The sequence below is a fragment of the Natrix helvetica genome (assembly GCF_964273705.1).
Source record: "Natrix helvetica genome assembly, chromosome: 4".
Lineage (NCBI taxonomy): Eukaryota > Metazoa > Chordata > Lepidosauria > Squamata > Natricidae > Natrix > Natrix helvetica.
In genome coordinates, this window is record NC_138550.1 from 169,143,782 (window position 1) to 169,286,942 (window position 143,161).

A 143,161-nucleotide genomic window follows, 5' to 3' on the forward strand; every position below is an offset into this window, starting at 1 on the left:
CCTAATCCCCATATTGGCTGGAGAATTCTGGGAGTTGAAGTCCGCATACCTTAAAGTTGGCAAGGTTGGGAAACTTTGCTCGAAGACAAAATAAGACTGGCATATTTTGTCAGCAGAGCAACAACTAACAATTTTAAGGCTTAGCACATTGTGTGCGCTTAATCTGACAATGCTTATCTAGTTTTACTGAAGGCAAGTTAAATGCAAGGAAGCTGTTTTGCCCCTTCGCTCTCAGTCAATTAACTTTTAGGAGTTTCCTGCTTCAGGTTCAGTATAGCCAAGAATGCTTCACTGCACCTTGGTGCTTTTATCCTGGGGCTATTGGCACTGCTCACAATTCAAGTCAGCTCCCATAACGGTGGTTGCAGAAACTAACTTTCTACCCCACAATGCTGCTTTGTTTAAATTAATTCTTAATCAATCCATACTGAAGACATGAGCATCCAGAATAACAGAATTACATAGTTATATAGAAGGATCAGGGGAGAACATGATAGAAGTGTTCCAATATTGGAGGGGCTGCCACAGAGAGGAGTGGGTCAAGCTATTTTCCAAAGCACCTGAATGAAGTGGAGGACCCCAAGGCTCTGTTTTAGGCCCAGTACTCTTCAACATCTTCATCAATGATTTGGATGAGGGAATAAATTGGGAACTCATCAAATTTGCAGATGACACCAAGCTGGCAGGAATAGCCAACACTCCAGAAGATAGGCTAAAGATACAGAAGGATCTTGACAAACTTGGACATTGGGCACTATCTAACAAAATTAAATTCAATGGTGAAAAGAGTAAGGTTCTACATTTAGGCAAGAAAAACAAAATGCACAGGTACAGTATAGGTGGTACCTTGCTTAACAGTAATAATTATGAAAGGGATCTTGGAGTCCTAGTGGACCACCATTTAAATAGGAGCCAGCCGTGTGCAGCAGCTGCCAAAAAAGCTAACACAGTTCTAGGCTGCATCAACAGAGGGATACAATCAAGATCACATGAAGTGTTAATACCACTTTATAAGGCCTTGGTAAGGCCACACTTGGAATACTGCATTCAGTTCTGGTCGCCACGATGTAGAAAAGATGTGGAGACTCTGGAGAGAGTGCAGAGAAGAGCAACAAAGACAATTAGGGGACTGGAGACTAAAACATATGAAGATCGGTTGCAGGAACTGGGTATGTCTAGTTTAATAGAAAGTAGGACTAGGGGAGACACGATAGCAGTTTTCCAATATCTCAGGGGTTGCCACAAAGAAGAGGGAGTCAAACTATTCTCCAAGGCACCTGAGGGTAGAACAAGAAGCAATGGGTGGAAACTAATCAAGGAGAGAAGCAACTTAGAACTGAGGAGAGATTTCCTGACAGTGAGAACAATTAATCAGTGGAACAGAAGTTGCCTCCAGAAGTTGTGAATGCCCCAACACTGGAAGTCTTTAAGAAGATGTTGGATAGCCATTTGTCTGGAACGGTATAGGGTTCCCTGCCTAGGCAGGGGGTTGGACTAGAAGTCCTCCAAGGTCCCTTCCAACTCTGCTATTGTATTATTGTATTGTATTATTGTAAGGCCAGATAAGGAGGAATGGATGGAAACTGATCAAGGAGAGATTCAACCTGGAAATCAGGAGAAATTTTCTGACAGTGAGAGCAATTAACCAATGGAACAGTTTGTCCTAACCCTGGTCCTTCTCTTCACTAGACTAACCATGCCTAGTTCCTGCAACCGTTCTTCATATGTTTTAGCCTCCAGTTCTCTAATCATCCTGGTTGCTCTTCTCTGCACATTTTCTAGTTTCTCAATGTCTTTTTTATAGTGTGGTGACCAGGCCTGCAGCCATCTTTTCTTGTGCATCTCTGGCCTGCCACACTTTCTATTATTCCGCTATACCTTTTCTATGGTGGGAAAATGGGAGGGGGGATTGTACGGAGTTAAATGATATGCAGCCATAACAAAATCCTTTCTAGAAAGCCAAGGTCATCCTTTGTCTCTGCACCTCTGCACCTGACCAGAACTGGATGGGTGGAAGCTGCCAGCATGGCAGTGGGAGATTGGACCATGGGATGGATTGGTGGGTGTGGGGGCAAGGTCTTGAACTTTCATCTGGGTGGGGGAAACCGGGAAGCTTTCAGATTCAGGTTTTCCCAGATGTGCCAACATGGCTCTCTTAATAAATTGGAACTTTGAGCAATACTTTGCCTCGGACTCTGATTTACTTTTGGATGCTATTTGGAACCCTGACAGCAGGTGCAGCATTCTAGGTGTGGCCTTACTAAGGCTTTATAGAGTGATTAAAAGATTCGGTAGAAGACAATGAAAGCTCTTGTGATTTTCTTGTCAGTACAAAATTGATAATCGAGAGAGAGAGGTTTGTTTAGTGCCTGCTGTTCAAAGCACAATGTGTGACACCAGCCATCTATCCTCATTTTTATATGACACCTCAGCGCCCATCCTAGCAGCATACCTGCTAAGGTGAAAAAACATATGGGTACAAGATTCCTTTTCTCTCCAGCAGGGAACAAAGTCGATTTTAAAAACAAATGAGACATGTTTTACAGTAGCTGTGGGTGAGGTGATAATTGAGGGAACTAAGAGAAACGAGATAATCTTTTGGGGGGAAAAACAGTATCTCCAAAGGGATAACTTTTGGGCTTGCCATCTCTTTTCTCATCCAATTATCTTTTCAGGTGCTCAAGATTTCCTCAGATTACGGGTGGTCCTTGAGTTACGACCACAGTTGAGCCCAACACTTCTGAACGACAGAATAACAGAGTTGGAAGGGACCCTTTGTGGGTCATCTAGTCCAACCCTCTGCCCAAGCAGGAGACCCTACACCATTTCTGACAGATGTCAGTCCAGTCCAGTCCAGGGCTGAGTTCCTACTGGCGTTGGTCAGGGGTTGCCACAAAGAAGAGGGAGTCAAGCTATTCTCCAAGGCACCTGAGGACAGAACAAGAAGCAATGGGTGGAAACTAATCAAGGAGAGAAGCAACTTAGAACTGAGGAGAAACTTCCTGACCGTGAGAACAATTAATCAGTGGAACAGAAGTTGCCTCCAGAAGTTGTGAATGCCCCAACACTGGAAGTCTTTAAGAAGATGTTGGATAGTCATTTGTCTGAAACGGTATAGGGTTTCTGCCTAGGCAGGGGGTTGGACTAGAAGACCTCCAAGGTCACTTCCAACTCTACTATTGTATTCTATTCTATTGTATTGGTACTGGTTTGCTTCATACGTGCACCAGATGTGCATTGCGCGTGCTTGCGCAGTTCACTGTAAATTGTTCTGCCCATGCACGAAGACCATGAAAAGCTAATATAAAACATTCCGGCAACGGCACCAGAAACCAGGGAATTGATTCAGGGGCATGGCCAGCCTGAGTCACTGTGACCCAGGCCAAATTACCACTATCCATTTTGCCCGAACTGGTGCAAATTTGTAGAAACCCATCTCTGGTCCAGTCTCTTCTTGAAAGCTTCCAAGAATGAAGCTTCCAAGTTCTGTTCTGTTGCCAAGCAACAGTTTTGTCCCATTTTACCACAGCTGCAAAATGAATCACTACAGTTGTTATATTCCTAAAATGGTAAGTGAATCTGGATTCTCCCTTGACTGTGAGAAGGTCATATGTAGACTGAGTGAAACCAGTTTCTTAATAGCAGTGACTGTGAGAGGGATCTCGGAGTCTTAGTGGACAACCAGCTAAATATGAGCCAGCAGTGTGTTGCAGGAGCCAAAAAAGCCAATGCAATCCTGAGTTGCATTAACAGAGGGATACAATGAATATCAAGTGAGTTACTAATACCATTCTATAAAGCCTTAGGAAGGCCACACCTAGAGTACTGCATCGTTATGGTCATCACATTATAAAAAAATGTTGAGACTCTAGAAAGAGTGCAGAGAAATGCAACCAGGATGATGAGGGTACTGGAGGATAAAGCATACGATGAACGGTTGCAGGAACTGGGCATGGCTTGTCTAGTGAAGAGAAGGACCAGGGGCGGGCATGATAGCATCTTCTAACATTCGAGGGGCTGCCAGAGAGAGGAGTGGATCAAGCTATTTTCCAAAGCACCTGAGGGCCAGACAAGGAATAATGGATGGAAACTGATCAAGAAGAGATTCAGCCTGGAAATAAGGATAAATTTTCTGACAGTGAGAGCAGTCAACCCATGGAACAGAAGTTGCCTTCGGAAGTTGTGAGAGCTTCATGACTGGAGGCTTTCAAGAAGAGGACCGTAAACCCAAAGACCAGCTGGCTGGCGTGCACATGCCTGTATTTTGGCTGATTTCTGGGCTGTTTTCCAGCCATTTTCAGGGTGTTTTCTGGCCCTTTGGGGGAGGAGGGTTCTGGACTGTTTTTGGCTTGAAAAACGGCCCAGAAAACAGCCTGAAAAATGGCTGGAAAATGGATATCAAAATGGCCCAGAAAAAAGCCCGCTTTTAGGGCATTTTTCAGGCTGTTTTCTGGCACTCTAGCACCCATGAAACCAGAAGAGCAGCTGGTGATGGCACGTATGCCCACAGAGGGGGCTGTATGTGCCACCTGTGGTACACATGTCATAGGTTCACCATCACGGGTGTATGGTCTTCTGCTTGGGGAGGCGGGTTGGACTAGATGACCTACAAGGTCCCTTCCAACTCTTCTCTTCTCTCTTCTCTTCTAAATATTCTCTTATTCACATTTTGCTGAAGTTTCATAATATTACATTAAACACAGACGGACATCTGCATATCTAAACAAGTTTAAGATTGGGTTTTTTCTTTAATACCTCTAATGAATGTGCCTCGTGCAAATAGAGATAGGGGCTCTTGTGCATTCTGCCTTGGCTTGATTCTCACGTCAGGCCTTTCGCACAGGAAGCCTCATCGCCAAATTCCTCCAACGAAAAAACAAGGAACGCTGCCTACGATTCCCGCTTGCTTTCTTTTCCACCAAGGAGAAAGAGGGGAGCTAATTAGCAAAATGACAAAAAGGCACCCCCCCCAAAAAAATGTCAAACGCTTTTTTGATGCGTTGACTTAAAATGTTGGGTTGACCACAAAAAATCCCAATTGTGAACAGAAGTGCAACAGCGCCTCCTTTTGGATAGTTATCAATACTGCAGGTCAGGCTCTTAAAACTTCCTCTCTCTCTTTTTTTGTCCATCCCTGCAAATGAAACCGGGGTGGGGGTGGGTGGGGGGGGGATCGTTTATTGGAAGATCACAAAATCCCCCAATCACAGAGCTCTTGAGAGCTGTCGCCAGGAGTCTTTCCCGAGACATCCCTAAGTGGAAAGTAAGAAAATAAAGAATATAAAGATTAAGGTAGACATGCACAGTGTACAAAAGTTAGATCAGGTTTGCACGCTCACCCTTCATTCCGTAAAAGGTAAAGATAAGGGTTCCCCTCGCATATATGTGTTACTCGTTCCCAACTCTAGGGGGTGCTGCTTATCTCCGTCTCAAAGCTGCAATGGTCATAAATGTGAAAAACGGTCATAAGTCACTTTTCTCAGTGACCCGTGTGACTAAATGAACTGTTGTAAGTTAAGGACTTTCCCTTAGTCCTTGGTGGCCGCGTGTTTGCTTGTAGCTCCATTGATAAGATAAATAGCATGAAGGAAGCACCTGCCTTCTTTTTGTATCTTGCCCTTCCCCACCCTTTCGTTCCGGTAAAGCCCATCAAAAATATTGTGGTTTGATGTTCTTGCAGAACAAGAATTTCCAGAACTCCAGATTATCAAGTGCTCTTCAGTTGATTAAGGGACTGGAGGCTAAAACATACGATGAACGGTTGCAGGAACTGGGCCTGGCTAGTCTATTGAAGAGAAGGATAAGGGGAAACACGATAGCATCTTCCAATATTAGAGGGGCTGCCAGAGACAGGAGTGGGTCAAGCTATTCTCTAAAGCACCTGAGGGCCAGGCAAGGAACAATGGATGGAAACTGACCAAGGAGAGATTCAACCTGGAAATAAGGAGGAATTTCCTGACAGTGAGAACAATCAAGCAATAGAACTTCAGAAGTTGTGAGAGCTTCATCCCTGGAGGCTTTCAAGAAGAGACTGGACTGCCCTCTGTCAAAATGGTGTAGGGCCATGATGGCGAACCTATGGTACACCTGCCACAGGTGACACATGGAGCCCTCTCTGCGGGCATGCGAGCCATTGCCCAACTCACCTCCACCGCGAATGTCCATGTGCCTCCCGTCGGCCAGCTGATTTTTGGGCCTCTGCTGTGAATGCAGAGATGAGCGTGGGGGCAGGAGGGTCATGCAAGCATGCATGGGGGGAGCAAGGGGGAGCAGCGCCCCCCTGCAGCCCATTTTTGGTCCCAGGCAGCTTCAGGGAGGCCTGCTAGGCTCAAAATGGGGTGTGGGAGTCATGTGCGCGCATGGGGTTGTGTGCACATGCCATGGGGGTGGGGCACATTACAGTGTAGGTGTGGGCGCCTGCGCCTGAGCACAAACTCAGCACACAAGGACAAAAAGTTTAGCCATCACTGGTGTAGGGTCTTCTGCTTGGGTGGCGGGTTGGACTAGATGACCTACAAGGCCCCTTCTAACTCTTGTTATTCTGTATTTTGAGCTGCCGGATCCAGGCGGGGCACATTGCACATAGCAGCTGTGTCCCACCAGGACCTGCCTTACCACAATTGTACTGAGTCCCACATCTCGCTAACCTCCAAGTGATTGGTGTAGTGACTTATCTGAGCTTTTCACTTCCAGAGACAAAATCAGATGTTTATACCATAGCATACCGTCAGGGGTGGAATTCAGCCGGTTTGCACCGGTTTGAGCGAACCGGGTGCTAATTTTGCATCTGGTTTGCCGAACTGGTTGTTGCAAGGACCGGCTGGCCCCACCCACCCCACCCCTCCCTTCCCAGGAGTCTCCATGCGGCCCATTCATCATGCCACATAAGTGCAGGGCTGACACGGAGGCTCTGGGATGGCGAAAAATGGGCCTACCGGAAGTTTCAGAAGTCCAGAAATTGGCCCATTTCCAGCTTCGGGGGGTTGGGGGGCTCCAGAGCCCAGGGGAGGATGCTTTCACCTTTCTGGAGGCTTGAGGAAAGCCTCCAGATGCTGAAGAGGGCTAAAATCTAGAGGACTCTAGAAAGAGTGCAGAGAAGAGCAACAAAGATGATTAGGGGACTGGAGACTAAAACATATGAAGAACGGTTGCAGGAACTGGGTATGTTTAGCTTAAGAGAAAGAAGGACTAGGGGAGACATGATAGCATTATTCCAATATCTCAGAGGTTGCCACAAAGAAGAGGGAGTCAAACTATTCTCCAAAGCACCTGAGGGTAGAACAAGAAGCAATGGGTGGAAACTAATCAAGGAGAGAAGCAACTTAGAACTGAGGAGAAATTTCCTGACAGTGAGAACAATTAATCAGTGGAACAGCTTGCCTCCAGAAGTTGTGAATGCCCCAACACTGGAAGTCTTTAAGAAGATGTTGGATAGCTATTTGTCTGAAACGGTATAGGGTTTCCTGCCTAGGCAGGGGGTTGGACTAGAAGACCTCCAAGGTCCCTTCCAACTCTACTATTGTATTATTGTATTATTATTGTAAAATGCCCCCCCATGGGGAGGCTGAGGAGGTCATGCCCCCATGGCCACGCCCAACTAGCAACCGGGCAGAGAACTGGTTGCTAATTTTTTTCAATCCCACCCTCCATACCATACCATACAAAGTACTGAATACAGAATACAAACAGAGTTGAACCTTGGAGGTCTTCTAGTCCAACCCCCTGCTCAGGCAGGAGACACTCTACCGTTTCAGACAAATAGCCGTCCAGTGTCTTCTTACAAATCTCCAGAAATGGACCACCCACACCTTCTAGAGGCAAGGGGTTCCACTGATTAATTGTTCTCCTTAGTTTTCTCTCCTTGATTAGCTTCTATCCATTTCTTCTTGTCCTGCTTTCAAGGTGCTTTGGAGAAAAGGTCGACCCCCTCCTGTCTATGACAGCACCTCAAGTACTGGAAGATGTTACCATGTTGCCCCAAGTCCTTCTCTTCAATACACTAGACTTACCAGTGATATACCCCCCCCCCCAAAAAAAAAACCACTTGTGGACCTCAATTCTCAAAATTCCCCAGCTATAGGGACCAGCCATGGCTCTCACTCATTCTTTGATATCTCAAGATAAATGGACCTCAGTAATGGATCTAGGAGACACAGATCCCACCATCTTGGCTTCCATTATGCTGGGAAATCTTTCCTCATTCAGAGCCCATAGAGAGGCACTTTTAGAGAATTGACAAGACCAAGCTAGAGATATCTATATAAATATAGACTGTATATAAAGTTGTGGTAGTTCACTCTTCTTCTTGGTTGATCAGACTTTTAGAAGGTCATCCCGCTTCTTCAGCTGTTAGCAGAGAAATCCACCCATTTGGGTAGGACACCCATGGGAAGGTCTCCCTGGTTTGCCATCAACTCTTTCCTACATATGTCCAGAAAGTGGATGATTCAAGAAGTAGCTTTTGTGATGCTTCACCTAGCCTTGATGTCAGAAAGCTGGTGGGGGTCAAAGTTGAAGAAGTCCTCCCCTACAAGTCTCTCCAAACACCCAATGAATGTTCAGTAAGTTTCTCAGAATTGTCCATGGTTTGTTGATGGATTTCCCTCTCGTAGTCCTGGGTAGAGTCCCTTGTGTCCCAGTGAGTGAAGTGGCTGAGAATATCTTAGGATATTTGGATCCCATCCCATCTGTAGACAATTTTCCTGGAATACATATATTAGGATTCCAGTGTTGTTGTATCACAATAAATATGGACAGCTTTGAAATGAGTTAAGCATTTCTTCAGCTGGAAGACCCTCTATTAAAGCTTTGGAGAACTTGCTACTTTTGCTGATGGAGCCCACCATCTGAGGTCAGCATCTTGCTTAAGATCAAGGATGGGGAAACCAATTGTGGTCCTGAGTCACCTAACCCAGCATCTTTTCCTCTGGCCATATTAGCTGGATCTGCTAGAAGCTGTCTATGATAGCACCTCAAGTACTGGAAGATGCTACTATGTCTCCCCAAGTCCTTCTCTTCAATACACTAACCAGTAAGCAGACTTACCAGTCAACCAAATCTAGAAGGGCACCAAGTTCTCCACTTCTGCTAACTCTTGAGTAGAAGTCCTACCTAAGAAACTAGACCTGGGACTAAGTGTTCCTGACTTTTATTTTTATTTGTGAGTTATTTCCTGACAGAACCGCAATAACAGCAACCCCATGGGCTTTTCCTTTGTTGAGGTTTCTGAGGTAAAATTGGTTGATTTTTTTTTTTACTTCTAGTTGTAGATGCCCTCAGGTCTTCTCCCACCTCACCGTAACATTTATTGAATTCAGAGAGGCATGATTTGAGCTGTGCTGGTTGAAATGAATGGACCAAGTTAATGTGAAGATGACAAAGTGGGTTTAACAAAAAAGGGGAATTTGTCATCTTAAGAGACCAGCTGGAGAAATTCCACCCGTCCTGCTTGAGGAGGGAGAAGTCTTTCCTTTAGTTCCTTACTTCTGCTAGGTTCCACGTTGCCTAAAAACTCTGAGATATTGTGGTCCTCCAGTGGCCATTGGACTGGCAGCAGATTGGGACAGTGAGGAGGTTGGGGAGGAACATGGGCCAGTCCTGGAGGCTGGGAAAGGCTCTGATGAGGGCTCTGTGTCAGAGGCAGAGAGGGGGCCAGAGCCGTATGCCAGTTATCAGCTACCTTCAGAGTCAGACATCAGTGAGGCAGAAGAACAGCTGGAGCCTGTTCCCAGTGTGCGCATGTGCAGAGTTGCCAGACGAAGGGAACAGCCAAAGAACAAGGGTCGACTTGGGAGTAAGGCCATAGGTGGACGACGAATGGCTCCTCCCAGAGGAAATAAAAGAGGAGCAAAAGGGGAGTGGAGTTTGTAGGAGACAATTAGTTTACTTAATTGATTCGTGACTCTCTGAGACTCCTGGCCAAGTTTCTCAGATCTCGGCCTGGCAGCTCTCCAAGCCAGATAAAGTCTGTGACTGTAAATCCTCCCTTGAAAGACTTTGCTGGGTAGGAGCAGAATTCACAGTCAACTAATAAAAGGGTTTTTTGTCAGGACAAGGAGTTTGCTTCATGCTCTCGGGAAGCCTAGATCAGATCATGAGATTTCATACAAGGTCAATCAAGCATCAGTTAGTATTCTAGAAAAAGAAGAACAGTGGTGTCACAGAAATCCTAGAGAGTGATGGGAAGAAGCTCTTGGAGATCTAGGTAGATCTTCCAGCCACACGTGGTTCAACAGCTATTTTTCAGAGACGGTGAAGCAAGGTGGAGAGACGATGTCCCATTCTCTGCAGAACAGATTCAGCCACCAATGATGAGAGCCGTTCTGATCCTCCTGTTGACTGGAGTCCTCCTTATACAGCCAAGTGAGTCTTCTAATAGATCCGCCTTCCATTTCAGCAATGCTTTTCCTAGGAAATTTAGCTTCACCAGATCCATCCCTCCTGTTCCTCAGGTGCGCCTTGGGCTCATTTTGGACACTTATTTAAGAATAGAATAGAATAGAATAGAATAGAATAGAATAGAATAGGAAAGGAATAGGAAAGGAATAGGAATAGGAATAGGAATAGGAATAGGAATAGAGAATGGAATAGAGAATGGAATGGAATGGAATAGAATAGAATAGAATAGAATAGAATAGAATAGAATAGAATAGAATAGAATAGAATAGAATAGAATAGAATAGAATAGAATAGAATAGAATAGAATGGAATAGAATAGAAGAATGGAATGGAATGGAATGGAATGGAATGGAATAGAATAGAATAGAATAGAATAGAATAGAATAGAATAGAATGCAACAAAATACAATACAATACAATACAATACAATACAATATAATACAATACAATACAGCTGGAAGGGATCTTGGAGATCTAATAGTCCAGCCCCCTGCTCAAGCAGGAGAACCTATCCTATTTCAGACAGGTGACCGTCCATTCTCTTTTAAAAACATCTAGTGATGAAGCACCTACAACCGTGATGGCGAACCTATGGCACGCGTACCACAGGTGGTGCTCAGAGCCATTTGTCAGGGCACACGAGGCTTGCCCTGTCAGCTGGCCAGTGCGCATGCATGCACTGGCCAGCTCACTTCGGCCTTCTTTTGAGGCCATTTTTCGCCCTCCGGAGGCTTCAGGAGTTTCCCTAAAGCCTCTGGATCATGAAAAACCAGCCCTAAGGACAAACTGGAAGTTTGGGAACGGACTTCCGGTTTGCTCGTATGGCTCGTTTCAGCCCTCCGGAGCGTTCTAGAACTCTCAGGAGGCTTCCCTGAAGGCTCTTGAGGGCTAAAAAAGACACAACGAGCAAACAGGAAGTCACTTTCGGGTTGCTCATAGGACTGGTTTTAGCCCTCCGGAGCCTTCAGGGAAGTTCCTGAAGCCTCCAGAGGGCCTCTGGGGGGGGGCTGTTTTAGCCCTCGCCAGGCTCCTATAAAGCCTCTGGAGTCTGGGGAGGGCGAAAAAAGCACGCCAAAAATGGGGAGGAGCGCTGGTCGTGCGCATAGCATTATGGGTGTGGCATGCCCACGCACGACCCCCCTGCGCTCACCCCAATTTTAGCACGTGAGCCAAAAAAGGTTCGCCATGACTGACCTAGAACTTCTGAAGGCCCCTAGGAGCAGAGCCTTTTCTGTTGCGGGCCCAGCCCTGTGGAATGACCTCCCTCCGGATATTAGGACTACCTCTGACCTCCGCTCCTTCCGTGTAAAGCTCAAGACCCACCTATTTCAAGTAGCTGGCCTGGCTCAACTATAGTCTGAACGTATCGCTCCTGACGGGTTTTTTATTGTTGTAATTTTATCTAATTTATTTAGGGGATTTTAATATTGTGATTTTAATTGTTTCCATCCATTTGTCCACCTCCTCTTTGTATACGTCTTTGTATACGTCTTTGTATACGTCTATATTATTTGTATATTTGTCCATACTTGTATTGTTATGTTTTTATTGTACGCTGCCCCGAGTCCTTCGGGAGAGGGTGCGGCTAAGAAATTATTATTATTATTATTATTATTATTATTATTATTATTATTATTATTATTATTATTATTATTATTATTATTATTATTATTATTATTATTATTATTATTATTATTATGGCAAGCTATTCCACTGGTTAATTGTCCTCATTGTTAGGAAGTTTCTCCTTAATTCCAGGTTGCTTCTCTCTTTGATAAGTTCCCATCCATTGTTTCTTGTCCTGCCTTCTGGTGCTTTGGAGAATGTTGTCCCCTTCTTCTTTGTGGAAGTCCCTCAAATACTGGAAGACTGCTATCATGTCCCCCCCTTGTCCTTCTTTTCTCTAAATTGGCCAGATCCAAATCCTGCAACCATTATTCATATGTTTTAGTCTCCAGCCATTTGATCATCTTAGTTGTTCTTCTCTGCACTTTTCCCAAAGTCTCAACATTGTTTTTGTAGTATGGTGACCAAAATTGTTGGCAGTATGCTAAGGCTTTATAAAGTGGCACTAGTATTTCATGTGATCTTGATTCTATGCCTCTGTTTATACAACCCAGGATGGCACTAGCTTTTATAATATGTTTATTTCTTTGCTTGGATGTTGGCCGAGAAAATTGATATGGCCACCTCACCGGGACTCCGGGCACCTTACAGAAATAAAATCCTAGCGCAAACCATAATAAACTTTGTGAGACCCATCAAGCCAACCACTTGATGGACTCTGTATCACCCTGGCTTGCCCAGGCCCATTGTCAGAACCATGTCTTTCAAAAGGGTAAAGTCAGAGTAGGACAACTCACTCACCATAGCTAACTTGTTGCAGCTAACTCACCACTGCCAAATCACGGTTGTGGCCCACCAGTGGATCTGGCAGCGGATAGTAAGGAGGTTGGGGAGGAGCATGGGCCAGTCCTGAGGCTGAGGAAGGCTCTGATGAGGGCTCTGCATTGGAGGCAGAGACGGGGCCGAGACCACCTGGCAGTGATCAGGTGCCTTCGGAGCTAGACAGCAATGAGGCAGAGGAACAGCTGGAGCCTGTTCCCAGTGTGAGCATGCGCAGAGCTGCCAGAAGAAAAGAACAGCTCAGAAATCAGGGTGGACTTGGGAGTAAAGCCACAGATGGACAGTGATTGGCCCCTCCCATAGGAAATAAAAGAGGAGCGAAAGGGGAGGGGGCTTTTGCAGGAAACTATTTGTTCGTTCGGTCATTAGATTCATTTCAGGAGTGTGAAGATCTATCCCTGAATCTCAGAGACTATGTGCCCAGTCTTTCCTTGCACAGCACCTCATTTGGGAAATATTTACATGGCAGCTTTCCAAGCTAGATAAGGTCTGTAGTCATAAATACTCCTTTGAAAGACAGTTTGCCAGGCCTTGGCTGAATGTGAATGAGAGGAATTCACATTTGTTTCATAAAAGGGGTTTTGTCAGGACCAGGACTCTGCCTCGTGCTTTTTGGGGGAAACCTAGGTCAGAACATTCACCGTGGCCAGTTCGCCACAGCCAACTTGCCATGGAAAAATTCACTGCAGCCAATTCAACCATTTTATTGAGTGATGTGATTTTGGGTCATTCGTGTTTCAAAGGAAAGTGGGGGGGGAACAGCTTATTGCTCTATCTAGGGAACGCTCAACCTTTGTTTCTTAGGACCCTGTTTTTGTTTTTTTAAAAAACCTGTTGGGATCAAAGAATCAGGACCAGACATTCAATTCCGGTTAAACTGATTCATTGCTCAGATCCATACGCAAAACCCTAGTCAAGTATCAGTCAAAAGGATTCAAGAAGGGTTAGATTTAAACCATTTGTGGGAACGCAATGCCTCCGGGCTGGTGACTCACTTGACTCCACCCTCCTGGCTCGCCTGCAAAACCTTGAGAAATTACTCCGGGGGAGTTATTACTCAGCCATGGATGCCCACAGATGCTTCTGCAAAAGCCAGGAATCTGGTTTTTCCTGCCAAGCAGACCCAAAAATGCCTTGGGAGGTCAAGGCAGGACTGGGGAGCCTTACCCACAGTAGCCTGAAGTGACCATTAACAGCCGAGCACTTATCCTCCTTGATCGCACTGGACTCGGCGGTGGAAGATATGTTTTCAGCCATAATTAGGGTGCTTTTTAAAATTATTGTATTTTTGCCATCCTCTGGCAATCAAGTTCCGGCAATTGAGTTCAGTGCCTATGCAAGTACTCCTTGACTTATGACCCTTCCTTTAATGTCCATTCAAAGTTACAACAGCACCGGAAAAAGTAACTCACGGCCATATCTCAGAGTTACAACGGTTGCAGCCTCTTGGCAACTGACCCCTATTTTTTTTATATATAAAGTTTTTTATTCTATTTTAATACAAAGATACCATCTTTTATTAACAGTGTGTCCTCTGGGTACAAATATTTTGTGCAATAATAACTAAAATTGCAGCCGCATTCATTATTTTATCTATTCTATTACATAACATACTGTTATAACAATCCCCTTCTTAGCTTATTTTATTTTATTTTATTCACAATTTCCCTGTTCCGCTCCTCTGCTTTCATTTCTAATTTTCATATTTATTCTCTAACCATTGATAAAATAACTCCCATGTACTATAATAGTCCGATTCTTCCCTTTTTTAAATTGCAAATGTTAATCTATTCGTTTCTGCACATTCTAATATTTTCTTAATCATGTTCTCATCCGCGGGGATCTCTTCACTTTTCCAACGTTGTGCAAATATAATTCTAGCTGCAGTCATTACATGAATAGTCTAATATACATTTTCTTTACTATAAGTTTCTGATAGAATCCCCAACAAGAATAATTCTGGTTTAAAATCAATATGTTGTTGTATCATCTTCTCCAACCACATACAAATTTTTGTCCAATGTTTTTAAGCTTCTACACATGTCTACCACACAGGATAGTAGGATCCCGGTTTCTGATGACATTTCCAACTGACTCCTATTTATGATGATTGCCATGGGCAGGGGTGAGTTCCGGCTGACATTACTGCCAGTTTGGCGCACAAAAAAACATGGCAAATTTTGCACGCCTGTGCTCCGTGCGTGCCCATGCTCATTTATTTATTTTATTTATTTATTTATTTTCTTGGCGCTTATAGACCGCCCCCTCTCCCGAAAGGGACTCGGGGCGGTGTACAGTCCATATCAGAAATACATCATGAATAACTATAAAATTTAGACAATTAAAATTATTAAGTAGATAGATAAATAAATAAGAGGAGGATAAAAAGATATACAGAACTGTACTGCTAAGTAAATAATTTAAAATTTAAAAATTTAAAACCCAAACAAATATCCTATAAAATTAAGTTTAAAAGAACAATCCCCCTAAAAAACCAGTAAGAAATATGTATGCCAGGAGGAAAACGTTATAATTATGCCAGGCCAGCCAGTCGGAACAGGTGAGTCTTCAATTTCTGTCGGAAGGAGCGGAAGTCGGTGGTGGTTCTAATGTCGGAGGGGAGGTCATTCCAGAGGGTTGGGCCCATCACAGAGAAGGCCCTACTCCTTGGTGTCGCCCGTTGGCATTGCCTAGTGGACGGCACCTGGAGAAGGCCCTCCCTGTGAGAGCGAATTGGCCGCAGTGATGTGTGCACCTAGAAAGGTCTGTGCAGGTGCACAACATTAGAAAAGGGGCAAAATACATTTTTGCAATTAAGATTGTTCAGCCTGTGTGCAGAACAGAAAATCAAGATGGCGCCACTGAGGGTAGAACCAATTTGGGTGTGTGTCTGGCTGAATTACTACCAATTACTTCAGCCGGACTCGCACGCAGTCCAAACCGGTAGGAACCCACCTCTGGTGCCGGGGTCCTGTGATTTCCCCTTTCGTAAAATGGGGCAAAACTCACTTAATATATGTCTCACTCAGCAACGGAAACGTTGGGCTCAATTGTGGTTATAAGTCGAGGACTACCGTGCTTGTAGATCTTAGAAAGCAATTTCACGGAGTATCGGTTGTTTCCCCAGCCAATATGATCTTGCCATGCCATGCCGTTTCTTTTCTCTCATGCTCTCTCTTTTGATAAAAGTTAAAAGTTGAAGTGGCTGTTTGTCAGAGATAATCTAGAACAGGGCTCCACAACCCTATGCGCCGTGGCCCATTACTGGGCCTTGAACCATTTGGATCCGGGCCGTGCAGAGGTAGGTTCCTACGAGTTTGGATCGGTTCAGCCGAGTAGGTAGTGGCTTGTCCGGCCACGCCCCCGAACCGGTTCTATCGGCAGTGCCCCAGGTGCCACTATCTTGTTTCTTGCTTCTATGCCTGTGCAGAAGCATTTTTTTTTTACCTATTGCGCACATCAAACGTGTGCATGCCCGAAGCGCATCCCTGAGCAAACCGGCAGTAGAAGAAGCTGGAACCCAACCCTGGGACTGCAGAAGTGGTGGGTGAGCACATACATATCCTCACTTCAGTGGTGGGTTCCGGATCCCGTCACAATTGGCACGCTGCAACGGGGCTGGGCGTCCACCATGGGCATGCGTGCCGTGGACTCATGCGCACCCTCTGCCCTGTGATGCTCCAGCTGCTCGGCGGAGCATCACGCAGGTGCCGTACATTGCGCGCATGTGCACAAATGGCCCGGCTAGCTCAAATAGAGGTAAGGAACGAGGGAGGGCAGGTAAGCCATCCAAAGCACCGTTCCAGTACAGTGGCTGCTGCTCCCAGCAGCCACCGGTATGCTGGAACCCACCCCTGCCTCCCTTGTGTGCAGAGCGAACGAGCGCATGCATGCTCCATTTGTGCAAGTGAAGGTTGCATGTGTCCCACCCCTCGCACGGAACTGTGGGAAGAAATGTCCATCTGGTTGAGTTCCAAGCTGGGGGAAAGACACTGAAAACATGGAAGCTGATTGGAAAGAGGGTTCAATGATGAAGCAGAACCACCAATGATTTGGGGACAGCTGACCTCCTGAAGTTGAGAGAGAGAGAGAGAGAGGCTTTTATACCTTCTCTTGAGTTTTGCCCTTGAGCTTCCTGTTCCTGTGGAAGGGCATGTATTCTATTGGCATATGTCAGATTCCCATGAGGCCGTGAAGGGTCCATGGTTGTCTGAGCTATGTTTGGTTGAAGTTTGGGCTGCTGTGAGAGGATGCAACGAAGAGGCTTGTGTGTTTGAAAGGATGTTGTTTAGTTCCTATTATGGTTTTTTCATGGTTTGGATGTTGAGTGAGCGCCATTTGCTTATGAATAGAGCTACCTGGATACTTGGCTGTTTTCAATAAGCTCTCTATCTCTTAAATGCCTCTCTAAAATTTGCCTTTCTTCTCTGGCAGGTGGCTCTCTCTGGTGTTACACCTGCCACATCCAACTCTATACCGACAACTGCAAAACAACGGTATTCTGCAAAGAAAAGTCAAAACAGACTTGCAAAACAGATGTGATCAGTAAGCCAAGCTGCAAACTGCCTCGCTCTGTGTGTCTCTTTCTTGCTCTCTTTCTCATCCTTTCTCTCTCTCTTTCTTTCTCATTCTCTTTCTTTCTCTCATTGTCTTTCTCTCTCTCTTTCTCATTGTCTTTCTTTCTCTCTTACTCTTTCTCATGCTTATTCTTTCTCTCCCTCCAACTCTATTTCTTGTTCTCTTTCTCTCTCTTTCTCATTCTTTCTCATTCTTTCTCTCCCTTTCTTTTTTCTTTCTCAGTCTCTCTCTCTTTCTCTTTCTTTCTCTCTCTCACTCTCATTCTCTTTCTCAATCTCTTTCTCTCTTTCTCATTTTCTTTCTCTCTCATTTTCTTTCTTTCTCTTTCTCATTCTTTCTCTCCCTTTCTTTTTTTTCTTTCTCGATTTCTCTATCTTATTCTTTTTTCTCTCTCTCTCACTCTCATTTTCTCTCTCTCCCTCTCTCTCTCTCTCTCTCTCTCTCTCTCTCTCTCTCTCTCTCTCTCTCTCTCTCTCTCTCTGTATGTGTGTGTCTGTCTCTGTCTCTCCCTGCCTCCCTCCCTCTTTCTCTTGGCTTTCTTGCAGACCTTTCATTACCCAACCAGGGAACATCATCAGTGCTAGAAGCTGTTGTTAGTGGTGATGTTCTCTAGTTGGGTCATAAAACATCTTCAAGAAAAACATCAAGCTTAGAAGCACCAAGGACCCCATAGTTGTCGTCCTCCCCATAAACCCCACTAAGTACCACTAAGGACGTTCCCTCATTGGGTCATGAAACATCTACAAGAAAACCACCAAGCTCAGAAAGCATCCACAGTTCAACCCTGAGCTACAAATATTCTCTCCTATTGGCGGGGAGAAGCCTGTAGGATAAAGGCTTGAAGGTCCCAAACCTCCTCTTCTTCTGGATTTACAAATCCTGCCCCATGTTCCACCTGCTAGGGAGTTTCTGTGGTCAACACATTGCCTTACCCCATAAAGTGGGATGGGTAGCTGGGTCCCTTCTGGGCCTCCCTAACTTCCATGCCAATCTCCTTTCCAGGTCTGATGGGGTTTGTCACCGTCATCTCTAAGGCATGTGCTTCGTCATGCACCATGTACTACAAGGACATCTCCATTGCCAAAAGGAACATCTCCTGCTGTTCCAACGATCTCTGCAACAATGATGACAAGTCCGCCTCCCCCACCCTCCGTGCCCAGATGGCGATGGTGGCTTTCACCAGCTTGGCCTGCATGATTCTGAGCAGGGCACTGTGAGGGCAAGACGTAGGTGGCGAGGCTTGCAGTTAAGACAAAGAAAAGCAGAATCTAAATTTCCACCCAGGGCTACATTTAAAACCACTGAAGAAGACATTGATCTCTTATAAAGTAACCATGGGATTCAATTGCTTATTGTTTGTTATTAAAGACATGGGTCAGGATAGGATAGGATAGGATAGGGTAGGGTAGGGTAGAGTAGGGTAGGGTAAGGTAGGGTAGGGTAGGATGGGATGGGATGGGATGGGTAGGGTAGGGTAGGGTAAGATAGGATGGGATGGGATGGGATGGGTAGGGTAGGGTAGGGTAGGATAGGATGGGTAGGGTAGGGTAGGGTAGGGTAAGGTAAGGTAGGGTAGGGTAGGGTAGGGTAGGATAGGATAGGATAGGATAGGATAGGATAGGATAGGATAGGATAGGATAGGATAGGATAGGATGGGTAGGGTAGGGTAGGGTAGGGTAGGGTAGGGTAAGGTAAGGTAGGGTAGGGTAGGGTAGGGTAGGGTAGGGTAGGATGCGTAGGGTAGGGTAGGGTAGGGTAAGGTAAGGTAAGGTAGGGTAGGGTAGGGTAGGGTAGAGTAGGGTAGGGTAGGATAGGATAGGATAGGATAGGATAGGATAGGATAGGATAGGATAGGATAGGATAGGATAGGATAGGTGTCAGCATTCCAAGTATCATGCAGAATTAAATCAAAATCCAAGGCAAAACTTTCCTTAAAGTTCCAATTTAATAAGTCAGACATCTTAGCACAACTGTGGAATTCCAAATCTGATTTGCTTCCTGGAATTCCACCCAGTTGAAAGTTCATGAACTTACGCGCACACCCATAAATCCATCACATGGTCCAATCCTCTTCTTCTTCGACCCCGACAACTCCACCCAGCTGGTTCCGGTCAGGCGTCGACAAAAGATGACCTTGGGCTTCTAGAAAGGAATGACAACAACACATTCCACAAATCTACTCCTTTCTATTCCCCCCTCCCAACTACTACACTAATGAAACAGCATAGGAAAATAATAGAAAGTGTGGCATCCAAAGATCCTAAAAGGAACATAACTACAGGCCTGACAATAGGAAGGGTAGGGAAGGGAAGGGAAAGATAGGGAGAGCAGAGTAAAGTAGAGTAGAGCAGAGCAAGACAGAACAGAACAGAATGCAGTATAGAATAATATAAGAGAAGAGAAGAGAAAATAGAAAAGAAAATAGAAAATGGAAAAGAAAATAGAGTAGAGAAGAGTATAGTAGAGTAGATATAGAATAGAATAGAATAGAATAGAATAGAATAGAATAGAATAGAACAGAATAGAACAGAACACTTTATTTCACACCAAGCGTGATTAGACACACAAGGAATTTGTCTCGGGTAAAAGAAAAAAAAAGCTTTCAGTATGCATACAAAGCAACCGTATAATCATCATCGTCGTCAACCTAATAATACCAATAAGAAGAGGGAGTTAAGAAGATGAAGAGAAGGAGAATAAGTATGCTATACTCATACTACCAGGGTAAATGTCTTTAGGCATGAATTAGGTGTTCAGCAGAGTGATGGCACAAGGGGAAAAATGTTCCTATGTTCCCTTGTTTTGGCAAGATAGATGATGATGATGATGAGAGAGGGGGGGGGAGGGAGAGTGAGTTCCTATATATTTGGCGCTACCTTGCATGCAGAAGGAAATTGCAAACTATATTTTGGTGATAATATGACCAGGGCTGTGTTTCTCAACCTTCCAGATTTAAGATTTCAACTGGCTAGCTCGGGAAAGGTAGGAGTTGAAGTCTGCACATCTTCAAACTGTCAAGACTGAGAAACAAACGGTTCCAATCGCTCTCAGTTCTTGTTCCAGCTCCTCTGCAGATTCAGACTCCAATGGATGACTGAGATCTCCCTAGACATTTCTCCTCACCTCAGGCCTATTGGAAGTGTTTCCATTCTGCCTTGTAGGAAGTTAGCACCCAGCCCTCTCCTAGAAGAATGAAATATCCTGGGAAATATTGAAAAAAAAAGGCAGAATATTATGCTTCCCTGGGTAAGAAATGGAGAAGCGTGTTTTTAGGCAAGAAACAGACTCACTCTTAATATCCCCCACCTTTGTCAATGGGCCATTAAAAGGCCCAAGCCAGTCTATTCTACATAACAAAGAACCCCCTTCAGCTCAGAGGGATTAAGGGATTAAGCCATGATAGCATTAGCCCTTTACCCATCTCACCACAGGGCACCTGGGAAGAAGTGATGCTCAACCAAAGCGGGACTCAAAGCCCAGCCTAGAGAGTTGCCCCTGCATGGCCCCATGGGAGTCTGACAACCAATCAGAATGCAAGCTCCAGATCAAAGGCCAGAGAGGATATCAAACCAGGGACTTTCAGCATCTCAGCCCTTTTTTAAATCTTCACCCAACATCTGGAAGCATGGGATTCCCCTTCTCTGTTCAGGACTCCGGCCATGTGGTCCTGTCCACTATTAAAACCATCTTTCCAAGCAGCCTCCATGTCTCCAGTGTCTTTTCCCCCACTTGCAGCTGAACCCAGAAGGACATTTCTTCCAACAGCCTATCTGGGCTTTGATTGACAATTGCATGCCTGGATAGTGCCCCTCCCTGGCAGCACCCATAAATTGGCTCTGGGTTTCTGACAGGGAGAATTAAAGGATCAAGAGAGCCCTTCAGGGCACAGAGCAGAGATAAAACTGGGGCATTTACTGAGATTTGCTGGTCGGTTGTATTTTTCCAAATCTCCAAGGCAGAACAGCCTCTCTCTCCTCCCTCTGGATTTACACAACAGTGTGCAATTGTGTCCCGTGTCGGTCTGAATCTTCCCAGCGTTGACAGTCGGCTGTGAGAAGAACACAGCTGTCAAAACTGGCAACGTAACCCCAAAAGTAAATCAACAGTGGCCTAGCACCTCTCCATTTCCACCTAGCAGAGGGATTAGGTTCAGCCCAGTGGTGGGATTTAAATAATTTAATAACTGGTTCCCTGGCTGGGTAGGCGTGGCCAGATGGTCATGTGACTGGGTGGGTGTAGCCAACTCAACGTCACTCATCACACCCAGTCCCGCCTGCCAACCACTCACCTCAAAGGCAGATGTGGGATTCAATCATTCTGACCGGTTCGGACTAATTCCACCACTGGCTGGCCCCGCCCCTGATCATATTTTTGGTCGTTTTGGGGGCATTTTCAGGGTCACTTTCTGGGCCATTTTCTGGGCTATGTTTTTGACTGTTTTCAGGATGTTTTTGTCCACTTTTTGCACTATTTTTGTACACACACACACACACACACACACACACACAAATAGTGTTTTTGTTAAAGCACCTGGCATGCCCAAATATGGGAAGGAGCATACTGCTTCCCTTTTGCCTTTCAGCCCCTGTGGGGTTAAGACATCCCTAACACCCCTTGGTGTGTGTGTTCTGTTACAATACAACCTGTTGTGCCTTCAAATGGCTTCTACTGTACAGTGCAGTAGAGTTGCCATGGTTGTGGCTTCACAGTACTCCACAAGGGGGCTCCCTCTGGTAAGGGGGGAAAATCCAACATTAGAAATTATGTTTGGTCCGGACATTTCCCCCCTATAAATAAATACCCGGGCAACCCTGGGTTATCGGCTAGTTCTGTTTATAAACTATGGGCTGAACTCAGTTTGGCTAAACCAGTTGCACAATGTCTCCCGAAGGCTAACAGAGATAAGACTGGAGTTTCAAGACGGCAGGATTTAGGAAATTATGACCCTCCTCTCTCAAGCTAGAGGGGCTTCTTCTGAAGTTTGCCCTTGTGGTCTCTCCATCCATGACTCTTTAGCATATATTTTGGATAGAGAAGCTCAGTGGGTCTGGAAGCTGTGATTGGCTCTTCAACTCAGCTCTCTGTGGATCACGTCACTTGAATGACATTTGAGGGTTCAAGTGAATTGCGTTTGAGGGTGAAGCCTCTAAACCATCTGCACCTTCACAACTGTCTGGTTTGGCTCTGCAACCCAACAAGACAGACACAGACTTCAGAGGAGAATCAGAATGGCAGAAAAACAATGGCTATAAACCTGTCTTCTGTTGAGGACCTCTACACTGCACGAGTCAGAAAAAATATTTACAGACCCCTTACATCCTGGACATACATTGTTTCTACTCCTACCCTCAAAACGACGCTATAAAGCACTGCACATCAAGACAACTAGACACAAGAACAGTTTTTTCCCTGAATGCCATCACTCTGCTAAACAAATAATTCCCTCACCACTGTCAAAACTATTCACTAAGTCTGCATTACTACTAATATTAGTCTTCTCATCGTCCCTATCACCCATCTCCTCCCACTTATGACTGCAGGACTATAGCTTTGTTGCTTGGATCCTTACGATTTATATTTATATTTATTGTTTCCTTTTTTATTGAGCATTTTAATCTTTAAAAACAGAAAGAAAAACACAACAAGAACCAGCCTGGCCTGTTAATTTTAACTTATTTTAAATGTAGTCTTTTAAATTCGGTTGTTTTTTTGGATATGTATATATATATATTTTTACTTTTGGAATGTGTGTTTTTTAATATTGTACGCCGCCCTGAGTCCTTTTGGAGAAGGGCGGCATATAAATCCAAATAAACAAAAAACAAACAAACAAGCAAGAAAAAACAAAACACAAAACATACATAATAAGGTAAAGCAATTATACAACCTTCTGAATCGGCTTTCATATTTAGCCTTTCCAGTTTTCCATTTTGCATTGCTTTCCTGCTGCTTTTACTTTGTCCTGTAATATAATAACAGTAGTAGTAACACATATAATAATATTTATTTATATCACCATTAAATTTACATTCTCTATTTTCTGTTTTGACTTCTGTTTTCTAGCCACTTATAAATTCTATTCCAAATTTTATAGAAATCCGATTCTTCTCTTTCTTTTAGTTCTATTGTCATTTTGTCCATCTCTGCACATTTGAGTACTTTTCTACTTATTGTTTCATCTGAGGGTGTATTGATTTTTTTCCCAGTTTTGTGCAAAAGTAATCCTATTGATTGTTTCCTGATTGCTTCTTCGTACCCTATGACTATCACCTATGACTGTCACTAAGTGTTGTACCTCAATTCGTGACAAATCTGTCGTGCCTCTTTATGTACACTGAGGGCATATGCATCAAAGTCAAATTCCTTGTGTGTCCAATCAGACGTGGCCAATAAAGAATTCTATTCTATTCTTTTTTTAAAAAAAATTGTAATTCTTGGAAAATTGGTGACAATCCCAAAAGTGTTTTTTTCAAGAGGCAACTAGACTTTCTGGACATTTTGCTTCTCATCCAAGAAGCTTCTTCAGCTCTGGCTGGATGGTGGAGAAATGGAAGGATTTATCTGATATGAGACAAATCCTTCCAATCAGAAAGCCACTTGTCTGAAATTATGTAGGATCCCCTGCTTGAGCAGGGGGCTGGACTAGAAGACCTCTAAGGTCCCTTCCAGCTCTATTCTGATTGAAATGGTCTAGGGTCTCCTGCTTGAGCAGGGGGCTGGACTAGAAGACCTCTAAGGTCCCTTCCCGCTCTATTCTGATTCTGAATCCTTCCATTCCCCACCATTCAATCAGAGCTGAAGATGTTCGTTTAATAAAGGGTGACATGATTAAAATTAGAATAGGTGATAGAAATAAGAGAAGGGGGAATATTATCTAACTATCATATATCTATCATTTATCTATCATCTATCTATCTATGTATCTCTCTCTCTCTCTCTCTCTCTCTCTCTCTCTCTCTCTCTCTCTCTCTCTCTCTCTCTCTCTCTCTCTCTCTCTCTCTCTCTCTCTCTCAAGTGCTCCATGGCACAGGACCTAGCTATTTGCGGGATCGTATCCTGCCCCATACATCCCTTCGGCCGATTCGCTCTCACAGAGAGGGACTCCTCCGGGTGCCGTCCACGAGGCAGTGCCAGCAGGCGACGCCCAGGAGTAGGGCCTTCTCTGTGATGGGCCCGACCCTCTGGAATGACCTCCCCCGTGACATCAGAACTACCACCGACCTCCGCTCCTTCCGTAAGAAGCTTAAAACCCACCTGTTCAATTTAGCCGCCCTGGCCTAATCCCAATTTTAATCCCTCAAGACTGCATTTTTAAATATTTAGGGGTAACTTTTATTATTCTGTACAGCTGAATTTAGGTTTAATTCGCTTTTAAGGGTATTTAAGGGTATTTATCTTTTGTATCTGGTTTTTAATGAGATGCCTGTACACCGCCCCGAGTCCCTTCGGGGAGAGGGGGCGGTCTATAAATCTTGAAAATAAATAAATAAATAAATAAATGTCTGTCTGTCTGTCTCTGTCTCTCTCTCTCTCTCTGTCTATCTATCAGTCATCCATCTATCCATCCATCCATGCATCCATCTATCCAATCTTGTGAGGATTCCACCCTTAGAAGACAATGCAACTGTGGCTTCCACATGGTTGAATTAACCTCAGAAAGTCTGGTCGCTCTGCAACATTCTTCAGTTTTTAGAAAGTCCGGGCACTCCAAGGATATATTGAGGCAAAACAATACCTCCAAAGAAAGCCACACCTATCAGAGGTTACACACCTGTTCCTTTCTCATAGCTTCTGTATCATCTACCAGAAAGGCATTCTCTTAAACACGAGGTGAAAATGGATTGATTAGCCAATAATTCACCTGGTTTTATGGGTACAGGTCATTCAGGGTCATCAGAAAAATGGGGGGGGGGGAGTATGAATCACATGCTTGATTTCTGAAAGTACAACAAATTCCCAAAAGTACGCTCAGATCAGATGGAAAAAATAGGGTTTTCACATGGGATGTGACAGGACAGGACAGGATAGCACAGAATAACAGAGTTGGAAGGGACCTTGGAGGTCTTCTAGTCCAACCCCCTGCTCAAGCAGGAGACCTTATACCACTTCAGGTAAATGGTTATCTAAAACTTCCAGTGTTGGAACATTTACAACTTCTGGAGGAAAGTTGTTCCATGAATTAATTGTTCTAACTCTCAGAAGTTTTTTTCCTAGGCTGCTTCTCTCCTTTATTAGTTTCCACCCATTGCTTCTTCTCCTGCATTCAGGTGCCTTGGAGGATAGTTTGACTCTCTCTTCTTTGTAGCAGCCCCTGAGATATTGGAAGGCTGCTATCATGTCACACCCGGTCCTTCTTTTCTTAAACTAGACATACCCAGTTCCTGCAAACGTTCTTCATATGTTTTAGCCTCCAGTTGTTGCCCTTATTTTCATCCAGCCACAGATTCATCTCGTTGCAGTAATTTTAAAACTATTTGAAGAGCTAAAGATGATTTCTTGGTCTTTTCTGCCCTCCATGCAACCTCATCCTGCTGTAGACACAGGTCGCGATTTTAGTTCCAACCGGAGCCACATTTTATTCACCCGCAAGATCAACTCAGTCAATTCTGCATTCGCATGGCAATTAAAGCGCAAGAGTCTGCACCAACATTTGTAGGCAAATTTCCTCCCCCAGGTGTACATGTTTTTTTACAAGCAATTTCGCCTAATATATGCCTTTGGCTCACTGTAGCACTGCCTCTAATGTATGGATCTTTTTTTTAAAAATGTAATTCACTGAATTCAAAGGATAATTGGGTTCCAGTTAACATTTGCGTAGGAAGCGCAAATGAGATCAGCTTGTATTAAAAGGGGAATGAAATAAGTGCTTTGGCTGTCTCAGCTGTCTTCCTGCCCTTCGTTTCCCTGTTTTCCCACACGTGTCTTGTTTTGTGGTCTATTTCTCCCATTGAAGAGATCCTCAGATTTCTGGGATCCCCTCTGTCCACAGTAACCAAGAACTGGTTCTACTACCCGTGTCACGGAGTTACCAATTCAGACAAATAATCCATCAGTAAATAACAGCAAATAAATGACTTATTTGTACACAAACAGAGCAAACCCCACTCCCTCCTAGCACTGATGATTTTACCTAGTTTGGTAATGAAAGGTCTGCATGAAAATAACCAAGCTCAGAGAGCACCAAGGGGCCTCACAGTCCTCCTCCTCTTCTTCTTCCTCCTCCTCCCACTCCTTATCCACCCAAACCCCACTCCCTTCCAGCACTGATGGCATTAGCTAGTTGGGTAATGAAAGGTTTGCAAGCAGACACCAAACTCAAAAGGCCCACTGTCTACCTCCTCTTCCTCTTCACAGTCCTCCTCTTCCTCCTCTCCATAAACCCCACTCTCTTCTAGCACTGATGGTGTTACTTAGTTTGATAATGGAAGGTCTGCACGAAAATAACCAACCTCAGAGAGCACCAAGGGGCCTCACAGTCCTCCTCCTCTTCTTCTTCCTCCTCCTCCCACTCCTGATCCACCCAAACCCCACTCCCTTCCAGCACTGATGGCATTAGCTAGTTGGGTAATGAAAGGTTTGCAAGCAAACACCAAACTCAAAAGGCCCGCTGTCCACCGACTTCCACTCCTTTCGTCAAAAATTAAAGACTCACCTGTTCCGACTAGCCGGCTTGGCCCATCCATAGTTTTATCTCACCTCCTGGCAGATATTTTAATTGGGAATTTTTAGGTTATTATTTTAATTTTAACTTTTTGGGTTATTTTAAGGGGTTATTTTTAATATTGTTTTTAACTACTTTACTTTAAGTTACAGTTTTTTATACCCTCCTCATCGATGTATTTAAGGATTTGTGTATTTGTATATTTATTCTTATGTATTCCTGTGTTTTTATCGACTGTACACCGCCCCGAGTCCCTTTTGGGAGAGGGGGCGGTCTAGAAATTTAAATAAAGTAAAGTAAGTAAAGTACCTCCTCTTCCTCTTCACAGACCTAGCACTGATGGTATTTCCTAGTTGGGTCATGAAATGTCTGCAAAAAACAAACAAACAATGAAGCTCAGAGAGCACCAAGGACCCTTGGTCATCCTCCTCTTCCTACGCCACCCTCCTCCTCCTCTTCAAACCCCACCCCTTCTAGCACTGATGAGGTTACCTTGTTCCATAATGAAACGTCTGCAAGGAAACCATCAAGCTCAGAGAACACCAAGGGCCCCACAGTCTTCTTCCTCCTCCTCCTCTTCCTCCTCTTCTTCTTCTTCTTCTTCTTCTTCTTCTTCTTCCTCCTCCTCTTCCTCCCAACCCCCACTCCCTTGTAGCACTGATGATGTTACTAGCTGGGTAATTAAAATTCTGCAAGAAAACACCAAAGGGAGAGAGCCCAAAGACTCCACAATCTTCCTCCTCTACGCAGACCACATTCCCTTCTAACACTGATGATGTTACCTAGTTGGGTCATCAAACATCTTCCAGAAAACAACCAAGCTCAGAAAGCACCCATCACCCCATACAAGTTCCGTGCTTTCCTGCCATCTTGAAATGGAAACCTGTGGAGAGAAATAACGCCCATCCTACAGTAGTTTTAGCACCAATTTCTAAAGAAAGCAACCCCTGACTCCACCCCAGCCACAACCTGAGCAGCTGAGGCAGAAAACCCTGGTTCTGCCCACTTAGCATCCTCACCAGAGGTGGCCCTCCATTATCTCAAAATGTTAGGTGAGTTCTCCAACCGTTCAAAGGTTCTTAGCGCCCCCCCCCCCCTTTGTGAGGACTACAACTCTTGGAATTCTGAGTATGCTGCTTCTCAACATCTGGAAAGCCTCAGCTTCCAGAGGGCATGGGGGGGAAATTGCTGAGAATAGAACAGAACAGAATAGAAAAGAAAAGAAAATGGAATGGATTGGATTGGAGTGGAGTGGAGTGGAGTGGAATGGAATAGAATAGAATAGAATAGAATAGAATAGAACAGAACAGAACAGAACAGAACAGAACAGAACAGAAAATGGAATGGAGTAGAGTGGAATAGAAAAGAAAAGAAAAGAAAAGAAAAGAAAAGAAAAGAAAAGAAAAGAAAAGAAAAGAAAAGAAAAGAAAATAGGGAAGGGGAGGGGAGGGATGGGATGGGACGGGATGGGACGAAACAGAATAGAATAGAAAATAGGGAAGGGAAGAGGAAGGGAAGGGAAGAGAAGAGAAGAGAAGAGAAGAGAAGAGAAGAGAAGAGAAGAGAAGAGAAGAGAAGAGAAGGAATGGAATGGAATAGAATAGAATAGAATAGAATAGAATAGAATAGAATAGAATAGAATAGAATAGAATAGAATAGAATAGAATAGAATAGAATAGAATAGAATAGAATATGGAGTGGAGTGGAGTGGAGTGGAGTGGAGTGGACTAGAGTAGAAAATGGAATGGAATGGAATGGAATGGAGTAGAGTAGAGTAGAGTAGAATAGAATAGAACAGAACAGACAGAGTTTGAAGGGACCTTGAAGGTCTTCTAGTCCAACCCCCCCTCCCCAACTCAGGTAGGAAACCCTATCCCATTTCAGACAGACAGTTGTCCAATCTCGCCTTTAAAACCTCCACTGATGGAGCATTCACAATTTCTGGAGGCAAGTTGTTCAATTCTCAAGATTGCTCACATTCACCTGGAGGATCTTATCTGCGCTGGCTTTCCTGGGCATAGAGGTAAGTGGTGGTATTGACGACACAAAGAGCAATCGAAACAGGTACTTTTGAAGGAGACACCTCCGATCTCACGTCTGAGAAAATTCCTGAGAAGACAGGAAAGTCCTGAATTGAATCTCCAGCTGGTTTAGTTTTTGCATTGAAGACGGGAGAAAATAGCTTCAGGGGAAGATGCCCTCATGGATGGACCCCAGGCTGAAGCTCTTGAGAAAAAGGTAGCAGAAAACATTGCTTCTTCTAACGACACACTTCATGTAAATCTGATGCCAAGGAAGGGGGTTTGAGACCCCTTCCCTCCATTATGCTTGCAGAAAAATTGGGAGAAAGAGAAGAAGAGGAGAAGGAAGAAATGTCCTCTATCACATTTTAATTTAAGAATTAAATTTAAGAATTGAATTTAAGAATTAAAATTAAGAATTAAAATTAACAATTAAATTTAAGAATTAAAATTAAGAATTAAAGTTAAGAATTAAATTTAAGAAATTAATTTAAGAATAGAATTTAAGAATTAAATTTAAGAATAAAATTTACAAATAAAATTTAGGAATTCATATTAAGAATGAAATTTAAGAATGAAATTTAAGAATAAAATTTAAGAATAAAATTTAAGAATAAAATTTAAGAATTAAATATAAGAATTAAAATTAAGAATTAAAATTAAGAATTAAAATTAAGAATTAAATTTAAGAATTAAGTTTAAGAATTAAGTTTAAGAATTAAGTTTAAGAATTAAGTTTAAGAATTAAGTTTAAGAATTAAAATTAATAATTAAATTTAAGAATTAAATTTAAGAATTAAGTTCAAATTTATTCAATTTAAAAGAATGTATCAAATTTAATTTAAGAAGCAATGATGGAAATTAATCAAAAAGAGATACAATCTAGAACTAAGAAGAAATTTCCTGATAGTCAGGACAATCAACCAGTGGAACAACTGGCCTCTAAAAGTTGTGGGTGCTCCATCCCTTGAGGATTTTAAGAAGAGACTGGACAGCTATTTGTTTCAAATGGTATAGGGTCTCCTGATTGAGCAGGGGGTTGGACTAGAAGACCTCTGAGGTCCCTTCCAATTCTATTGTTATTCTATTCCATTCGAATTGATTCCACAAAGTCCTGACCTTTGAGGGATGGAATGAAATTCGTTGAAGTCAATCTGTAAGTGTTGAATCTATAAATTAAGTGTTGTACCTTATGATTCTTAATGAATGTATCTTGTCTCTTATGTACACTGAGAGCATATGCACCAAAGACAAATTCCTTGTGTGTCCAATCACACTTGGCCAATAAAGAATTCCATCAATTCTATCTCTCTATGTTGCTTTGCCCACTGAACAGTTGAGCTAAATATTTTTTTTCCAGATTGCCGGAGAAGCTTGCCCATTTCAAAATGGAGGAGCTGATGGGTCAGTTGCGATTGGGACATTCATTGCAAAAATTGATCCGATTCAGAGATCTTTCAAGCATGTGTCACTGCGTTTTAACGATCCCCCTTTGTACGGCTTGAAAGATTCAGTCCAAATGCATTTTCCAGCAATCAGTATCTTTATGATTTGGTTTTCATATTACCGTATTTTTCAGAGTATAAGATGCACCTTTTTGCCTCAAAAAAGAGGCTGAAAATCTGGGTGCGTCTTATACACTGAATACAGCATTTGTGGACTCCTGAAACCTCGCCCCCTTTGCAAAAATGGATGTGCAAAGGGTTTGGGAGGCGTGCAAAGTGCTCCTGGGGGCCGGGAGCTGTTTTTGCTCATTTTCATGTCCCCCCCAGCCCCCAGGAGCACTCTACAAACCTCCCAAAGCTCTGCATGCCCTTTTTTAATTTTTTTAATTTTGCAAAAAATGAGGCGTGCAGAGGGTTTGGGAGGCATGCAGAGTGCAAAAACTTTTTTCTTTAAATTTACCTCTTCAAAATCAGGGTGCGTCTTATACACCTGAGTGTCTCATAGTCCAAAAAATATGGTAATTCAGGTTGTTAAAATGCGTTTGGAGCCATGGAGTCCATTTTTGCTCAGGGCTGGAATCCAAATGAAAACATTCCCTTTTTTAAAAAAAATATTTTTTTTTTGTTTTATATCATACATTCCATTTCTATGTTCAGCAAGTGTTAACATACAAACATCATCATCGTCATTATAATCATGTGTGTGTGTGTGTGTGTGTGTGTGTGTGTGTTGTATTTGTGCTGATAAATAAATAAAGGGAGACTAGTATAGATCTATTTCAAGCTATTTAGCTCTCATCAGCTAGCCATACCCTTACTGGCATTTGAACCTGGGCTGTATTACATATTAGGCAGATGTATTAGACACAAGCTAAATAGCTTGAAATAAATCTATACTAGTCTCCCTTTATTTATTTATCAGCACAAATACAACACAAACATAGCAAAGGCAACATTAAAAATAAAAATATGGTTTTCTGCCTGGATGGTCTTCTGTAATGAGCCGAAGGACAGAAAGGGGGAGTAGTGAGCTCCCTCCCATATTTGGGCATACCAGTGGTTGTAACACAAATACATACATACATACATACATACATACATACATACATACATACACTAGTATGTGATAATGTATAAACAAATATGTGATAACATCAATCACCTTTACAACGTATGCTATCTTCCATTATAGTATCGATTACACAACCATCAAAATATTTACTCATCTGTTTTTCTTTCTCATAAGGAAGTCTCCATAAGGGGCGGGGTGGCTCAGTGGCTAAGACACTGAGCTTGTCGATCAGAAAGGTCATCAGTTCGGTGGTTCAAATCCCTAGCGCCGTGTGACAGTGTGAGCTCCCGTTACTTGTCCCAACCTAGTTCTGCCAACCTAGCAGTTTGAAAGCATGTAAAATTGCAAGTAGAAAAAATAGGAACCAACTTTGGTGGGAAGGTAACAGCATTCCGTGCTGTTTATTTCTTTTTTTTATTTCGTCAAGCATGAATTAGATAACAGATGTAAGTATAAACATGATTTTGAATACATATGACATGGATACGAATGAAAAGGAACATTAGGACAGGGATGGTACGCTGGTGGACTTATGCATGCTACTTATATACCTCTTAGGAATGGGTTGAGTTTGACAGTCTAAGATTAAAATTTTGGGGTTTGGGAAAGACACCACAGAGTCAGGTAGAGCATTCCATGCATTGACCAAAGTTGCTGAAGTTGTATTTTCTGCCATGGAGTTTGGAGCGGTTTCCCTTGAGTTTGTATCTACTGTTTGCCCATGTTTTATTGTGGTTGAAGCGGAAGTAGTCATTGACAGGTAGGACATTGTAGCAGATAATTTTGTGTACTACGCTTAGGTCAGACCATAGGTGGCATAGTTCTAGGTTGTCCAAAATTTCAAACCTGGTGGCATAGGGGATTCTGTTATGAGCAGAGGAGTGGAGGACTCTTGAAATATCTCTGGACTCACTCAATTGTATTAATGCCCGATATACAGTGCGGATTCCAGACAGCTGAGCTTTATTCAAGAATTGGTCTAGAAAAGGTAATGAAAACAATCTCCTTGAAGACATCCAAAGAACGGGAAGATCAAACTTGATTGAGTTTTCAGTCTACTTGGTTGCATTTTGCCCACTTCTCCATTAAAAAAAAACACCACTACAATTAATGGGTCTATCCACATGGTTCTCAACCAAGGACCTTCTCACCAACCTTGAAGATTCAAGTTCGTATCCATTCTGGTCCGAGCTTTGTTGACCCAACTCTTTTCTTCTCCTCTGCTCCTCTTGAGCACTTCCCTTGGAGAACAGAGACGAGGGAGGAGAAGATAGGAGGTGGAGCTGCGTCCAAGGCAGATCACCTTTTTGCTAACTGAGCAAACCTGTTCTCCTTCATTGCTGTGCTGAGCTCAGACCACGGAAGGTCTGCGGTGTGTGACAGTTTTCTGTGCCATGATGAGAGCATATCTGGCTACCTGGCTGATTTTTGCAGCATCTGTAGACCTTGGTAAGATCAACTTTTGTTGAGAAATATTTGGGAAATGTAAAAAGAAGAGGCACTGAATCTTTGACAAGGTTGCTCTGGTTTCTTTTTCATAGGGTGAGAAAAATGTCTTGTGGTTCCTCAGAAGTAGCCTTTGTATGGTAGGAGCTAGTTGATGCTGATAGAGAGAAGGAAAGGAGGAGGAAGGAAGGAAGGAGGGGAAGGGGAAGGGGGAGGAGGAGGAGAAGAAGAAGATGATGATGATGATGAAGAGGAGGAGGTGGTGGAGGAGGAGGAGGAGGACAAAGAGGACGAGGACCATATCAGACAAATAACTGTCCAATCTCTTCTCAAAAACCTCCATTGATGAAGCACCCACATCTTCGGGATTAATTATCCTCACTCTTAGGAATTTCCTCCTTAACTCCATGTTGCTTCTCTCCTTGATTAGTTTCCATCTGTTTCTTCTCGTTTTGCCCTTAGCTGCTTTGGAGAATAGCTTGACTCCCTCTTCTTTGGGGCAGCCCCTCAAATATTGGAAGACTGCTATCATGTTTCCCCTGGTCCTTCTTTTCACTAGACTAGACCTACCCAATTCCTCTATCTTATTTTGCAATGTGTTCCCCAAAAGATGTGGTGTGAAACATCTTGATCTCCTTCTTACAGGGCAGGAGGATTAAGTAGGCTTCATCACTCACATCCCTATGGTTTATTAAAGATTTGCACTCCTAAATTAGAATAGAAGGAATGGAACAGAACAGAATGGAACAGAACAAAACAAAACAGAACAATAACTACAGAATGGAATGGAAGAAGTAGTAGTGGTGCTTAAGGACTTCATTTAGAACTTTGCAACTAATGTGCAGGAGATTGGCGAAGTTAACTAATTCCCAATCGGTTAATAATGCCAACATATAGAAATACAGACATGACAATTTAGTTATTTTGCTGCAAACTTTTGCAAGGAAAATGGGTCAGATATTTGTGGGTAAAAAACATAAATCTCTCTTGGCTGAAGATTTATAACTAAGCAACTGAAATGTTTAAGGGCTTGGAGACTAAAACATATGAAGGACAGTTGCAGGATTTGGGCATTGCCAGTCTAGAGAAAAGGAGGAGTTGAGGGCACATGATAGCAATATTGTAGTATTTGAGAAGCTGTTACAAAGAAGAGGGGGGGTCAACTTATTTCCCAAAGCCCCCAAAAGCAGGACAAGAAACAATGGATGGAAATAAATCAAGGAGAGAAGCAACCTGGAGTTAAGGAGAAACTTCCTAAGAGTGAGGACAATTAATCAGTGAAAAGGCTTGCCTCCAGAAGTTATAGGTGCTTCATCACTGGAGGTTTTGAAGAAGACAGGTGGACAGCCACCTGTCTGAAATGGTAGAGGGTCTCCTGCTTGAGCAGGGGGTTGGACTAGAAGACCTCCAAGATCCTTTCCAGCTCTATTCTGATTGATTGGTTGATTGAACTGACCTCTGGGATCAAATTCATAGAAAATCAATGTGTAGGGTTGTAAAGAGTGCCCATTAGAATATGCTATGCAAATACATGGAGAGAGGGAAGAGTGAATTCTAGTTATGATACGTTTTAATAATGGGAAACAGGGATTCACCCTAAAGTTAACCCAGTTAAGATTATGGAGTGACCTCAACCAGGATGATTTGCAGAAAATCAAACCTGTTGCCAGTTGATTTAATAGGACTCCAGGTGTTTACTCCCAGGTAAGTTACAAACTTAGCTACTCTACAAACAGATTCCTAGAGCCTTGAGTTTCTCTTAAACAGTAACAGAGTTGGAAGGGACCTTGGAGGTCATCTAGTCCAACCCCCTGTACTAGGGATTCGAACCGCCGAACTGCCGACCTTTCTGATGGACAAGTTGAGTGTCTTAGCCACTAATCTACTGGCAATCTATGGAGATATTGTTTTCCTTCCTGGTTTCAAAACTTTATGAGGTTATCAAAATATAATATAAAATACAAAACCCCAAAAGAAAATAATGAGAGAATAAGGGAGGGAAGAGGAAATAATATGCATTGATTCCCGATTCCTTTTGGCGCAGTAGAGAAAGCTAATAACATCAAACCTCGGCTTTTTACTTTTATAGAATGGTATATGCTGGTAGTCCTCAACTTACGACCACAATCGAGCCCAAAACGTATGTCGCTAAGTGAGACATTGGTTAAGTGAGTGTTGCCCCCGTTTTACGACCTTTCTTGTCACCGTTGTTAAGCAAAACACTGCTGTTGTTAAATTAGTAATATGGTCATTCAGTGATCTGGCTTCCCTGCTGTCTTTGTTTGCCGAAAAGTCGGCAAAGGGGATCAGGTGACCTCGGGGCACTGCAACCGTCATAAATGTGAGTCAGTTGCCAAGAGTCTGAATGCAAATCACGTGACCATGGGAATAAAGTGCCTTTATTCAACTTTCCAATTCTTCTCTTTTCTTTTCTCTTCTCTTCTCCTTTCGGGAGAGGGGGCGGTCTATAAGCGCTAATAAATTGAAATTGAATTGAATTTCTATTCTGTTCTATTAGTTCTCCTCTCTTCCTCTCCTCTTCTCCTCTTCCTCTTTCCTCTTCCTCTTTTCTTTTTTTCTTCCTCTTCCTCATTCTATTCTACTCTATTATTTCTCTTCTCATCTATTTCTATTCTTCTATTCCATCATTCCTCTTCTGTTCCTCTTCTCTTCCCTTCCTTTTTTCTTTTTTCTCTTCTTCTCTTCCTTCTATTTTATTATTTCTCTTCCTCTTCTCTTCCTCTTTTTCCGCTTCTCTTCCTCTTTTTCTTTTTTTCTTCCTCTTCCTCTTTATTCTATTCTATTATTTTCTTCCACTTTCTTCCTCTTTTTCCGCTTCCTCCTTTCTTTTTCCTTCTCTTCCTCTTCCTTATTCTATTCTATTATTTCTCTTCCTCTTCTCTTCCTCTTTTTCTGCTTCTCTTCCTCTTTTCTTTTTTCTTTTTTTCTTCCTCTTCTTTATTCTCCTATTATTTCTCTTCCTCTTCTCTTCCTCTTCTCTTCCTCTTCTCTTCCTCTTCTCTTCTACTCTATTCCATTCCATTCATTTTCTTTTCTTTTCTTTTCTTTTCTTTTCCATTTCCATTCCATTCCACTCCATTCCATTCCCTGTATATATTACTCTACAAAACTAAAAACCTCATTAAAACTTCCCTTTACTTAAGTAAAAAAAAAGCTTTACAAAAGTTAAAAAAAAAAAGCTTGCTTCAGCTGTTTCAAAAAACTTCCCCAGATTGTCAAGATGTCAATCTCAGTCCTGATAGAAATGGAGACTCCCTCTTCACCCAGCCGATTCTAATGCTCTTCTCTGGCCTTGCAGGTCTCTCTCTGCGGTGTTACACCTGCACTGAACCCATAGATGTCAGCTACTGCCTGGCCGTCACTCACTGCCCAGCGAATACCACTGCTTGCAAGACAACGGTGCATTCCGTCGATTCAGGTGAGACCCAGCTCACATGTCAGTTGACCTTCTCATATTTGGCTCTGGGGTTTAGCTTTGTTTGTACTGAAACTCTCAGCCAGGTGAGAGTTATTTTCACTGATTCTGTGGCTGATGGGTTTCTAACCACTTTCTGCTCATTTCAGTGCCAAGGATCCTTAGAATCCATGCTGCTGGCACACCTATATTGTGGATTCTAAGATGAGCTAACAATGTGTGGCGGGAGCCAAAGAAGGCCCATACGATCCTAGGCTGCATTAACAGAGAGATAGAATCAAAATCATGTGGAATGTTAATAACTGCTTTATAAGGCCTTGGTAAGGCCACACTTGGAATATTTGCATTCAGTTTTGATCACCACAAAGTAAAAAAGATGTGGAGACTCTGGAAAGTGTGCAGAGAAGAGCAACAAAGATGATTAGGGGACTGAAGGATAAAACCTATGATGAACGGTTGCAGGAACTGGGCATGGCTGGCCTGGTGAAGAGAAGGACCAAGGGTGATATGATAACAATTTTCCAATATTTGAGGGGCTGCCACAAAGGTTAGGATAGACAGACAGACAGACAGATATAGAAAGAAAGGAAGGAAGGAAGGAAGGAAGGAAGGAAGGAAGGAAGGAAGGAAGGAAGGATGGAAGGAAGGAAGGAAGGAAGGAAGGAAGGATGGAAGGAAGAAAGAAAGAAAGAAAGAAAGAAAGAAAGAAAGAAAGGTGAAGATGATAGATAGGTAGAAAGATAGATGTTGAAAAAGAAAGAAAGAGAGAGAGAGAGAGAAAGGTGATGATAGATAGATAGATAGCTATAGATAGATAGACAGACAGACAGACAGACAGACACCGACAGACAGATAGATAGATATTTGAAAGGAAGGAAGGAGAGAGAGAAAGGTCTTGATGATAGATAGATAGATAGATAGATAGATAGATAGATAGATAGATAGATAGATAGATAGATAAAGATAAGTGAAGATAGAGATAGATAGATAGATATAGATAGATAGATAGATAGATAGATAGATAGAGAAAGAAAGAAAGAAAGAAAGAAAGAAAGAAAAATAAGTGAAGATGATAGGTAGAAAGATAGATATTGAAAAAGAAAGAAAGAAAAAAGAGAGAGAGAAAGTTGGAGATGATAGATAGATAGAAAGATAAATAAGTAATGATAGAAATAGATAGACAAACAGACAAGCAGACAGATAGATAGAATAAATGGGTTGATTGGATGGGGAAGTAAACCTCAGGTAAGAGAGAGGGAGAAAAGAGAGGGAGAGAGATCGAATTCCCAATGGACAGTGAGGGATCCCAAATAATGCTGCTCCTGGCTGGGTCAGATGTGATCTCCTGAGCTTGCAGAGAGATCCAGATCCAATCCACAACTCTGGGTTTTCCTTCCTACGGCCTGAGCCACCCTGAGAGGGAGAACCTCGGGGTGCCCTAATGATCCGAACATCCCAGTTAGCAAAAAAACCCTTCTTGGATGATCTTTTTTCTCTCTCTCTTTCCCTTCTTCCTCCTGATCTCTCCCAGGTTACCCCTTCTTTGGAAACGTCACTGTCAGCAAATCTTGCTCCAAGAACTGCGAGGCCTCCGAACCGGACACCATCGGGGACAATCACCCCGACTATTGTTGTTACGAGGATTTGTGCAACGTGGGAGCAGGCCAGGCGGCTGCGGCGGAGTTCAGTGCCCTGAGCTTCAGCGTAGCCCTGGCCTTCTCTCTGCTCTGGCTTCGAGGATAACCCTCCAGGAAGAGGCTGGCTCGGTTGTGGGGAAGGATGCCTCCCCCCCCAAGACCCCAAAGGAGGACCTTAGACTCTCCCACTGGGAGGCTGTCGAGATGGGAGTAGAAGAGTCTTCTACTCTTCTACTCTGGAGAAGAAAGAAGAAAAGGACTATATCGCTAGTATCAAATGCAGTTTGTTCCTACACAAGAGTTGAAACACACATACTCTCCTTCTGCTTCCCCTTCTCCTCCTCCTGCTCCTTATCTTTCTCCCCCCTCGCCCCTTCTCCTTTTTGTCTACCACCTTCTCTTCCTCCTCCTCCTTTTTGTCCTCCTCCTCCTCATTTATCTATCTCTTCCTCCTTCCTGTCCTCCTCCTTCTCTACTCATCTTTTCCTTTCTTCCTTCCACCATTTCTTCCTGCCTGCCTGCCATTCTGCCTTCTCTCATTTTTTTCTTCCTTCCTTCCTTCCTCCCTTTCTTTTCCTGTCTCCTTCTCTTCCTCCTCCTCCTTTTTGTCCTACTCCTTATTTATCTATCTCCTCCTTCTTCCTATCCTCATTCTCCTTCTCTACTCTTTTCCTTCCTTCCTTCCTTCCTTCCTTCCTTCCTTCCTTCCTTCCTTCCTTCCTTCCCTTCTGGCTTCTCTCATTTTTCTTTTCCTGCTTCCTTGTCTTCCTTCCTTCCCCTCTCTTTCTTTCCCTATCCCTTCCTCACTCCCTTCTAGCACTGATGATGTTACCTACGGTAGCTCAGTAATGAAAGAGCTGTAAGGAAAAAACCAACTTCAGAAAGAATCAAGGATGCTACAGTCATCGTTCTCCTCCTCCTGCTCCCCCCAAAACCCCACTCCCTTTTACCACGGATGACGTTACTTAGTTGGGTAATGAAATGTCAGCAAAACAACCAAGCTCAGAAAGCATCAAGGACATCACCCTCCCTCCCTCCCTCCCTCCTCCTCCTCCTCCTCCTCCTCCTCCTCCTCCTCCTCCTCCTCCTCCTCTCTACAAACCCCACTCCCTTGTAGCACTGATGATGTTACTTAGTTGGGTAATGAAATATCAGCAAGAAAACATCCACTCAGAGAGCATCAAGGACCCCACAGTCTTCTTCCTCCTCCTCCTCCTTCTCCTCTTTTTCTTCCTCCTCTTCCTAGTCCTCCTCTTCTTCTTCCTCCTCCTCCTCTGCCTCCTCCTCCTTCTTCTTCTTCCTCCTTCTCCTCTCTACAAACCCCACTCCCTTGTAGCACTGATGATCTTACCTGGTTTGGATAATGAAACATCTGAAAAGAAAACATCCAAACACAGAGAAAACCAAGGACCCCACCCTCCTCCTCCTCCTCCTCCTCCTCCTCCTCCTCCTCCTCCTCCTCCTCCTCCTCCTCCTCCTCCTCCTCCTCCTCCTCCTCCTCCTCTTACGACATGCCACTGGGTGTTGTAGTGGAGCAGTATTTCTAAATATACCTATCAAATCTTTGTTCCGTACCACATCCAGATATTTTACTTGGGCCACATGATCTCCTGAAGCTATTTCGAAGCTTCCTGTGAAAAGCAGAGAGGAATATTTGCTTGCCAAAACATGAAGATTGCATTTCTGTGGCTTCCAGAGAGACACGACTTCCAATATTCCTCCATGGTGTGGAACTGCATTAGTCCTTTCTCAGGGCCCCCGCTTTACGATGAACTCAATACCAGATGTTTTTACTCATAAAGGTTTTGCTTTTTTGACTGACAATGTATTGAAGAATGCAGATAAAAGTGAGAATCGATTATTTCTCTTGTTTATTATTAAGCTTGTTTGTTAGTTTGATTTCTAACAGCAAGTGACTCTGGGGAACTTACAATTCTAAAACTACACAACAGCTAAAACAATTTTTCTTAAAAAAAAAAATGCAGAAAATAAATCAAGATAGTCCTCAACGTACGACCAAAATTGAGCCAACGTTTCTGTTGCTAAGTGAAACATTAATTAAGTGAGTTTAGCCCCATCTTACGACCTTTCTTGCCACCGTTGTTAAGTGAATCACTGCAGTTGTTAATTTACAACCATGGTTGTTAAGTGAGTCCCCCTCCTTGACCTTGTCAGATGGTCACAAAAGGGGATCACAGCAATGGTCATAAATATAAACCAGTGGCCAAGCGGCTGAATTTTGACCATGTGATCGGGGAGATTCTACAACGGTCATAACTGAAAAATGGTCATAAGTTACTTTTTTCAGTGTCGTCGTAACTTTGAATAGTCACTAAATGAAGTGTTGTGAAGTCGAGGACTACCTATACATATAGCAGCTGGGATAGTTGACCAGAAGGCTGAAGAATTCCTAAAGGATTAGGGTGGCAGGTGGTTCGAAGTTCCTCCAGGTTAAATTAGCCATCAACCGTCTTGACCTAAATCCCTTGGTAGTATTTTGATGAGATAAGATGGAAAGGGGAAGGGGAAGGGGGGAAGGGAGGAAGGAAGGAAAAGAGTGAGAAGGGACAGAAGAAGGAAGGAGAGAAAGGAAGGAAAGAAGGAAGGACAGAGGAAGGAAAGATAGAGAGAAAGATGGATGGAGGACAGAGGAAGGAAGGAAGGACAGAGGAAGGAAGGAAGGATAGAGAGAAAGAGAGAAGAAAGAGAGGGAGAGAAAAAAGAAAGGAAAAAAGAGGGAGGGAGGAAGGAAGGAGAGAAAGGAAGGAAGGAAGGAAAAAGAGGGAGAAAGGACAGAAGGAAGGAGAGAAAGGAAAGAAAGAAGGAAGGAAGGACAGAGGAAAGAAAGAAAGAAAGAAAGAAAGAAAGAAAGAAAGAAAGGGGGATGGAGGACAGAGGAAGGAAGGACAGTGGAAGGAAGGATAGAGAGAGAGAAGAAAGAGAGAGAGAAAGAAAGAGGGAAGGAGGAAGGACAAAGGAAGGAAAGAGAGACAGGAAGGAAGGAAGGAAGGAAGGAAGGAATGAGAGAGAGAAGAAAGAGAAAGAAAGAGGGACGAAGAAAGAACAGAGGAAGGAAGGAAAGAAGGAAAGAAGGAATGAATGATAGAGAGAAAGAGAGAAGAAAGAGAAAGAGGGACAAAGGAAGAACAGAGGAAGGAAGGAAGGAGTGACAGAAAGGAAGGAAGAACAGAGGAAGGAAGGAAGGAAGGAAGGAAGGAAGGAAGGAAGGAAGGAAGGAAGGAAGGAAGGAAGAATAGAAAGAGAAAGAAAGAAAGAAAGAAAGAAACCAACCATTTTGTGGATGCAGTCCTTAAGAGAACCAGTGTATTGTAATTCTGAAGACACAAACTAGAAACCAGCATTCTGGGAGTTGTGGTCCCACCTGAAGCCCAATGCTGGCTGGGTAACTCTCTGCCCTAAGAGCGACCCCTCCCACAACCTGCAGCCAGGAAAACCGCGGGGATCGATCGCGAGGAGCGACGGCGGAGGGCTCGAAGGCGTCCCACTAGTCCCAGGCGGAGCTTCAGCCTCTAAGAAAAACCCTGAGAGAGAGACGTTCGCTTGAAGAGCATGGATTTGCAATGGGCAGCAGGGGGCGCTAACACACCAGGATACGCTTTGAACTGATCCCGTAAACCAACGCCTTACAGCAAAAGCTTCAACTCTTCCGGGTTGATGGGACCGCGGCAGGGAAGGGGTTAATGGGCGTTGCTTTCAAATGTGAACCTCTTGACGCAGATAGAGGGAAGATCTCGCTTCCCATCCCCTAATCGTACATCCTCCCTCCCTCCTTTTTTCATTCCTCCCTCCCTTCTTCCCTCTTTTTTCCTTCCTTCCTTCTCTTTTCCTTCCTTCCTTCCTTCTTCCCTCCCTCCCTTCTCCTCTTCCCCTCCCTCCCTCCCTCCCTTCATTCTTCCTTCTTTTCCTTCCTTCTTCTCTTTTCCTCCCTCCCTCCCCTCTTTTCCTTGTTTTCTTTTTGCCTTCCTTCCTTCCAACTTCTCTCACTCCCTTTCTTCTTCCCTCTTTCCCTTCCTCCCTCACTTCTTCTCTTTTTTTGCCTTCCTGCCTTCCTTCCTTCTTCCCTCTTTTCCTTCCTTCCTTCCTTCCTTCCTTCTTCTCTCTTTTCCTTCCTTCCTTCTTCTCTCTTTTCCTTCCTTCCCTCCCTCCCTGTAAAAAAAATAAAATAAAACAATGGAAAAGGAAGTTTAAAAAAGGAAAACCATCAAAACAAAACAAAAGAAATCAAGCAAACGCGGGCTTCTCCAGACACGGGCATGACACACCGGTTTCAATAAAGAACGCCCTGTTTCATTCTAAACCCCTCAAACCTCCATCATCTGCACTTTACATGCCTCCCTATCCATCATCCCATTCGCCCGCCCCCACCCCCTATCCCTCGGTGAAGCTCTGCAGCCTTGCCAGACAAAGCAGCCAACGACAAAAGCACAGCGAATCCTTTCCAGAAATACAGTACATTGTGCAAAAACGGGGAGGGAAACACACACACACACACACACACACACACACACAGACAAACCAAAAGGATGCAATGCCTTTGCTGGGTGCGCTGCAGGAAGCAGGGGAGCCACCAGGGGGCGCTGCGGACTCCCCTTGGGCCCAGAGCTGGCAGCCTTAAGCTGACTTCAGGCAGAAGGGAGGGGCAGTTTGGCTGAAAGCAGGAAGAATCCAAAGGGCAGATTAAAATTGAAAAAAGAGGGGGAGGAAGCAGCAGGAGCTGCAGCTCCCCCGCCCGGTGCAGAGTGGTTCATTCCTCAGCTGCACCAGCAGACCGGAAGACGGCTCAGGCACGGTGCCGGCAAAGGTCCTCTCTCCATCCACATCCGAGCATCCCATCGCCTGGGCCCAGGTGAGCCTCTCTTGAGGATGCCCACGCTGCTCCTGATCTGCGGGACGGCGGCCGCCGCCTTCTTTGCCTACCTGGATGGCTGGTACCTGCTGAGGATGCCCTTCATTTACCTGTACGCCAGGTGGCTGCTTCCCGCCATCGCCGACCCTTTGCAAGAGCAGCACTTCCACAGCTGGGTGCTGCCCTCCGACCTGGACCTCCTGGTTCATATGAACAACGCCCGCTACCCCCGCGAGGCCGACATGGCCCGTTGCGTCTACATGGTGCGCTGTGGGCTCTTCCAGGCCATCTGGGCCCTGGGGGGCCACACCATGCTCTCCGCCTCCTGCTGTCGCTTCCGGCGTTCCCTTCAGCTGCTGGAGCGTTTCACCATCCAGACGCGCATCCGAGGCTGGGACCACCGGGCGTTCTTCCTGGAGCACCGTTTCGTCAGCGCCCGGGACGGCTTCGTTTGCGCGGTCTTGTTAGTGCGGCAACATGTGGCGGGCACCACTCCGGGCATGGCGGTGGAGCGGGTGTGCCAGAGGAAGGTGAGGGCCTGAAAGGGCTGGGAGGCTGAAGGGGGAGCCTACAGGTTAAAAAAAAGGCGGCGCATCCCAAGGGCGGAGAGGACGGAGAGAAATAAGGGGGTTGGCAGGGACCCTAGAGGTCTTCTAGCCCAACCCGTTGCTCAAGCAGGAGACCGTATACCTGTGGTGGTGAACCAATGGCACGGGTGGCACGCAAAGCCCTCTCTTCATGCACGCTAGCCCAGCTCCACTCATGCCTCCCGCCGACCACTTGGTCTTGGGGTCTCTGTGGCACATGCGTGGCAGTGGGGCATGTGCAGGGGGGACACATGCGTGCATGCAAGGGGTGGGGCATATACATGGGGGGGCACTTGCATTGTATTTTAGGGCCTCGCACTGTGCCCCTGTGGCCCATTTTGGCTTCCAGGTCTGGAAATCTTCCTGAACCAACCTGGAAGCCAAATATGGGGGTTGGGGGGGATGGAGCGCATGGGCAGGGGGAAGGGGAGCGCAGGGGGTCGCATACACATGCGTGGAGGGTGCGGGGGTGGTCACGTGCGTTGCATTGTCACGCAATGACATTCCACTGTTTCTCAACCTTGGCAACTGAAGATGTCCGGAGTTCAACTCCCAGAATTCCCCAGCCAGTTGGCTGGGGAATTCTGGGAGTTGAAGTCCGGACATCTTCAAGTTGCCAAGATTGAGAAACACTAGGTAAGAGGAACTCCTTGGCTGTTGTAAGTCGAGGACTTCCTGAGTAATGCATCATTTTTGATGGGTTTTTCTTTTCGATGCATTTATTTGGCATGTGGCATATCAGTCATGGAGTCGCAACCTATACAGATAGTCCTCGACTTACAACAGTTCAGTTAGTGGCCATTCGAAGTTACAAAGGCAGTGAAAAATGTGGACCGATGACTGCTTTTCACACTTAACGACCGTCGCACCCTCCCCAGGGCCATTTGATCAAAAGTACGTCCTTGGCAACTGATTCATTTTTAGGAAGGTCTCGATGTCCCCTTTGGCGACCTTCTGACGAGCCGAATCCATCCGATTCACTTAACAACCAGGTGTCTAAGTTAACAACGGCAGGGATTCACTTATCAAGTGTAACGAGAAAGGTCACCAAACAGGGCAAAACTCACCACAACTGTCCCGCTTAGCAACGGAAATTTGGGACTCGGTTATTAGTCTGGAACTGTCTCTAATTGTCCTCCCTGTCAGGAAGTTTCTCCTTACTTCCAGGTTGCTTCTCTCCTGGATTAGTTTCCATCCATTGTTTCCTGTCCTGTTTTCTGGTGCTTTGGAGAATAAATTGACCCCCTTCTTCTTTGTGGCAGCCCCTCAAAATATTGGAAGACTGTGATCATGTTTACCCTTGGTCCTTCTCAATTTAAAAATGGATTTTATACAATATAATACAATGGCAGAGTTGGAAGGGACCTTGGAGGTCTTCTAGTCCAACCCCCTGCCTAGGCAGGAAACCCTACACCGTTTTCTTCTTAAAGCTCACAGTTCAATGGGTTAAATCATTGGAGACGTTAAAAATTTCAAAGCGACATCCCCCAATGGTGTCACTGAAGATTTTCCTCCCCCCACCTCCCTTGTTAGGGGTAGTCCTCAACTTACGACCACAAGTGAGGCCAAATTTACATTGCTAAGCGAGACGCTTAAGTGGATTTTGCCTCCTTTTACGGCCTTCTGGTGGTTTTGAAAATAAATGGACCCCCTTGCGTGGTAGCCTCTCAAACCCTTTCACAGGGGTCGCCTAAGACCGTCGGAAAACGCATATTTTCGATGGTTTTAGGAACGGCGTAGACTGAGCTCAAACTACAGCTCCCGGCACCCCCTTCTGAGCCAGGGAAAGAAAAGCTGGGTGCCAGCCGGCTGCTCCTCCGTGGCAAAGCTTCTGATATGCTCTTTGGCACAGCCGCCCTGAGCCACAAGCGCTGAGCGGTCGCCCCTCCTTTCCTAGAAAGAGAGCCTCGCTCGGCCACGGTAGCCCCTGGTGGCCCGGCAAAGATCTCGGGTTTTAACTTCAAACTGGGGAAGTGAGAATCCGGGGCTGCAGCCCTCTGAGTTCAGTTCTGGTCACCACGATGTAGAAAAGATGTGGAGACTCCAGAAAGAGTGCAGAGAAGAGCAACTAAGAGGATTAGGGGACTGGAGACTAAAACATATGAAGAACGGTTGCAGGAACTGGGAATGTTTAGCTTAAGAGAAAGAAGGACTAGGGGAGACAGGATAGCAGTCTTCCAATATCTCAGGGGCTGCCACAAAGTAGAGGGAGTCAAACTATTCTCCAAGGCACCTGTGGGTAGAACAAGAAGCAATGGGTGGAAACTAATCAAGGAGAGAAGCAAGTTAGAACTGAGGAGAAATTTCCTGACAGTGAGCACAATGAATCAGTGGAACAGAAGTTGCCTCCAGAAGTTGTGAATGCCCCAACACTGGAAGTCTTTAAGAAGATGTTGGATAGACATTTGTCTGAAGTGGTGTAGGGTTTCCTGCCTAGGCAGGGGGTTGGACTAGAAGACCTCCAGGGTCCCTTCCAACTCTACTATTGTATTGTATTGTGTTGTGTTGTGTTGTATTGTATTGTATTGTATTGAGTCTCAAAGGAGGCGTCCTTGCACTTTGCTGACTTTGCTGCACAAAGCTAACCTGTAACTTTGCACGATGCTCAAGTATGGACTTTAAATACAGTTGGGTCAATGCCCTAATTCGTATTCAGTTAATTATTGCTTTTCTATCCTCTCTTCCTTCTGGGAGTTCTGGGAGTGCCCGGCTCAGGGATCGCCGTTCAAATAACAACCTCTGAGGAAGGCCAATTGGAGTGTTATCAGCCCCAAGTCAGCCGCTTTCTGGTCTCTTCAGCCCAAGCCATAATCAGTATTAATTCTTGCCTTAGCCCTTTATTCATACATTGCACAAGCGATGAATCAAACTCCTGTTGGGTTCGTGGCAAACTGAATTATAAACTATATAATTTGTGATGTAGTCATGTACTATGGTGGCTAAGTACACTGTGAGCTATAATGACTTTGATATAATACAATAATACAATAATAATACAATAGTAGAGTTGGAAGGGACCTTGGAGGTCTTCTAGTCCAACCCCCTGCCTAGGCAGGAAATATTGGCTGAACTCATTCAATATGTTGGTGACCATAGAATTATTATTACGTGGAAGAGATTTTGCAATTGTTTGTGATGAGTTTTAAAAAAGGGTAGCCTTCTAAGCTTATAAAGAAATTTCCAGAAAGCCTTCTGGCTTTCTTCTAGCTACATACGTTTAGTTTATACAGTATTTGAGTGACCGGTGAAAAGGGCCAGTTAACATCTGTTGATGCTGTGCAGCTGAAGTTCAACTTCTCTTTGAATCTGAGTGGCTTCATTATCCAGAAGTCATAAAATTCTTCACAGTGCGCCGTCTAGACTTTTTATGAAAACCGTCTTGTCTGTCTTTAACCAGGTGCAATAACGTGGCAAAATATCTCAGTTTGATTGTTGGATTTTCACTGGGTAGATGCAAATGTGAACTCTTACTAGCGGTTGGACTCAAAATGGGTCTTTCATTCATTATGTTCAATTTGTAATCATGAAAATGCATCCTGCCTATCAGATATTTTACATCGCGGTTCATAACCGTGGCAAAACTACAGTTATGAAGTAGCAACGAAAATAATTTTATGGTTGGGGGGGTCACCACAACATGAGGAACTGTATTAAAGGGTCGCGGCGTTGGGAAGGTTGAGAACCACTGGTTTAGAAAGAGTGCAGAGAAGAGCAACCAAGAGGATTAGGGGACTGGAGACTAAAACATAGGAAGAACGGTTGCAGGAACTGGGTATGTCTAGCTTAAGAGAAAGAAGGACCAGGGGAGACAGGATAGCAGTCTTCCAATATCTCAGGGGTTGCCACAAAGAAGAGGGAGTCAAACTATTCTCCAAAGCCCCTGTGGACAGAACAAGAAGCAATGGGTGGAAACTAATCAAGGAGAGAAGCAACTTAGAACTGAGGAGAAACTTCCTGACAGTGAGAACAATTAATCAGTGGAACAGAAGTTGCCTCCAGAGGTTGTGAATGCCCCAACACTGGAAGTCTTTAAGAAGATGTTGGATAGCCATCTGTCTGAAATGGTATAGGGTTTCCTGCCTAGGCAGGGGGTTGGACTAGAAGACCTCCAGGGTCCCTTCCAACTCTTGTTATTCTGTTATTAAGCTTAGAAGGTAGAAAGAATGCAGAGAAGAGCAACAAAGAGGATTAGGGAACTGGAGACTAAAACATATGAAGAACAATTGCAGGAACTGGGCATGTCTAGTTTAATGAAAAGAAGGACTAGGGGAGAGATGATAGCAGTCTTCCAATATCTCAGGGGTTGCCACAAAGAAGAGGGAGTGAAACTATTCTCTAAGGCACCTGAGGGTACAACAAGGAGCAATGGGTGGAAACTAATCAAGGAGAGAAGCAACCTAGAACTATGGATGAATTTCTTGACAGTTAGAATAATTAATCAGTGGAACAACTTGCCTCCAGAAGTTGTAAATGCTCCAACAGTGGAAGTTTTAAAGTAGATGTTGTCTACATTTGTCTGAAGTGGGTTTCCTGCCTAAGCAGGGGGGTTGGACTAGAAGACCTCCAAGGTCCCTTCCAACTCTTTTATTCTACCCCTTTCTGCTTACTCAGGATCTGCTTACTCAGGGTTAAATCATTGACCATTCAAGAAAAATATTGGCTGGTTTGCCAAGAACCACCTCAACAAAGTTAAAAACCCCAAAGAGATACCTTTTAGACTCTCTGGAGTTCCCCATACACTCCACCCCAATGGAGTCCTTCTCCCAAGCAAACCCAGTGAAAAAGTACCAATAAAAGAATATATTTATAACTCAGGTGTGGAACTGTGGGCTCCTTGATGCTCTCCAAGCTTGGTTGTTTCCTTCTTGGCGTTTCATTACCAAACTAGGTATCATCATCAGTGCTAGAAGGGAGTGGGGCTTGCTTGCTCTCTATTTATACATCAGTGACTTTCCTTGTCACGGGGGTGGGGTGCTTTCATTGGTTCCTTGGTTGGGCCGCTGTTGACTGAGTTGATAACCAACCCCACTCCCTTCTAGCACTGATGGTGTTACTTTGTTTGGTAATGAAACGTCTTCAAGGAAAGAAACTCTGCAATTCAATTCTCTTTTAGCACTCGTGGTGTTACCTAGTTGGGTAATGAAAGGTCTGTAAGAAAATCCTCGAGCTCAGAGAGCACCAAGGACCCCTCAGTCCTCCTCCTCCTCCTGTCCATAGCCCCCTCCCTTCTATCACTGATGATGTTCCCTAGTTGAATCATGAAACATCTACAAGAAAACAACCAGGTGAGAAAGAACTAAGGAACCCAGAGTTGCTCTCCTCCTCCTCCTCCTCCTCCTCCTCCTCCTCCTCCTCCTCCTCCTCCTCCTCCTCCTCCTCCTCCTCCTCCTCCTCTCTGCAAATTCAATTCTCTTTTAGCACTGATGATGTCACCTAACTGGGTAATGAAATGTCTACGAAAATCAAGCTAAGAGAGCACCAAGGACCTGAGAGTTCCCCCCCTTCTCCTCCTTTTTCTCCTTCTCTCTGCAAATGCAATTCCCTTTTAGCCCTGATGAGGTTACCTAGTTGGGTGATGAAATGTCTGCAAGATTGTAACCAAACTCAAACACCACCAAGCACTCCACCTAGGAATAACTCTTACTTTCTGGGGGGAATATACAGATACAGATACAGATACAGATACAGATATAGATGATATAGATATACATATACATATACATATAGATATATAGATGTATGTATGTATGTATGTATGTATGTATGTATGTATGTATGTATGTATGTATGTGTGTTACAACCCCTGGTATGCCCAAATATGGGAGGGAGCTCACTACTCCCCCTTTCTGTCCTTTGGCTCATTACAGAAAACCATCCAGGCAGAAAACCATATTTTTATTTTTAATGTTGCCTTTGCTATGTTTGTGTTGTATTTGTGCTGATAAATAAATAAAGGGAGACTAGTATAGATCTATTTCAAGCTATTTAGCTCTCATCAGCTAGCCGAATCCCAGTAAGGGTATGGCTAGCTGATGAGAGCTAAATAGCTTGAAATAGATCTATACTAGTCTCCCTTTATTTATTTATCAGCACAAATACAACACAAATATAAAAAGGCAACATTAAAAATATGGTTTTCTGCCTGGATGGTATCCTGTAGTGGGCCGATAGACAGAAAGGGGGAGTAGTGAGCTCCCTCCCATATTTGGGCATACCAGGGGTTGTAACACACACACACACACACAGATATATATATATATATATATATATATATATATATATATATATATATATATATATATGTATATGTATATGTATATGTATATGTATATGTATATGTATATGTATATGTATATGTATATGTAGATGTAGATGTAGATGTAGATGTAGATGTAGATGTAGATGTAGATGTAGATGTAGATGTAGATGTAGATGTAGATGTAGATGTAGATGTAGATGTAGATGTAGATGTAGATGTAGATGTAGATGTAGATGATGTAGATGTAGATGTAGATGTAGATGATATAGATATAGATATAGATATAGATGATATAGATATAGATATAGATATAGATATAGATATAGATGGTGGGTCACACCAGATCGCAGATGAAGCATCCAGCCAGCAATCCCTGGGCGGGATGGGACAACTCCATGGGAGTGTGCATAACTTTCCCACCTGGATTAGTAAAATGTCCAGATGGATGGCTTGCAAAGTCGGGCGTGGCATTCTTGAATCCGCAGAGCCTTTCATAAGGTTTGGTTGGTTGTCCCAAGCCTTTCAGTATCACTCAACCCAGCTGGCTCTGGGTGACGAAAGAGGCACGGTTTTCCCGAACCAGGTGCCATCCAGATGTTTAGCTCTTCAAATGACTTCATTGTCAGTCAGGTTAGTTAGAGAGTTTACAACCCACTAGCAATGGCCCTTAGACTTATATACCGCTTCACAGTGTATTTACAGCCCTCTCTAAGCAGTTTACAGGTTTACAGAGTCAGCATCTTAGCCCCAACAATCTGGGTCCTCGTTTTACCCACCTCGGAAGGACAGAAGGCTGAGTCAACCTCGAACCTGGTGAGATTTGAACTACCAAATTGCAGGCAGCCGGCAGGCAGCAGAAGGAGCCTGCAGCAATGCACTCTAATGACAAGGAACAGAGGGAGGGAGGGAGAAGGAAGGAAATGAAAATGAAGGAAGGAAGGAAGGAAGGAAGGAAGGAAGGAAGGAAGGAAGGAAGGAAGGAAGGAAGGACTTACAGTATATACCACTTCACGGTGCTTTTACAGTCCTCTCTAAGATGTTTACAGAGTCAGCCTCTTGCCCCCAACAATCTGGCTACTCATTTTACCCACCTCAAACTCCTGGCAATGGGCAAATTAGCCTGCAATAATGCATTCTAACCATGGCGCCACCCTTCCTTCCTTCCTTCCTTCCTTCCTTCCTTCCTTCCTTCCTTCCCTCCTTTCCTTTCCTTTCCTTTCCTTCCTTCCTTCCCAATAGCATATACATCTTCACGGGGCTTTTATGGCCCTCTCTAAGCAGTTTTACAAAGTCAACATCTTGCCCCCAACAATCTGGGTTCTCATTTTACCCACCTCAGAAGGATGGGAGGCTGAGTCAAATTTGAGGATCAAACCACTGGCAGTTGGCAGAGTCAGCCTGCAATACTGCATTCTAACCACTGTTCCACCATGGCCCTTCCTTCCTTCCTTCCTTCCTTCCCTCCCTCCCTCCCTCCCTCCCTCCCTCCCTCCCTCCCTCCTTCCTTCCTTCCTTCCTTCCTTCCTTCCTTCCTTCCTTCCTTCCTTCCTTCCTTCTTTCCTTTCTTACACTATCCCTAGCTCTTAGACTTATATACCACTTCACAGTGCTTCACAGTCCTCTCTAAGTGTCTTACAGAGTCAGCCTATTGTCCTCAACAATCTGGCTTCTCATTTTACCCACCTCGGAAGGATGGAAGGCTGAGTTAACCTTGACCGGTCAGAATCAAACTGCTGGTAATGAGCAGAGTCAGCCTGCAATACTGCATTCTGACCACTTCTTCGATAAAAAAGATGGACTGGGAATTTTTAGTAGAGGAGGAGAAGGAGGAAAGAAGGAAGGGAGAAATGGAGGTGGAGATAGCTCTTGTTCCCTCAAGACCGATACCTGTTGGCTAAATGTGTTGCTTTCTTGGTTTGACAGAGCCAAGAAAATTTACAGTTACAAGGGTAGAAGCTTGAAATTTAGGAACAGAAGAGACATCCCAAAACTTGTTTTTGTAACTTGAAATACCCGCATTTCAATCTGGCTTCAGGGAACAGAGGACAGGGCAATCATAAATTGTACATATGTAGTAAGAAAGCCAGTTGGGTGACTTTGGGCCAATCACCAGGAGACGGTGAGTTCTAGTCCTGTTTTAGGCATGAAAACCAGCTGGGTGACTGGGCCAATTACCAGGAGACTGTGAGTTCTAGTCCCACCCTAAGCATGAAAGCTGGCTGGGTGACTTTGAGCCAATCACCAGGAGACGGTGAATTCTAGTCCCACCTTAAGCATGAAAGCCAGCTTGGTGACTTTGGCCCAACCACCAGGAAACAGCGAGTTCTAGTCCTGCTTTAGGCATCTAAGCCAGTTGAGTGACTTCAGGCCAATCACCAGGAGATGGTGAGTTCTAGTCCTACATTAGTCATGAAAGGCAGGTGGCCACTCCTCCTCTCTCACCCCAACCCACCTCACAACGTTGTTGTGGTGGTGGAGAAAATGGGAGGAAGAAGGCCATCGGACTACATTGGCTGCCTTGAATTATTTGTTGAAATAATAAAGGCGGGATATGAACAAGTACCGTATTTTTCGGAGTATAAGACGCTCCAGAGTATAAGACGCACCTTAGCTTTTGGGGAGGAAAATAAGTTGAAGAAAAATTCTGCCTCTGCCTACCAGCATCCATGGCATTCAGCTGGCTAGCTTCTTGACGTGGACCGCACGTTAACAAGGTCAGCCGATGAAGAGGCATCACAACTAAGTCAGCCAATGGGGGCTCTTTGGATTCTGAAATTTGTTGCGCGAACAACAAGGAGACGGGAAGGAGCCTGGCTTAGCTGAGAACTGAAAGTGAAACTGCTCGTGTTTTGCTTGTATTTCCTGCTACCTTGGTCATGTATTGTAGATTATTATTATTTTGAATCCTGCTGAATCAGTTACTGTGCTTTCTGAATGTGATTGCTGCTGCAAACTCTGACCAGCCAGGTCAGCTTCAGCACTTATTGCAGCCTGATTCAGCACAGCTGATTGGCAGGTGGATCGGACTGCCAGAATACTCCCAATCAGCTGCTCCAGGCTGCAGGGATCGCCACCGACTGTCACTGCCTCCATGCCTCACGTTTTTGGCCTCTGGTGGGGGTGGGTGGAGCTACATTCACTGTATAAGATGCACCCAAATTTTCACCCTCTTTGGGGGGGGGGGAAAGGTGCGTCTTATACGGTAGCATATTACATTTGCTGATGGTTTTCTTTTCCTCCTTCTTCTGTTTGAATTGCAGATGGAATCCCCAGCCCTGTCGGAAGAGATCCAGCATTGGTTGAGGTACAACGAAGCCAGCAGCCAGAACCTCAGGATGGAGAGTGACCTCCTAGAGAAGAGTAAAGCCCTCTGATCGGGGTCCTCGCCAGCGCCCCTCACCCTCTTCCAGACCAGGCTTCCATCCCCAAAAGGATGGGAGAGGATTTGCCGTCTCTTCTTTGCGGTGGGTACCTGAAGGGAAAGCTGGAACAGCTGGACTTGAAGGCCCTCCATGCCCCCAATTGGCCAGTTGGATGGAGGGCAGGAGCCCGCTCCTTCTTGTTCTTCCTCCTCCTCCTCTTTACTGTTCTTTCTTCTTCCCTCTACCCATTTCTTCTTCCTCTCCTCTTTCTCCTCCTTCTTGATCTTCTTCCTTCTTCTTTTTCCTCTACTTCTTTCTCTCCACTCCTCCTCCCCTCCCCTTCCATCCTTTCCCTTCCCTTCTCTCCTTGTTTTTCCTCCTCCTCCTCCTCCTCCTCTTTATTCTTCTTTCTTCTCCCCTCCCCTTCCAACTTCTCTTCCCTTCCATTTTCCCTTATCTCCACTCCTCTCCTCCTTCTTGTTCTTCCTCCTCCTCTTTACTCTTCTTCCTTCGCCTCTTCACTCAGTTCTTCTTCCCCCTCTTTTCTCTCTCCTCTTCCTCCCCCTTATTGTTCTTCTAGACAGAAAGAAAGAAGGACTAGGAAGAAGGACTAGGGGAGACATGATAGCAGTCTTCCCATATCTCAGGGGTTGCCACAAAGAAGAGGGAGTCAAACTGTTCTCCAAGGCACCTGAGGGTAGAACAAGAAGCAATGGGTGGAAACTAATCAAGGAGAGAAGCAACTTAGAACTGAGGAGAAACTTCCTGAAGTTAGAAGAATTAATCAATGGAACAGAAGTTGCCTCCAGAAGTTGTGAATGCCCCAACACTGGAAGTCTTTAAGAAGATGTTGGATAGCCATCTGTCTGAAACGGTATAGGGTTTCCTGCCTAGGCAGGGGGTTGGACTAGAAGACCTCCAAGGTCCCTTCCAACTCTGCTATTGTATTGTATCTTCTCTTTCCTCTTCTTCTTTCTCTCCTCTCCTCCCCTCCACTTCGATCTTCTCTTCCCTTCTCTCCTCTCCTTCTTCTTGTTCTTCCTCCTCTTTACTCTTATTTCTTCTCCCCTCTAATTTCTTCCTGCCCCTCTTTTCTCTTCTTCCTCCCTCTCCTCTTTCTCCCCCTTATTGTTATTTTCTTTTCTCTTCTTGTTTCTCTCCTCTCCTTCCATCTTTTCTTCCCTTCCATTTTCCCTTCTCTCCTCTCCTCCCCTCCTTCTTATTTTTCCTCCTCCTATTCCTCCTATTTACTCTTATTTCTTGTCTCCTACCCATTTCTTTTTCCTCCTCCCACTTTTCTCTTCTTCCTCCCTCTCCTCTTCCTCCTCATGGTTCTTCTTCCTTCTTCTCTTTCCTCTTCTTCTTTCTCTCCTCCCCTCTCTTCCCCTTCCATCTTCCTTTCCATCTTCTCTTCCCTTCCTTTCTCCTCTCTTCTTTTCCCCATATATTTTCATCTTTTCCTTCTGTTCCATATTTATTTCCACTCAGGCACTAGTAAAGTTTTCCCTCCGGTCCAAAACCGTCCTTATATTAGCCTGGCTTCAAAGCAAAGTGTTTGACATCTGAAATGTTTGCTCTTCTATTGCACTATAGAAATATTCAGGGATATTAAACACCTACGCTAGTTTTTAATACATGCTTATTTATTATTTATTTATTGATGAATTACATCTATAGGAACACCCCACCCCACCCCCTGTTAAGGCAATGTGGGCGACTTATGACATCACAAAATGTCAATTAGAAAGTTATGGTTAAGAACATTTAAAGTTAAAGCATTAAAAGGTATGTCATATGAACCATTTTTGTTGTGTGTTCTTTATTCCATCTGTGGAATTTTTCTCTCCAGACTTAAACACTAAGCGTTGTTTAACAGGGCTGGGAAAACATTTCCTGCTGCTGTTTTTTATCTTTCCAGATCCAGATCCAACTATGGAAAAATATACCTTCATTCCTAGCAGGTCTAATGCTAGAAGGAGAAGATTGCTTTTCTGCAAATCAGTTTTCTATGAGTTTTTCTGGATGCCGTATTCCAAGTGTGGCCTTACCAAGGCATTATAAAGTGGTATTAACACTTCACGTGATCTTGATTCTATCCCTCTGTTGATGCAGCCTAGAACTGTGTTGGCTTCTTTGGCAGCTGCCGCCCACAGCTGGCTCATATTTAAGTGGTTGTCCACTAGGACTCCAAGATCAGTTACTCTTGCAGTTACTACTATTGAGCAATGTACCACCTATACTGTACCTGTGCATTTCATTTTTCTTGCCTAAATGTAGAACCTTACCCTTTTCACCATTGAATTTCATTTTGCTAGTCTGTCTGTCAAGATCCTAATCAAAATCAAAATTGCCCAACCTCCTGGCACCTCTTTCACCAAATTTGATGAGGCCTGCATGATTCTGCTCTAAAGATCTCTGCAAACCTGCTTTGTCACTCCAGATTCCTTCTTCAGCATCCTTCATGGAAAAGTCGATTGCCCAATTTCCCCGCTTTTCATCTCCAGGTGTAGACATGCAGGTATTCCTCATTCAATCAATCAGAATAGAGCTGGAAGGTGCCCTGGAGGTCATCTAGGGCATCCCCCTGCTCAAGCAGGAGATCCTATAGCATTTCAGACAAGCGACTGTCCAGAATCTTTTTAAAAACTTCCAAGCACCCACAATTTCTGAAGGCAATTTCTGTTCTACTGGTTAATTGTCCTCACCATTAGGAAATTTCTCCTCAATTCCAGGTTGCTTTTCTCCTATATTAGTTTCCATCCATTGCTTAATGTCCTGCCTTCTGGTGGTTTGGAAAATAAATTGACCCCCTCCTCTTTGTGGCAGCCCCACAAATACTGGAAGGCTGCTATCATGTCCCCCCCCCTAGTCCTTTTTTTCCTCTCGATCAGCCAAACCCAAATTCTGCACCCCATCTTCGTATGTTTTAGCCTCCAGGCCTTTAATCGTCTTAGTTGCTCTTCTTTGCACTTTTTCCAAAGTCTCTTTTTTAGAATGTGGTGACCAAAACTGGATGTGGCGTTCCAGGTGAGGATTTACTAAGGCTTTATAAAGTGGTACTAATATCTCACCTGATTTCGGTGCCTCTGTTTATACAGCCAGGGAAAGATGCTTGGCAACTGGTTCCTCTTTATGACGATTGCAATGGCCTGTGGTTATCATGTGACCTTCTTTTGGAAACTACTGATGAATAAAGTCAACGGGGAAGCCAGATTCACTTAACAACCGTGTTACTAAAAAGAGCAGTGAGTCACTTAACAACGATAGCAAGAAAGATCACAATATGCCAGCCAAATTCACTTAAATCTCTCGCTTAAAAGGTAAAGGTTCTCTCCTCGCACATATGTCCTAGCCATTCCCAACTCTAGGGGGCGGTGCTCATCTCCATTTCAAAGCCGAAGAGCTAGCACTGTCCGAAGATGTCTCCGTGGTCATGTGGCCGGCATAACTCAACGCCGAAGGCGCACGGAACGCTGTTCCCTTCCCACCAAAGGTGGTTCCTATTTTTCTACTTGCATTTTTTGCGTGCTTTCAAACTGCTAGGTTGGCAGAAGCTGGGACAAGTAACAGGAGCTCACTCCGTTAAGGGGCGCTAGTGATTCGAACCGTCGAACTGCCGACCTTTCTCTTCAACCAGCTCAGCATCTTAGCCACTGAGCTACCACGTCCCTTGGAAATTTCTCACTTAGCAACATAAAATTGGGCTCAAGGACTACCTGCAACAGGTGGAGGGAGGACAAATCTACAATGACAACATTGTGGGATGACACTTTGACCTTTTTAACGCCCCTACCGATTGAACTGTGACCTTTCAGAAGAAAATCCATTTTGAAATTGAGAAAGACTAGGGATGACAGGATCATCGTCTTCCAATATTTTGAGGGGCTGCCACAAAGAAGAGGGGCTCAAGCTATTTTCCAGAGCACCAGAAGTCAGGACAAGAAACAATGGATGGAAACTAATCAAGGAGAGAAGCAACCTGGAATTAAGGACAAATTCCCCAACAGTGAGGACAACTGACCAGTGGGATGGATTCCCTCTAGAAGTTGTGGGTGCTTCGTCACTGGAGGTTTTTAAAGAAGAGATTGGACAGCCATCTGTCTGAAATGGTAAAGGGTCTCCTGCTTGAGCAGGGGGTTGGACTAGAAGACCTCCAAGGTCCCTTCCTTTATTCTGTTAAAGCTGTACCAATGAAGTCACTAAAGTTCAGCTAGCCTGCTAAAGCTTCTTGTGGTTTATTTTGAGTATGTTGGTAATTCTCCCACCTTCCCTCTGGACTTAGGGTGAGGCTTAATGAAAGTCATGTTAAGCTTCAGGGAGGCTTAATATAATTAGGACTCACGTAGGAGGGAGGGAGGGAAGGAGGGAGAGAGAGAGAGGGAGGGAGGGGGAATATACTGAGGGATCCTTGGTGTTTTCTTAGCTTGACTGTTTCCTTGCAGACATTTGGAATGGCGTGGCTTGGCATGGCATGGAATAGGATAGGATAGGATAGGATAGGATAGGATAGGATAGGATAGGATAGGATAGGATAGGATAGGATGAGAGAATAAAAATTAGGATAAGAATGTGGAGTGGAGTAGAATAGAATAGAATAGGACTGGACTAGATTGGACTAGACTAGAAGAGAAGAGAAGAGAATAGGATAGGACTGGACTGGACTGGACTAGAATAGAATAGGACTGGACTAGACTGGACTGGACTAGAATAGAATAGAATAGAATAGAATAGAATAGAATAGAATAGAATAGAATAGGACTGGACTAGAATAGAATAGGACTGGACTAGACTAGAATATACTAGAATAGAGTAGAGTAGAGTAGAGTAGAGTAGAGTAGAGTAGAGTAGAGTAGAGTAGAGTAGAGTAGAGTAGAGTAGAAGAGTTGGAAGGGACCTTGGAGGTCTTCTAGTCCAACCCCCTGCTTAGGCAGGAAGTCCTATACCATTTCAGACAAATCTTTGTCCAATCTCTTCTTAAAGACTTCCAGTGTTGGGGCATTCACATCTTCTGGAGGCCAGCCATTCCACTGATTAATAGTTCTCATTGCCAGGAAATTTCTCCTTAGTCCTGGGTTGCTTCTCTCCTTGATGAGTTTGATTTGATTATCAAATAAGGTAACATCATGAGTGGTAGGTGATGACAGTAATAAAATCTCTGCACAAAAAGAGCGAAGCCCAGAGAGCACTAAGAACCTTTCCATTCAACCCTGAGTTGCAAAATATTCTCTTCTGTGAGATAAGAGTATTTCATTCTTCCAGTGGAAAATCTTATTTTTTTTAGATGTTTGTAAAAGGTAAAAGTTCCCCTCACACATCTGTGCTAGTTGTTCCCAACTCTACGGGGCAGTGCTCATCTCCATTTTAAAGCCAAAGAGCCAGCACTGTCCGAAGACGTCTCAATACAATACAATAGTAGAGTTGAAAGGGACCTTGGAGGTCTTCTAGTCCAACCCCCTGCCTAGGGAGGAAACCCTATACTGTTTCAGACAAATGGCTATCCAACATCTTCTTAAAGACTTCCAGTGTTGGGGCATTCACAACTTCTGGAGGCAACTTCTGTTCCACTGATTAATTGTTCTAACTGTCAGGAAATGTCTCCTCAGTTCTAAGTTGCTTCTCTCTTGATTAGTTTCCACCCATTGCTTCTTGTTCTACCCTTGGCTGCTTTGGAGAATAGTTTGACTCCCTCTTCTTTGTGGCAACCCCTGAGATATTGGAACACTGCTATCCGTGTCTCCGTGGTCATGTGGCCAGCATAACTAAATGCTGAAGGCGCACGGAACTCTGTTACCTCCCCACCAAAGGTGGTCCCTAGTTTCGGAGCTGCTAGCTTGGCAGAATCTGGGACAAGTAACGGGAGCTCACCCCATTATGCGGCGCAAGGGATTCGAACCGCCGAACTGCCGACCTCAATGTCCAAAACATAGTATCAGACGAATGGTGTTATTTCTTCCACAAACCAGGATTCTGAAAGCAAGACTCGGAGTTTTGTCTGAATGTTGGTTTCCTTTCTCCCTTTAGCAGAAAACCCATCATCGTTGTTTAGGCTGCTGTTCTGGTGATGTTTTTTTGTCTAATTTTTGAATCTTCTCTGGAGAGGGATGTTCAGAACTGCAGGTAAAGAAACCTTCAAGACTAAATGTTCTTTCTGCGCCAGCTCAGGAAGCTCAAACTGCCCAAAGAACTGCTGATTCAGTTCAACAGAGAATTCATTGAGTCTGTCATCTGCCCCACCGTAAGTGACTCTGCAAACCAACAAGACAGACGCAGACTTCAGAGGATAATTAGAACCACGGAAAAAACTATTGCTATCAACTGGCCTTCCGTTGAGGACCTGCACACTGCACGAGTCAAAAAGAGAGATGTGAAAATATCTACAGACCCTTCGCATCCTGGACATAAATTGTTTCTACTCCTACCTTCAAAATGTCGCTATAGAGCACTGCACATCAAGACAACTAGTCACAAAGACAGTTTTCTTCCCGAATGCCATCACTGTACTAAATAACTAATATCTACAACACTATTAAATTATCTACTTAAGACTGTATTACTATCCTTCTTCTCTTCCTTCCTAGTACCTATCTCTTCCCACTTATGACTATAACCATGTTGCTTGTACCTTTCAATGTATATTGTTTTATTTGTTTACTAGTACGATTTGACAGCTTATTAGTAACCTCGACTATCACTGTTATATCTTTTTATTCTTGATTAATATATTTTATTCTCTTCATGTACACTGAGAGTATATGCACCAAAGATAAATTCCTTGTGTGTCCAATCACAATGGGCCAATAAAGAATTACATTCTATTCTATTTCCTATTCCATTCTATTCTATTCTATTTTGAAGACATTTTGCTTCTCATCTAAGAAGCTTCTTCAGCCTCTGACAGGATCATTTTTCAGTTGGAAGGGACCTTGTAGGTCATCTAGTCCAACCCCTGCCCAAGCAGGAGACCCTACACAATTTCTAACAAATGACATTCCAGTCTCTTCTTGAAAACCTCCAGGGATGAAGCTCCCACAATTTCTGAAGGTAACTTCTGTTCCACTGGTTGATTGCTCTCATTGTCAGAAAATTTCTTCTTATTTCCAGGTTGAATCTCTCCTTGGTTAGTTTCCATCCATTGGTTCTTATCTGTCCTTCAGGTGCTTTGGATAATAGCTTGATCCCTTCCTCTCTGTGGCAGCCCCTCAAATATTGGAAGACTGCTCTCGTGTCTCCTCCTCTTCACTAGACTAGCCAGGCCCAGCTCCTATGTTTTAGCCTCCGGTCCCCTAATCATCCTGGTTGCTCTTCTCTGCACTTTTTCTAGAGTCTCAACATCTTTTTTGTAGTGTGGTGACCAAAACTGAATGCAGTACTCTAGGTGTGGCTTTACTAAGGCTTTATATGGCAGTATGAGTACCTCACTTGATTGTATCCCTCTGTTAATGCAATTTAGGATTGTGTTGGCTTTTTGGGCTGACTCATGTTTAACTGGTAGTCCACTCATATTTAATTGATTGTCCCCTAAGACTCCAAGATCCCTCTCACAGTTACTGCTATTAAACCTGATTTCTTGAATGAGAAGCGAGATGTCTTCAAAAGAAAAGAAAAAAACAAGAAAGTCCAGATGCTTCCTGAAAAAGCACCTTTGGGATGTCCATCATTGAAAGTTTTCAAAACTAGACTGGATAACCATTTGACCGGGATGTTACAAGGTCTCCTTACCTGATGAGAGGTAGGATGAGAAGACCTCTTCCAGCCCTGTGATTCTGTGTTCTCTGAGATAAGCAGAACCGAAGAAACTGTTCTTTGTAGCCTTCCCTTCCACCCATTAATTATCAGTTGCAATTAGATGTTACAATCCTTCATTGGCTTAAGCCAATCAGGGCAACTTCTTGCTTCATCAAAGAAGCGTTGAAGCAGTGGGCGGAGTTCTACAGGAGGTCCACTGAAGAGTCAAAAAGCTCTCAGAAGAAGCATGCAGAGGTCACTTCAGGCAGAAGAAGGGCAAGACCAAGCCGGAGAAGAAGCAGAAGCAGAGAGAAGCAACTCTCTGTGGGACTCCTCTCCTTCGTGAACCTTCAGCTTGCAGCTCCAACTCAAGATCTGAATTACATCTCCCTATACTCCAGGCAGATCACTGATATTTCAATATGTTAGTGTCGGTGCCGACATTATTCACACTTTTATTTCTTGTTGCCACCATCGCCTTCGCCTTCCTAGATGTTTGGTATCTACTCTTCAACGCCTACTTGTTCGTTTTTTGGAGATTTGCAGGCCCCCAAGCAAAAGTGTTGGATGAAGGCATAAGGTACAGCTGGGTCTTGCCTGCCGATCTGGATTCTCTGGGGCACATGAATAATGCGCGCTACGCTCGGGAAGCTGATCTCGGCCGTTATTTGTACATGTTCCGCTGTGGCCTCATGCAAACCATCTGGAACCATAAGCATTGCACCATGATGACCGCTTCCTCTTGGCGCTTCCGACGGTCTTTGAAACTGTGGGAACGCTTTGCCATCCGGACACGCATGTTAGGCTGGGACGACCAGTCGTTTTACCTGGAGCAACAATTCATCAGTTGCCGAAATAGGTTTGTCTGTGCCATTGGGTTGGTTCAGCATCATCTGACCGGCATGTCTCCAAGCGAAGTCGTCCAGATTCTGTATGGGAAGAAGGTAAGGCTTCCAAACTTATCGAAAAAGGGTGTAAGTGGACACGTCATGCAGGCCATCCCCTTGCACAAAATTCAGCCAGGGTCAAGAGCCAAGAGTTCCTCCCACTTCCTAAATGGTGGATATGTTCCAGGGCAGAAATAAAAAGCGGTACAGATTCTGCTCAGCCACGAGACCAAGTTTTGGAGCTGCTTCCAAGAGCTTCAAGAAGGGAGCCAACTTAGAACTTAAAGGAGGAGTTTCCTGATCATTAGAATAATTGATCAGTGGAACGGCCTGCCTCCAGAAGTTGTGAGTGCTCCAACACTGGAGGTGTTTAAGAAGAGATTAGACCACCATTTGTCTGAAAGGGTATAGGGTCTTCTGCTCAAGCAGGGGGTTTGGGCTAGGAGACCTCCAAGGACCCTTTCCACTCTGTTATTCTGCTTATAAGAACCGTGGTAGTGCAGTGGTTAAAGTGAAGTACTGCAGGCTACTGACTGCTGAGTGCAGCTGACTGCTAGCTGCAGTTCGGCAGTTCGAATCCCACCAGCTCAGCCTTCCATCCTTCCGAGGTGGGTAAAATGAGGACCCAGATTGTTGGGGGCAATAGGCTGACACTGCAAACCTCTTAGAGGGAGCTGTAAAGCACTGTAAATGGATAAATATAGACAGACAGACAGAGATGACAGACAATGCAGATGGATAGATAGATACATAGATGATTGATAGTTGATAGATAAATAGACAGACAGGTGGATAGACAGACAGATGTATGGATAGATGATAGATCAATAGAGACAGTGAAGCAAATGGACAAATGATAGATCTCTTCTTCTTCTTCTTCTTCTTCTTCTTCTTCTTCTTCTTCTTCTTCTTCTTCTTCTTCCTCCTCCTCCTCCTCCTCCTCCTCCTCCTCCTCCTCCTCCTCCTCCTCCTCCTCTTCTTCTTCTTCTTCTTCTTCTTCTTCTTCTTCTTCTTCTTCTTCTTCTTCTTCTTCTTCCTCTTCTTCTTCCTTCTCCTCCTCCTCCTCCTCCTCCCCCCCTTTGGTAGTTTTAAACCATATTCTGTATTTAAATCTTAGAATGTTGTAAAAGGAGGCATCAGGTTGCAACCATAACAGAGCCTGCCCATTACGCTCGTAAGTTGTAAAAAAGGTCGGTGAACCTTTTTTCCAATGGTCATTAAGCCAATGCCACAGTTGTTAAGTGGGCCCATACTATGTGGTCACATCAACATGTGGTGCAAATGGCCATAAACGTGGTTGTATTGCTGAGCTCTCAAAGTGAGGTCACGTGACCACAGGAAGGGGTTACCACATAGAAATTTGTATATGGGTCATCTAAGTCCACTTTTTTGGGTCCATCATAACTTTGAACTGGGTTGCAGTCAAAGGGTTGAGGACTAACTATATTAGGAACTTGGTGGTTGATTACCAATCCAATACGTAATCTCTCTATAGTGAAAGGGAGTGATAAAAACTGTTTATAAATGCCTCTACTTGGCTTCTGTCCTTCCAAACAATATCCATGGAGTAGAATAGAATAGGGTAGGGTAGATAGGGTAGAGTAGGGTAGGGTAGGGTAGGGTAGGGTAGGGTAGAGTAGAGTAGAGTAGAGTAGAGTAGAGTAGAGTAGAGTAGAGTAGAGTAGAGTAGAGTAGCATGGAAGGGTTAGGGTTAGGGTTAGGGTTAGGGTAAAAGAAGAGAAGAGAAGAGAAGAGAAGAGAAGAGAAGAGAAGAGAAGAGAAGAGAAGAGGTGAAAGAGACCTTGGAGATCTTCTAGTCCAACCCCCTACTTAGGCAGGAAACTCATACCACTTCACACAAATGTTTGTCCAAGTTCTACTTAAAAACTTCCAGTGATGGAGAATTCACAACTTCTGGAGGCAACTTCTGTTCCACTGATTAATTGTTCTCACTGTCAGGAAATTTCTCCTTAGTTCTAGGTTGCTTCTCTCCTTGATTCAACCCTATTCCTAAAAGTTAACTAGTAGTCATCCCAGGAGATTTTTGTCTTCTATTGGCTCTGTCTTAGCCCCATTCCTTATCTTAGCAATATGTGTCAACTGTGTGACTAGCGAACCCAAAATGTGGAAACGCTCTCAGGAGCTTTGATTTCCCAAAAGTAAAACATTATTGGATACATCATTTTGGTATGGAGGAATCAAAACCAGCTCTGGTTTTCCCGTGCAAATGTTTGCTTAATTAAACAATAACTTCCCTTTCTCCCCACCCCTGGGTGACCACATTGTCCATTTATGAGACATCCTTTTGTTATGGGAAATGTCCTCTTTCTCCAGCACCTGCAGTGATGACCTTGATGGTTGCCAGGCTCTCACAATTCACACACACACTCTCAGCATTCTGTTTCCCTCTTCCCTCCCTCCCCAGAGTTCATTGACAAGTTGAAAAGCGTTAAGGTTTGTAAGAAGCAAAGCAGTTGAGTCTTGACGTATGTCTTGTGTGATATGCCTGACAGTCACCTCTTCTTTTCTACATTGAAAGGGGTCCCACACCTGTCCATTCCGTTATCTTTGTTATGCAGCCCCTGCAAATATGCATCTTCTCCCTTCCTTCTGAGTTCATGCCATAATCTGGCATTTTTATGGCAAATGGCTCTATGGAAAATGACCCATCAGTACAATGAACAGAAAGAAAAGCTATCACCAGAACGAACATAAAGTAGCAGTTAATTCTATGGAATGGAATGGAATGGAATTTGAATAGAATAGAATAGAATAGAATAGAATAGAATAGAATAGAATAACAGAGTTGGAAGGTACCTTGGAGGTCTTCTAGTCTAACCCCCTGCCTAGGCAGGAAACCCTATACCGCTTCAGACAAATAGCTATCCAACATCTTCTTAAAGGCTTCCAGTGTTGGGGCATTCACAACTTCTGGAGGCAAGCTGTTCCACTGATTAATTGTTCTCACTGTCAGGAAATTTCTCCTCAGTTCTAAGTTGCTTCTCTCCTTGATTAGTTTCCACCCATTGCTTCTTGTTCTACCCTTGGCTGCTTTGGAGAATAGTTTGACTCCCTCTTCTTTGTGGCAACCCCTGAGATATTGGAAGACTGCTATCATGTCACCCCTGGTCCTTCTTTTCATTAAACTAGACATAGTTTAACACAGACACATTTCTTGCAACCGTTCCTCATATGTTTTAGTCTCCAGTCCCCTAATCATCTTTGTTGCTCTTCTCTGCACTCTTTCTAGAGTCTCCACATCCTTTTTACATCATGGCGACCAAAATTGAATGCAGTATTCCAAGTGTGGCCTTACCAAGGCATTATAAAGTGGTATTAACCCTTCACGTGATCTTGATTCTATCCCTCTATTTATGCAGCCTAGAACTGTGTTGGCTTTTTTGGCAGCTGCTGCACACTGCTGGCTCATATTTAAATGGTTGTCCACTAGGACTCCAAGATCCCTCTCACAGTTACTACTATTGAGCAATGTACCACCTATACTGTACCTGTGCATTTCGTTTTTCTTGCCTAGATGTAGAATCTTACTCTTTTCACCATTGAATTTCATTTTGTTCATTTTTTCATGGATGTTTCCCTAAATAGTGAGAGACAGTTGGACTCAAATTCTGCATGCCACCTGTTTATGTTCTCCGGCCTCCTTTGCCATTTAATTTGTATGATTTAATTGCATAATTTAATTGCAGGTGGAATCTCCTGAACTCCCCGAAGATGTCCAGTGCTGGCTGAAAAGTAACCAAATCAACAGAGAAAGAATAAAGTATGAGGCTGAGAACAATAGCAAAAGCAAGTAGAAGGTCCTTCAGATCTGCCGATGAGTCATCTTTGGAAATGTCTGGGCCACCTGTTCTTCTGGATAAAGCCAAAGAGACATTGTTTATAACTATATTTTTTGCTGTCATGAGTATCCTGGGGGTTAGGGGTGTAGGAGAATCAAGTGGCCCTATGTGCATCACAATTTCATTATGCAAAGGCTGACACCAACCATATAATTCACATCACTTGAGAAGGGACATCAAGACGGACGTTGTCATCATGGTTTCTACCAGATGCTGCCATGTTCTGTGGACTGAAATGACAGCAGGATCAGCCCTAATGAATGGAAGCCTGATAAAACTTTAGTTCTGATACCAGTAGGAGATCGAATTGCATTAGGAGAGGGCAGAGCCATCTTATTTGGTCAGTCGGCGTCCACATTATTTCTAGGATAAAGTCTTCATCTTTACTGTGTTTCCAAACTCCAGTTTCATAGGAGGGCAAGTTGTGCAAAATTGTGGTTTGAATTTGAATTCAATGGAAACTTGAATCGGAGTTTGTGCAACACAGTTCCGCAATCGGAGCTGTTGGCAATATTTCCTGCAGAGGCAGTCGGTTGGCGTGCTTTTTCAAGCAATCACCTTGAACTGTCTTTGTTAGAGCAGTTGAGTTTTAGGCCTCGTTGGGAGAGTGGGATTAATGGTGCAGGATCCAATCTGGGTCAGCAAATTGGGGCCAGAGGTTTTGTCTCCTGAGCTTCCTGATTCCTGCTGAAGCCCATCTTCAGGGAAAATGTTTTTTTTCTCTCCAGTCTATTAGGGCAACCTGGTCTACCCAATTATGGGACGGAGCATACTGCTTCCATTTCATCTTCGGGGAACTTCTTGCTAGCAGAGTGTGTGCTGTTCTCTTTGTATATTTATAGTGCCCGTTGTAAGTGGCTTTTTAGATGTTGATTGGGGTGTGTTGATGGCCAGCTTTTAAGTCGTTCGCTGTCATTTGCTTGTGTTACCCAGCCTTTACCTTCTAAGTACTTGATAGGCTGGTGCTGAATCAGCCCTCCTGTTGACCGACGATGGGCCCATTCAATCACTTCCCTGTCTGTTTTTGTGACGGCTCGTGCAACAATCTTAGCAAAATTGAATGTCTTGTTCATTGTAGTGTGAGGCTACCAATGAGTCCTCGAGTGGTCAGATGAATCATTGGTAGCCTTATACTGCAATGAACCAGGACCCACATTAAGTGAGAGAAACTTGGGGAAATGACCCCTCAATGGTCAACAGGACTGCTGATTTACCATCAGCCTATCAAGAAGGCGAAGGCTGAGCAACACAAGCGAATGACAGCCAACAACTTAAAAGCCAGCCATCAACACACCCCAAATAACATCTAAAAAGCCATCTAAAATTTCACTGTGGTGTTTTTTCTCTTTCATCTGGAATCTGATTGTCTGTTCTGACCTAGGCTTCCTGGGACCATAAAAATCACACGCTTGTTCCAAAAAAACCCTCTTTTTATTTAAATAGCCGTGAATTATGTTCATTCACAGCCCGTAATGAGTCACAAATAGTTTGTAAAGAGTCCGACAGAGGTCTGCCACAGTCTTTCAAGGTAATGCTGATAAGTGCTCACCTTTATCTCCCTTGAAACGCTGTCAGAGACCTAATTGCCCATTAGTTTTGCAAGGCCAAACGGAGCACAAAGTCAAATGGAGCTTCTCAGAGTTTGAACTGACCAGAATGAACAAAATTGCTTCCTGCAAAAGTTCACACCGTTCTTCTCCCTCGCTGAGGTCAGACTCCGGAGGCTCCGGAGCAGTGGTGGGTTGCAGGCGGTATGCGGAGGCTTGCGGAAGCATCATTTGACGCTAGACCGCAAGATACAGGAGGATCTGGACAGATTTGAAAATTGGGCTCTATATTTAACAAAATGAGATTCAATGGTGAAAAATGTAAGGTTCCACATTTAGGCAAGAAAAAACCAAATGCACAAGTAGAGAATAGGTGGCTCCTGACTGAATAGTTGTAACTGGGAGAGGGATCTTAAAGGTACTAGTGAATAATCTACTGATTCCGTGGTTACATCCTCTCTAACCCTCACAGCTTCAACCTTCAACTGTCTACCGTGGACCTCACCCCATTCCTTTTTTTAAAATTTAATTTTCTTTTCTTTTGTTTTGTTAGTACAAACATAACATCTTTGCAACACGTTATACTTCTTTTACATGTATGTTGTGTTCCTTTTATCTGTACATATAAATCTTATATACCCATATCTATATCTATATCTATATCTGTATACATATACATATGCATATGCATATATATACATATTTTCATATATCACCTATAATCATCTTATATTCTTTTAATTCCTGTTATTTTTGTCAACAGTCTATTTTGTACTTCTACCTTTTATTCATTCTCTGGTTTAGTACTTGTGTTTTAATTTCTTAGTCTTTTTTTTCTCTTCTTTATTGCTTTCCTATTTTTTCCCCTCACCCCATTCCTAAGAGGTCCGTAAAGGGGGCCTGGATAAGCGCACCAGTGTGTCTACCGTCCCTGTCCTTCTGTCCCCATTCATTTGTACTCATTTCCTTTGTTCATGTCCATGTTTATATCTCTACCTGTTATCTTGTACATGTTTGACAAAATAAATAAAATAAAGCAATCACTTAAATATGAGGTCAGCAGTGTGTGGCAGCAGCCAAAAAAGCCAACACAGTTCTAGGCTGCACTAATAGAGGGATAGAATCAAGATCACATGAAGTATTAATACTGCTTTACAAAGACTTGGTAAGATAACTTGGAATCCTGCAGCCAGTTTTGGTTGCCATGGTGTAAAAAAGATGTGGAGACTCTAGAAAGAGTGCAGAGAAGAGCAACCAAGATGATTAGGGGACTGGAGGCTAAAACCTATGAAGAACGGTTGCAGGAACTGGGTATGTTTAGCTTAAGAGAAAGAAGGACTAGGGGAGACATGATAGCAGTGTTCCAATATCTCAGGGGTTGCCACAAAGAAGAGGGAGTCAAGCTATTCTCCAAGGCACCTGAGGGCAGGACAAGAAGCAATGGATGGAAACCAATCAAGGAGAGAAGCAACTTAGAACTAATCCTAGATCAATGAACCAGTGGAATAACTTCCCTCCAGAAGTTGTAAATGCTCCAACACTGGAAGTTTTGAAAAAGAGATTGGACAACCATTTGTCTGAAGTGGTGTAGGGTTTCCTGCCTGAGCAGGGGGTTGGACTAGAAAACCTCCAAGGTCCCTTCCAACTCTGTTAATCAGTTATTCCCAGAATTCTGTGAAGGAGTTGAAGTCCACACCTCTTCAAGTCACCAAATTTGAGAAACAATAACCTAAAGCATCTGATGAGCTGGTTAAACTCCAGAGTGTGCCTCTCTAATTCCACCGAGATTGAAGGATAGTGCCTCTAGGTCAGGTGTTCTGAATCATTGAGCTAAAAATCCTCCAGAGAAGCTCTTAAAGCCGATCAGGCTTAAGTTGAGAACACTTCCAAAGTTTAATTCATCGGAATCAGCTTTTCAGAGATGGCTAAACCGGTGGTTCTGCCTATCTCCCCAAAAGGACCTGCCAAGCATAGTTTACAATGCTAATGAGGAAGAATATTTGTAGCTCGGGGTTGACCAGAGGGGTCCTCGGTGGTCTCTGAGCTTGCTTGTTTTCTTGCAGATGTTTCATTACCCAACTAGGTAACATCACCAGTGCTCAAAGAGGATGGAGTTAGGAGAGGAGGAGGAGGAGGAGGAGGAGGAGGAGGAGGAGGAGGAGGAGGAGGAGGAGGAGGAGGAGGACGACAACGACTGTGGAGTATTTGATGCTCTCTGAGCTTGTTTGTTTTCTTGCAGATTTTATTTCCCAACTAGGTAGCATCCAGAGGTGGTATTCAGATGGTTTGGACTGGTTCGGGCGAACCGGTAGTGGAAATTTTGAGTAGTTTGGCGAACCGGCAAATACCACCTTTGTTTGGCCCAATGATCTGTGGTGTATTGTGGCTGAAAACAAAGTGGTTCTGTGTCCAATGTGTAAAGTGCTTGACTGAGGAACACACGAGGCAGCGACTTTGTCTATCACAACGATGTCGAACAACCAGTTCTGCAAAACAAGGCCAGGTTTTCCAATTTTCTTGCAGTTTCAGAGATCATCATTCTGCAGATATGAAGCCCTCTGATTTCCTGGTAGAATGTAGTTCCTTTCCAAAGACAGAGTTGGCACTTCTAAAAGATGCCTGAATTGAAGATGGCGAAGGAAACAACGAAAGAGCAGCCCGTGATTGTGGTAATCACAGCTGCGCTTCTACAAACGTCTGAGTGAACTGTTCTGACCTTGGCTTCCTGAGACAGTAAAAAGCACACAATTAGTCCCCAAAACCCTCTTTTCATCTATATGGCTGCGAATTATATTCATTCACAGACCGTAATGAGTCCCAAATAGTTTGTAAAGTGTCCAACAGAAGTCTGCCAAGTCTGCTTATCTTTCAGGATAAGGCTGATAAGCACTCACTATCAGCATTCCAAATATCATCCAGAATTAAATCAGAGTCCAAGGCAGAGCTATCCTTAAAGTTCCAATTTAATAAGACAGACATGTTGGCACATCGGTGGAATCCCAAATGTAAAAGCTTCCTGGGATTCCACCCAGTTGAAAGTTCATGATCTTATCCCCACACCCATAAATCCATCACATGGTCCAATCCTCTTCGCCCACACTGGCATTTCCACCCATCTAGTTCCGGTCAGATGCAGAGATGCAGAGACAAAAGATGACCTTGAGGTTCTAGAAAAGAATGACAACAACACATTCCACAATTCTACACCTTTCTATTCCCCCTCCCAATTAGTACACTAATGAAACAGCAGAATGAAATAATAGAGAGTGTGGCAGGCCAAAAATCCTAAAAGGGATATAACTGCAGGCCTGACAGGTGGCCTCTCCTCAGAAGAAAAACCCATGGAGCCCTATGCCAGTTATCAGCTGCCTTCAGAGTCAGATGTCAGTGAGGCAGACAAACAGCTGGAGCCTGTTTCCAGTGTGCGCATGCGCAGAGTTGCCAGACGAAGGGAACAGCTAAAGAACAGGGGTCGACTTGGGAGTAAGGCCACAGGTGGACGATGAATGGCCCCTCCCAGAGGAAATAAAAGAGGAGCGGAAGGGGAGTGGAGTTTGCAGGAGACAATTAGTTCGCTTAATTGGTTAGTGACTCTCTGAGACTCCTTGCCAAGTTTCGCACATATCAGCTGTCAGCTCTCCAAGCCAGATAAGGTCTGTGACTGTAAATCCTCCCTTGAAAGGGATGAGCAGAATTCACAGCAAATTAATAAAAGGGTTTCTTTTGTTGGGACACGGAGTTTGCTTCAGACTCTCCGGAAGCCTCAGTCAGAACAGTTGTTCAATCATTAAATAAATCTGTTCTCCCCCCCCCCCCCCCCCATTGAATTGCTTTCAATAAGCTTGATAGGTGGCTGAGAAGGTCGCAGAGGTTGGTCATGTGACTCTGGGATGCTGAAACCATCTTAAATATATAAGGGTTGTCAAACACCTGAATTTTGATTGTGTGAACATAGGGATGCTGTGATGGTCATGGGAGCACAGTCCTAAATCACTTTCATCGGCAGTATTGCAACTTTAATTTATTGTTAAACAAATGGTAGAAAGTCAAGGGTACTACTTATACTCAGGCAATTGTGCTTTGGACCGATTATGCCAGGGGTGTCCAAACTTGGCAACTTTAAGACTTGTGGACTTCAACTCCCAGAATTCCCCAGCCAGCAGAGCTCTGCTGGCTGGGGAATTCTGGGAGTTGAAGTCCACAAGTCTTAAAGTTGCCAAGTTTGGACACTCCTGGATTATGCAAAGACCCAACTTTTGAAGAAAGCCATGCTGGAAGGAAGTGGAAAGAGAGAAGAAGAAGGAGGTGTTTAGCCATCAAGGGGATGGACTTGATTGCCATGAGGTTGAGAACATTTGGTTGGAAGATCTGAAGGGGCCGAATAACAGTGCAACAGAGTTGTAAGGGACGTTGGAGGTCTTCTAGTCCAATCCCCTGCTCAAGCAGGAAACCTTATATCATTTCAGACAAACAGTTGTCCAGTCTCTTCTTAAAAACCTCCAGTGTTGGAACACTTACAACTTCTGGAGGCAAGCCGTTACACTAATTAATTGTTCTTGTTGCCAGGAAATTTCTCCTTAGTTCTAGTTTGCTTCTCTCCTGGATTAGTTTCCACCCATTGCTTCTTGTTCTGCCTTCATGTGCTTTGGAGAATAAGTTGAATCATTCTTTTTTGTGACTGCCCCTTAGATATTGGAACACTGCTATCATGTCTCCCCTGGTCCTTCTCTTTACTAGACTAGCTATGCCCAGTTCATGTAACTAACTGTTCTTCTTATGTTTTAGCCTCCAGCCCCCTGATCATCTCTGTTGCTCTTCTCTGCACTCTTTCCAGAATCTCCATCTAATTTTTATATCTTGGCAACCAAAACTGGATGCAGTATTCAGAACAGAACAGAACAAAACAGAATAACAGAGTTAGAAGGGACCTTGCAGGTCATCTACTCCACCCCCCATCCACCCTAGTAGGAGACCCTACACCATTTCTGACAGGTGGAAGTCCAGGCTTTTCTTGATAGCTTCCAATGATGAAGCTCCCACAACTTCTGAAGGCAACTTTTGTTCCATCCGTTGATTGTTCTCACTGTCAGGAAATTCCTCCTTATTTCCAGGTTGAACCTCTCCTTTGTCAGTTTTCATTATTCCAAGTGTGGCCTTACCAAGTGGTACTAACACTTCACGCGATCTTGATTCTATCCCTCTCTTGATGCAACCTAGGACTGTGTTGGCTTTTTTGGGAGCAGCCTTTGCACATGGCTGGCTCATATTTAACTTGGGGGCCGATCATCTTGGAGAGAGCCCATTTATGTGGTGGTTAAGGGACAACACCAACTTGACAGCACGCTGTCAATCAAAGTTAGTTGCTGTTAAGAAATTGTTCTTCAGCTGTTCCTTTTGAAGGCAAGATCCATTCAGCAGGTTTGAAGCATTGTGGGCAATTCAGCCAGAAGAAGCCTTACACAATCACATTCAAGGCAACTTCTTAGCAATATGCCGAATGTCCATAAACAAGAAGGAACATTAATTACATTAATTAGGGAGGCTTTAAGAGCTACCTTGCATAATCTGCATGTATTTGTAATGAAACGATTGCTTTCAACACTCTATAAAAAAAGAATAATCTGATAAAGGCAGTTGGTAAGCTCTTAAAATACCTAAATGTATAGACACAAGAAACCACATAAGTTATCTTTGCTAAAAGCATATAGTATAGGACAGCCAACTCAGAATTCAGGTAGCCCTCGATAGGACCACAGATCAACCCAAAATTTCTGTTGCTGAGTGAGGCTGTTGCTAAGTGAATTTCCCCCCATTTTATTACCTTTCTGGCCACAGTTGTTAAGTGAATCACCCTAGTTAAGTTAGTGAGACAATTGTTAAGTGAATCTGGTTTCCCCATTGAATTGTCTGGAGAAAAGAAGGACTAGGGGTGATATGAAAGCAACATTCCAGTATTTGAGGGGCTGCCACAAAGAGGAGGGGGACACCTTATTTTCAAGAGCTCCTGAAGGCAGGACAAGAAACAATGGATGGAAACTAACCAAGGAAAGAAGCAACCTGGAAGTAAGGAGAAGCTTCCTAACAGTGAGGACAATTAGCCAGTGGCCACCAGAATTTGTGAGTGCTTCATCACTTCATCATTCCTCCCCCCCTCCTCTTCCTCCTCTACACAAACCTTTCTAGCACTGATAATGTTACCTAGTTGGGTCATGAAACATTCCCAAGAAGACAACCAAGCTCACAGAACACCAAGGACACTACAATCCTCTTCCACCTCATCTTCCTCCACCCTTTCTCCTCCACTCCACAAACCTCACTCTCTTCTAACACTGATGATGTTATCTACTTGGCAGTGGTGGGTTCTTCCCCCCCCCCCCATCGCTACTGGTACGGTGTGCACAGGACCGGAAATCCTGGCGTGCGCACTCCATCTCCCCTCCAACACCCAGTTGCTTCTCAGAGGTTCAGCAGGCACCACACATTGTGTGTGCGTGTGCAATTGGCCGGTTGATTCAAAAACCAGTATGGAACGTGGGTGGGCTGATGGGCCAAACCAGTATGGTGGCCACATCTGCCATCTACTACCAGTATGCCCGGATCGGACCGGACCAGTCAGAACCCACCACTGGTACTTGGGTGATGAAACATTTCCAAGAAAACAACCAAGCTCAGAGAACATCAAGGACCCCACAATCCTTCTCCTCCCTCCTCCTCTTCCTCTTCCTCTTCCTCCACCACTTCTCCTCTGCTCCACAAACCTCTCCCTCTTCTAACACTGATGATGTTACCCAAATATCCTCTTCCATCAATTTTGGCAGAAAGTTCCAGACCAAAGTTTCTGTGCCCATTTTCTTTTATTTTTAAGACAAACAGGAATCCAGGAATATGAATAGAGGACATCCCATCCTTGAACCCTTCGTTCTAAGAAAGTAAGGCGGACTCTCTGCACAAATCCTGGGGAAATTCAGTCTCAGCTGAGGAAGAGGAAGAAAGAAGCCAGAATTCCTCCCAACATGGGGTAGTTGATCTCTAGCCAGGAGGCCCCATCGTGGTTGCAGAGGTCAGTGCGGCAACAGGTAATCAGACGGGTGGAACCAATTTCATCTATCTCAGAAAGGTTGCAGGCCACGGAACAAGACCGTGTGACGGTGAGTTCGCCCACGAAAGGGTAGACTGCCAAACAACCAGAAAAAAATTCAGACACTTTTGGGCATTGCTTTATGGCACATATGCACAATCAAAGACCCATGCATCATTGCTAGAATTGACCCCCATGTCCTCCAATCTCTCCTAAAATATCTAGGCCACCTCGGAAGGATGAGAAGTGTAGCACATTTTCTCTGATGGATATTCAGACTGAGGACATCTCATGAGTGGAGGCTTTAAATTATGCAGATCCATCAGGTATCGCTTAGGGTTACACACAGTTCCTCACACCCATAGATGCTGTGTTGCAAACCTGTTCTGGTTTAGTTTACTTTATTTTGCATTGCACCTCGTACAACGAAATTAAACGCCATCTTCAGTGTACATTATAACTATAAAAATAAAAAACACAAACATACCTCCTTCACATTCTAGACAATGGAATTGAAAACCCCTGATATGGCATTAATATTCCACTATACAGTAGAATTCAGCATAGTTACTGCTGTGGGATAGAAGCTGCTTTTCAGCCTGTTTGCCCTTGTTTTCTATTGCCCTGTACCGTCTGCCAGATGGTAATAGTTCAAAAAAAACCAAGGGTGCCCAGGATGAGATGGATCTTTAAGGATCTTTTCAACTTTCTTAAGGCAGCAGGAGCTATAAAGCTCTTCCAGAGAGGGGAGAGGGCAACCCATGATCCTCTGGGCAATGACGTTGACCCTCTGGAGCGCTGTCCTATCTGCCATTCTGCAATTGGCAAACCACACACAGGGGCAGTAAGTTAAAATACGGTTTTTGGTGCAGAGGTAGAAGGTCACCAGCAGTTTTTCATTCGGTTGTTGTTTCCTGAAAAGTCTCAGGTAGTACAATCTACTCTTCCAACTTTAGTATTTCACTGTAGGACAGAAAGTTCAAGTAAGTAAGGTTGCTTTGTCTAAGAACAATGCGTGATGCCAATTTTCTTTCGAGCTGTTCCTCTCTTTCACCTCTCTTGCACTGCAGTTGGGAATCCCACAGTCAGCTGAATAGAGCACTAGATAATTACAGAGCAATGCAACAGGTGTAATGTGAAGGGCACTTTCACCTTAGGGCATGAGCCAGCCTTAAAAATAACTCAAATGTGCAGAGATCCTTTGTTGTTCTGTTGGGTTAGAAAATGGGCCCACTTATTTATGGTTCAGTTGTGGCAACAAAGTCATCAGAGAATCTTTAGTGATGGGTCTAGAAGGGACCTTGTTAATCTTCTAGTCCAGGAGTGTCAAACTAGATTTCATTGAGGGCTTCAGCAGGGTTGTGTAGGCCGGGGGTGGGCATGGCTAGCTCAACATCACTCGTGTCAGGGGCATCTGTGGTGGCCAAGTGCTAAGGAAAGTTTTCCCTCAGACCCTCCCTTACTCTCATTATAATCTCCTTCCTTCCTTCCTTCCTTCCTTCCTTCCTTCCTTCCTTCCTTCCTTCCCTCCTCCCCTTCCATCATTTTCTTCTTTTTCCTTCCCTCTTCCTTCTCCTTTCTCCTTCCTTCCCCTCTTTCCTTCTTTTTCCTTCCTTGCTCTCTCCCCATCTTTCCTTCTTTTTCGTTGCCTTTCCTCTTTACCTTTCTCCTTTCCTGTCCCTTCTTACATGCTCAAATGCAAAAGGGGAAGAAACATTTCTCCTTTTTTTGTTTTTAGTTTGTTTTAGCCCTATGCCAGGAAAAATGGAGCCAGAGGGGCTGCGCAAGGCATCAGATTAATCAGAGGAGCAGGTGGTGTGGGAGTAAGGGTCAGCATCAAGGCAACCTGAGAGCTCTGAGTGGGAAGAGGGAATGGAGCTGGCAGAGAGAGAGGTGGAGTCCATCAGTCCTCAGATGGAGAGTCAACAGCCCCCCAGGTCTGGAGGTGACTGATGAGGAAGAGGAGGAACAGCTGGGTCTAGTGCCTGACATGCGGATGTGCAGGAGGCAGAGGAGAGGAGAGCAGTGGAAATCTATGGGCAAGTCCTTGGGAAGGAAGAGCCAACGCTGCTAATGAGGCCCCACCCTAGCACTGGGGTTAAAAGGCAGGGGGCAGAGATGAATAGATGTGGTAGACAATTATTCATCTCTTGGCTGGATGGACTTGTTAGCCTGAGTGAGAGAGAATCTTTTTGCCGGGGCTGCTGGCACCCCTAATAAAGCAATCTTTGAATTAACTTCAGAGGGTTTGTTGTGTTTGGGGAGCTGGGTCAGAACACTTCAGTGGTGGGATTCAGAATTTTTTACTACTGGTTCTGTGGGCGTGGCTTGGTGGGCGTGGTGTGGCTTGGTGGGCGTAGCTTAGTGGACGTGGCAGGGGAAGGATACTGTAAAATCCCCATTCCCTCCTGATCAGCTGGGACTCGGGAGGCAGAGAATAGATGGGGGCGGGGCCAGCCAGAGTTGGTATTTGCCGGTTCTCTGAACTACTCAAAATATCCGCTACCAGTTCTCCAGTACTGGTCAGAACCTGCTGAATCCCACCTCTGGAACACTTGGATAGGGCCCAATGCTCAAGTCTGCCGAGATCTTCTGAACGTTGAGTCTATCTTCCCAAGTGTTGGCAAATTTGATAAATTCCCTTTCTATCCTTAGGGTGTCACAGAGTCCATTGGATGTAGTTAATAAAATCAAGGGTGGCAATCAGAGCTTCGTCTGGAGGTTTTGCGCATCACATGTGCACAGTAGCGCTTTGATCACAAATGGACAAATTAACAAAAGAAATCCAGGGAAAAGAAGAGACAGAATATGATCAAATATGGGGAAAATGGTATAGGTGGATGGAGGAAAGAAACAAGGATCAATGAAAGAAGTCAATAAATCCCCAAAATAGTAGCTAAGGAGAATTACCATATATATGCACTCAAGAGAGTTTAAATTTATTAGAGGTAGCAGATAGATGAGTAAAATAAGAGGGTTAAAAATGGTGAAACGCAAATGAAATATACCAGAAGGGGAAATAACATAAGGAGAATTGTACCAATTTGAAATTGCTATTAGAAAGAACAGGAAGTTCCTGTTTGTACTGTATTGTGTAAACGTAGTGTATGTCTAAGTTCTGTCTGTGTGTATTTTGTATGTTTGTAATTAAAAAGAAATATTAAAAAAGAGCTTTGATCACAATGTTGTGGTTGAAGTCTTGACTTCGTGGAACAACTCTGAAGACATTAATGAACTGGAGTGTGTTTTCCTACTATCTAGAGAGAAGTCTACGGACATTGTCAGTCATCCAGTTCATGGTTGTCCCAAAGTGGTTTTTTTTTTCAAGAGGCAACTGGACTTTCTGGTTTTTCTTTAAAGATGTTTCACTTCTCATCCAAGAAGCTTCTTCAGCTCTGACTAGATGGTGGGGAATGGATCGTCTCCAAAATATGTACCTTGTTGCCTTCAAAAGAGTGCCCTGTGTCTTTTTGTTGTTGTTAGTTGCGAGTTTGTGTCCGACCCATCCCGACCCCATGGACAACCTTCCTCCAGGCCTTCCTGTCCTCTACCATCCTCTGGAGTCCATTTAAGCTCAGGCCGACTGCTTTGGTGACTCCATCCAGCCACCTCCTTCTCTGCCGTCCCCTTCTTCTACTTTTGCCCTCCATCTTTCCCAGCATGAGGCTCTTCTCCAGGGAGTCCTTCCTTCTCATTAGGTGGCAAAAGTATTTGAGTTTCCTCTTCAGGATCTGTCCTTCTAAAGAGAAGTCAAGGTTGATCTCCTCCAGGACTGACCAGTTCGATCACCTTGCAATCCAAGGAACTCTCAGGTGTCTTCTCAAGCACTCTGCTTTTTAGTATGCTGTCTAGATTTGCCATAACTTTCCTCCCCAGGAGCAATCATCACAACAGAGGTATGGGGATATGACACCATCTATCTCCTATCTACAACACAGTCCTTTCAGCAGCTCCAAGAAGGCTCCACACCCATTTGCACCACCCGGGTGACCCTGAGGACACAGAGAAACCTCCAAGTGGCCTCAGGGACCCTCTCAAAGGATGCCAATGACCAGCTGTCTGCAAGGAGTATAAATCCTTCCCTTCTCCACTGTCCAGTCAGAGCTGAAGAAGCTTCTTGGATGAGAAGTGAAACTTCTTCAAAGAAAAACCAGAAAGTCCAGTTGAAAAAGCACCTTTGGGATATCTAAACAGGACTTTCAAAGGGAAAGGTATCTTGAAGGCTTTGCAGTTCTCCTCGTAAGGGCCTTTTTATCTACTGCATAGGAACAGACAAGTCCATTCAGAATTCGGACTGGCTTTCGAGAATTGTGACAGCCTGGGATAATTGAATAATGTGTTTCAAAGTCTCCAAACTCCCTTAGAGGATGTTGAACATCTGTCTTTCATTGCCCAAGCATCTCTTCTCTTCCACCTCTCTATTAAATATCAAAGGAGTCATTGACCCGAATGAATTCCCATCGCTGGGCGGTTTGAGTAGCATCACTAAACTCGCTACTACAGGTGGCGCTTGACTTACAACAATTTGCTTAGTGACCGTTCCAAGTTACAACGGCATTGGAAAAAAAGTGACTTATGACCGTGTTTCACAGTTGTCCCCATGGTCAAGTGATCAGAATTCCGATGTTGGGCAACCGGTTCATATTTATGACCGTTGCTGTCTCCCAAGATCATGGGGTCATCTTTTGCGACCGTCTGACAAGCAAAGCCAATGGGGAAGCCAGAGTTGCTGGCCAATCATGTTGCTAACTTATCAAGAGCAGCGATGCGCTTAACAACGGAGGCAAGAAAGGTCACAAAATGAAGTAAATTAACATGTTTCACTTAACGGCAGAAATTTTGGGCTCAGTTATGGTCATAAGTTGAGGTCTACCTAGATCAGGGAATTTGTATCTTTGGAGATGCTGTTGAAGAACTTCTCGTGACAATAAGGAGAACAATCATCCACCCAATGTTCCTGATCGCAAACCTGGAAAATTTTTTGAAAAGATATGTGGGCCTGAACCAGATTTAAAAATAACCAAATATTGATATCCTTGAAACCAGTGGTGAGTTTCACATGTTGGTACCATGCGCATGCATGCTTTCTTCACAGGTGCTCACGTCCCTTCCACATATGCGCCAGGTAGGAGTGGGTTCCGGCTTCTCTTACTGCCAGTTCGCTCAGGGGCGCACTTTGCGCACTTGATGTGTGCTACGCACGCATGCGCAGTAGTTTAAAAAATTGCTTCTGCACATGCGCAGAAGCAAATAACAAGATGGTGTGGCCTACGGTGGCGAAGATAGAACCGGTTCGGGGGCACGGCTGGCCGAGTTACTATCTACTCGGTCGAACTGGTCCAAATCGGTAGGAACCCACCTCTGGTGCCCAGAATTCCATCCATGCGTTTTGCTTGCATGTGTACCTTTTCTCCATGCGCCGAGCTCCAAAACATGCCTAAATAGCATAGAACTGGGATGGGTGGATGGGTGGATGGATGGATGCATGCATGGGCGGGTGGGCGAGTGGACGGGGACGGGCCCCAACCACATTTTCTGCTACTGGTTCAGTTAAACCCATCTGAACCGGCTGAATACCACCTCTGCTTGAAGCTCATTCAACCAAGATCCAATCTGGCTCAATCACTGGGACCAGATGATTAGTCTTCCAAGTTTTGGGACTTTTGCTGGAGGCCATCCTCAGGGAGCTTCTCTCTACCAGAATGTGTGACCGACCCAGACTGGATCCTGCTACGTTATCCTGGGACTTCATTTCTCATTCAATGACATCTACCTCACTGCAGGTAATCCTTGACTTACAACCAAAACTGAACCCAAAATTTCTCTGGCTAAGCAAGACAGTTGTTAAGTGGGTTTTGCCCCATTCTATTGAATCACTGCAGTTGTTAAGCTAGTAACACAGTTGTTCAGCGAATCTGTCTCCTCCCTTGACTTTGCTTTTCAGAAGGTCGCAAAATGGGATCGCATGACCCCCGGAACACTGCAACCGTCATAAAGATGAGCCAGTTGTCAAGCATTGTCTCATCATGGGGATGCTGCAAGGGTCGTAAGTGTGAACAACAGTCGTAACTCACTTTTTTCAGTGCTGTTGGAACTTTGAATGGTCAGTAAACAAAACTATTGTAAGTGGAGGACTACCTGTATGTTCTGATTGGATTTCAATAGGAAGTCCCAAAAGTGCTTTTTCCACCGGCAATTGGACTTTCTTGCTTTTCTTGGAAGATGTTTCCTTCTCATCTGAGAAACTTCTTCAGCTCTGACTGGATGGTGGGGAATGGAAGGATTTACAATCGTTGCAGACAGCTGGTCATTGGCACTTCTTTAGAGAGAGTCGTTGAGGCCGCTTGGAAGTTTATCTGTGTCCTCAGGATTACCCGAGTAGTGCAAATAAATGTAGAGTCTTCTTGGAACTGTTGAAAGGACTGTGTTGTAGACTGGAGATAGATGATGTCATATCCCTCCCTCCTCCTCTGTTGAGAGGGGGCTGTTCAATTTGGACATAGATGACCTCTTTGACCCCTCTTTCAAAACAGCAAGCCTCTCTGTTTAAAATGTGGACTTTGCTGTCTTCAAAAGAGTGTCTTTTACAATACAATACAATAGTAGAGTTGGAAGGGACCTTGGAGGCCTTCTAGTCCAACCCCCTGCCTAGGCAGGAAACCCAACACCATTTCAGACAAATGGCTATCCAACATCTTCTTAAAGACTTCCAGTGTTGGGGCATTCACAACTTCTGCAGGCAACTTCTGTTCCACTGATTAATTGTTCTAACTGTCAGGAAATTTCTCCTCAGTTCTAAGTTGCTTCTCTCCTTGATTAGTTTCCACCCATTGCTTCTTGTTCTGTCCTCAGGTGCCTTGGGGAATAGCTTGACTCCCTCTTCTTTGGGGCAACCCCTGAGATATTGGAACACTGCTATCATGTTTCTCCTGGTTTTTTCTCTTCTCTAGTCTAGACCTACCCAGCTCCTGCTACCGTTCTTCATATCTTTTAACCTCCAATCCCCTAATCATCTTTGTTGCTCTTCTCTGCACTCTTTCTAGAGTCTCCACATCTTTTTTACATCTTGGCGACCAGAACTGAATGCAGTATTCCAAGTGTGGCCTTACCAAGACCTTATAAAGTGGTATTAACACTTCACGTGATCTTGATTCTATCCCTTTTGTCTTTTAAATATAGGTGGACTTCTGAATTTAGTCCCGATGGGTTCGTTCTGCTATGTGACCCCTGCTGAGCGAGGGGTCTTTCCCGGCCGCCTTGAAAGAGGCGGTGGTGAGACCCTTGCTCAAGAAGCCTTCCCTGGATCCTTTGGAGCTGGCCAATTATCGTCCTGTCTCCAACCTTCCCTTTTTGGCGAAGGTTGTAGAGAGTGTGGTGGCCTACCAGTTTCCACGGCATCTGGAGGAAAATGATTATCTAGACCCGCGCCAGTCTGGCTTCCGCCCCGGTCACAGCACGGAGACGGCCTTGGTCGCGTTGGTGGATGATCTCTGGAGGGCCAGAGATAGAGGTTGTTCCTCTATCCTGGTCCTATTAGACCTCTCGGCGGCTTTTGATACCATCGACCATGGTATCCTGCTGCGCCGGCTGGAGGGGTTGGGGGTCCGGGGCACCGTTTTGCGGTGGTTCGGCTCCTACCTTTCTGGCCGGACGCAGCGTGTGTTGGCAGGGGAGGAGAGGTCGACCCTAAGCCCCCTTACTTGTGGGGTGCCACAGGGGTCGGTCCTCTCGCCTCTCCTGTTCAACACATATATGAAGCCGCTGGGTGAGATCATCCGTGGTTTCGGGGTGGGATGCCATCTGTACGCTGATGATACTCAGCTGTACTTTTCCACCCCGAACCACCCCAACGAGGCCATCGAAGTGATGTCCCGGTGTGTGGAAGCCGTACGGATCTGGATGGATGACAACCGACTCAAACTCAACCCCTCCAAGACGGAGTGGCTGTGGGTACCGGCTCCCCGGTTCAGCCAATTAATTCCATCATTGGCCATCGGGGGCATTCAACTTGCCCCCGTGGAGCGGGCGCGCAATTTGGGCGTCCTCCTGGATGCCCGGCTGTCCATGGATGACCATGTGACAGCCGTGGCAAGGGGGGCGTTCCACCAGGTTCGCCTGGTGCGCCAATTGCGCCCCCTACTGGACCGGGACGCCTTACGCACAGTCACTCATGCGCTGGTGACGTCTCGCTTGGACTACTGTAACGCTCTCTACATGGGGCTTCCCTTGAAATGCACCCGGAGGCTATAGTTGGTCCAGAACGCAGCCGCGCGGGTAATTATGGGGAGTACTAGGTACTCCCATGTGACACCATTCCTGCGCGAGCTGCACTGGCTTCCTGTGGTCTATCGGGTGCGTTTCAAGGTTTTGATAACAATCTTTAAAGCGCTTCATGGCTTAGGACCTAGTTACTTGCGGGATCGTATTCTGCCCCATACATCCCTGCAACCAATCTGCTCGCACAGAGAGGGCCTCCTCCAGGTGCCGTCCACCAGACAGTGTCGAGGGGCGGCGCCTAGGAGTAGAGCCTTCTCTGTGGCGGGCCCAGCCCTGTGGAATGACCTCCCCCCGGATATTAGGAATACCTCTGACCTCCGCTCCTTTCGTGTAAAGCTCAAGACCCACCTTTTTCAAGTTGCTGGCCTGGCTCAACTTTGATCCAACTATATCGCTCCTGACGGGTTTTTTATTTGGGGTATTTTAATTGCATTTAATTTATTTAGGGGTTTTTAAACATTGTGTTTTTACTTGTTTTTATCTATCAGTTCACCTCCTCCTTGTATATGTCGTATATATGTCTTGGTATATGTTTTGTTATATGTATGTCGATATATTTATTTCCTATGTTTTGTTGTACGCCGCCCCGAGTCCTTCGGGAGAGGGTGCGGCTAAGAAATAAATATTTATTATTATTATTATTATTATTATTATTATTATTATTATTATTATTATTATTATTATTATTATTATTATTATGTCGGGCCATGCATTTGTGAACTGTTATCTCTATGTCATTGCCAATGTGCAAAACATCAGCACACTTTGCCACATCCAGGCTGTGAGGTTATATGAGGAGGATCAGAGACGTACATTTTTAATCCCTTTTTCACAGAATGAGGAGTGAGGAGGAAGAGGAGGGAAAGTCTTCTCCATTTGATCTCGACCTGCAGAAAAAAAGGTTTGCGCATCTTAGATCAACTTTGCCCTTTAACCTCACCTTCTTCAAGAGAATGCATTGTCATCATACACATGGTTTGGTTGGGCATACAGTAAGTCACTGTCATGCATTTCTCAGGTCTTGTGGGCTCCCGGCATGAAAAACATCGCAGAGATTGTGCTGTTGTGAAAAAAGAAGCATATATAAATACCTATAACTATTAAACAAGGAGGCAGAACTGCAATTTGATTACATTCATTTAATCTTAGAATAGGATAGGATAGGATAGGAGTTGGAAGGAACCTTGGAGGTCTTCTAGTCCAACCCCTTGCTTAGGCAGGAAAGCTCACATGCCACAAGTGGGGGGAGCGCAGGGGGGTCGGGTGCGGGCGTGCCGCACCCCTAATGCAATGCGCGGCACCCCCCCCCAGTGTGCATGCGCGCACAACGCGCAACCCTCCCCCCATTTTTACATGCTTTTTTCGCCCTCCCCAGGCTCCAGGGGCTTTATAGGAGCCTGGGGAGGGCGAAAGGAGCCTCCCCTGACCCTGACTTCATATGTTTTAGTCCCCAGTCCCCTAATCATCTTTGTTGCTCTTCTCTGCACTCTTTCTAGAGTCTCAACATCCTTTTTCCATCGTGGCAACCAAAACTGAATGCAGTATTCCAAGCGTGGCCTTACCAAGGCATTATAATGTGGTATTAACCCTTCACGTGATCTTGATTCTATCCCTCTGTTTATGCAGCCTAGAACTGTGTTGGCTTTTTTGGCAGCTGCTGCATACTGCTGGCTCATATTTAAATGGTTGTCCGCTAGGACTCCAAGATCCCTTTCACAGTTATTACTATTGAACAATGTACCACCTATGCTGTACCTGTACATTTTGTTTTTCTTGTCTAAATGCAGAACCTTGCTTTTGTCACTATTGAATTTCATTTTGCTAGCTAGTGCCCAATCTTCCTTGGTTCTTGGACAGAATACATAACAAAAGTGTTGGAAGGGACCTTGGAGGTCTTCTAGTCCAGCCTCTTGCTCAAGCAGGAAACCCTACACCACTTCAGACAGATGGCTGTTTCTTTTTGAAAACCTCAAAAAGTCAAGTAGCTTTCACTGGTTAATTGTCCTCACTGTTAGGAAATTTCTCCTTCACTCTAGGTTGTTTCTCTCTTTATTAAGTTTCCATCCATTACTTCTTGTCTTGCACTCTTTTAAGGAGGGAAAAGGGAAAGGAAAGTGGAAAAGAAAGGAAGGAGATGGTGAGGAGGGGAGGGGAAGAAAGGAAAGAAGGAAAGGAAAGGTGGATGAAGAAGGGAAGGGATAGTGCATTAAGGATGCTTTTAAAACATTTCTAATAAGCTTCTCGTGATTCAGGGTGGATATTATCTGTGGAACGAGAGGTTGAAGCTTGTTGTCTACACAATGATTTCCTTCATCTTTATCAGTGTATGTATCAATCATCACACCAGAACAATCAGAATGCTGGTTAAGATAGAATGCAAACACTCGCAAGCTGTAATTATTGTAAAAGAGCAAGCCATATCAACGTGTCAATCCCAAATGGGCTCAAGATGGAATTTGCACACAGAGAGCCAATTATGAGATGACCTTGGCTGTTAAAAGGCTCTTGCTGGTTTTGACTTGCTTGGGATTTGGTGAAAACTTGGGGATAAAATGCAGGGATGCAACAAGATGGTCCGTGCAATTTTATTGTGGTTCTAATGGTTAGGATCCCATGTCAGGTCATTCCATCACCCCAGTGGTAGATTTCTATTATTTTTTACTACCGGCTTGCTCATGGACGCATGTGCGCTCACACACACACACCTGTGACACTTCTGCACATGCCCAGAAGTGTCCGGCCGGTGGGTGGAGCCCCCCTCTGCCCTTACTACCAGTTTCCCAATCCAGACCAATCCGGCTGCAGTGTCTAAATCAGGGACAAGCAGCAGACTTTCTATGAGTTAATAACAGATGGTTTACAGAAGGAAGTTGGAAGTTAAACTTTGCTGTCCCAAAGGTATGGGTTTTTTTTTTTCAAAAAGCAACTGAACTTTCATTGGGGTTTTTTTTTTTTTTGAAGACGTCTCGCTTCTCATCCGTGAAACTTTATTCGGAACTGAAGAAGCTTCTTGAATGAGAAGTGAAACATCCCTCAAGCAAAAAGAAAGAAAATCCAATTGCCTTTTGAGGGGAGAAAGCAGAATAGAATGGAATGGAGTGGAGTGGAATAAGAATGGAATGGAACGGAACGGAGTGCAGGGGAGTGGAATAAGAATAGAATAGAATAGAATAGAATAGAATAGAATAGAATAGAATAGAATAGAATGGAATGGAATGGAATCGAATGGAATGGAATCGAATGGAATGGAATCGAATTGAATCGAATGGCATGGAATCAAATGAAATTGAATGGAGAGTAGTGGAGTGGAGTGGAATAAGAATAGAATAGAATGGAATAGAATGGAATGGAGTGGAGTGGAATAAGAATAGAATAGAATGGAATAGAATGGAATGGAGTGGAGTGGAATAAGAATAGAATAGAATAGAATAGAATAGAATAGAATAGAATAGAATAGAATAGGATGGGATGGGATGGGATGGGATGGGATGGGATGGGATGGGATGGGATGGGATGGGATGGGGTGGGGTGGGGTGGGGTGGGGTGGGGTGGGGTGGGGTGGGGTGGAATAAGAATGGAATGGAATGGAGTGGAGTGGAATAAGAATAGAATAGAAAGAATGGAATGGAATGGAATGGAATAAATAGTTGGACTAGAAGACCTCTGAAATCCTGATCAGTCTATGTGTTGTGGCGTACCAGCTCTGCTGGTGGCAGACTAAGACAGTGAAAAGTCCGGGGAGAAACCTGGGCCAATCCTGGAGTCTGGGGAAGGCTCTGATGAGGGCTCTGTGTCGGAGGCAGAGAGGGGGCCAGGGCCATCCAACAGTTATCAGCTGCCTTCGGAGTTGAACATTAGTGGGGCAGAAGAACAGCTGGAGCCTATTCCCAGTGTGCGCATGTGCAGAGCTGCCAGGAGAAGGTAACAATCAAGGAACAGGGGTCAACTCAGGAGTAAAGGCACAAGTGGATGGTGAATGCACCCCCCCCCCAATAGGGAATAAAGAGGAGCGAAAGGGGAGTGGAGTTTGCAGGAGACAATTAGTTCAATTCATTCGGGTGAAGATCTGTTCCTGACTTCTTGCCAAGTATTGTCTGCTACCGAGTGGCGTTTGGAAGATATCAGCCTGGCAATTCTCAAGCCTGATAAAGGTCTGTAGTTGCGAAATCTCATGAAAATTGTTTACCGGGACTTTGCTGAAGAGGAATTCCCTTTAACCTAAATAAAAGAGGTTTTATCGGGACGAGGAGTCGGCTTCAAGCTCTTAGGAAGCCTAGGTCACAACACTATAATCTGTTATTGCTTTTACTTCGTTGTTAGCCATCTAGACTCAAAAGTGTTGTTGTTGTTGTTTTTCCTTCAAGAAGCAACTGGACTTTCTGGGTTTTCTTTGAAGACGTTTCACTTCTCATCCAAGAAGCTTCTTCAGCTCTGACTGGATGGTAGGGAATGGAAGGATTGATACCCCTGGCAACCAGCTGATCATTTGCATCCTTTTAGCAGGTCATTGAGGCCACCTGGAAGTTTAGCTGTGTCATCAGGGACACCTGAGTGGTGCAAAAGGGTGTGGAGCCTTCTTTGAATTGTTGAAAGGACTGTGAAAGAGTAAAGGTGATGTCCACATGTCCTGCCATGCATCTCCTTATCCATCAGCTTCTTCCCCAAGACTAGGACAAATCATAGCTACCCATTGTAGGTTTGAGAATTCAAATGACCAGCTGTCTGCAAGGAGTATAAATTTTTCTCTTAGGGAAAAAAACACCTTTGTGGCAGTTTTTCAAATATTGCAACACGGCTATCATGTCTCCCCTGGTCCTTCTTTTCATTAAACTAGACATACCCAGTTCCTGCAATTGTTCTTCATATGTTTTAGCCTCCAGTCCCCTAATCTTCTTTGTTGCTCTTCTCTGCACTCTTTCCAGAGTCTCCACATCTTTTCTACATCGTGGCAACCAAAACTGGATGCCGTATTTCAAATGTTTGTGTGCTGGTACTATTTCAAATCATCAATAAAAATCAAAGCTAAATTTATTGCTTTGATCGTCCGTCCAATTTGCTGCATCAGGAGAATGATTTGAGTCATTCTGAGTCACCCAATTCTGTCAACACATTGTGCTGTGTGCAACACATGTTTGGCATTGTTGTAACATCTATGGGGATTTAGTTACCTTGTAGTTGTGGTAAAAGGGAGCTACATTCTCTATCACCATGATGGCAAACCTATGGCACATGTGCCAGAGGTGGCACGCAGAGCCCTCTCTGCTGACATGCGCGCCGTTGGCCCAGGTTAGATCTCCGTGGTGTTTCTTTGTGAGCTTCTGTTTCCCTTCAAATGACAAAACAGAAGGTAGACATGCCTACCCAATTCCTGCAACTGTTAGAATAACAGAATTGGAAGGGACCTTAGAGGTCTTCTATTCCAACCCCCCACCTAGGCAGGAAACCCTACACCACTTCAAACAAATGGCTATCCAACATCTTCTTAAAGACTTCCAGTGTTGGAGCATTCACAACTTCTGGTGGAAAGTTGTTGCACTGATTAATTGTTCTCACTGTCAGGAAATTTCTCCTTAGTTCTAAGTTGCTTCTCTTCTTGATTAGTTTCCACCCATTGCTTCTTGTCCTGCCTTCAGCTTTGGAGAATAGCTGCGTCTACTATGTTCTTCATATGTTTTACCCTTCAGTCCCCTAATCCATCTTGTTGCTCTTCTCACCCTTTTTAGAGTCTCAACATCTCTTCTTGTATCGTGGTGACCAAAACTGGTCGCAGTATTTCAAATGTGTCTTACAAAGGTAGTGTAAAGTGCTAGTAACCCTTCACCTGACCACAACAGAGGCACAAAATCCTGCAAATTCCATGCTGATAAAACGTTTGTGTTGGGATCAGTCTTCCTGGTATGTGATACGAAATAAAACATTTGTTTTGCGACTTTCCTTTGTCCTGCCAATGTTGTTTCATGGAATCTGATCTTCCCTTTTCTTAGTCCATTCTTTGGCGATTAGCTGCTGTGTTAACCGAGCTTCTTTGTTGACCTCACTTAAAAAATGCAATGGTTCTTTAGAGGTACATTTATATAATACACGATAGGTCCAGAAAACTAGCATTCAGAATTTGGGAGTCCTTAAGAGAATATTTTAATCCGGGGATTATTGGGAGTTTAGAAGGTAGATAAGGAAGCACTTACAGCACTGGTGTCCAAACTTGGCAACTTTAAGACTTGTGGACTTCAACTCCCAGAATTCCCCAGCCAGCTGGCTGGGGAATTCTGGGAGTTGAAGTCCACAAGTCTTAAAGTTGCCAAGTTTGGACACCCCTGACTTACAGGCATTTCTCAACGTCTAACACTTTGTTTAGTGACTCTTCAAAGTTACAGAAGCACCTGAAAAAAGGGACTTATGACCATTTTTCACACTTATGACCATTGCAGCATCCCTATAGTCATGCGCTCAAAATTCGGACACTTGGCAACTGACTCATATTTATGACGGTTGCCGTGTTCTGAGGTCATGTGATCCCCTTTGTAACCTTCTGACAAGCAAATGCAATGGGGAAGCCAGGTTCACTTAACAACCGCATTGCCAGCTTAACAGCAGCAGTGATTCACTTAACGCCCGTGATGCCAAGATAAGTCGTAAAATGGGGCAAGACTCATTTAAAAAAAATGTCTCCCTTAACAACAAAAATGTTGGGCTCGAGTTCCGGTTCCGGCGGCGGCGGCGACGGGCAGCTCTTTGCCCGCTCCGGCTCCCCGGTGGGCTTCCCCACTCCTTGGGGGGCACAGGACACCCCGCAGAGGGGTCCTGCCGGAGGGGCGGCATCGCGGAGGTCTCCTGCAGCGGCGGCAGCCGGCGGGGGCTCTCTCGCGCGCCCAAGGCACCGGGGAGCAAGCTCGGAGGGCGCATCGCGTTTCCACGCCTCGCGCCTCGCTACAAGCCGACTGGAGAATGCTACAATTGAAGGAAGCAGCTGCGGTGCGGTGAGGTTGCCTCTCTCTTCATCCCTTACTTTGCATGAAGATTTGATTCAGCTTTTAAAACTTTAAAACAACTTTCGGAGCATTTTGGAGGTGCGGCTGGAGGGAGGGGGGTTTCCCCCCCCCCTTGGACAAGCGGCAAGAAACAATTTTGCTCTCAGCCCCCGGGGAAGGAGGAGGGGGGAGAGCCAACGAATGAAGCCTCACTTAGGCTGAGATGATTTTCTTTTCAATTTAATTTTACATATTACAATGATTTGAGGACTTTTGGAACTTTCTAAAACTTTGTTACGCCTCTGTGCCCAAAACTGGCAGGGCAAGATGGCACACTTCCGTTGTCTTTATGAACTCTGAAACCTGACTCCACCTTTAAAATTCAGGCTTCCGGTCTTTGTCTCCGTGTCTCCCAGAGGAACCTCTTGTGGATTGGTATTTTTTTAACCTTCTAGGGGAAATTTTCTATCTATTGCCAGACTTATTGGAGAGATTCTCTTCTGCCTGGTTATTCTGCTCCCGGATTCACCTGGCTACCCTTCTTTTCTAATTGCTTACTTCATATTTGGACTGAACTTTTAACGTTATAAAGGATGGCATCTAAAAGACCCCCTCCTGGAAAACCTGGCTTTGCCACTTCTGCTCCAACATCCGCAACATCCAGTCCAGCCACACAGTCAAAGATAACAGAGCTGATGCACCATAAGACTACAGAGATGGACTTTCAACAAATGCTTCAACAAATTCTACAGGGCCAGGAGGAAATCAAGAAACAGTTAAGGGAAATGAAAGATGAAATTAAAGAAAATCAAGCCCAAATATATAAGAACTCACAAAGACTGAATCTTGTGGAAGGGGGGGTGGAGGAGGTGAGGGGGGGGGTGGAAGCCGTGCAGAAAGGGAACAAAGATCTTGACATCCAACAGATGAAATTAGAATTTGAGAGAATGTCCTATTATCTTAGATTTCAAAATGTTATAGAAGAAGATGGGGAAAATATAAGGGACATCATGATAAACATTCTGGCTGACTATACACACAAAGAAAAACAACAGATGGGGTGGGATATAGATCTGGTTTATAGAGTGAACTCAGCTTATGCTAGAACACACAATTTACCCAGGGAGGTTCACATTAAATTCCTTAGAAAAACCACAAGAGATGAAATTCTGGGTGTACAAAGGGGGCAAGCATTGACATATCATGATATGGAGATAACCATTCTGAAGCAGATCCCTAAGAAGATTAGAGAAAAAAGAAAAAATTATTCGCAATTAGCGAATAAATTATACCAGAAAGGGGTGTGGTTTAGATGGTTGATGCCTGAAGGTATGCTGATATTCTGGGAGGAGACAAGAATCAGAATTAATTCACCCATAGAGGCGCAGGCCTTTATGGAAAAAAATAAAACACTCCTAGAGAAACCACCAGACACTACAACGGACACGCAGGACACGGGAGGGGCCAGAGCTCTGCCAGTGGAGGGAGATGGGGCAATAGCAAGAAGACTCAGATCACAGAAATAAATATGAAAATCATATTATTATAAATTGACCGAAAGTGAAAATGGAATTATATTTGGATTTTATATTGTAATGTTTAATTTGATTGAATTTAATAATAGAACTAATATGCTGATTATAATCAATTATATACTAATGCATTATATATAAATGTACGCTATGGGTATGGAGGGAGGGGGGCCTCACACACTTTGCAACTGCCAAAATTTGTATACCTGTCCATTTACCCTTTTCCCTATAAATTTTGAAAAACCAATAAAATTTTATTACAACAAAAATGTTGGGCTCGATCGTGGACGTAAGTCAAGGACTACCTATATATGGCATACAATATATATTTTGGGGCAAGAGAGGGGGATCAAATCTGAATTGCAAAACCTAGGGCAGGTGTGTCCAAACTTGGGAACTTTAAGACTTGTGGACTTCAACTCCCAGAATTCCTCAGCCAGCCAGGGGGATTCTGGGAGTTGAAGTCCACCCAGCTTAAAGTTGCCGAGGTTGACAAACATGGTCCTAAAATAACCAGAATTCAGAGGTAACTGGAAAGCATTCTTAAGGCGTTTAACTCTTGTCTTGGTGGTCTCTGAACTTGGTTATTTACTTGCAGATGGTTCGTTAGCCAAACTAAGCAACATCATCAGTGCTAGAAGGAGTGGGGTTGGCAGGGAAGAGGAGGAGGAGGAGGAGGAGGAGGAGGAGGAGGAGGAGGAGGAGGAGGAGGAGGAGGAGGAGGAGCAGGAGCAGGAGCAGGAGGAGCAGGAGGAGGAGCAGGAGCAGGAGCAGGAGCAGGAGCAGGTCGCCACGATGTAAAAAAGATGTGGAGACTCTAGAAAGAGTGCAGAGAAGAGCAACAAAGATGATTAGGGGACTGGAGACTAAAACATATGAAGAACGGTTGCAGGAACTGGGTATGTTTAGCTTAAGAGAAAGAAGGACTAGGGGAGACATGATAGCAGTCTTCCAATATCTCAGAGTTTGCCACAAAGAAGAGGGAGTCAAGCTATTCTCCAAAGCACCTGAGGGTAGAACAAGAAGCAATGGGTGGAAACTAGTCAAGGAGAGAAGCAACTTAGAACTGAGGAGAAATTTCCTGGCAGTTAGAACAATTAATCAGTGGAACAACTTGCCTCCAGAAGTTGTGAATGCCCCAACACTGGAAGTCTTTAAGAAGATGTTGGATAGCCATCTGTCTGAAACGGTATAGGGTTTCCTGCCTAGGCAGGGGGTTGGACTAGAAGACCTCCAAGGTCCCTTCCAACTCTACTATTGTATTGTATTGGAGGAGGAGGAGGAGGAGGAGGAGGAGGAGGAGGAGGAGGAGGAGGAGGAGGAGGAGGAGGAGGAGGAGGAGGAGGAAGAGGAGGAGGAGGAGGAGGAGGAGAGAAAAGATGTTTCGCTTCTCATCCAAGAAGCTTCACCCGTTCTGGCAGGATGGTGGGAGTGATGGAAGGATTACTTCTCACAGTTGTCACCATCAACAGAACCGATGAAGCTTCTTGGAAGAAGAAATGGATGGAAACTATTCAAGGAGAGAACCCACCTAGAATTAAAAGAGAACTTTCCTGACCCTGAGAACCATTAATCAGTGGAGCAACTTGCGTCCAACATTTGAGGGTTCTCCATCACCGGAGGCTTTCAAAAAGAGACTGGACAATTATTTACCTGAAATGATATAGAGTCTCCCGCTTCAGCAGGGGGTTGGATTAGAAGACCTCCAAAGTCACTTCCAACTCTATTATTCTATGTTATTTATGTGTTATGAATGACAAGAAGACTTTTACATGAAAAAATCTCTCTGTTTTCTTGATTCAAAGCATTCAAAAGCAGTTTGAATGATAGATAATTGCCACATCTTCAACCCTTGCCGTAGCTTTAGAATGTGGGAAGATGCTATGAAGTAGGTTTTATCCGAATGTTTTATCTGGAACATCTTTCCATATTCTAAATCAAGGAACAGGGAGATCAAAAGGTGACGTGTTGCAAGTCTCTGAAAGTTATTTCAGTTTGGGCAGTGAGCACAATACATTCCACCTGGGTGGAGAAATGGTGAAATATTGCCTCCTCTTATGCTTTCAATCAAAAGGAACGTACAACCTGGTAATCGAAGTTACCAACACCAGTTCCCCCTTGTGTCCTAACACAACTCCTGAGCACCAAGTCTGGTAAAGAATCCCTTCCTTTGGGAAAAATGCTCCCGCTACTCAGAAGTCTCTTAACTGGAGGTTTCAAGAAGAGACCGGACAACCATTTCTACAGAATGGTATATGTCCATCAGTGGCGGGATATGGCAGGTATGCACCGGTACGGGCGTACCGGTGCATGCTGGGAGCACCAGGTACCGTTCTGGTATGGTGCTCTGGAGGGCCCACCCTCGTTACCTGCATTTGAGCCAATCGGGGCTTCCACGCATGCGCATGGAGCATACAGCGCTCTGTGGTGGATACCTGGCCCTGTTGCACTGTACCTATTGCAACAGGATCTGGAACTCACCACTGACATCTGTGATGGCAAATCGATGGCACACCGAGCCATGTTGCCTGGCATGCGTGCAGCCATTCCTCTTCCAGGTTTTTGGCATGTGACGATCAACTGGAAGAGCTAGGGTTTTTTGTTTCCGGCATGCACACGGGCTAGCTTGTTGTTGTGCATGCATGTGCGCCAGAAAGCAGAAGACCAGCTGGCTAGTGTGCATGTGCATGCACATGACAGAAACCAGAACTTCCTTTCCCAGTGCACGCATGCCCCCTAGGCCACTCCTCTTCCGGGTTGCGGGGCGAAAAGTTTCACCATCAATGTTATACGGACTTGGACATGGGGGTGGGGGGGTTGGACTACAAGACTTGTAAGGTCCCTTCCAATCCTATTGTATGATGTTCTTCCGGTGCGGCTTAGGGTCTTCTCTGTGACTTTGCCAACTAGAGCTCTGAAACATTTTCATAGAGGAGAAGATGGGTGGTATGTCTCATTTTTCTTTCCCTTTTTCTGCGGCTACAAATGCGATAGAAAGCCATCTCGCATTTCTTCGTCCTAATTAGCAAAAGAGGGGGGATTGATTTAAATGAAAGGTTCTTACCGAACTCCGCAAACAAAACAGCTGTCAGGAAAATGGTTACCAAGACCACTCTGCCTCCCACACGGATCTTCACCATCTTAGATTCCAGTTTGTTGCCTATTCACCTTCCCGTTCAACAGCCCCTATCCTCCGTTCTTCTCCCTCGCAAATGAATTCCCCTCCTGATAGAAAACTACTATACGGTGAAAAGAAGTTGGTTTTCAGGCTGAAGGGATTAGATGATCCAAAACCAAAGAAAGAGACACACCTTCTCCCTTTGTTCCCTTGTCACTCTTATGCAAACATGTTGGCAAATATTTCTACATTGTTCACAAATGATCCCATCTCCTTTCTCGCATCATCAGCGTGTTTATCAACCCCAACATTTATTGCTGTTTGCACAATCAACAATCTAATCATTCTGATCATGTTTGGTATTTTTGATTATTAGGCATTTCCCAAGGATCTAAGGGAGTTAAAGATGTTACTATGATATGTGTGTTGTTCCAAGTGACACAACTTTTTTGTGGTTGATGAGCTGGGAGTTTGCCTGTTCTTGTTGTGTTCCTGGCAATTTTCCAGGTTTTTTGAGATGGCACCAAGTGTTCTGACCACCAGCTGGCTCTACTACAACTATCCTTCCATGTTTACTCCAGCTTTATTTGAAGATGGGAATTGTGATCCAAGTGCCCCTGGTAGGAGAGAAACCTTTGGACCTGACGGCTAGGGAAGATGGGAATTGTGGTCCAAATGCGCCTGGAAGGAGAGAAATCTTTGGACATGCTGGCCAAGGAAGACGGGAGGTCTGTTTCTTTCTCCTATGTTTCTCATTAATTGTTCTATCTCCAGCTACTACAATGTCAATTATCCACACTTGCTTCTTTGTAATTAGAGTCATGTGTGGCTTATTATGGGCTGAATGTTTATCAATCTGCATCTGTAAATCCCTTTGGGATCTTAACTCTTTGCTTCTTGAACACTTTTTCCATACTATGGTTCTACCAATTCTTCATTGCTGGTAAATTATCATTCTGAAATTCCAGTCAATCACAATGACTACTCTATTGTGTCTTTCCAATCATCTTCCATTGAGATCTTCTTAAACTATTGTTTTTATGAGCACCATCATCATCACATTGGTTAGGTAGACAAATTTTGTATTCAGAATTCCTGCTGTCGATTGGTTCTTGGCTTTGCTAATTATTTGGGAATAGTATTGATGAATGCAGAGGGACTGGACAACAGTCTAGTCCAGAGGTGGGCAACTATGGCTGCTTCATATAGACTTCAACTCCCAGAATTCCTGAGTGTGAGGAATTCTGGGACTTGAAGTCCACAGGTCATTTAGTTGCCCACCACTGGTCTTGTCCAATATTTTTCAACCAATTCTTGGACCCTTCATCTTAAGTGTTCTGAAGAACTCTGGGAGTTGAAGTCCACACATATCCAAGTTGCCACAATTGAGAAGCAGTGGTCTGGTCAATCAGAATAGAGCTGGAAGGAACCTTAGAGGTCTTCTAGTCCAACCCCCTGCTCAAGCAGGAGACCCTATTCTATTTCATAATATTGAAATTATGTGTGTGGGTGTATGTAGTATTATATATAACATATATAATATGTATATAACCAATTTTGTTGTTTACAAGATGTACAATGACAATAAAGGCTATACTATTATATAGCATGTAATTATATATAATTGTGTGTGAGAGATTATATATTATAATATATAACAATTATAATATTATTATATTAATTATAATTGTTATACATATGTATAAAACTATTGCAAGGGCCTATTGCAAAGGTAACAATAAGAAATGGAAAAATGACCTATCTCTTTGACTAAAAATTTGAAAATTAGGTTCCAACTATCACTCATAAAAAAGCTAATCACAGCCCACTAAAGTGGGTGGCTGAAATAAATGTCAGGCAAAATGTCAGGCAGCCAATACAATAAAATTTTCATTTTTTAATCTAGATTGTTAAAATTAGATATGTTACTCCAAATTGGGTTCCTAGATTTAAGCCTGGAGACAGAGAGAAGGAGGGAGGGATAGAGATTGTTAGGATAGATATAGATATATAGATATAGATATTGCACCCATTGTACACACACATATATGTATGTGTGGGTGTATCAGGGACGTGTGGTCATTGGAGGCAGGGGAGGCAGAGCCTCACCTCTCATCATGAAATAATAATATATAAAATAATAATATCCACGAGGGAGTTTCATATATATAAGTGGGAGAGGAGGGAGGAGGAGGAGCGCGTGCGGGGTGGTGCCAGCTGGGCAACCAGCGGAGGCAGGAGGATTCTTGGAAACGCCAATAACCTTCCTGCCTTCGCTGTACTTTGCGCGCTCCTTGCGACTGCAATCGATGTCCAGAAGTGGCAGGGGCTTGATGACGTTGCCGCAGCTGCCATGCGCAGACAGACGGAGGTAGCCAGAGTGGCGCCAAGGCAGTCCGGCGGACGAGCAACCGAGGATCAGGCTGCCTGATCCTCCATCGCTCGCTCGCTCACTCTTTCGTCTGCCCGGACCCCTTGGCGCCACTCTGGTTACCTCCATCCGGCCGCGCCCAGCAGCGACGTCAGCGACGTCATCAAGACAAAGTGGCTTGGAGGCGAAGTGCTTTTCAGTGCTTTTCTGTGCGTCTGGCGTTTAGGTAGCTAGCCGGATGTCCTAAACGCCAGACGCACAGAAAAGCACTAAAAAGCAGCTGCTGTTGGGGAGCACGAGCTGGCGGAGCGCGCTCAGGAAGGCGGGGAATGGGATCACGTGTGCTGGAGAATGAGGCAGCCTCAGCCTCCAGCACACGTGGTCCCATTCCCCGCCTTCCTGATGACGTCACCAGCCTCACCAGGGGTAAACCTCACCGCACGTCACTGGGGTGTATATATATTAAAGGGTACAAAGGATACTACACACACACACACACACACACACACTTATGTACAATGGGACAGAACACATAGTTATAGATGATTAGTTGGAGAGTGCTGACCCCTGCATGAGGCAATTTACGCTATGATTGGTTGCTGTGGGTACAAAGGGGGTGTTTCCCTTTTTCCCGCTTTTTCTTCTGTGTGGTATGCTGTTTAATTTACCTCATGATGTTCCTGTGTTCTTCACTATCTTATCTGCTGTAGATATAAATGTTAAATATATTTATTAATATAAAACTACCCATTTCTGTCAGTTTCTGCGACATCATTTGGACAGTTGCTACGCAATTCCTACACACACACACACACACACACACACACACACACACACACTTGTGTACAATGGGCCAGAACACATAGTTGTAGATAATGATTGGTTGAAGAGTGCTGACTCGTGCATGAGGCAATTTACGCCATGATTGGTTGCTGTGGGTATAAAGTGGGTGTTTCCCTTTTTCCCGCCTTTTTCTTCTGTGTGGTCTGTATGCTGTTTAATTTACCTCATGATGTTCCTGTGTTCTTCACTATCTTATCTGCTGTAAATATAAATGTTAAATATATTTATTAATATAAAACTACCCATTTCTGTCAGTTTCTGTGACATCATTTGGACGGCTGCTATGTAATTCCTACACACAGACAGACAGACAGATGATATAGAGATAGAGATAGAGATTAGATATAGATGACATATAGATACACACACACATACATATTCATAAGTATACACACATACACACACACACACACACACACACACATTTGCTTATGCCTTTCTTAAACTCAATTTGTATATCAGTGATTGCATGACCTCTGTAGATGCCATATGCTAAATAAAATAAATATATACAATAAAAAAAATCAATAAAATTTCCCGGGATAGATTCATGCCTGATCTCCACATTCTTTCTTCTTTTTCCCCTTTCAGGACCTCCCTTGGTGTGAGAGATTATTTAAATACAGATTATTTTTATGACTCTGCGAAGTGTGATGAATGTTACTAAAGGTTCAGTGAAACAGAATCCATCAAGAGAGCTATTTTTGTCTTGTCCAACTGGATCTTCTTGGCTCAACAAGGGATGACCATTTCTTGCACCACAAAGGACCTCGCCTGTTCTTCTAATAAGATCAGGAATCTCAGTTGAACAATAGTCAACTTGGTTACTGGAGAAGCAGGCTCAGATTCCCTTACAGAAGGAAAGGGGAGAATGAGTTGGTCCCTTGGCTGTCAACAATGATGAAAAAATAAAGGAGGATCAGATTTCCGAATAGTTTGAATGAATCATCTGAGAACATTCCAAGCCACCTTCTTCTAAACAAAGCCCTTTCCCTACGGTTCATTAAACCTGAAAAGCCAAGGTGAGCTCTTTAACTGTATTAGAAAAACTTTTCACTTCTCTGAGATTATCCCATCCTTTGACCAATTGGAGGTTACTTCAACCTTCTTGCCAACAGACCAGAGATGCCTCGGAAACATCGTCTTGGACATGCTGGCTAGGGAAGATGGGAATTATGGTCCAAATGTCCCTGGAACAGTGGTGGGTTCCAGATCCTGTCGCAACCGGTACACTGTGCAAGGGGCTGGGTGGCGTAGTCTGCACGCACGCTGCCAACACCACCACCCTGCGACACCCAGCTGCTCGGCGGAAGTCATGCAAGCACAGCAGTCTGTGTGCGCTTGCGCCATTGGCCCATTTGCGTCAAAAACTGGTAAGGAATGCGGGCAGGCGGGTGGGCCAAACAAGCCACAGTTCCGGTATGGTGGCCGCTGCTCCCAGCTCCCAGAGCCCGGAACCCACCACTGCCCTGGAAGGAGAGAAATCTTTGGACATGCTGGCTGGGAAAAATGGGAATTGTGGTTCAAATGGCCCTGGAAGGAGAGAGATATTTGCACATGCTGGCTAGGGAAGATGGAGGTTGTAGTCCAAACATCCTTGAAGAGGCCCTGTATTCAGGAAGGCTGGATTAGCCATCAGATAGATCCTTAAACAACCCTACTTTTGCCCCAAACAGACCTCAACTAAATTAACATTCACAAGGTTGTCTGGTGTGTCAGTATTAAGTGTCAGGAGGTGCCATTTTGCAATGTAAAGCCATTAAGGTCCAAGCAAGCAAGCCATTTTTCTCTGCCCCAAATCAGAGATGGGAAGCTGCATAAATTTAATAAATGAATGAATGAATAAATGAGTACATGGATGGATGGAGTAAACAAACAAACAGACAGACAAACAAACAAGGGACTTGACTCTGCCCCCGATCAGAGTTCCAGATCAATCAAGGCTCCAAAAACAAGAGGCACCGCTAACAGAGCTTTGGAGCACCTTACAGCTGTCACATGATTGCACTTGTTTTCCTGGCAGCAGGATAAAGTATATAGTGATGGCCAGCTGATTCTGAAAATAGGGCATCTGACTGCACAGCCTTTTTGAAGCAGGAATCCAGACAAAGTGGTAGCTAAACAGGAAAGGAAACACACAACAGGTTGAACGATTCGGCCTTCTGCTCTTTTCCCTTGGGCCTGAGTGACAGTTAGTCAAGTATTCTCCCATCCGGTTGGACACTGATGTCAACTTCAATCATCCCACAGCAGGGAAACATCAGAATCTGTTGTATGTGTGTATGATGGTGTGTGTGTGTCTGTGTGTGTGTGAAAAGGTCTCCCCTGTGTTTCTATTGTTGGGAAGAAAATGCATTCCCAGGGTCTTCATGCTGCTTTCCTATAATTCGTCCAATAGAAGAGAACCATGGTTTCCTTGGTGCTCTCCAAGATTGGTAGCTTTCTGGCAGATGATTCATGACCTACCGTATTTTTTGGAGTATAAGACACTCTGGAGTATAAGATGCACTTTAGTTTTTGGGGAGGAAAAAAAATATTCTGCCTCTGCCTACCAGCATCCATGATATTCATCTGGATAGCGTCCTGTCAGTGTGTGAGAGAGTTGAGGGTTGTTTGGAAACAAACAGTATTTGCTGTGTGAGCAACAAGGAGGGAGACAGCAAGGAGCCTGGGCGTGGCTTGTTCCATACTAAAGCTGCATGCTGTGCTGATATCTGAAACTAAAACTGAAAGTGAAACTTCTCTGTTGAACTACCACATTGGAACCTGTTTTCGGCATTGTATATTTACTTATATTATATATAAAGAGAAGTTATTGAATCCTGCCGAATCAGTTACTTGTGTGTGCTTTTGGAATGTGATTGCTGCTGCAAACTCTGACACCTCCTTGCAGCAAATAGCAAACAGCTAGGTCAGCTTCAGCACATTATTGCAGCCATATTAAGCATGAGGAGTTGATTGGCAGGTGGCTCGGCCTCCCGGAATGCCCCCAATCAGCTGTACCAGGCTGCAGAGATTGCCACAGACCATCACCTCCTCTGTGCATCGTGTTTTTGGCTACATTTGGTGTATAAGATGCAACCAAATTTTCACCCTCTTTGTGTGTGTGTGTGTGCATCTTATACTCCAAAAAATAGGGTAACTAGGTAACATCATCAGTGGTGGTAGGGAGTTGGATTTGCAGAGTTTGGGAGGAGGAGGAGGAGGAGGAGGAGGAGGAGGAGGAGGAGGAGGAGGAGGAGGAGGAGGAGGAGGAGGAGGATGATGATGATGATGATTATGGGGTCCTCCGTGCTCTCTGAGCTAGGTAGCTTTTTTTGCAGATGATTCATGATCCAACTGGCTAACATCAACAGTGCTAGTAGGGAGTGGGGCTTGCAGAGAATAGGAGGAGGAGGAGGAGGAGTGGGGGGATGATTGAGGGGGTCCTTTGTGCTTTGCTGTTTTCTTGCAGACATTTCATTACTTGATTAGGAAATACTATCAGTGCTAGAAGAAAGTTGAGTTTATGTGTGGGGGGGGAGGAGGAGGAGGAGGAGAACTATGGAATCCTTGGTGTTCTCTGACCTCGGTGCCTTTTTTTTTTTGCAGATGTTTCATGACCCAACTAGGCAACGTCATCAGTGCTAGTGGTTAGTTAGATGGGTCATGAAATATCTGCAAGAAAACCATCAAGCTCTGCGGTCGCCAAGGCCCCCTTAGTTCAACACTGGAGCTACAAATATCCTTTCCTCTCAGAAAAGAATTTATGCAAGGTTCTCTTTGTTGGAAGGAGAGAAGTGCCAGTTTAGGAAAGGATGCCCCAATGTTTATTTGTTCCATCTGTAATAAGTGCTGTCAGCATGTTCAGAGAGGGCGACCTGGAAGGATAGAAAGACGCATTGCCACCAATGCAGATAACCAAGACGTGAGCCCTGGCCAAGAAAGTAACTTGGGAAAACCTCTCAGATAAGAGAACACTCCCTTGTTTGCACAAAGATAAAAAGAAGAGGAGAACGGGAGGTCTGTTCTACACAGCAGAGGTGGGTTCCTGCCAATTCGGACCGGTTTGGCCGAATAGGTAGTTACTCAGCCAGACACGTGATCAAACTGGTTCTATCCTGGGCGCCGCCATCTTTATTTTCTGTTCTGCACATGGGCAGAGCAATCTTCATTGAAAACATGTGATTTCCCCACACACACACCCTTTTTTAGGCACCGAAGCATTAGTAATGCCCTGCTACACAGCCATTGGTTTCTTCTGCTTTGTGTCAAGTTTGAAGCGTCGTTGTGCTGTCGCAGTCATTATGGCTTCTCCACCAGTGGTGGGATTCAACCGGTTGACATTGGGTTGGGCGAACCGGTTGTTAAATTACCCACCACCGCTATCCAAGTGGATCCTGGGTCCTGTGCTGCAATGGAGAAACAGAAAATGGAGCGGGGACAGCGCGAGGGAAGGAGAAGGCCGCTTTCCCTTTTTCTTCTCCCTGCTCCTCTTCCTTACCTCGTGCAGGCCGCTCTGTAGCCTGTTTTCCAATTCACTGCAGCCAGCGCCCAGGATCCACTTAACAATCTGTGACAAACTTAACAACAGCAGTGATTTACTTCACCACTGTGGCAAGAAAGGTCATAAACTGGGGCAAAACTCACTTAACAAGAGTCTCGCTTAGCAATGGAAATTTGAGGCTCGAGTGTGTTTATAAGTTGTGGACTACCTGTGATCCTGCCCAGGTCCTGCAGCCAGACTCACTCCAATAGACGGGGAATCCTTGACTTATGGCCACAATTGGGTTCCAGATTTCCATTATTTAAGCAAGGCATTTTCAAAGCGAGCTGCGCCCAATGTTTACCCCTATTACCGTGGTTGTTAAGGAAATCGGCGCAGTCGTTAACTGAATCTGGTGGTAGTTGTGTGAATTTTGCTTGTCAGAAGATGGTTGGGAAGATCTCAATTGGCGATACTGGTACCGCAGGAGACGGCAACAGTCGTAAGTACATGCCAGTTGCAGGGGTGAAATCAACTTACCTTCGCTACCGGTTTGCAAATGTGAGTGTGCGCGCCACCTCCGCACATGCGCAGAGTGTCAAAAATGGGACGTGATGACGTCCGAGCAGGTGGGTGGAGCCTGTTACCGAGCGCTCCTGCAAAAGTAAGTAGGAGAGCAGGGGGCAGGGAATCCACTGTGCCAGGCGTTTTAGATTAGTTAGAAAGCAGGAAATCCAACGATTCTAGCTAATATATATCGCGCGTGACAGCTGATTGCTAGAAATATTGGTTTGCCCGAACCAGTAGCATTTTTTACTACTGGTTCAGGCGAACTGGTAGCATTTTTACTACCAGTTTGTGTGAACTGGTAGGATTTTTTACTATCAGTTTGGGTGAACCCTTTAGCATTTTTTACTACTGGTTTGGGTGAGCCCTTTAGCATTTTTTACTACTGGTTCAGGCGAACTGGTAGCATTTTTACTACCAGTTTGTGTGAACTGGTAGCATTTTTTACTATCAGTTTGGGTGAGCCCTTTAGCATTTTTTTACTACCGGTTTGGGTGAACCGGTAGCATTTTTTACTACTAGTTTGGGTGAACCGTTTAGCATTTTTTACTACTGGTTTGGGCAAACAGGTAGCATTTTTTACTACCAGTTTTGGTGAACCGGTAGCATGTTCTACTATAAGTTTGGGTGAACCGGTAAGCATTTCTTACTACCAGTTAGGCGAACTAGTCCGAACCGGTAGCATTTCACCTCTGGCCAATTGCCATGTGACTGGAGGGAAGGGATGCAGTGATGGTTGTAAGTGCAAGGACTGGTTGTAAGTCCTTTTTTGTTCAGTGTGATTGTAACTTCAGTCACTAAACGAGCGAAGGTAAGTCGAGGACTAACTGTGGACGCATACAGAACAGCCTGAGGTCGTACGTGCTGTGTGTTTACCTGTGTATCTTGTGCAGAAATGTTCATGGAGGGAACAATTTTTAATCCTTGTGCACCCGGAGTAGCTTGTCTGATTGCAAGAGTAGCATTCCAGGGAAGAAACTGCATAGAAAAAAAATGGAATAAGGGTTAGCATTAGTTGAGAATTCTGAAACCGAAAATCTCAGCATGGAAGTGACCAGACAGTTCAAGCTCTTCCTTTTAGTTCATATATCTTTTAACCTGTGGGTAGTACTGAAATGACTGATGACTGATCCTTGCACTTATAGCCATCAGTGTATTCTCCTCCTCCTCCTCCTCTCTGCAATCCCTACTCCCTTCTAGCACTGATGATGTTACCTAGTTGGGTAATGAAAGGTCTGAAAAGGAACAACCATGCTCAGAGGGCACCAAGGATCCCACATTTTGCCACCACCTCCTCCTCCTCCTCTTCCTCCTTCCACAAACCACACTCCTTTCTAGCACTAATAATGTTATCTAGTTTGGTAATGAAATGTCTACAAGGAAACTCAGAGAGCACCAAGGACCCCATAATACTCCTCCACCTTCTCCCCCCCTCCCTCCCCCCTCCTCCTTTCCACAAAACCCACTCCCTTCTAGCACTGATAATGGTACCTACTTTGGTAATGAAATGTTTGCAAGGTAACAACCAAACTCAGAGAGCACCAAGGACCCTACAGTACTCCTCCTCCTCCCTCCCTCCCTCCCTCCCTCCACCTCCTCCTCCTTTCCACAAAACCCATTCCCCTCTAGCACTGATGGTGTTATCTAATTGGGTAATGAAAACTACCAAGGTCAGAGAGCACCAAGGCCTCCATAGTCCTCCTCCTCTTCCTCATCCTCATCATCATCACCACCACCACCCCACAAAGAGTAGATTTAAGGCCCACATTCTTGCCACCTAAACAGGAAAAACCAATTCCAGCAATGCAAAGGTCTCCATGCCAAGGTGATTAGAAGCTCCCACTTTCACATGCTCTCTACTGGAGGAAGCTCTCTCGGCCTTTGATCCTGACTTGGAGAGAAAGAGAAAGAGAGGGAGGGAGGGAGGGACGACAAGAACATCAAGCAACTTTGTTTCCTCCTCCTCCTTTGTCGTCTTCTGTCCAAAGGTCCTGAACTATTAGGTGCTTGGAGGGACAACAGGTCTTATGAAATCCAGAAGAGACAAGCTTGAACAGGAACCCTCAAAAGAAGGGCAGTACCAAGATTGAGTCAATAAATCTTGAAGAAGCACCACCGACAGTTGGGTTAAAAAGCTCATAAGAAAACAACATTAACCAATGGATGGAAAATCCCCAAGAACCGCATTCACTGAGCTGCAAATATTCTTTTTTTTTTATTGGTGCTATCACAGGTGCATTCGCCCCCCAAATCAAGATTTTTGTTGATAGTAGAAAAGCTATTTAGTTTAACTGTGTAGGTTGCTGATATGAATGCCAGGTCAAGTTGGCCCAGAGAAAAGATAACTTGCTACATCTGGAAGCTGATTATCAAGCCGGCCTCCCTCAGCAACCAAGAAAGAAATACCTTAACTCCATTTTGCAGAATTAAGAGTACTTTTTACCGGTTGTGAAAAGATAGCAGCTAAGCAAAGCAAGATCTGAGGCAAAAGCGCTCGAAATCATACATATCAATATGTGACCAAACCCCCTCCCCCTGGTAACCCTCATCCCAGTGTCCAATCTGCAAATCCCTTAGGCGTCATGTGAGTTCCATCTTCAAGGAGCATCATTGAAGCAGGACGGTTGGCCTTGACCGACACCAAGCACTAATCTCCAGCATGTGCAGTAGACGGTGAGACCAAACTCCCCATTTCAATGGCAGCCAAAAGCTAATAGAGAAACAGAGGCTGACACTGATGCCAAGGCTTTGTGGAATGATGGACAGTAAGATCTTACCAAGCTGTTACGGTGTTAAGAAAGAAGAACAACAAGATTGAGAGTGTCACTGGACCCATTAAGAGTGGATTCTCAGTCATCCAGGACAGTGGTGGGATTCAAAAGTTCTTACTACCGCTTCTGTGGGCGTGGTGTGGCTTTGTGCGCATGGCAGGGCAAGGTTACTGCAAAATCCCCATTCCCTTCCCTTCCCACCCCACTAACCTGCTTTCCGGCTCAGTTCTCCAGTTCAGGCAGGGGTGGGTTGCTGTCGGCATTACTGCCAGTTTGGTGCGCATGCAATTTTGCATATAAATAGGTCTGCACATGCGCAAAACATTTAAAAATGGGGGAAAAATTAAATCTGTGCAATGAAAATTGTTCTGCGTAGGCGCAGAACCGAATATCAAGATGGTGGAACCATAGGAGAACCGGTTCGGGGGCATGGCAGGCCTGGGTCACTGCTGGTTCCAGTGATCCAGGCTGCCAAACCACTACCGGTTCATCCGAACCAGTCCGAAATTGTAGGAACCCACCAGTGTGTTCAGGGCAACAAAAGAAGTTCAGCTGGGAGGCAGTAGGGGCGGGGCCAGCCTATTTGCCGGTTCTCTAGTACCGAATATCACCTCTGTGTCAGGGGAAAAAACGCCCTGGAGAAATCTGAGATCAATGGACCGGGCTGATTCCCTTCCGCATATCTTTTGAGATATTAAGAAAAGAAATAAAAGTCTTTAAGAAGTATTCTAATTAATAAACAAACTTTAATACGAAAATAATAAAAGTAAATGAAACAGAAATAACTAATGGTTACATTTTGATAATGAAAGCTACGTCTGCCAAGCTGGCAGCCAAACAAAAAAAAAGAATTTAGTTCTGGAAAGTGTAAACGCATGCGCAATAAATCACTTTCAGATAACATTTTGTTTTATGACCTGCGCAATAAAGCTTTCTTAGTTTAACTCTTGAATGTCAGTTCAGGCCTAGCAAACTTTTTAACATCGTGACACTCTGATCCATGTCATGGCTGTCCCAAAGGGACATTCCCCCCACCCCCACCCCCCAAAGGCAACTGGACTTTCTTGGTTTTCCCTTGAAGAACGGAAGAAGCTTCTTGGATGAGAAGTGAAATGTTTTCAAGGGGGAAAAAAAAAGTAAGCCCAGTTGCCTTTTGAAAAAGCACCTTGGGACATTAAGAACAGCCCTTCCTTTTTGCAGGATTGCAATCGTGATCAGAGAGGACTTTCAGGAAGCAAGAAGAAAAATCCAAATGAAAAGAGAATAGATTTTTCAGAGGATAAGGAGAAAGATATGAACAGAAAGAAACAATAGCCAGGGCTCTCTGAGCTTGTTTCTTTTCTTACAGATAATACAATACAATACAATAGTAGAGTTGAAAGGGACCTTGGAGGTCTTCTAGTCCAACCCCCTACCTAGGCAGGAAACCCTATACCATTTCATTACCAGTGGTTTCATTACCAGTGGTGGGATTTTAATAATTTAACAGCTGGTTCTCTGCCCTAATGACCAACTGGCTGGGCAGGGCTCGGTTATCGTGTGACTGGGTGGGCGTGGCCAACTCAACATCATTCAGGTCGATGGGCGCTTCGCCTTAGTTGTTACAATGTAATAAGGGTTAACCGGAGAGGCAGTTTCTGCAATCAGGGCAATAAAGATGAGGCTAGAAACAACACCAGAATGTTTCCTTCCTTCCTGCCTTCCTTACAGGATTAGCCCTGTAAAGTGGGAACAAACTAAATGAGATTTCTTCCAACAACTGGTTCTCCAAACTGCTTAGAAAGTTAACAACCGTTTCTCCCGAATAGGTGCAAAGCAGCTGAATCCCACCACTGTTCCTTGCCCATCAAAGGAACATCATCAGCACAGTTCGACCCTGAGCTACAAATATCTCCTTCTGTTGATAAAATAATCAGGTCAAAAGAAGGTAGGAAAAAATTGCAGTTATTATGCTCGTCCTGTACTTAAAGAATTTATGTACACATAGTGATCACATAATGTTCTAATGGAAGCCTTGCAATTGGATACATGTTTATGCCAATAAAGTTGCATTTGTGGATGAGCAAGGTTGCCTCATGACAACCCATGAGTCTTCAGAAACAGCAAACTATATAGTTAGGCAAGGGGGAGGGGGAAATGCAAAGGCGTAGAGTAGGTGGTACCTGGCTCAACAGCAGTAACTTAGAGAGGGATCGTGCAGTCTTAGTGGGCAATCAGTTAAACATGAACCAACCATGTGCTGCGGCTGCCAAAAAAGCCAACACCATCCTAGGTTGCAACAACAGAGGGATAGAATTTTTAAGGCCGATGTTGTGGTCCACCAGCGGCCAGCAGAGCTGGCAGCAGATTCGGACAGGGAGGAGGTTGGGGAGGAACCTGGTCCAGTCCTGGAGTCTGGGGAAGGCTCTGATGAGGGCTCTGTGTCGGAGGCGGGGGGGGGGGGCAGAGCCATATGCCAGTTATCAGCTGCCTTCAAAGTCATACATCAGTGGGGCAGACAAACAGCTGAAGCCCGTTCCCAGTGTGCGCATGCGCAGAGTTGCCAGATGAAGGGAAGAGCTAAAGAACAGGGGGCGACTTGGGAGTAAGGCCACAGGTGGACGATGAATGGCCCCTCCCAGAGGAAATAAAAGAGGAGCGACAGGAGAGTGGAGTTTGCAGGAGACCATTAGTTCGCTTCATGGGTTCATGACTCTCCGAGACTCCTTGCCAAGTTCTGCAGATCTCGGCCTGGCAGCTCTCCAAGCCAGAGAAGGTCTGTGACTGTAAATCCTCCCTCGAAAGACTTTGCTGGATGAGAATGAGCAGAATTCACAGCAAATTAATAAAAGGTTTTTTTTTGTCGGGACAAGGAGTTTGCTTCATGCTCTCGGGAAGCCTCGGTCAGAACAGTCTACATTGATGTTGTGTCATTCTTTAAACAGTCATCACGCATATAACTGTCCGAAGGACTGATTCAATCAGATACTAAGCTAAGTACAAACGATTCATTAATTTTAGAACTTGATGGGTTTTTCTATGCTTTATGGCCACTGCCCTATAATCGGTTTGGATGCTGTTAATTAGGCCAGTTAATTAGGCCTTGATGGTTCCTTTATAGCTTTCATTTCTGCCCCAGAAAACCCTGGAGAATTGATCACACCACCTGTAGCCTCGTCTTTGGAGATAGGAGCTCCTCATCTTTGTGAAGGGTTACTGATACAGCCAGAATCAAAGAGGAATTCGCTGTCAGGCCTGCAACCATATTTCTTAGGCCTGCCTCACTTTCTATTCTTCTGCTATGCATTTTCCACGGTGGGAAAATGGGAGGGGGGATTTTACGGAGCTAGATGATAGGCAGCCATAACAACATTCTTTCTAGAAAGCCAAGGTCATCCTTTGCGCCTGAGCGGAATTGGATGGGTGGAAACAGCCAGTGTGGCAGTGGAAGATTGGACCATGGGATGGGCTTGTGGGTGTGGGGAGCAAGATCTTGAATTTTCAACTGGGTGGGGAAAACTGGGAAGCTTTCAGATTCGGGTTTTCTCAGATGTGCCAACATGGCGTCTCATCATGCGCTGGTGACGTCCCGCCTGGATTACTGCAACGCTCTCTACATGGGGCTGCCCTTGGGACGCGCCCGGAGACTGCAGTTGGTTCAGAACGCAGCCGCGCAGGCTGTGATGGGGAGTACGAGGTACTCCCACGTAACACCTCTCCTGCGCGAGCTGCACTGGCTACCTGTGGTTTTTCGGGTGCGTTTCAAGGTGCTGATTACCATCTTTAAAGCGCTCCATGGCACGGGACCTAGTTACTTGCGGGATCGCATCCTCCCACATACATCCCTGCGGCCAATTCGCTCACACAGGGAGGGACTTCTCCTGGTGCCGTCCACTAGGCAATGCCAACGGGCGACACCAAGGAGTAGGGCCTTCTCTGTGATGGGCCCAACCCTCTGGAATGACCTCCCCCCCGACATTAGAACCACTTCTGACCTCCGCTCCTTCCGGCAAAAATTGAAGACTCACCTGTTCCGATTAGCAGGCCTGGCATAATTACAACTGTCCCTCCTGGCAAATGTATTATTATCTGGTTATCTTAGGGTTTTTTAATCTGTTGTGTCTGTTTTAGGGATTTTAAAAAAAATTATATTTATTTAGCTTTGTACAGTTCTTTTAATTGCATTTTAACCTCCTCCAAACTGTACATATTTAATTTTTTATTGTATTTTTGTGATATTCTCTATGGACTGTACACCGCCCCGAGTCCCTTCTGGGAGAGGGGGCGGTCTAGAAGCACAAATAAATTGAAATTGAAATTGAAATTAATCAATTGGAACTTTGAGCAATACTTTGCCTTGGACTCTGATTTACTTTTGGGTGCCCTTTGGAACCCTGATACTCGCCAAAGCCTTGAGAGTGTTTCTCAAAGCTTTCATGAAAAAGTTGCTTTGGAGTCTGGCCTCAATTTAAAAATGGTCAGAAGAAGTGTGAAGGCCATCGTGTCAGGAAATAATTAAACGGTGTTATTTAAAAACCTGCACAACTCTTACGTACTGGCTTTGCTTCCTCTACAAGCCTCTGAAATAGACTGAAGACTTTCGAGGGGCAGAGAAAAGGGGATTGGCTTATTCTCCAAAGCACCTGAAGGCAGGGCAGGAAGTAATGGGTGGAAGCTACGTAAAGACAGATCCAACCTAGAAGTGAGGATAATTTTTTCTGACGGTGAGAACAATTAATCAATAGCTTTCCACCTGGAGTTCTTGGTGCTTCATCACTGGAGGTTTTCAAAAACAGATTGGACAAACATTTGACCAGGATGATATAATGTCCCCTACTGTTGTGGCCTGTCAGCCACCGACCCCTTCAGCAGCCAAATCAAAGGAGAAGGAGGTGTGGGAATCAGGGTCAGCATCAAGGGAACCCAAGAGCTCTGAGGGGGAAGAGGGAATGGAGCTGGCAGAGAGAGAGAGAGACAGAGGTGGAGCTTGGGCCATCTGTCAGCCCCCAGATGGAGAGTCAACAGCCTCCAGGCCTGGAGGTGGCTGATGAGGAGGAGGAGGAACAGCTGGGTCCAGTGCCGACTTGCGGATGTGCAGAAGGCAGAGAAGAGGAGAGCAGTGGGAATCTATGGGCTGGTCCTGGGGAAGGAAGAGCCACCGCTGCTAGCGAAGCCCCATCCTAGTTCTGCGGATAAAAGGCAGGGAGTGGAGATGAATAGGTGTGGCAAACAACTATTCATCTCCCTGCCGGACAAACTTATTAGCCTGCGGTGAGAGAGAAACATTTTGCCGGGGCTGCCGGCGCTCCTAATGAAGGAATCTTTCCATTTGCTTCAGAGAGTTTGTCGTGTTTGGGGAATTGGGTCAGAACATCTACCTTGAGCAGGGGGTTGCATAGAAGACCTCTCAGGTCCCTTCCAGTTCGATGCTCTATGTAGTCTACATAAAGAGACCTCTTGAGCCCTTAGATTCAAATCTACTGAGTAGCCAATAAGACCATTGCCAGGTCTGCCATGAAACCATTTCATCCCTTCTTCGCTCTGCTTTAATGGCAGCCCCGCTATCAAATGTGGGGAGGGGGAATGGGAAGAAAGGGAGGGAGGACGACAGGAACCAGAGGTGCAATCCAGGAACAATGGTTGAAAGATCCAAGGATACAAGTCTGGGAATGGAATGCAAAACACCCATCCAAAGAAACCACAAAATGTGGAACTGTTACCAAAACACCAGAGGTGTTCGGACCAGTTTGGCCGAGTAGGAGGTAACTTGGCTGGCCATGCCCCCAATCCTGTTTTATTGGTGGCGCCGTAGGTGGCACCATCTTGGTTTATTGCTTATGTGCATACACACATAGTGCTCAAATCATGTCCCTGAGTGAACGTTCAATAACAGAAACTGGAAGCCACTCCTGCAAAACACCTAATTTGAACCTTACTAGATACTACCAAGAGTACCAAAGAGAGAGAGCCTGGGAGAAGGGAAAATTACTGGGATTAATTGGGAAATCCTCAGATCAGGCTTTGCTATGCTCTAACCACTTGGCTTCAGTAAAAGCATACCTTTCACTACAAACGGACTTGGAATAACTTTATTGTCACTTTCAATGTATGCTAATCGGCGTGCATTAAAATGAAATTTCATTGCATGCAGCTCTCCAAGGCTCACCACCTCCAATAGACACTATATGAATATGACAAAATAATTTTACATATACCCACCTATATTATATGACCCAGAGAAATAACACAGTCTAGTTTGGATGTATACATATACCTGGCAAGAGAAACAAATCTTGCGAGTTTACCAGATGGATGGCCTAGGGAAGAAAATGGTTCCGGAATCTGGTAGTCCTGCTAGAAATACTTCGAAATCTCCTCCCAACGGGAACAACAAATGTATACCGTGGAATGAGTGTTTGGGATCTCTAACAATGCTTTTAGCTCTAAGCACATAGCGCTTGTAGGCGGTATTCTGAATAACAGGAAGCAAGCTTCCCATAATCTTCTCAGCTGTCCTCACCACTCTCTGTAGGGACTTTCTATCTGAGGCACTGCTGCCAGGGATGCAGTTTGTTAAAACGCTCTCAATTGTGCCACTGTAAAAAGTGGCCAGGACAGAAGGAGAAAGATGTGCTCTCCTCATCCGATGCAGGAAATGCAGGCGCTGGTTTGCACGCTTCGCTAAGGATGATGTGCGGAGAAACCAATTCAGATTGTTAGTTATCTGAATTGTTATATGGAGTCGAGGGTCTTTCTTTCCGCAATATCCAAACTGGGACAAGCCTGACACTTGGACAATGAAATCAAGTATGATAGCTGTCTAACTAGAAAGTTACAGAAACCAGACACTTGAGATTCAGAAATCTCTGTCTAAGAGAGGTTGCTATTGGCCATTAGCCTGAGGACTGTTATGCCCTGATGTTGTTTAAATGATACATGTTCAGCCCTGAGGTTTCAAGGTTCAGATTTACACATCCAGAAATTTGAAGAAAAAAAGATATGTGTCTCAAGAGGAGCTCAAAACACGACAGTATTTGTACTTCTGATCTACACAAACTAGACTATTAGGTTGTGGAGAAGATAGAAGGAGGAGCTATCTGAAGTCAAATCACATGCAATCAGGGGTCTATTTTTAATTTATCTGGGGAGCATGCAGATATATGCCATCTGTTCCAAATCTCCAGAACATTTGTCTTAGTGAACGAGGGAGGTAGATGCATTTTGCCTTGTATCTGCAAAATTGTTTGCTTATCTGTTTACAGACATTAGCCAGCAATAAAGATAATCTTCAACTTATGAACATGATTGAGCTTGGCAATTACAGTTGTAAGTCTGCTTCCATGCCTAAGGCAGGACTGGAACTCACCATCTCCCAGCCCAAAGTCACCCAGCCAGCTTTTGTGACTACAGCAAGACTAGAACTCACAACTAAAGCGGAATTAGAACTCACGGTCTCCTGGTGATTGGCCCAAAAGACACCCAGCTGGCTTTCATGCCTAAAGTAGGGCTAGAACTCACAGTCTCCTGGTGATTGGCTAAAAGTCAACCAATCAGCTCTCATGGCTAGGGGGAGATTAGAACTCACGGTCTCCTGGTGATTGGCCCAAAGACACTCAGCTAGCATTCCCGGCTAACACCGCACTAGAACTCACAGCCTGTAGGGGTTTGGCCCACAATCATCCAGCCAACTTTCATGCCTATGGCAGAACTAGAACTCACATCTCCCACTTTCTAGCCCAGTGCTTTAACCACTACACCAAACTGGTTCATCTTATTCAGCATTCGCCAAAGAAACAAAACGAAGGGTGCCACCCTACCCATGGTGCTCACCTTTCTTGATGTGCAAGAGAATGGTCAGCAACACACCCAGAAGACGAGTCTTCATTTCTTTCCTGAATTCATCCGCGATGAAACTGCTGGTTCAGAAGGTCCCCTTCTGGGTTTGGTGCAGAGAAGCATTGGGTCTAAGGAAGCTAAGAGACACGTGTTTTTTTCACACCCAAGGAACTGACACAAAGGAGAAACCGAGAAACAACGGGTGGAAACTAATCAAGGAGAGAAGCAACCTGGAATGAAGGAGAAACTTCCTCACAGTGAGGTCAATTAATCAGTGGAACAGCCTGCCACCAGAAGTTGTGGATGCTCCATCACTGGAGGTGTTTAAGAAGAGAGTGGAGAGGCATTTGTCTGAAATGGTATAGGGCAGTGATGGCTAACCTTTTTCTCCTTGCACGCCGAAATCGTGCCTCCATGCCTGTACATGCCCACACCCATAATGCAATGCACCCTGTCCCTCTGCGCATGCGCGCACAACCCCCTGCACTCCCCTGTCATTGAGGCCACTTATGGGTTTATCTGCAACCCTCTGGGCAGTGGTGGAATTCAAATAATTTAACAACTGGTTCTCTACCCTAATGATGAGCTGGGCGTGGGGTGGGGGTGGCAATGGTGGGCATGGCTAGAGGGTGTGACAGGTAGCACTTGGCCTCCTGCAATCCTCGGAAACTTTTCTTTTTCACATTTTGAAGCATGTCTTTCCTGCTATTTGCCCGAACCGGCAGGAAAAAAATGCTTTGAAAAGTTTAAAAAAAGTTGGCCACGCTCACCCAGTCACATGACCACCAAGCCACAGAACTGGGGTGGGGGGGTGGGGGTTTAGATTCACCACTGTCTCCATCTATGTCTATTTCTTGAATGTCCCATCTAAGAATTCCTCCCACCTCTACCCTTTTCTACTGCCTATTTTCTAAAAAAAAAACAATCTGAGGCTCCTTCCTCCAAGTGGATTAATTTTCAAGCGAAGGCAAAACCCACCTTGATTATATCCCCTTTTCCAATTTGCACCTTGCTGGAGTTCAAAGGTGGACTTCAGAAGTTGGAGGAGAACAGCTGATCCAACAGCAGGAGAACAGCGCCATCTAATGTCTACCTTGGTATTTCTACCATTACCATAATTGTTCTGTTGCCTTGTGCAACTAGGTTAATAAGAGCTCCACACTTTTCTCCAGTGACGTGCAGTCAGGGGAGGCAGGGGAGGCACAGCCTCACCGCTCTCATCATGAAAAGAAAAAAAAAATTAAAAGGGAAAAGGTGAGTGCTGAGGTGAGGCTAGCTAGCTGCTGCCTCACCGTGAATGACTGCCTAACTGTTTAAAAAAGCCTCTTAAAAAGTGCCGTCTATTATGAGGCAGGAGAACTGCATGCCTCATCTAGTCTGACTTTTTAGGTGTTTTATGATCGCGCGAGCAGAGTTAAGTGAGGGTTAAAAGCCTAAAAAATCCCGAGGTAGGTGAGGCATGCAGTTCTCCTGCCTCATAGTAGAGGGCGCTCATTCTTCCTGTGACTCAACTCTTCCCTTTTTCTTCACTTCTCGCTTGCGATACAGTGACAATAAAGGAGACTCCTTAGTGCTAGACTCAGGTCAGCGCAAGCTGCGGTCCCCTTCATGTTGGCTCAGGAAGGAGGGGAATGGGACCGCGGCTCGCGCTGACCTGAGTCTAGCGATAAGGAGTGTCCTGCACACGCTGTCCCATTCCCTCCTTCCTGAGCCAACATGAAGGGGACCGCAGCTCGCGCTAACCTGAGTCTAGCGCTGAGGAGTCTCCTGCACAGCGTGGCTCTTCTCCGCAGCGCAGCGGAAGGAGTTGCTGTCCCCGCCACCGTGATCCTGGGGTATTTTGCTTGCACGCGCAAGAAAGACATGAAAGAGAAAAGGGGAGAAAGAGAGAGATAGAGAGAAATGAAAGAGAGCTGGAAGGAGAGAATGGGAGAGAGGGAAAAGAGAGGGAAACAAATTAGAGAGAGAAGGGGGAGAGAAATGAAAGAGAGCTGAAGGGAGAGAATGAGAGAGAGAGAGAAAAGAGAGGGAAACAAATCAGGGGGAAAGAAAGGAAGAGAAAAGAAAGAAAGAAACTAACTTTCTCAGACCTATGATGAAAGCAATGGCAAGCTAGATCTCTTGCCAAGAAAACTGCAGTTTGCTAGAGAAGGCACAAATTGGAAGCAAGTCTGATTTTTTAAAAAGAAAATAACAGATGGCAAAAAAAAATGCATCTGAAAATAAGATTATTTATAATTTTGGATAACGTATTATATTCTCGAACTCAAAAGGTTTTTGATACTTAATTGTCATCATCATCATCATCATCTCTCTCTCTCTCTCTCTCTCCCCCCCTCGGAGGGACTGTCCTCTCTTGTGGAAACAGAACAAGGAACACCTCGGCTCCTTGCTCCCCCCAAAATCTTTTTTTTTTTTGTTATTGTTGGCCACGGGTGGACACCGCATATGGTCCTCGGCGATATGCTCTTGCCCGCCACCCCTTCGAAACATGCAAGGACGGGACAAAATGGTGCGGATCCTTTTATTAAAACCCCCTGCATTACAAAGGCATTTTAATAAAAAGATTGTGATGACGTCAGTGCCTCACCAGCCATAAACCTCACCGCACGTCACTGCTTTTCTCCTAGGACTTGCAGCTGTTCAACAACCTGACAATCTATAAGGGGGGGAGACAAAGACTCCACCTTTCCCTCTTTCATCCTCAGAAGTAGTTCTAGGAGACACTTCTAAGCCAGGGGGGTAGTTGTTACAGGATAGAATGCTGAGCTCTGAGTGACGGCCTTCAGAACAGAACAGAATAGAATAGAATAGCATGTAGGATAGGATAGGATAGGACAGGACAGAACAGAGCAGAATAACAGAGTTGGAAAGGACCTTGGAGGTCTTCTAGTCCAACCCCCTCCCTAGACAGGAAACCCTACACCACTTCAGACAAAGGGTTATCCAACATCTTCTTAAAAACATCCAGTGTTGGGGCATTCACAATTTCTGAAGGCAATTTGTTCCATTGATTAATTATTCTCACTGTCAGGAAATGTCTCCTTAGTTCTAAGTTGCTCCTCTCCTTAATTAGTCTCCACCCATTGCTTCTTGTCAGGTGCCTTGGAGAATAGTTTGACTCCCTCTTCTTTGTGGCAACCTCTGAGATATTAGAAGAACTGCTATCATGTCTCCCCTAGTCCTTCTTTCCGTAAAACTAGACATACCCAGTTCCTGCAACCGTTCTTCATATGTTTTAGTCTCCAGTCCCCTAATCATCTTTGTTGCTCTTCTCTGCACTCTTTCTAGAGTCTCCACATCTTTTCTACATCGTGGTGTCCAAAACTGGATACAGTATATGGCTAAATCCATGTCCAGTTACCACTCACCCCTGACTCCAGATCTATCATCCCTTACCTGCCCTGTGCCTTCCTCAAATAGACCCCTAAAATATTTTCAGAGTCACACCGAGCCTTTTCGACAGGTGTACAGAGTCACACCGAGCCTTTTCGACAGGTGTACAGAACTGCCATGGAACTAGCCATTGTTGTATGGTTAATGTTCCGTTGGGGTCAGAAGTATCTGGAATGTTCTGGTTGGTGATTTTCCCAATCAAACAACTATGGACAAGATCCAACTCAATGGATCTCCACCTTGGCAACTTGAAGACACATGGACTTCAAGGCCCAGAATTCCTCGGCCAGGATGCTCTGGACCTCTGGCCTGGGCATGTAACTTAAGACTTGGGAATGTTCAAAAGAGTTGTGATCATCCTGAACTCTGAAGGAAGAATATTCCAGAAGGCAAAGGCTACAGCAGAGGTGGTGTGTTTCCTAGTCCCTGCCAGCCAGCTTGTTGAAGAGGACTCATATTATTAAGGTGACCAACCGTCCTCCTTTAGGGAGGACAGTCCTTCTTTTTTAAGTTCTGTCCTCCCTCGAAAAGTGTCGTCCTACATGTCCTCCTTTTTGATATTTGAAGGCTAATCTGTTGCGCGTTATGTGACGTATTTTATTAAACAGTTTTTAATGGTGTTTTTTTTACTTCATCGCAAGTATATTGAACAGATATTGAATCTTGTGTTGAATTTTTATCTAAAGAAATGCTAGACATTAAAATAGATGACAATTGTCTCTTTGAAGAAATTAGAAGACTGAATGTATAGTTAAATTCTGAAAAATTAATACAATGGGAAAATCAACATGTTGAAATTGATAAAAGATGGGTGGATATTTTTAGCCATTTCAAAAATGAACATATTCCATGTGAACATTTATTTATACTTGTTCAATTTACGTTGTGCTGCCCTGGAACTAATGCAGCAGTTGAAAGAGTTTTTTTCAATTGCCAATGATTTTTCGACAAGTGAGAAATCGAGATTGAATGTTGATACTCTAGCTGCAGCACTTGCTGTAAAATTCAATATGAAGGATATTTCTTATTCAGATATTTCCAATATATTGTTAGAAGATGATACATTGACAAAAAATATTAATTCAATGGAAAAGTACTCATTTAAATAATAATTAACAGGCATGTAAGCATAATTACAATATAAAATGTTGCAAATGTTTTTATTATGCATATATCATATTTTAGTGTATTATTGTTGCAATGAATAAAATATTTCTTTTATTTACGATATATTTTTTCCAGTTTATTTGTCCTCCTTTTCATTGTAAAAAAGTTGGTCAACTTAGCATTTTGGACAATAGAACGTGTTTTGTCCTCCTTTTCATTGTAAAAAAGTTGGTCACCTTAATATTATGTCCTGGTAGGCCAAACTAGAGAGGGAGAAACGACAGGAGAAAACTACTCCTTGGGTAACCTGGCCTAAAGCCATGAAGGGCTTTTAAGGTGATAATCAGCACCTTGGATTGCACCTCGAAAGATACTTGCACTCAAAGCAGCTAATACAAAACTCATCAGAGCCAGTTTGTTAAGTGGTTAAGTGGTCTAGTGGTTAATGCACCTGGCTAGAAAGAAGACAGCAGTGTATTTTAACCCTGCTTTAGGCACAAAAGCAGGGTGGCCTTACCTCAATCACCGGGAGACGGTGAGTTCTAGTCCTGCCTTAGGCACAAAAGCTTTGGGCCAATCAACAGGTGACTGTGAGTTCTTGTTCTGACCGAAGCTTCCCAAGAGCATGAAGCAAATTCCTGGTCCTTTTATCAAGTTACTATGAATTCTTCTCATTCACATCCAGCAAAGTCTTTCAAGGGAGTATTTCCAGTCACAGACCTTATCTGGCTTGGAGAGCTCCCAGGCCGATATCTGCAGAACTTGGAAGGGAATCTTGAACCAATGAAACAAACTAGTTGCCTCCTGCAAACTCCACTCCCCTTTGGCTCCTCTTTTATTTCCTCTGGGAGGGGCCATTCATCATCCCCCTGTGGCCTTACTCCCTAGTCAACCCTTGTTCCTTAGCTGTTCCCTTTGTCTGGCAACTCTGCGCATGCACACACTGGGAACAGGCTCCAGCTGTTCTTCTGCCTCACTGATGTCTGACTCCGAAGGCAGCTGATAACTGACATATGGCCCTGGCCCCCTCTCTGCCTAGGATTGTGGAATGTATTGTTATGGTTCTTCTTAGGAGCTCAAGGTCGTCTTTTGTCTCCGTACCTCGACACCTGACCGGAAGCAGAGAGGTATATGTGCCAGCGTGGAAGATGAAGATTGGACCATGTGATGAATTATGGGGTGTGGGGATAGATAATGAACTTTCAACTGGGTGAACCCACAGGATGTACATTAGAGTTGAAATTTCACAGCATAATGCCAACATGTCTGTGTTATTAAATTGGAGTTTTAATGATAACTTTGCCTTGGACAATGATTTAATTCTGCATGATATTTGGAACGCTGACAGTGTGTGCTGGATATGTTCACGGCCTTGTGTTATTTTTAAAAATAATAAAGGCAGGATGCAAATAAATAAATAAAGGCAGGTAGTTCTCATCTTACGATCCCAACCGGGCCCAAAATTGTTGATGCTAAGGGAAACATATGTTCAGTGAGCTTTGCCCTGTTTTATGACCTTTCTTGCCACAGCTGTTAAGCGGAATCACTGCCGTTGTTAAATAAGTAGCAGGGTTGTTGAGTGAATCTGCCCTTGACTCTGCTTGGCAGAAGGTTCCAAAAGGGGGGGGGGGTTACATGACCCCGGGGCACTGTGACCGTCATAACTATGAGCCAGGTGCTAAGTGTCTAAATTTTGATGCTGCAATGGTTGCTACGTGTGAAAAATGGTCACAAGCTCCCTTCTCTTCAGAGCTGTCGTCGCTCTGAACGGTCGCTAAATGAACTGTTATAAGTCGAGGACTGCAAAATAAAAATGCAGCAGGGGGGGCGCATGTGTCAAATACATTTACTACCCACACAACAATACTCCGCACAAGCTGGAACATTCTGAATGTTCTTCAAGGGGAAGCCCCACGTAGAGGGTATTGCAGTAGTCCAGACAAGCGGTCACGAAGTTTTTGCATGCTGATCTCCCAAAAACGGCCCGTTTTTTGCAAAAAATGGGCCCACTTTTTGTCAAAAAAGGGGCACGCATAGCCTTTAGGAAGCTTGTACAGTGCTCCTGGGGGCGGGGGGGGGGGGGCAAACACAAGCAAAATACAACCCATTTCTTGTGAAAACGGGCTTGTTTTTTGTCAAAAAAAAAGGGCATGCATAGCTTATAGAAGGCTTATAGAGTGCTCCTCGGAGCTAGGGGGGGGCAAAAACGGCCTGTTTTTCATTCATTTCTGCCCTCCCCAGCCCCCAGGAGCACTCTGGAAGCCTCCTAAAGGCTATGCACGGCCATTTTGGTAAAGGGGGCGGAGTCTCAGGAGGCCAAAAATGCTGTATTCAGTGTATAAGACGCACCCAGATTTTCAGCCTCTTTTGAGGGGGGAAAGGGGGCGTCTTATACTCCGAAAAATACGGTACTTTGGAGAACTGGCAAATGTTACCTCTGGCTGTTCCCAGAGTGAGGTGGGAATGGAGATTTTGCAGTAGCCTTCCCCTGCCACGGCCACCAAGTCATGCCCACATAACTGAATTTCACCACTGCCTCCACCATACCATATATTGTCCTTCCACCTATGACAGAAACACACAAACTGCTTGTGTGTTTCTGTGCACACAAGCAGTTCACGAACAACCCCAGGTGATCTAGAGTTGACTCTTTTGACCGATTCCGAAGTTCTGTCCTATTACAACTGCTTTCGTCTTACTGCTTTGTTTCAGGGGCTGCTACTCTACACCTCTTCTCCAGGGAGTCCTTCTTCCCTCTCATTAGGTGGCCAAAGTATTTGAGTTTCCTCTTCAGGATCTGGCCTTCTAAAGAGCAGTCAGGGTGGATCTCCTCTAGGACTGACCGGTTGGATCGCCTTGCCATCAAAGGGACTTGCAGGAATCCTCTGCAGCACCAGAGTTCAAAGGCCTCAATTGTTTGGCCCTCAGCCTTTCTTATGGTCCAACGTTCAAAGCCATATATTGCAACAGAAATAATGGTTGCCTCTTGAAAAAGCACCTTTGGGACAACTATGACCTGGATGACTGAGAATCTCTAAAGACATCCATCATTGGAGGTTTTCAAAAATTGACTGGATAAACATTTAACCAGCATGGTGAAGATATCCTGGCTTGAGCAGAGGGCTGGACTAAAAGAACACCAAGGTCCCTTCCAGCCCTATAGTCCTATGTAACTCTGTGCGTCTGTTGATTTTTGTCTGGACTCCCCTGGGAACAGGGCATGTCAATAAAAGATCAAATAATCAGCACCTTAAATAAAATATGACCCTGAAAAATCGTAGTGGGACATGGCAAGGAAAGGAAGGAGAAATGAGAAAGGGAGTTGTTATGAACCAAAATGTTTATTCCATTCAAAAATCCCACAGCGCCGCTCCACAATTGTGCACAAGTGTAAAATGTAATATATTTTAATGAGTTCAAATGTTAACAGAGTGAATGCAACAGACAAAGTACGTTTGCATAACAGACCTTCCTCCAAAGCTGCGTTATCTTCTCACCCAAGCAAAGACATTTTAAGGCCTCTGTAACAATTTCAAACCTTGCCACAGCAGCAAAGAGTTGTGTTTCTAGATCTCATTGATGTTAAGATGGGTGGACATCCAACACCCAGAAGTCCACACATCTTAAAAAATTCAGTTGAGAACTTATGGCCCAAAGATACTCTTTTTTTTTAGCCCGACAACCCCAAGCGATGCTATAAAACACAACCCACCCACCCACCCACCCCAAAAATGAATTTCCATAAACCTAGTAAAATCTCAGGTTAAAAAGGTGGAACAGTCGAATGGTACTCTCAAGAGACAATTTCTGGACGCCGTTTAGTCGCTCGATGTACCCCTCAGAGCCTGGATCCAAAGAGATAGAAAAAACTGGCAAGCATAGCCAAGGCCAATACCAGATAGTTGACTCGGATGCTGTTGGCCCCACTGATATTGCACAAAAATGAGGAACAGCAGTTGATCGACATGGCCGCGATGCCAATATCGATCCCACCGTGGGGGCAAACCGGCACACAGCCCTTGCTGATCGACTGAGTAGAATATCCACCTGTCCAGAAGGAAGGGAGAAAAAATAAGAAAGAAGGTCAAACCTTTGGGTGTTTATGGAAGGACAGAAGGTACTTTCTGCGAGTTACATACAGCAACAGATAGCCAGCAGAGAAACTTCATGTTTGGAAGTAATAGGTAGCCCTCAACATTAAACCACAATTGAGCCCAAAAGTTTCGTTGCTTTAAGCGAGACAGCTGCTAAGTAGGTTTTGTCCCGTTTTATAACCTGCATTACCACCTTCCTCGTTAAGCGAATCACTGCAGTTAAGTGTGTAACCCAGTAGTTAAGGCAGGGGTGAACTCCGCTTACCTTTGCTACCAATTCGGTAGCAATATGAGCGGGCAAGGACTTTCCGCGCATGTGCAGAGCATCAAAATGACGTCCGGGCAGGTGGGCGGAGCCTGCTACTGAGCACATATGGCAAGTGAGTAAGTGAACAAGGGTGGGGGGGAATCCACTGTGCCACACGATTTAGATTAGCCATAAAGCATGCTTTCTAGCTAATGTACTGTATTTTTTGGAGTATAAGACACACCTTTTTCCCTCAGAAGAGAGGGTGAAAATCTGGGTGTGTGTTATACACTGAATACAGCATTTTTGGCCTCCTGAAACTCCGCCCCCTTTACCAAAATGGTCATGCATAGCCTTTAGGAGGCTTCCAGAGTGCTCCTGGGGGCTGGGGAGGGCAAAAATGAGTGAAAAACGAACCAGTTTTTGCTCGTTTTGGGGGGGGGCCCACCCAGCCCCCAGGAGCACTCTGGAAGCCTCCTAAAGGCTATGCATGCCCTTTTTTTGACAAAAAACAAGACCGCTTTCACGAAACGAAAGTGCAAAAACTTTTTTTTAATATGCCTCTTCAAAATCTTGGTGCGTTTTATACTCTGAAAAATACTGTAAATCACACGGCATAGCTGATTGTCGGAAAAACCGGTTCACATGAACTGGTAGCATTTTTTTTATTACTACCGGTTCTGTTGAACAGGTGGCATCTTTGCTAGCTATTTGGGCTAACTGGTCCGAACCAGTACCATTTCACCCCTGAGTTAAGGGAATCTGGCTTCCCCATTGCCTTTCCTTGTCAGAAGGGGGACCACATATATCTACAGTGAGAAGAGGAAAAAGACTAAGAGTTGGGAAGAAAACATCCCACAGTTCCAGGTATGATCTAGCACAGGGTTCCCTAAACTTTCCGGATTAGTGTCCTGGCACAGGGGGCAGGGGGAGAGAAGAGGAGATGGTTTTGTGTGAGGGATAGGCACACCCGCATGCACACGCACAGAGTCGTCCTTGTTGGAGCCTGAATCTGCAGAGGAAGATGAGCCGGACCTGGAGATTGTTGGCTTCGGAGGAATGTGGGGAGGAGCAGGCTGAGGCAGTCCAGGACCTCCCAGGATTGGGAAGGCTTGTTAGCAGGGAGGAACAGTGGCAGGATGACCGAGAGAGGGCAAGCAGTGGACAGGAAGAACGGTGGAGCTTAAGCGATGTTCAAGGACTGCCTCCTCCTGATCCTCGAGCACCGAGAGTGGAGAGAAGGCGGGAACAGTGCAGGTTGACCAGACGACATGGGAGGAGAGTGCCCCGCCCCTCTTCACAAGGCACATTTGGGGACTGAAATTTAAGGAGACACTGTGGGGAGGGGGATTTGTTGGGAACAAAGGCTGAATTGGTAGAGTTGGGTGTGCCGCAGTGGTGGGTTACGACTGGTATGGGCGTACCAGTGCCTTCCGGGAGCACCGGGTACCATTCCAGTATGGTGCTCCGGAGGGCCCACCTGCCCACCCTCGTTCCTCACCTGTATTTGAAGGAAACGGGGAATGTGCACACACACGCAGAACGTACGGCACTTGCGCGATGCTCCGCTGAGCAGCTGGAGTGTCGCAGAGGCTTTGCAGGAGGTAAGGATGCATTTGTGTGCTGCGCTGCACATGTTTGTGTGGTGGATGCCGGGCCCCGTTGCACCGTGCCGGTTGCACCGGGATCCGGAACCCACCACTGGTGTGCTGGTACAGACATTTTGGGTTTGCAAGTGTGAGGGGATCAAATATTCATTGGAAAGTTTCAGGTAACAGAGCCGAGGAGTGAGCTTGCAGACCACACTGAACCAAAGTTTTAAACTAGCATAATTGCAAAAAGTACCGGGCTAATATTTCCCAATGTGCTGATTTGTGCCTGCATTTCCTGCAAAGTTTGTACTTGAAATGGATATATTCAGAGTATGGAGAATGAGATGGTGGGAAATAAGGAACTGAAAGCAACAAGTGTCAAATGTACGCAGGTGTTTGCAGAGAGTGACGATCAGTAAGAAAGCAAGAAAGAACAAGGAAGTAAAACACGGGAATGTGTAGGTCTGTAAAAAATAAGGTATATGACTCGAGATGGGAATGGGGTCCTTTGCCAGAGTGCGATCCTTGTAGGACTTGCCATTTGCTATAAAGTTGCCCATCGCAATGGAAAATTTAAAATATAGGTTTTGCTGTGCAACGGCGTTGCCGTATTGGCTGTTCATGTTCAAGATTGCTCATGAAACAATAAACCTCTGGCCTGAAAGTAAGATTTATCATATATGCAGGTTTTGGTGTATTCAGGTCTTTTCCCGTGTAAGATTGAGAGTTATCTTGGCGACGTATTGACGAGATCCCACTCGTCATCCTCAGGCTGGTGTCTTCGGCCTCGTGCCCGTGCGAGCATGACGAGTGGGATCTCGTCAAAACGTCACCAAGATAACTCTCTATCTTACACGGGAAAAGACCCGAATACACCAAAACATGCACACCTGTACCCATGAAAATGTACGAATATATATATACATACATACATACATACATACATACATACATACATATATATATACACACATACATACATTACATACATACATACATACATACATACATACATACATACATATATATATATATATATATATATATATTTGTTTTCGTAGATTTTCACGGGTGTAGGTATGCTGGTTTTGTTGTATTCGGGTCTTTTCCCGTGTAAGGTTGAGATTGTCTTTGCAACGTTTCGGCAGGATCTCACCTGCCATCTTCAAGCGTGGGCTTAAGCATGGGCTTGAAGATGGCAGGTGAGATCCTGCCGAAACGTTGCAAAGACAATCTCAACCTTACACGGGAAAAGACCTGAATACAACAAAACCAGCATATATATATGTGTGTGTGTGTGTGTGTGTATTGTTATTGTTGTTGTTGTTGTTTATTGGATTTATATGACACCCTTCTCCCAAAGGACTCAGGGCGGCGTACAACATAAAAAAACCCCACGTATTACAAAAGTTAAAAAAGAAATTAAATAAAGTATCCCCCCAAAAAAACCCCACTTAATATTAACAATAACATTTTAAAAATTAGATTAAAATTAACAATTAAATTAATCATTTATTTTATTCTGTTCAGGCCAGGCCGGCTTGCTGGAAAAGCCAACTTTTTAAAGTATACTTTGCTGTGGGCCATGGCCGAAAGGTTTGGGACCCCTGGTTCAGCTGGCCAACCCTTGGAGGAAATCATATAGCCCTCCTGCCAGGTCACCATGCCAAAGTAACGTACCAATCCCACCACCGGTGTACGTAGTGACGCAGTAGTTGTCTTCACTGGAACAGACTTGCCATCTCCAGCAGCCCCAGTTCGATTCGACTCCGTCGCACGACCAACAGACCAGGGAGAAAACTGGGGAGGGAAAAAAGATTTCAGAAAGGTGAGATGTGCAGTGAAACTATTTCTTTTTACTTTCTCCCACCTTCATTATATTTAGAAATAACTTTTCCCAACAACAACCCTGTGAGGTGGGCTGGGCTAAAAGAGGACGACTAGGCCAAAGTCAAAGTTAAGCTAAGAATGAAATGAATGAATGAATGAATGAATGAATGAATGAATGAATGAATGAATGAATGAATGAATGAAATTTAATTTGTTAGCCGCACCCTCTCCAAAAGGACTCGGGGCGGCGTACAATAAAACACATACAATATACATATATATACAATACATATACAAATACAAATAAACACATACACATACATGTACCTGGAGGAGGTAACACTCATAAAATATATATAAAATAGAATTAAAATAGCTATTTAAAACACCCTCCGTTAAAATTACAAAATTTAAAAAACCCGTCAGGAGCAATAGGATAAAACTATGGTTGAGCCAGGCCAGCTAATTGGAAGAGGTGGGTCTTGAGCTTTACATGGAAGGAGCGGAGATCAGAGGTAATCCTGATATAAGGGGGGAGGACATTCCACAGGGCTAGGCCCGCCACAGAGAAGGCTCTGCTCCTAGGCGCCGCCCCCCGACACTGTTTGGTGGACGGCACCTGGAGAAGTCCCTCTCTGTGCGAGCGGGACACGCTTATCCAGATTGGATAAGAACTCACACTCGCCTGGTGATTGACCCCAAGTCACCCAGTCAGCTTTCATACTTAAGGCGGGACTAGAACTCACCACCTCCTGGTGATTGCCTCAAAGTCACCCAGCTGTTTTTCGTGTTTAAGATGAGACTAAAACTCACTGTCTCCTGATCCAGGACCGAACTAGCTTTTATGCTTAAGGTGGGACTAGAACTCACTATGTCCTCTAGGACCCAACTGGCTTTCATTTCAGACATAAAAACCAACAAGGAGACTTTGGGCCAGTCAAATTATAAATGAGTTATTTATTTAAAAAAAAAATAAACAAGATTATTTGTTCAAAAGAAATCTTCAATACAGCTTCATTCCCTGTTTTTCGGTGCATAATTCCAACGTTCATCCATCTGGTCTTGCAAGTCCTGATTTAATAGCGAGATAGAATCAAGATCACGTGAAGTAGTAGTACTGCTTTACAAAGCCTTAGTAAAACCACACTTGGAATACTGCGTTCAGTTTTGGTCGCCACGATGTAGAAAAGATGCAGAGACTCTAGAAAGAGTGCAGAGAAGAGCAACCAAGAGGATTAGGGGCCTGGAGGCTAAGACATACGAAGAACGGTTGCAGGAATTTGGGGTATGTCTAATTTAATGGGGGGGAAAGAGGATTAGGGATGACATGATAGCAATGTTCCAATTATTTGAGGGTCTGCCACAAAAATAAAGAGGTCAAGCTATTCTCCAAAGCATCAGAAGGCAAGACAAGAAGCAACGGATGGAAACTAATCAAGGAGAGAAGCAACTTAGACCTTCCTAACAGTGAGAACAATTAACCAGTGGAACAAGTTGTGGGTGCTTCATCACTGGAGGTTTTTAAGAAGGAACTGGACAGTCACTAAGTGGTATAGGGTCTCCTGCTTGAGCAGGGGGTTGGACTAGAAGACCTCCAAGGTCCCTTCCAACTCTATTCTGATTGAAATGGCATAGGGTCTCCTGACTGAGCAGGGGGTTGGACTAGAAGACCTCCAAGGTCCCTTCCAACTCTATTCTGATTGAAATGGCATAGGGTCTCCTGATTGAGCAGGGGGTTGGACTAGAACACCTCCAAGGTCCCTTCCAACTCTATTCTGATGGAAATGGCATAGGGTCTCCTGATTGAGCAGGGGGTTGGACTAGAAGACCTCCAGGGTCCCTTCCAACTCTATTCTGATTGAAATGGCATAGGGTCTCCTGACTGAGCAGGGGGTTGGACTAGAAGACCTCCAAGGTCCCTTCCAACTCTATTCTGATTGAAATGGCATAGGGTCTCCTGACTGAGCAGGGGGTTGGACTAGAAGACCTCCAAGGTCCCTTCCAACTCTATTCTGATTGAAATGGCATAGGGTCTCCTGATTGAGCAGGGGGTTGGACTAGAAGACCTCCAAGGTACCTTCCAACTCTATTCTGATTGAAATGGCATAGGGTCTCCTGACTGAGCAGGGGGTTGGACTAGAAGACCTCCAAGGTCCCTTCCAACTCTATTCTGATTGAAATGGCATAGGGTCTCCTGATTGAGCAGGGGGTTGGACTAGAACACCTCCAAGGTCCCTTCCAACTCTATTCTGATGGAAATGGCATAGGGTCTCCTGATTGAGCAGGGGGTTGGACTAGAAGACCTCCAAGGTCCCTTCCAACTCTATTCTGATTGAAATGGCATAGGGTCTCCTGATTGAGCAGGGGGTTGGACTAGAAGACCTCCAAGGTCCCTTCCAACTCTATTCTGATTGAAATGGCATAGGGTCTCCTGATTGAGCAGGGGGTTGGACTAGAACACCTCCAAGGTCCCTTCCAACTCTATTCTGATGGAAATGGCATAGGGTCTCCTGCTTGAGCAGGGGGTTGGACTAGAACACCTCCAAGGTCCCTTCCAACTCTATTCTGATGGAAATGGCATAGGGTCTCCTGATTGAGCAGGGGGTTGGACTAGAAGACCTCCAAGGTCCCTTCCAACTCTATTCTGATGGAAATGGCATAGGGTCTCCTGATTGAGCAGGGGGTTGGACTAGAAGACCTCCAAGGTCCCTTCCAACTCTATTCTGATTGAAATGGCATAGGGTCTCCTGATTGAGCAGGGGGTTGGACTAGAAGACCTCCAAGGTCCCTTCCAACTCTATTCTGATTGAAATGGCATAGTGTCTCCTGACTGAGCAGGGGGTTGGACTAGAAGACCTCCAAGGTCCCTTCCAGCTCTATTCTGATTGAAACGGCATAGGGTCTCCTGATTGAGCAGGGGGCTGGACTAGAAGACCTCCAAGGTCCCTTCCAGCTCCATTCTGATTGAAATGGCAAAGGGTCTCCTGCTTGAGCAGGGGGTTGGACTAGAAGACCTCCAAGGTCCCTTCCAACTCTATTCTATGTTCGTGTTCCCTCACCCACCTCCTTAAAATACCCAGTATTAGCAGTGCTGGGGGGCTTCCCCACAAAATAGGTATATTAATCCTTAAATGGCTTTAAAACTTTCACAGCATAGATCCCATCTGAAGGTAGAAAGATAGGAGAAGAGTCACACAGCATCCCTGCAAAGCTAGAGATCGCCACCTGCTGGCCATCAGCTCTCACTGCAGGGGATATTGCCACCTGTTGGCTATCAGGTTACACTACAGGCCTCCATAAGAGAAAATTGCAATAAAGAATCCAGAATTTATACTGTAATTCCCCTTTTACAGAACCAGGGAACTAGGTAATAATTTTGTCAGGTAATTAGACAGTAGCATATTAAGCTGCAGTCTAAAAATTGTACTTAAGCATTGAAGCTTTAATAATTAATCAATATTTGAGGGGCTGCCACAGAGAGGAGGGGCCTATTTTCCAAAGCACCTGAAGGCCAGACAGGGAATAATGGATGGAAACTGAACACGGAGAGATTGAACCTGGAAATAAGGAGGAATTTTCTGACAGTGGGAACAATCAACCCATGGAACAGAAGTTGTGGGAGCTTCATCCCTGGAGGCTTTCAAGAAGAGACTGGACTTCCATCTGTCAGAAACGGTATAGGGCAGCGATGGCGAACCTTTTTTGGCTCACGTGCCATAAGTGGGGGGAGTGCAAGGGAGTTGTGTGTGAGCGTGCCGCACCCATAATGTAATGCGCAATCCCCCAGTGCGCATGCGCGCACTACAGACGCGACCCCCATTTTTACATACTTTTTTTTGCCCTCCCCAGGCTCCAGAGGCTTTATAGGAGCCTGGGGAGGGCGAAAACAGCTCCCCCACCCCCCCGGACGCCCTCCAGAGGTGTCAGGGAAGCCTCCGGACAGCCCCTGAAGTCTTCGGAGCGCTCAGAACGACGCTCCGAGCAAACTGGAAGTCACTTCCGGTTTGCTCGGAGGGTCATTTTAAGCGCTCCGAAGGCTTCAGGGGCTGTCCGGAGGCTTCCCTGACGCCTTCAGAGCGCTCAAAACAACAGGGCAGCACCTCGCGTCCCCTGACAAATGGCTCCGCGTGCCACCTGTGGCACGCGTGCCATAGGTTCGCCATCACTGGTATAGGGTCTCCTGCTTGGGTGGGGGGGTTGGACTAGAAGACCTCCAAGGTCCTTTCCAACTCTGCTAATCTGTTAATTATAATTATTGAAGCTTCAAACATTATATTTAATCACCGATGCTGAATTATCATTATTTTCATTTTGCCCCTGTAACTCAAATGATAGATAGATAGATAGATTGATTGATAGATAGATAGATGAAAGAAAGAAAGAAAGAAAGAAAGAAAGAAAGAAAGAAAGAGAAAGAAAGAAAGAAAGAAAGAAAGAAAGAAAGAAAGAAAGAAAGAAAGAAAGAAAGAAAGAAAGAAAGAAAATTCTTTATTGGCCAAATGTGATTGGACACACAAGGAATTTGTCTTTGGTGCAGATGCTCTCAGTGTACATAAGAAGACAAGATACATTCGCCAAGAATCATAAGGTACAGCACTTAATGATAGTCATAGGGTACAAATAATCAATCAGGAAACAATATCAATATCCATATAAATTGTAAGGATACAAGCCACAAAGTTACAGTCCTGCAGTGAAGGATTATATGAGTCAATGTGAATCAATATTGGCTATTTGCTTTTATTGTGAATTGCTTGTGTTACTATATAATAGTTACTGATTAAACCAATATTTGATGTTTGCTTCTGATATGAGATGCTGATAGAAATCGTTTCTTAAGAATTAAGCTTTGTCATTGGCTTCTGCTTATATTATTGTATACTGTCAGAAATTAGTTGTTTTCTAGCATAGCAAATTGTAACCTTAATACTGGACCGCAAATGTTATCTCACTGCTGCGTCTCTCTTCTATACTTGGCTTCAAAGCTAGGCACATTCTTGGAAACATAGAAGAAATTCTTACAGGGGAATATCAGGCCCCATAGATAAAGGAACCAAACTAGGGAGTTTTCCTGGCTCATAAATCCTTAAAGCATTCTGCCAAAAAACAACTTGACAAAGGGGGGCTGCCACCCCCTACCCAAAGCTTTAGGAATACTCCACATATAATGTAGAGAGAGAGACAGGAGCTTGAACAAAAGAATGCTTCATTGGTAATGAATCTATCTGCCTAAAATGTATATAATGCTCAGAGTCCCTCTTGCAGGAGGTGGCTATTCCTTCCATGCATTTCTTTGTATGTTTTGGATCTAGTTTTGTCACCCAGCTTTTGCTGTGGCCATAAATAAAAGCTGATATTTTTTTGCAAGCCTTGTCTGGAGTCCCCACTCTCTTGGGCATTTTAGTGGCTCAGGGAAACTGCTGGAACCTTATATTATATATCATTCTGGACAATGGTTGCAAAGTCAAGTCAATGAAATTTTTTAAAAAAAAAATAGGTTAAAAAGTAAAGGAATTAAGCCTGAGAAGAGACGCATGCAAAACTTTGCCCAAGCAAGTTTCCATAAAATAGTAAAACAACTTTCCTCCCCCCACTTCTCTTCTCTTGTTATATTTGAGTTTGTTCCCAACTGCATCTTTTGTTTGCAAAGAAAGCGCTTAGCTTTCCCCACCCCTCACCCCCACTCCCCCCCTAAAAGCATAGAGTAAGTCTCTAAAATTTCCTGTGCCTGCTTTCTTTTTCTTTCTTTTTCAGCTTTTAGCTTTCGATTTCCCAAGCTGGTTTTCGAAAGAAACGTCTTTCTGGGTTCGTTGCCAAGTGGGGAAAAAGACACTGGAGACAGATATTTCATTTTTTTTCTGGGAGAGGTGATAACTTTCCAAATTGGCTTGCTTCAACAGCTTTTGCAAGGGCAGCCTTAAAAAAAACATGAATAAAACAATGGTGTGTTTCTCTTTCTTTCCCACCCACGCTTCCCTTTCAGGCTTTTTAGCTTTCCATTTCCCAGTTTTGTTGAATCGTTGACAAGGACAACCTTTTTTTTTTTTTTTAACAAAAAACGAAAGCTAAGGACATAAGGAAGGCCAGTCCCTGCAAGGGCCAGTGCTTAACAGATTTTCCTATCAGAAGACAAGGAGAAAAACAGAGTAATTGAGTTGGAAGGGACCTTGGAGGTCTTCTAGTCCAGTGATGGCTAATCTTTTTCGGATTGTGTACCAAAAGCGAGGGGAGCGCAGGGAGGTTGTGTGTGGGCGTGCCCACACCCATAAGGCTATGCGCGCGACCCCCGCCCTCCCCACCCCACTTTTGGCCTGCAATGGACCCATTTTTTGGCCTTCAGAGGCCTTCTAGGAGCCTGGGGAGGGCGAAAATAGCCCCACCCGAGGCTTCAGGAGACTTCCCTGAAGGCGAAAAATGGCTGTACGCCAGGGGTGTCCAAACTTGGCAACTTTAAGACTTGTGGACTTCAACTCCCAGAATTTCCCAGCCAACTGGCTGGGGAATTCTGGGAGTTGAAGTCCACAAGTCTTAAAGTTGCCAAGTTTGGACACCCCTCCTGTACGGGCAAACCAGAAGTTCTGGAATGTTGACTTCTGGTTTGCCCAAAGGGGCGTTTTTCGCCCTCCGGAGCCTTCAGGAAGTCAGCAGGGGAAGTCAGATTCACTTAACAACTGGGTTACTCACTTACCCACTGCAGTGATTCGCTTAACAAGGGTGGCAAGAAAGGTTGTAAAACGGGGCAAAAGAGCGCTTAACCAATGCCTCCCTTAACAAGAGGTATTTTGGGCTCAACTGCGGTCGTAACTTGAGGACGGTCTGTACCCATACTCATCCTTAACTCCTATGCCAGCCCTGGTCAACTGCTTCTTCTTGGGATGATGCCTTCTTCTCAAGATTGGCCAACAGGCAGTCTTCTCAATACTCCTGAACTATAACTCCCAGCACCCTTTTCTATTCCTTTCCTGGATGGGGCTATTTATTGTATTTATTTAGTTTGTCAAACATGTACAAGTATAAACATGGACATGGACACAGGAAATGGGTACGAATAGATGCTGGCGGTAGGCACGCTGATGTGCTTATCCATGCCCCCCCCCCTTTACAGATGCCTTAGGAATGGGGTGAGGTCCACGCTAGATGGCGTAAGGTTGAAGCTGTGAGGGTTAGAGAGGATGTAACAACGGAGTCAGGTAGAGCATTCCAGGCGTCGACCCCTCTGCTGCTGAAGTCGTATTTTCTGCAATTGAGGTTCACCTTGAGTTTGTATCTATTGTTTGCCCGTGTATTATTGCGGCGGAAGCTGAAGAAGTCGTTGACAGGTAGGACTTTGTAGCAGACAATTTTGTCTCCTACGCTTAGGTTGGGAGATCTGTTGGGAGATCTGGTTCAACAACTTCTACAAAGCAACCCACAGCTCACTTTCTCCGGCTCTCGCTGTGAACTGGGAGACCGGGCTTCTATCTCTGAAGGTCTTTGTAGAGGTCTTCTCACTCTCCTGGGTCAATGTCCACATTCTTTCCCGGAGATAAGTGTTCCTGGCACCGATCCTCCCCCTCCCTTCCTCCCTCTTGTGACTTCAACCGTCAAGGTTGCCAAATTTCCCTGCCTGTGTCATCAGGAGTCCATGGAGGCAGTCCTAGACCCCTGGATTTAACCATTGTTATGAGTGGCCTCACCAGCCTCTACTCACCACTCCTCGCCTGCCTGCCCGGGCTCCTTAAAGCCCCGACAGGAAGCAGTTGTTGGAGCTAAGCAGCCACTAGGAGAAAGAGTTGGCAAAACAGCTCAGTTCAAATTGGATCTGACCGAGGAGGAGGCTCAGCAGAAGCACCTCACTGAGGACTAGGAGCATAGGCTTTCTAAGCAGAGGGAAGACCTGCGGGAGTTCAAGGCCAGGTACTGGCGCCTGGAGGCTCAATGGGCTGAGACGGTCAGCCAGTTCCAAGCCATGATGCAGTCCCACTGGAACGAGGCCCTACGACTCTTCGCCACCAGCGGCGCTTCCCTCCAGCCTTCGCCCAAAGCCACCCACCAGGAGGCTGAAGCAGACCCCAAGTCAGAATTTCTGCCCCCCTCCGACCCACACAGAAAAAACCCCGAAGGGGGAGACTCTCTGCAGCAACACAAGCGTTCATTCCACGTATCCGTCCTAGGGGCCGTAATTTGAGGACCCCTGATTTAGTGCACTATTAAAAAATGCAAAATAATTTTTCTGCGGACCACCAACGTTTTCTCGTGGACCACCAGTTATTTGTTAAATGCTCATGCTGCCCATCTGTTCGATAAGGCGACTCTGGGCGGGTTAGGGTTTGTGGTGGCAATGCAGATTTTGAGGAACCGAGTGGAAAATTTTGACTTCTCCGCCCAATGAAGAAAAGTCCAGCGGTTTAAAGCTCATTATGAGCTAATTTGCATGCTTTCCGCTTTTTGTGGCTAAATAAAGAAGGGGTGGAAAATAAAACACAGCTGCAAACTGTGAAAATCTCAGACTTTCGATTCCCAGCTCAAAGTCATGTGCAGACTCATCATGGTCAAATAGTGCAGTCTCATGACCAAAGCATAACCACAGAGTTGGAAGGGACCTTGGAGGTCTTCTAGTCCAACCCCCTACTCCAGCAGGAGACACTATCATTTCAGACTAATGGTGCTCCACCACCTTAGAATAGAGTAGAGTAGCGTAGCATAGCATAACATAGAATAGAGTTGGAAGGGACATTGAAGGTCTTCTAGTCCAGCCCCCTGCTTAGGCAGGAAACAGTACACTTCTTAAAATCTTCTTAAAAACCTCCAGAGATGGAGGCCACCCACCACTTCTGGAAGCAAGCCATGTCACTGATTAATGGTTCTCACTCTCAGGAAATTCCTCCTTCGTTCTCGTTCTGCTTCTCTCCTTTATTCTCTTTCTTTCCCCATTTCACACAACACAAATCATTAACCTAGATTAACGTTAACTGGTTTTTAGCTTGGAATCAGATCATCCAAGCATCTCCTTCCGGACTGCACTGTTTACTTCCTTTATCGCTCTTATCAAGCCAGCACATTGCTGGAATTATGCATGCCGTCCCTCGGCCATACTTTTTATCTCAATCAACTGAGATGAGACTCTGCTAAATGACTCAGCAGCAGAGCTGGCAAGATTTTGGTGGGGGGAAAAACTGTCCACTTGCCTCAAAAATTTCAGAACGAGGCTTCATTCACCCCTCGGTGGGAAACAAAAATCCTTCCAACAAGGAACTGCCAAACAAGCTTAACTAACACTAAACAGCCCAAGATTTCTCCCATTAACCCTGCCAGGGCAGGTGTGGAGAACGAATGGCCCATTTATGACTTGTGGACTTCGATTCCCAGAATCCCTGAGCTAGATATGCCACCTCCGGAATTGTGGGAGTTGAAGTCCACAAGTCATAAAGGGGCACCTAGTTCCCCCCCCCCACCTCTGCGCTAGAATGTAAATTGAAAACAAAGCAAGCTCTTCATAAGCACTGATGAGGCTGCCTAGTTAGGTAATGAAATGTCTGCAAGCAAACAATCAACCTCAGAGAACATCAAGAACCCCACATAATCTCCTCTTCTTCTTCCTCCTCCTCCTCCTCCTCCTCCTTCTCCTTCTTTTTGCCATAAGCCTGACTCAGTCAATTCTAGCACTGATGATGCTACCTAGTTAGGTAATGAAACGTCTGCAAGGAAACAACCAAGGTCAGGGAGCATCAAGAACCCCACTGTCCTCCTCCTCCTTTTCCTCTTCCCCCTCCTCTTCTTCTTCCTCCTCCTCCTCCTCTTCACCACCAACCTTACTCAATTCTAGCACTGATGATGCTACCTAGTTAGGTAATGAAATGTCTCCAAGCAAACAACCAAGGTCAGGGAGCATCAAGAACCCCGCACAATCTCCTCTTTCTCTTCCTCCTTTTCTCCACAAATCTCCCTCCCTCCCTTCTAGTGCTGACAATGTTCTCTAGTTTGGTAAGGAAGCGGCTGCAAGAAACCTACCAAATTCAGGGAGCACCAAGGACCGCACCGTTCAACCCTCTACAAATATTCTTTTATTGGTGTTTTTTAAAAAAAAAACACACACACACAAATCCTCCACCTGGAATTGATCCCACAGAAGCAAAATTTCCCCTGGCATAATCCAATTTCCCTAGGCTTTCTTCACCATCAAAATGACCACCAAGTGCCCAAATTTCTTCTGGAGGCCACTCCAGATAACAAAGAACTGTCTGAAATGGCATGGACTCTCCTGCTAGGGTAGGGGGTTGGACTAGATGACCTCCAAGCTCCCTCCCAACTCTTGTTTATTCTATGTGAGAGCTTCTAGGTGAGATTTAGAAGCGCCATCCACATGATTGCACCGTTGACCAGAAATGGTGAATACTATCGGCTCTCGTGGTTGAAATTTCTACCCACTGGCATTTCACAAGGAGACAATATCTGTTGCGGCCCACCAGCAGCCTGCGGACCTGGCAACAGAGTCGGACAGTGAGGAGGATGGGAAGGAACATGGGCCAGTCCTGGATTCTGGGGAAGGCTCTGATGAGGACTCTGTGTTGGAGGCAGAGAGGGGGCCAAGGCCATCTGGGAGTTATGTGCTGCCTCCGGAGCCTCTGGAGTCTGACATCAGTGAGGCAGAAGAACAGCGGAAGCCTGTTCCCAATGTGTGCATGCGCCGAGCTGTCGGAAGGCGAGAACAGTTAAGGCAAAAGGGGTGATTTGGGAGTAAGACTTGGAAATGATTGGTCCCTCCCATAAGACATAAAAGGGGAGCGAGCCTTTGCAGGAAGCCACTAGTTCATCTAGTCCAGGGGTGTCCAAACTTGGGAACTTTAAGACTTGTGGACTTCAACTCCCAGAATTCCCCAGCCAGCATGGCTGGCTGGGGAATTCTGGGAGTTGAAGTCCACAAGTCTTAAAGTTCCCAAGTTTGGACACCCCCTGATCTAGTCTGTTCAAGCTTTGAGAAGTCCTGCTTGACTCTCTGCTAGTTTGGCCTTGCAAAATTAGGTCTCTGGCAGCGTTTCAAGGGAGATAAAGGTTGGATGCTTATCAACACTACCCTGAAAAACGGTGGCAACTCCAGCAGGCACCTATTTGAATCTTCACAGGCTGTTTGTGAAGCCTCGCAGGCTGTGAATGACACAATTCTCAGCCGTATAATGAAAAGAGGGTTTAGGGGATTAAAATTGTGATTTGTGCTTTCTCAAGGAAAGCTAGGTCACCACAATATCTTACATTCACACAATTAACACTCTGCCAATAGGAGTTGTGGGTGTACTGTCACTGGAGGTTTTCAAGAAGAGATTGGGCAACCATTTGTCTGAGATGGTCTATGGCCGGGATGGCGAACCTATGGCATGCGTTCCACAGGTGGCACGTGGAGCCATTTGTCAGGGCACGCGAGGCGTTGCCCTGTCAGCTGGCCAGCGTGCATGCGCGCGCTGGCCAGCTGAGTTCAGCCTTTTTAAAAGCCATTTTTCGCCCTCCCCAAGCTCTAGGGGCTTTATAGGAGCCTGGGGAGGGTGAAAACAGCCTCCCCCGCCCAGAGGCCCTCCGGAAGCTTCACGAGCTTCCCTGAAGCCTCCGGAGCGCAAAAAAAGGCCCTACAAGCAAACCGGAAGTGACTTCCGGTTTGTCCGTTGGGTCGTTTTTCATCCTCCGGAGCCTTCAGGAAAGCCTCCGAAAGGCCCCTGAAGCCTCCGGAGGGCTTAAACCGGCCCTACAAACAAACCAGAAATCCGTTCCTGAACTTCCGGTTTATCCGTAGGGCCATTTTTTTTTTTGCACTCCAAAGGCTTCAGGGAAGCTCCTGAAGCCTCCGGGGGGCAGGGGAGGCTGTTTTCGCCCTCCCCAGGCTCCTATAAAGCCTCTGGAGCGCGAAAAAAGCATGCAAAAAGTGGGGGGTTGCGCCTGTCATGCATGCATGTGCACTGGGGGGTGTCACGCACTGCATTATGGTTGCAGCACGCCCGCGCATGACCCCCCTGCTCTCCCCACGCTTATGGCATGCGAGCCGAAAAAGATTCGCCACTGCTGGTCTAAGGTCTCCCGCCTTGAGTAGGGGGCTGGACTAGAAGACCTCCAAGGTCCCTTCCAGCCCTAGGACTGTTAGGCTCTATGAAATATGAGTCTCTCCACCCTATCCCAGAATCAGAAAGTGCCTTCCTTTGTTAAAGTGCTGCCAAAAAATTTGGCACTTTACCAGCCATTGATGGGATTAAGAATTTACATTCCCCCCACCCAAATTCTAAGGACAAGGACAGGACATCTGGGATATAATAGTGATGAATGGTGCATCTTATACTCCAGTGTGTCTTATAGTCTGAAAAATACGGGTAAGTTCAGTTACCGTTTGGGGAAAAAAAAACATTTTTGGGACAACCACAATCTGGATAGTTGAGAATCTCCAGATATAGGAATCAATGGCACTCAAGGTTGGCCACTGTTCGTTGAGAAGATTCCTGGGAACGGGCTTTTAGAAATAAGTCATTTAATTTTAACCTTAGCGTATATGGATCTGGTCTTTCCACTCTGACCAGTAGCGCTAAAAGTTTGCACTTTTGACTTGTTCACTCACTGGGATCCCTTCTGTCCAACCTCCAATGCAAAGATTAGGATCAGGATGATTAAGGGACTGGAGGCTAAAACATATGAAGAACGGTTGCAGGAAATGGGCATGGCTAGTCTAGTGAAGAGAAGGACCAGGGGAGGCAGGATAGCAGTCTTCCAATATTTGAGGGGCTGCCACAGAGAGGAGGGGGTCAACCTATTTTCCAAAGCACCTGAAGGCCAGACAAGGAACAGCAGATGAAAAATGACCAAGGAGAGATTCAACCTGGAAATAAGGAGGGATTTTCTGACAATGAGAACAATCAACCCATGGAACAGAAGTTGCCTTCGGAGGTTGTGGGAGCTTCATCACTGGAGGCCTTCAAGAAGAGATTGGACTGCCATCTGTCAGAAATGGTGTAGGGTCTCCTGCTTGGTTGGTCTAGAAGACCTCCAAGGTCCCTTCCAACTCTATTACTCTGTTATTCTCCTTGTCTTCTCATAGGAAAATCTGATAAGCACTGGCCCTTGTAGGGACTGGCCTTCCTTATGTCCTTAGCTTTCATTTTTGTTAAAAAAAAGGTTGCCTTTGTCAATGATTCAACAAAACTGGGAAATGGAAAGCTAAAAGCCGGAAAGCTGGGGTGGGAAAGAAAGAGAAACACAACAGCCACAACCCTATGAAATGGTACAGGGTTTTCTGCTTGAGCAGGGGGCTGGACTAGCAGACCCCCAAGGTCCTTTCCAGCTCTGTTCTAATTGATTGATTAATTCATTGCACGGTGGCAGACTGCATGTTGGCAGACAAATACTCAAGGAGAGAAGCAAACTAGAACTAAGGAGAAACTTCCTAACCGTGAGGACAATTAACCAATGGATGAACTTGACTTCCAAAGTTGTGAGTGCTTCATCATTGGAGGTTTTCCAGAAGAGACTGGACAATCATTTATCTGAAATGGCATACATTAGTCTCCTGCTCCAGAGAGGAATGGACTAGAAGACCTCCTAGGTCCCTTCCAACCCTATTCTCCTGTTCTGTTCTATTCTACTGAACTGGTCCACAAACAATAAGAAATCAACTTAAGGCACATTATTTATAAAGGTAAACAGAAGGGAATTTGCCATAAGGAAAAACCAACCTGGGGGCAAATCCCCCTGCACACAGAGATATACACCTTCTCCATCCCATCAGAGAACCTCTCCAGATTGGGAAACCTGAGGACGGGAATCTGCTCCCCTGCCTTCCATAACAGCAATCCCACCTGGGTCTCCCCCTTCCCCAGATAGGCACCCTTCTGCAGGCTAGCCTTGAGTAATAACAGCCCCCTGTCCAGGACCACCAGCCACGGGAACCTGTGCCAGCAGGGTCTGATCCAGAAGAGGGTCTGCCTCTGACCATGTGCAGAACGCATTTCTCTTCCCGGTATCCCAGGAGGGGCAGCGACTCCCCCTCCCGCTTCTCCAGAGAGAAATTAAGCACCCGATGCTCAACCCTGCCCAACACATTAAGCAGAGTTTAGAAGGCCATGAAGCTTTGCTGGAGGAAAGGGAGAGAGGGAGGGGGCGAGGAATGAACGAAGCAGGAAGAAAGGAGAGAAAGAAATGGAAGGGAGGGAAGGGGAAAAAATTAGTCAATGAGGGTGGGATGGAAGGAGGAAGGAAAATAAATAAGGAAGGAAGGAAGGATAAGTAAATGTGGGAGGGAGGGAAATAAATAAGGGAGGAAGGAGGAAGGAAGGATAAGTAAATGTGGGAGGGAGGGAAATAAATAAGGGAGAGAGGGAGGAAAGAAAAATAAGTAAATGAGGAAGGAAGGAAAGAAAGAAAGAAAAATAAGTAAACATGGGAAGGAGGGGAAAAATAAATAAATAAGGTAGGTAGATAGGAAGGAAGGAAGGAAGGAAGGAAGGAAGGAAGGAAGGAAGGAAGGAAGGAAGGAAGGAAGGAAGGAAGGAAGGAAGGAAAAATAAGTAAATGAGGAAGGGAGGGAGGGAGGAAAGAAAAGGAAGGAAGGAAAGAAAGAAAAATAAGTAAATGAAGGAGGAAGATAAAAAATAAATAAATGAGGTAGGTAGGTACGAAGGAAGGAAAAATAAGTAAGCGAGAGGGAGGAAAATAAGTAGAGGTAGGTAAGAGGGGAGGGAGGGAGGAAGGAAGGAAGAAAGAAAGGAAGGAAAAATAAGTAAACGAGAGGGAGGAAAATAAGTAGAGGTAGATAGGTAGATAGGTACTAAGAAGGGAGGGAGGAAAAATAAGTGACGGAGGGAGGGAGGAAAAACAAACAACAAACAAACAAACGGGAGGGGGGAAGGGAGGAAGCAAGGCAAATGCGACCCTCCCCCCGTCTTCCCTCCCCCCGATTCCTTTGGGAACTCCTGGATCCGACCCCGGCCGCCGCCGCCGCGCTCCGCAGCCCCGAGGCGGGCATGAGTTCCAGATCCCGCCAGGGCGCAAAGCGCGAAAGTGGGGCGCGGGTGCTGGTGGGGGAAGAGGCAAGAAAGGAAGGCAGGGAGACCCCTCCCCGGGGCTGGGGTGGGGTGGGGGGGCAGAAGGGGTCCGGGCAGAGGCCTCACCGCTGTCCACGCAGAGGCAGGCGGCCAAGAGGATGGCCAAAGGCGCCTTCATCCCGCCTGGAGTCTCCGGAGCGAGCGAGAGGGAGAGCGGTGCGACTGGCTGGCTGGCTGGGCTGCCGACCGACGTCTGTGGGCTGCGGGGATGGGGCGGGGGGAGAAGCGGGTGTCTGGGCTGGGGAGGGGGCTGCGGGCAAGGCGGCCACGTGCGGCGCTGGGCGAATCCAGGCCGGGCTGGGCGTTTCGCAGCTGAATCCTTCCTTCCCTCCTCCGGTCCCGCCTAGATGCGCCGCGCTCTCCTTTCTCGCGTGGGGAGCGCCGCCTACCCCGCTCCGCTCCGCAGGGCTTCCTACAGGTTAGCGAAGGGTAGCTGCGGCGGCTCAGGGTTCGTTCAACGGCAGGAGAGATCGTTCGAGCGAGCAGGGAGCTGGAAGGGACCTTGGAGGTCTTCTAGTCCAGCCCTCTGCTCAAGCAGGAGACCCCGCTGCCATTTCAATCAGAATAGAGCTGGAAGGGACCTTGGAGGTCTTCTAGTCCAGCCCCCTGCTCAAGCAGGAGAGCCTGTGCCATTTCAATCAGAATAGAGCTGGAAGGGACCTTGAAGGTCTTCTAGTCCAGCCTCCTGCTGGAACGGGATCCTAAACCATTTCAGATAAATGGCTGTCCGGGTCTTTCTCTTCTGAAAGACCTCTCCAGTGATGGAGCCACCCACAACATCTGGTGGCAAACTGTTCCACTGGTTAATTGTCTTCACTGTTAGGAAGTTACTCCTTAATTCCAGGTTGCTTCTCCTTGATTATTTTCCATCCATTGTTTCTTGTCCTGCCTTTGGGTGCTTTGGAGAAGAGGTTGACCTCCCCCTCCTCTTTGTGGCAGCCCCTCAAAATATTGCAATACTTCCATCATGTCACCCCTAGTCACTCCTAGGACAATTAACCGGTGGAACAGCTTGCCTCCAGAATATCATTGGATGTTTGTAAGAAATGTCTAGACAATCACATCTAAAATGGTATAGATTCTCTTGCTTGAGCAGGGGGCTGGACTAGATGACCTCCCATTTCAGACAAATCTCTTCTTAAAAACAACCTATGTTGGAGCACCTACAAGCTCTGGTGGCAAGTTGTTCCATTGGTTTATTGTCCTCACTGTCAGTAAATTTCTCCTTAGTTCTAGGTTGCTTCTCTCCTTGTTTAGTTTCCATCCGTTGCTTCTTGTCTTGCCCTCAGGTGCCTTGGAAAATAGCTTGAACCCCTTCCTCCTCTCTGTGGCAGCCCCTCAAACATTGGAAGATTGCTATTGTGTCTCCCCTGGTCCTTCTCTTCAATAGCCTAGCCATGCCCAGTTCCTGCAACTGTTCTTCATATGTTTTACCCTCCAGTCCCCTAATCATCTTTGTTGCTCTTCTCTGCACTCTTTCTAGAGTCTCAACGTCTTTTTTACAGTGTGGTAACCATAACTGGATGCAGTATTCTAGGTGTGGCCTTACCACAAAGCTTTATAGCGTGGTATTAGTACCTTCCTTAATCGTGATTGTATCCCTCTGGTTATGCAATTTAGGATTGCATTGGCTTTTTTGGCTACCATTGCACACGGCTGGCTCATGTTTAACTGGTTGTCCACTAAGACTCCAAGATCCCTCTCACAGTTCCTGACATCAAGCCTGTTTTCACCCAGTTTATATGTGCACTTTTTGTTTTTCTTGCCTAAGTGTAAGACTTTACGTTTCTCTAGACTGAATTTCATTTTATTAGATTCAAATCTGTCAAGATACATTTGGATCTTGAGTCTATCATCTAGGGTGTTGGCTATTCCTGCCAGCTTAGTATCACCTGCATTTGATACGTTCCCCTTCTATTCCCTCATCTAAGTCATTTATGAAAATATTGACAAGTCTTGGGCCTAAGACCGAACCTTGTGGTACCCCACTGCTTACTTCCCTCTGTGTAGACGTAGACCCATTAAGGACAACACAATGAGTACGGTTTGTCAGCCAGTTACAAATCCACCTGGTGGTGAAGCTGTCTCTCTCACTTTTTTCTAGCTTACCAAGAAGTAGGTTGTGGTTCTACTTTGTCGAATGCCTTGCTGAATTATATTACGTTGAGATCCATCTGGATCTTGAGACTATCATCTAGGGCAGGGGTGTCCAAACTTGGCAACTTTAAGACTTGTGGACATCAACTCCCAGAATTCCCCCTCCAGCTGGCTGGGGAATTCTGGGAGTTGATGTCCACAAGTCTTAAAGTTGCCAAGTTTGGACACCCCTGATCTAGGGTGTTGGCTATTCCTGCCAGCTTAGTGTCATCTGCAAATATGCTAAGTTGAATTGACTCAATCGGTCCACGTCACAGAACCCCAGGATCGCAAAACAATCGAGCTGGATTCACACAACAAACTAGACTGGTCAAAAAATGGGGCAACAAGTTTTGGTTTCTAGGTGTAGCAACGCAGCTCTTATCTCCCTGTGTTGAAAGGACTGTCATGATGAGTGTTTTTTTGGGGCACAGCCCGTGATACACAAACAGTTGTTTATTTCCTACGAAGCCAAAGGTTAGAGAAATTAGCATAAGTGATCCAATGAGTCACAAAATGTTCAATCTCCTCTTCAAACCAGACTTTTCAGGGCATTGCAAAATACCGGAAGTACAAGAGTTCATTTTATGATTGTTCACAGTTGCAACGGGCACTGAAAAAGGACCATTTTTCACACTTTACGAGCGCTTGAAGCTTTCCTGAGGTCATATGATCAAAGCTCAAACCCTCGGCAACTGACTCATATTTAT

General features: G+C 44.9%; 5 protein-coding genes across 6 annotated transcripts; 3 read left to right on the plus strand and 2 right to left on the minus strand.

Moving 5' to 3' along the window:
• Window positions 1–32,969: 32,969 nt before the first annotated feature.
• On the plus strand, window positions 32,970–38,206 carry PSCA (prostate stem cell antigen; the record flags this gene model as incomplete). Its single annotated transcript, XM_081951112.1, has 3 exons — window positions 32,970–33,030; window positions 36,347–36,466; window positions 37,995–38,206. Exons 1-3 carry the CDS (start codon window positions 32,976–32,978, stop codon window positions 38,204–38,206), a joined length of 387 nt encoding a protein of 128 aa, XP_081807238.1. The 5' UTR covers window positions 32,970–32,975.
• A 4,694-nt stretch (window positions 38,207–42,900) lies between these two features.
• Window positions 42,901–59,216, plus strand: THEM6 (thioesterase superfamily member 6). Of its 2 annotated transcripts, XR_014175218.1 has the most exons (3): window positions 42,901–43,497; window positions 53,074–53,277; window positions 59,197–59,216. XR_014175218.1 is itself a non-coding variant. In XM_081951111.1 (2 exons), the coding sequence occupies exons 1-2, from the start codon at window positions 42,985–42,987 to the stop codon at window positions 53,185–53,187; spliced, it is 627 nt and encodes a 208-aa protein (XP_081807237.1). In that variant the 5' UTR covers window positions 42,901–42,984; the 3' UTR covers window positions 53,188–54,965. The 2 variants fall into 2 exon arrangements, 1 of the variants encoding a protein (XP_081807237.1); XM_081951111.1 differs by lacking the exon at window positions 59,197–59,216 and having other exon boundaries at window positions 53,074–54,965.
• Window positions 59,217–61,322: 2,106 nt separating this feature from the next.
• On the plus strand, window positions 61,323–68,226 carry LOC309392220 (protein THEM6-like; the record flags this gene model as incomplete). The annotated part of the gene is made up of 2 exons (XM_081953239.1): window positions 61,323–61,844; window positions 65,495–68,226. 2 exons carry the CDS (start codon window positions 61,323–61,325, stop codon window positions 65,600–65,602), a joined length of 630 nt encoding a protein of 209 aa, XP_081809365.1. The 3' UTR covers window positions 65,603–68,226.
• Window positions 68,227–74,145: 5,919 nt separating this feature from the next.
• LOC309390845 (ly6/PLAUR domain-containing protein 2-like) lies at window positions 74,146–94,265 on the minus strand. The gene is made up of 3 exons (XM_081950662.1): window positions 94,114–94,265; window positions 83,490–83,609; window positions 74,146–74,367 (listed from the first exon to the last, which is right to left on the minus strand). Exons 1-3 carry the CDS (start codon window positions 94,187–94,189, stop codon window positions 74,165–74,167), a joined length of 399 nt encoding a protein of 132 aa, XP_081806788.1. The 5' UTR covers window positions 94,190–94,265; the 3' UTR covers window positions 74,146–74,164.
• Window positions 94,266–120,824: 26,559 nt separating this feature from the next.
• On the minus strand, window positions 120,825–140,617 carry LOC309391058 (lymphocyte antigen 6E-like). The gene is made up of 3 exons (XM_081951116.1): window positions 140,382–140,617; window positions 125,116–125,235; window positions 120,825–121,549 (listed from the first exon to the last, which is right to left on the minus strand). The coding sequence occupies exons 1-3, from the start codon at window positions 140,431–140,433 to the stop codon at window positions 121,341–121,343; spliced, it is 381 nt and encodes a 126-aa protein (XP_081807242.1). The 5' UTR covers window positions 140,434–140,617; the 3' UTR covers window positions 120,825–121,340.
• Window positions 140,618–143,161: the final 2,544 nt, after the last annotated feature.

Coding starts and splice junctions, on each gene's coding strand:
- THEM6 (XM_081951111.1), top strand. CDS start 42,985: ATGCCCACGCTGCTCCTGATCTGCGGGACGGCGGCCGCCGCCTTCTTT. Junction 43,498..53,073: donor AGCGGGTGTGCCAGAGGAAG/GTGAGGGCCTGA, acceptor TTTGAATTGCAG/ATGGAATCCCCAGCCCTGTC.
- LOC309390845 (XM_081950662.1), bottom strand. CDS start 94,189: ATGGTGAAGATCCGTGTGGGAGGCAGAGTGGTCTTGGTAACCATTTTC. Junction 83,610..94,113: donor TGTTTTGTTTGCGGAGTTCG/GTAAGAACCTTT, acceptor TTTTCACAACAG/CACAATCTCTGCGATGTTTT. Junction 74,368..83,489: donor AATGCATTCTCTTGAAGAAG/GTGAGGTTAAAG, acceptor GTTGTTTGGCAG/TCTACCCTTTCGTGGGCGAA.
- LOC309391058 (XM_081951116.1), bottom strand. CDS start 140,433: ATGAAGGCGCCTTTGGCCATCCTCTTGGCCGCCTGCCTCTGCGTGGAC. Junction 125,236..140,381: donor CTGCCTCTGCGTGGACAGCG/GTGAGGCCTCTG, acceptor TTCCCTCCCCAG/TTTTCTCCCTGGTCTGTTGG. Junction 121,550..125,115: donor GTACACCGGTGGTGGGATTG/GTACGTTACTTT, acceptor CCTTCTGGACAG/GTGGATATTCTACTCAGTCG.